Source organism: Serinus canaria, chromosome 4A, assembly GCF_022539315.1.
Source record: "Serinus canaria isolate serCan28SL12 chromosome 4A, serCan2020, whole genome shotgun sequence".
Lineage (NCBI taxonomy): Eukaryota > Metazoa > Chordata > Aves > Passeriformes > Fringillidae > Serinus > Serinus canaria.
The window spans coordinates 7,639,240-7,782,806 of NC_066318.1; the positions used below are offsets into that span (position 1 = coordinate 7,639,240).

General features: G+C 44.6%; 2 protein-coding genes and 1 long non-coding RNA gene across 5 annotated transcripts; all 3 read left to right on the forward strand.

The window, feature by feature from the left end:
* Positions 1-1,366: 1,366 nt before the first annotated feature.
* On the forward strand, positions 1,367-17,071 carry SLC6A14 (solute carrier family 6 member 14). Of its 2 annotated transcripts, none has more exons than XM_050974494.1 (14): positions 1,367-1,387; positions 2,281-2,449; positions 4,223-4,354; positions 5,842-6,003; positions 7,313-7,448; positions 8,189-8,321; positions 10,121-10,261; positions 11,210-11,438; positions 11,523-11,648; positions 11,740-11,858; positions 13,038-13,137; positions 13,527-13,636; positions 14,634-14,801; positions 15,405-17,071. In XM_050974494.1, exons 3-14 carry the CDS (start codon positions 4,249-4,251, stop codon positions 15,549-15,551), a joined length of 1,677 nt encoding a protein of 558 aa, XP_050830451.1. In that variant the 5' UTR covers positions 1,367-1,387; positions 2,281-2,449; positions 4,223-4,248; the 3' UTR covers positions 15,552-17,071. The 2 variants fall into 2 exon arrangements, with proteins under 2 accessions (XP_050830451.1, XP_009088788.3); XM_009090540.4 differs by lacking the exon at positions 1,367-1,387 and adding an exon at positions 1,562-1,676.
* Positions 17,072-26,769: 9,698 nt separating this feature from the next.
* Positions 26,770-31,529, forward strand: LOC103816546 (protein FAM162B-like). Its single transcript, XM_018914515.3, has 4 exons — positions 26,770-27,043; positions 28,905-29,010; positions 30,190-30,298; positions 30,932-31,529. Exons 1-4 carry the CDS (start codon positions 26,911-26,913, stop codon positions 31,037-31,039), a joined length of 456 nt encoding a protein of 151 aa, XP_018770060.1. The 5' UTR covers positions 26,770-26,910; the 3' UTR covers positions 31,040-31,529.
* A 1,772-nt stretch (positions 31,530-33,301) lies between these two features.
* Positions 33,302-100,452, forward strand: LOC115484200 (uncharacterized). 2 transcript variants are annotated; one of them, XR_003944946.2, is made up of 4 exons: positions 33,302-33,435; positions 79,833-80,004; positions 81,792-82,750; positions 98,990-100,452. It is a non-coding gene; the product is annotated as an uncharacterized LOC115484200 (long non-coding RNA). The 2 variants fall into 2 exon arrangements; XR_007777603.1 differs by lacking the exon at positions 98,990-100,452 and adding an exon at positions 98,477-98,592.
* Positions 100,453-143,567: the final 43,115 nt, after the last annotated feature.

The following is a 143,567-nucleotide window of genomic DNA, read 5'->3' on the forward strand; positions in this document are numbered from 1 at the left end:
GTCAGGCTGCTGGTCAGGAGATGGGATGTCTCATCTATGGTAGACCCAAACTGGCACTGGTTTGCTGGCTGATCATTCTGTATTCATAGCTGAGACATTCCAGGGGTGACAGGCTGGCATGGTGCTTGGTTGGTGGGTGGCTATCCCAGCTGTGAGGAGCCAGCCTCAGGGATCAACCTGATGGACTCAGCCCCCAGTGAGTACGAGTGGAGCTGCTGTGCTGTTCAGCTGCAGAGGAACAGGAGAAATACAGCCCTGCTTCAGGCTCCTACCAGAGGATATCTCTAGTATCCTCTCTGGAGATACTAATTTCTCCACTGCTCACTGCAGAGAGCCTGTAAAGGAGTGTTTTCTTTAATTTTTATTTATTATTTTCTCCCAAAGCCTGTGTCCTGTCAGGACACTGCACCTGTACTTGCTTTTTGTTCCAAAGATAAGAGCATTCTGGCATCTTTCCAACATCTAAAATATAACTCCTTGAGAATCTGCTGCACCGGGTGATAAAAGACAATCTTATTTTGCCTTCCCACCTTTCAAATGCTGTCCCACACAATCCTGGTGTACCTCTTAATTGTGGCTAGATTGAGACACACTGGGTAGCACTTTGCTGAACAAGTCCCACTAATTTGGACAGAAAAGGTATTTGTCAAGGTGTGGATCTGAAAGAGCCATGGAAAAGACCATTTATAAATAGGGGAGAGCAATTAAGCAACCAGACAATCTGTGTCTCCTTATGTCTGTACACCGAGTGTGCTTTGAGCAGTGTCCTCGTGTGTTATGGAATGCCTGGGGAAGGTCACTATGACATCCCTTCCCATAAAGGGTGAAATGTCACAGCCACGTTTGTGGTTGAAGTGGGGAGTGCTTTCAACTCAAATTCCTTCCCTGGAGATGACTTAACAGATTCTATGACTGGCCCTTTCTGTGCCTGTACCTGAAAGTTGTGTTCAGATGCTGAGATTTCCGTGGTGTTTAACCCCCTTGTTGCAAAAGCAGGAGTGGGGCGAGGTCTCCGGGGCAGTGAGAGTAGGTGAGGCAGACAGGCAGTGCCTCCGTGGGGAGGCACAGGGAGCAGCGGGGTGAGCTGCTCAGGTGAGGGTCAGTGTTTGATGGGCAGCTGGCAGCCCGGAGGTAGAAGACAAGGAGAAGTGTGTGTGGGTAGGAATTGGAAGAGGGGAAGGAGGGGGCAGGCTAGAAGTGAAGGTGGGTGACAGAGAGGCGGCCAGGTAGGGGTGCAACGAGAGCTGGAGAGCCCTGACCGGGGGAGCGAGCCCAGACAGGTTCGTGGCAGGGAAGTGGGTCGGGGAAGGCGAGGAGCGAGGGCGTGCGGAGGGCAGGCAGTGTTTAGCAGGGGAAGTGGGCAGTGACCGCGCAAGGTGTCAGGCAGGTGGGTGTTCCCGAGGAAGTGGGCGCGGGGCCGGAGGAGGGTCAGCGGGCGGGGTGCGGCGGGGAAGCCGGCACGGGCTGCGAGGGGCTGCCCCGGGGGCGGGAGGCGGCCCCGCCCGGGCCCTGGGGCAGCCCAGGGGCCGCGGTTCCCGGCAGGGCAGCGAGGGGCGGGCGGCAGCCGGTCCGATAAAGCGGCGGGCGGCGGGCGGCGCGGGCAGAGCGCAGCGGCTGCGGCGGCAGAGATGGGGATGCTCAGCCTGCCCGGCTTTCTGTCCTGCGGGAAGAAGAAGGTGAGGCGGTGGGAGAGGCTGGCTGGAGGCTCCCGGGCAGGTGGCGTGCGGAGGCACTAGGGCAGGTGTGCGAGAATGCAGGCGAGTGGGGGTGCAGCTGGGCAGGTGGGTTGTGGAGGTGCCCAGGTGGGCGTAGTGGCACTCGGGCAAGCCAGGTGCAGGTACGTTGGCAGCTGTGGGCAGGTATGAAGTTGTCTGGGAAGGTGAGATCCAGACAGGTAGTGGAAGGTGGATGAGCTCCTTGGCATATGTGCAAGGCACTAGGACAGGTGTTTTTTAAAGTGAGCTTACAGGTATGTGCTGATGTGAACATCTGAACAAGTATGGGGGCAGAATAGAGGAGTCTCCTGGAGCTGATAGCACAAAGGAGTAAGGCAGGAGTAAGGCAAAATTGTGGAGGTGTTTGGGCTCTCTGGAGGGACCCTCTCTCACAGATCTGTGCTGTCCTGCCAGGGAGAGGGTGGACTGGCAGCACAAAAACTGACTCTGCCCATCCTGTCTGGTTGGTCAGCTATCCTAAGGTGTGTCTCTGGACAGAGAAATGATGATATGATTGCCCTTCTTGCCTGGTGGGTATCACAAGCCTTCCCTCTTCTCTTCAAAGGACTTCAGTTTGACACATGAAAGAGGTGGCCAGTCCTGCAACAGCGATGAGAACTTGGAGCGTGGCAACTGGTCAAACAAAGCTGACTACCTGCTGTCCTTGGTGGGCTATGCCGTGGGCCTGGGCAACGTCTGGCGCTTTCCCTACCTCGCCTACCAGAATGGAGGAGGTACCTGTGCTGAATGGCAGGGTCACAGGGTGGGCACGCCTTGCTATCCCCGGGAGAGAGGAGAGCAAGCTCCAAGGGCCAGCTCTGAGGCTGGGCATGTTCTGTCAAAGCTGGATGTGAACATCACTTTGGGAACTGGGATAGAGCCTGCTTGTGGGAAAGGGCAGTGAGAGGCACCTATGTGCTTTTTGGGTACCAGCTGAGAAGGGAAAGAGTATTTAGTTTGAGTTGCAAATGTCCACCTGAGAATTCCATCCTCTGAATTACTCATAAACAACATGTACCTTTTTGTCCATGTGCCAATATCCTCTACTTGTCTAAATAGCTGCTCTCCCTCCCCAGTGCTTACCTCCTGGTAAGTTTAGGTTATACCATACCTGGTATGTTTATAGAGAACAGTTGAATCCCCTCTGCACCTTTGTTTTTCCATGCAAACACTCTAAGCTGGAATAATTATCTCAGCTCAATAATTACCCAGATCAAACACTTGGGAAGTGTGAGACAGAGAGAGCTTCTGCCTGCTTACACAATGAACTGCAAAGCCAAGCAGAGGCACTGGTTTCCTTGGCTTGTATTCCAGAGCTTTATCTACTTGCCAGGCTACCGCTGGTAATTAAAGAGTTCATAAATAGTAACTGCAGAGAACTTACTTATATCTACCTATTTACTCTTCTAACCGTCGTTGAAGTAAAATTCTGGGCTGTAAATGCAGTACAGCCCACAGAGCTGCACGTGGAACATAAGGAGGCATTCCCAGTACAGAATTTTTATTGGAGTGAGCTGGGCTGGTTTGCATTACGTGGAGCTTTGTTGAAGAAAATTGTGAATTTTCTGAAAACAAAATAAGTTGTGACGTCAGCCCTAGATCTTTTTTCTTACCTGCTGCAGCAGAGACTTTGCATTTAAAGCATATTTGTGCTATTGCTTGCATCCTTTTCTGTGCCCCTTGCCCATGATTGATAAAGACAACTGTTACATCCTTGTTTTGAAACACAGGAGTAAATCCAGTTAATTCTCTGGGACAATTTACTTCCTGAAGTTACATCAGGTATTTGCAGTTCCTTGCAGAACTGGGTCCTTGATTGCTTTAAATTCACTGAGAGTGATGAGGGCAGATTCCTGCAGGGATATCGTGTTGTGTTTATGAAACTCGTGCTCTCGCTTTCCCTGTCTTCTGTGCACACACAAAGAAGTATCAGTCCCTTTCACAGAACAAGGTGCTCACTGATATCAGGTTAACATGCACTTTTAAATGGACTTGAACAAGAGCCATCCTGAGATGTTGTTTGACACGGGACTCAGCCAACCAAAGAAAATAATCTTCATGCTTTGATGTCCAGTAGCTGCTTAACAGGGCAGTTGCAAAACACAGCTGAGCACACACAGGAATGGTTCTGTTCCTCTTTAAATTAAAAGTTGGAAGATTAAATAGAAAGTGGACAAGGCTGGTGGTGCCTGCAGCTGAGCTGTGTTCTTACTTGTATTAGAGCACATCTTCAATAGTTTTTTATAAAATTATTTTACTTTCTATAAGAGAAGCCATTCTTTTAAAATTAGCACTTCTGACATTCATTGCAGGTACTATTTAGTCTTATAGAAAATAGGATTTAGAAACAAATCTCTCTGTTTCGAGAAAAAGCCCCCACAGTGGGGAGCAGGGGAGAAAGGAGGAGTATAAAATGTGATAAAACTGTGGTGAATGCTGAAAGATGCATTGTTTTCTCTCTGTGTGTGACTGTGTTTTCCCCCCCATTTTTTATCTCCTTCTCTCAGGTGCTTTTCTAATCCCCTACACCATCATGTTGGCGTTAGCTGGCTTGCCCTTATTTTTCATGGAATGTTCCCTTGGGCAGTTTGCCAGTCTAGGGCCAGTTTCTGTCTGGAGAATGCTGCCATTGTTTGAAGGTTGGTTTTCTTATCTTTCATTTTATTCCAATAATAAACTGGTTTGAATTAATGATTTCTTCATGAAGTTACTAATTCTGAGACTCTGATATCTGTGCTGCAACTATGTTACAGGGTCAGTGTTATGTACCCAGTACTCATTATTCGGTTAATCAACAGATGTTGAGTAAAGATTCTCCCAAAAATGTTCTTGGTTATGGAAGGTTTTATCAGAGATTCTTGTGCTCAGCAGTACATCACCCTCACTCCAGCTGTCCAGGCAGAAGGAAATATCCCTGCTTTGCTGTGTGAGGGAAAACCTCAGTAAAACAACTGGTGTAATGTGTGCAACAGATTGAAAATAAATTTTAGAAGTTGACTTTATCGCTGTTTCTTTATGCTTCACGTCCAGTGTAGCTTGCAAGGCAATTGTGTGTTAGATGGGTTAATTTTGTATTTGGCTGCCAGTGCAGGCACAGGCACACAGGTCTGGGTGCTCTGTGCAATATTGTGCACAATCACCTAGCAGCTGCCTTGGGAGTCATCTGCTGGTGTGATAAAATAGCCTAGACTCTGGCTTTGTAAAGTGAGGTGCCTCTTGAGATAAGAGAAATCATTGCATGCTGTAGTGGTAGTTTGAGTTGGTAGTGAGGGTTTGTATTTCAAACTCTTTCATGGGGAGATTTGTTTGGAAACAATTAACCATGTGCTCTACTCACACCTGTCCATCCTGGTCCTGCACCATGGGTGTAAAGGACTATGCAATGGTTTTTTTTGTTTTAATCTACCAGAAGAGTTAAGGTAGGAACAAGGAAGTTTCCCTCTGATGCAACAAGAATTTGTTTGTCACCCACAGAAACTGGTTGCCCCAACACTTACTCTTTCTGCCAGTCTCTGTTCTGCAGCACAAGAGACTTTCATGAAAGCAGTGTGTCTGTCTTAGAGCAAAAGGTTTTAAACACAGCATATATTTTATGTACCTGTAAAGACAGAAACTCATATATGGTTTCTAAGATGACTGGTACAGTTTGTCAGGCTTTCTCAAACTCACAGAACAAAACTGATTTTAACAAGGGGGAGAACAGTAATATTTACAGGATTTACTATAGTTTAAAGCATTCATTACAGTGGAATCTTTAAAATGGCTTGGGCACTCCTAGTACAGTTTGTTTTATTTTACTAAGTTTCCCTCTGAATGGGGAGAGAGCAAAATACTGAATTTCTCCTTTAGACTTTGTAAATAGTCCAATCTTTCTATGGGCCTGATTCAAACTGTTTCAAAACTATGTTTGAGATGGTCAGTTTGGATCATATCCTTCATTTAATGGGTTTAAAATTTCACTGTTTGTTTGCTGCTAAAAAATATTTTAAAACCAAACATAAACGAACTTCAACTTCTTCCCAAGCAGCCTTTTTAAAGTCAAGTGAAGGCTATTTGTTTTGGTGGGGGAAGGGGTTTGCAACCTGAGTTTGAGGTGATCAAAATATGTTGTGTTTTTCTTTCCTAGGAGTGGGCATCACAATGGTCATCATCTCAGCATTTGTGTCTATCTACTACAATGTTATCATTGCTTATGCACTCTACTACTTCTTTGCCTCATTTCAAAAAGTGCTGCCATGGTCAGAATGCTTTTCCTGGGCAGATGAATTCTGCAGCAAGACACAAATAGGTACCATACTTACCAGATAAAGTTTAATATCATCGTTTTTGGTAATTGGACTGTTTTCTGGGTGAGAGTATAGGAACAAGACAGCTACCCGTGGCTTCAAAAGTCCTTCCTGGAGTTTTGCATCTGAGCACAGAGGAGTGATGCTTATCCACTTCTTTGCCACCAGTTCTGGATGCTTGGGAAATCTACAGAGAACTGGGCTGAAATCACCTTGTTGGATCCTTTTTTATTCCTTTTAAACCTCAGCTTTTCTCTAGTACACACATTTCCAATCAGTGGAAATACTGCATTCCCATTTCATCAGCCTTTGTGGCAAAAAAAAGTTTGTCTCCTTCCATGAGACAAACTACTGCAGTAGTTATTATCGAGGTCTGTTCCTTACCCCTTGCCTCCCCTGTGGCTATGGTAATCCTGAGCACCGCTGAGGCGCTGGTTTCACTCTTCATTAACTCTTTAGAATGTATCTCCACACCATTGTTTTGTGTTTCACAGCACACTAGGGCACAAACACTTATCTCACCAGTTTCCATATCAGACCAGTTTAAGGCAAAAGGTGAAGTTGGTGAGGTAATTACCAGTTAGCAGCTGGAAATGTCTTGCCTGGTAACCTGTGATTATTAAAATAACAAGGACAAGATGAGGATCCATTGCATAGTTTACAGTATTAATGTAAATATATCTCAACCATATCAAAAAATATCTTCTAAGAGGTATTATGTAACAAAAAGTCAATGATTATATATTGGCAAAACAAAAAAATATTTCAGCACCTAATTTGTAAGTTTTGGGAGAACACAAAACTGAACTGAAGAAGCTGTCCTGAAATAGGCTTCAACAAGAATTTCTAATAAGTGCTGATACATATGTTGATAAAGTGTTTTTTACTTTATGTTCTGGCAAAAAATTCCCAACCCCAGTTTCTGTTCCTCAAAGGAAAATATTTAAAGTGTTCTAACAAGCCCTCTGCCACAATAAGATGAATGTGTCACAGAATATCCATGTGTCACCTTGGTTTGGAATGAAGGTTTTCATAGAGTAAACAAGGCTACAATTTTAACTATGCTCAGATTTGATTTTTATAAGTATTCTTGAGGATAAGTGAAACGTTGTGAGCACACCAGATTCTTGGTGTTTTGATTTCAGTCAAGTAGCGAAGTCACAGCTGCAAGTGACATTTCAGGTTTGTTTCCAAATATTGTTAGCAGGCAAACCAAAGCTGTAATTGCTTAGGAAACACATTTGCTGTATCAGTCTGATTTTTTTAATAACAGTCATCCCAGTGTTAATGATTCCTTTTTCTTGATTTCAGTAAATGACTGCAACATAACCTTGAATGGGGAAATCATTCGTGCAAACTACTCGTTCGTTGCGGGCAACAATCTCACATGTATAAATGGCACCATAAACTACAAACCAGTGCAATTTCCCAGTGAGCAATACTGGAAGTAAGTAAATACTTTAAAGAAATTCCTAAAAATACCTTTTTATGCATTGTGGTTTTGGATGTACCTTTTACTTTTGTCTTATCTTGCAGTCTAGAAAAAATCTAGTCAAGGGACATGGGCATGCAAATCATGAGAGAGGGGACTTAAAATTTAATTGATAAGTTTGGCCTTTTTAAGAGAAATTATGTATAGAAAGAGAAGCAAGTGAGTCAACCTTTAACCAATTGAAAAATACTGCCATTTAAAGAAGTCCTCCTCTCTGGAGTCCTGGTTGGCACTACTTGGCATCTTTACATACAGCATATACTTTTTATTTTTCTCAGGAGTTACTGTGTAAAATATATTCACCTTATTCTGAATCTGGGCCTGTTGTAAAATTGCCATTTCTTTATTGCCCCATGGTCTCAATTTGCCTCATGTTCCCTGGGTTCCTGGAAACTGATTCTTTTGGGCTCTTCTCTTCCTGTCAGGATTTCATGATTAACACAGAATATCTTAGGTGTGTCTTACAGGAGATGTGTGGAGAGATGAGAGCTGGTAGGCTTCAAAAAGAGGGGGAAAATGCAGTTAAATATACAGCTTCTCATTGCCAATCATGCAATTCTGATTGCACACTCTTGGAAGAGGCTGCAGAGTGTCGTAGCTCAGTTTTTCCTGAGAAGCAGCTGAAGAGGAGGTGTGTGAGGTGTGTGTGTGTGCTGCTGCCATCCCCTCCTCACAGGAGCATCGTGTGCTTTCAGCAAAGTGACTCTGCAGCGCTCGAGTGGGCTGGACGAGACCGGCAGGATCGTCTGGTACCTGGCTCTCTGCCTCCTCCTCTCCTGGATTATTGTTGGAGCTGCCCTGTTTAAAGGAATCAAATCTTCTGGAAAGGTATGTTAGGAAGACCAAGGAGATGACTTTTAGCCTGATTCTGCCCTCCCAATGTCAGTTGGACCCAGGGAAGTTTGTCACAAGGCAGGATGCAGTCCTAAGACACCCCCATCTGCTGGGCTCAGCATTTGGCCTCCCCCCTGCTCCTTGGCTTCATAACTGTTACATAAAATATGAGTAAGGTGCTGATTACACAGCCATTACTCAACTCCTGGGCCTCCACTCCACCAGGCTGCCCTGTATTTTGGGATCTTGCTGTTGTGCCGGTGATTCCAGCTGAGTTTTAGCCGTTGCCTGGGCTGTGTGATGGAAGTGTGCATGTGATGGCACACATGGGCACACGCCCTGGGAACACCCGGTGATTATTTTGTACTTCCAGTCCGGTTGAGATGGTTGGACCATACAGGTCAGGTGCTGTGAACAGGTGTGTGTGTGCAGGTTCCTGACAGATTGTGAAATGTTGTTTGTTCCCAAGAGTGTAAATTATTTGTAGGGACAAGGTACTTAGATGCTTGTTTTCAGAATCTGTCCCTGTTGAGCTCCCATTTCCACAAGCTGCAGCATGGTTTTCTGGAGTTTTTCTTGGGCTGGCTGAATCTTATCCTACCTCACCTAAAACCCTTTTCTTGGTTTTGCTCCTTCCTCCTCATACTCTTTTCTCACCTTCATGTTGCATGTCCATTATTTACATCTTCAGCCTCAGTTGCATTTGTTCTTTTGTTCATCTTCTCTGCACAGATTCTTCCCCCCCACCCTTTTCCTTCTGTCATTGTGCCTTTCTTTGGTTCCTTGCTGCCTCCTTTCCTCTGTTCAGTGTGATGTCTCCTTCTGTTTTCCTTCTGTTTTGGATCTTTCTGTCCTTGTTTCAGTGCTTTGGGGTGGAGCATCTGTGCTTTCCCAGCCTCAATTATTTGGCTGCATGGCTCTTCTTAATCTCAGGTTCTTTGGGTTCCTGGCAGTTGCTCTTCCTGCTGTCACTTTTTTTCTGGCAAAAACGCAATTGTTTATGGAGAGCAAGGTGAGACTTGGAAGAATGTAGCTGGGCATGAGCACACAGATGAAAGGCAGAGAGAATTGTCCATTCTATGCAAGCTTGAAGGAGTTCTTTGGAAATGTCAGACTCACCATACAATGGTACAATGCTCTGGCTTGGTGGAGGCAGCAGTCCTGGGTCAATTACCTGTCTGAATGACACTGAAAAGACTTAAGAAACCAGAGTATTGTTGAATGTAGCTTGTGTAACAATAACTGTACTGCTGGCCCATTGTGCTAGTACACCGGACTAGAACTGTGTCTGAGAGAACCTAAAAGTCCTTGCTCCTGTAAAGAAAGCTTCCAGAACAGTGACTTTTAAGAAAATTTTTTGTTTTGGCTTTTTTTTGGGCGGGTGGTGGGGGGAGTAGCAGGGAGCTCACCAGGAGATAATTCCACCCTGGTCACCTAGTTTTTCCTGGCTTTCAGTTTGCACTTGCTAGAAGCACTACCTGGCAAGAGACGTCTGGGGTAGCTGAGTTCAGACCTTGCTACAGCAGTAAATCATGCCAGAAAAATGCATTTCTGAAACTGGTCAAGTGCTATCTCAAAAGTGGGTATGTGGCTTGGGCCTTCTGCTTCTGCTGGAATGCAGCTCCAGAACCGGCTAGGCCAGATGGTTTGGTGGTTGGCATGTGTTCACTTCTCTGGTTGCCTGTTTTTCTTTTGCACCAGCAGACCTTAGCCTAAAGCCTGTCCAGTCTTCCTGCAGGAAGGTTTGTGGATCCTCTCGCACCTAATGTGTGTCCCTGCCCATCTCTCTGCAGGTTGTCTACTTTACTGCACTCTTCCCATATGTCATCCTGCTGGTCCTCTTGGTGCGAGGTGCCACCCTGGAAGGTGCTATAGATGGCATCGAGTACTACATTGGGACACAGTCCAACATCACCAAGCTGATGGAGGCAGAGGTGAGACGAAGTTCAGCTCCAGAAGTGTGACACACTTTCCTGGTTATGTGGCTTCTTTTTCATCCAGCCAGGTGCTTCAGGTCCTGCCCTGTATTTTGTATCAGCAGCTGGTTGTGTAAAAAGTCCAAGCCCCTATTCCAACTACTCTCAAATTGAAAGACAGTCACCTCCTTCCCCCTCCCTGCCACACCAGTGATGAGAGCTGTGCTATTGCTTCTAAACAGTTCTTGGGGATCAGCTGGAGTTTAATCTTAGCAAGATCTGCTGAGAAAGTTCTTGCTGATAATTTTAAGGGACTTTTTCGTAAGGCTGAAGGGATCCCTGAGTTTGAAATTCAGGCCGTGCCTTGCCTGGGAAATTACCTTGGGTAAATAGGTGGACCAGGAAGGTCACCTCATGCGAAGAAAGCCAGAACTTTCTTTCTTCTGGCTTATGCCAATATTATTGCAGTTTTATCAAAAGCAACATTAGGTGTGATATTTATTTGTGGTATTTATATAGGTGCTTGGCACTAGCTGAGGGGCTACATCAGAGGCAAGAGTGGTTTGTTTGGGTCACACAAGTGGGAGGGTACATGGAAGTTCTCACTCCTGCAGCCAGTCCTGTTTGTCCTTATTTGTTGTCTCTGCGCCAAGATTCATATCTCAGCAATCCACCTATGTGAACAAATCTAATCTTTTCTTCAGGCTTAGCCCAATAAGATTTAAGTATTTGGCAACATGCTTGGGATGTGACCTTTAGACATCATAGAGATACTGTTAGTGATTGAGACTGAAAGGTCACCAGCATGCTATATTCTATCCTCCCTAAAATTCATATAAAATAGTATTAGATATACAGGCTGAATGAGAAAAAAATACCCTTGAGCTTCGATGGAGGACAGACTTAAATGTTTATGATAAATGCTATAAGTAATACAGCAATTCTCATGTTCTTTTATTTTGGCAGGTTTGGAAAGATGCAGCCACCCAGATATTTTACTCCCTGTCCGTGGCGTGGGGCGGGCTTGTTGCTTTGTCTTCATACAACAAGTTCCACAACAACTGTTACTCAGATGCCATTGTAGTTTGTGTGACCAACTGTGCCACCAGTGTATTTGCTGGGTTTGCAATCTTCTCTATCCTGGGGCATATGGCATTTGTGTCTCAGAGGCCTGTCGCAGAGGTGGTGGACTCAGGTAGGCTGATGCTCACACTGTTGGTACTGGGACTTGCATTGGCCAAGGCAGGACAATAACATCCTTCTCTCCACTACTTTCCAGGGTTTGAACTGGCCTTTGTAGCCTACCCAGAGGCTCTCTCCCAGTTACCAGTTTCTCCTCTGTGGTCCTTCTTGTTTTTCTTCATGCTTGTGCTTTTGGGCCTTGACTCCCAGTTTGCCTCAATAGGTAAGTGGGGTTTTAAGTGACTCATGGCTTTTCTAATGACCGTTGCCTTTTTTAATTTTGCTGCTCAAACTCACTTCTTCTTCCTTTGCAGAAACACTTATAACCACCATTCAAGATATAAATCCCAACGTGATGAGACAATTAAGAGTACCTATAACCCTGGGTCTGTGTGCAGTATTGTTTTTACTTGGGCTTGTCTGTGTTACTCAGGTAAAAAATAAAGTTTTTTTGGTAGTGAGTTTAGTTATGCTGCAAGTGATGAACTCAAATCAAAATACCCTTTCCAACTGTTCCTGTCTTTGTGGATAAATCTTAGAGACCCTTGAATTTTGACAGAGTGCCTGAACACACAAGCAAGCAATTCCCAGGGAAAGCTTGAAGAGCCTAAGGTTTTCTGTGATTATTGAACTGAGACATGCTTTTAAATAGAAGGCCTTTAGAGAGCCTGTGAATGATCAGCCTGATTTATGGTTCCTCAGTTCAGGAATTTATTTGTGTAATCACAAGTACACGCATAGAACATGTCCACAGCACAGTGGGTACTGCTAATAAATGCTGATGGGATCTTTTTGTTCAGAACTCACTAGAAAACAGGACAGGAATTGAGGAATGGCCTATCCATGTAATAAAACCCCATTAGCTCATGAGCATTTGTAGATTGCATGGTTACTTCTCCTGCATGTGTATATTTATATAAATAGATATACAGAAAAGGAATTTTAAGTATGCTGTGAAAAATTTCTTGAGGCAATTGCTTTTAAGGGTATAAAGGTTCACTGCTATTACTCCATCTAGAAATGCAGATTTATGTGTGTAATTAGACTGAAAATGTGAAGGAGGTAATTGTGGTGAGTAGACGTTTGTATGGTCAAGCAAAGTACATAAGTCATGAAACGGAGTGGTGGGGATGCTTGCAATGGACTCAGTACACAAGAGTGTGGAATGGCTCAGAGATTGTTTCCTGCTCTGGGATCCTGCTATTGCATGCTGGTGTTTAAAGCTGTGGTTAACCCCTTGGGGAAGTCATTCATCTAGGAAGATTGAAGCCTCCCAGAACTGATAACTGGTATAGCTGTTGCTGTAGTTCAGTATAAAAACTTCAGCCCCAACTTTATTCCTGTAAGTTCCAAATTTAATCCTTCCTCTCAGCTGCTTAGATATGCTCTGCATATACATAGATCTTGGTTTTAACATCTATAGTATTTTATTAGATGTGCTTTTCAACTTTACATAGAGGATTTAAAGAAAATAATATTCACAAATCTGTACTTGACCTGGAGAACTGTGAACCTAAAAACTCAGAGTCATGATTGGTTAAATTGTCTTGAACAAATGCATCTTATTTGTATGTTATCACTCAAATTTTAACCTCTAATGTTTGTTCTGCAGGCAGGAATTTACTGGGTTAACCTAATAGATCACTTCTGTGCTGGATGGGGAATCCTCATTTCAGGTGTCCTGGAGGTAGCAGGCATCGTCTACATTTATGGTAAATTATTTGCATTGAAAATACATAATTAAACTAAGCAGTCCCAGGAACAGTGTATATCATAGAGTCACAGTATGGTTTTGGGGTGGAAGGGACTTGAAAGATCATCCTGTTCCAAGCCCCTGTCATGGGCAGGGACACCTTCCAATAGATCAGGTTTCTCAAAGCCCCATCCAGCCTGGCCTTGAGCAGTGCCAGGGATATAAAATACTAATTATTGCAATAAAGAATTTATAAGTCATCTAATTAATAATATAATTTTAAAAAAATTTAATGCAGAACTGGAGAAACTGTCCTTAATTATTGCTTTTCTTTGATCACTTTTGAGTAACCCCACCTGCAAGGGAGGTACCTGCTTTACAGTGAGTCTCATGATTGTCTTCCAACAGGAGGAAAAAGGTTCATTGAAGACATTGAAATGATGATTGGAAAGAAGAGCAGTTCATTCTGGCTGTGGTGGAAATTGTGCTGGTTTTTCCTCACTCCTGTGCTGTTAATGGTGCGTGCACATGACTGGATTGTGTTAATCTGACAGATTTTAGTAATTTAATGTTGAAGAGGTTTCTTTGTGAAGATTCAGGGTTGACTGCCCAGGCTCTGTGTATAAAGATGGGGCATAGCTGTGCCAGAGAAGTGAACTGTGGGCTGTCTCTGCTTTCTGATACACTCCCTCCTCTTTTGATCCCCTCCAGGAGAGGCTGGAGCTTGAGATCAGTTACTAGAGACCTGAGTCTACACTCCCAAGGACTAACACAGGGCAATTAGAGCCTCTGCCTTAACAGCTGGATTATCTTAATTTTAGACTGAGTTTGGTTTGAAAACCTTTTCAGGGTAATCCCATTTTTTGGGTCAGATGTTCTGCTGTTCTCCTGTCTAACTGAGACCTTTAAATGTCCTGTTGCATGTCTGGTTTTTGTTAATCCTGTACTTCCAGTTGTGAATGTAAATGGTTGGATTATGTTACTATGACAGAATTTATTAACATCCCCAATCCAGGAACAGTGACAAGTCACTCTGGCCAGCACATTACCTGTAATCTGCCCAGACAAGAGTTTAGAAAATGCTGCTTAAAACTATACAATTTCTGAAGCAATATTTGCCAATTTCTAATCTTAGATTCTTTCCTGTACTCCTGTAAATAATGGAATACAGGAACGCATAAAACATATAGAGGAGGGTACTGGGCTCAGCCAGCAACACACATATTACCAAAATAAGATTTAAAGAGAACCCAGAGATCAAGTTCTGTTTAAACATAAATGTACTTAGTGCATCTCAGCACTGGTGTCAGTTTTCAGTTATGGCCTTCAGTCTTGCTGTTTGGTGATGACTGAATACCAAATCCTGCACAACTGTTCTCACACTCAGAAAACAAGAGGGAACCGTGCAGAACTTGTAGACAGCCCTTCTTTTTATTAAACCAACTTGGAAGCAGTGCAAATTCAATGTTGCTGGAAACCTGCTTTTCTCTTATTGTTTTTGCCATTTTTTTCTAGGCTATTTTGGTCTGGTCTTTGATCACATTTTCAAATCCCACTTATGGCTCAGTGTTATACCCAGCCTGGGGAAGCATTGTTGGCTGGTGCATGATCATCTTCTGCGTCATCTGGATTCCCATTGTTGCTATTATAAAAATACTTAAAGCTGAAGGAAGCCTTTTTGAGGTAAGGACAAAAAACCCCACTGATATAGCCTCAAATCTGAATTTCTTTGATATTATCAGGACCACCTGTGCTTATTTCTCCAACACATCTACTACTTTGACATGTTTTTGAAATGGATTTTTAGACCAAAATATTATCTCTGGTAGTTGCATCAAAGGTGCATCTATCCTACCATGTTCTGATAAAAAGATAAAGTCTAATTCTTTGGGAGTACATGCACACCATTTGAGAGAGATTCTTCATCAGTTCTGTTGCTATTCCAGCTTCTTTAAATTCTCTGAAGAATTTCTATCGCTTACCATCCCCATATAATTTTCTGGAGTTTTGCCTCCTGTTCCTCACAGAAGGAAGTGACAGATCTGAAATATTTTCTGCTCTTGGCAAGCTTTCCCAAACAGTTGTGTTGGTCACAGCTTTCCCTGTTCTTTGACTTCAGGGTCCAGAGCCCACCAACCCCAAAGATATTTGGAACGATTTTAAACAGCTTTAGTGATTCGCCATTTGTTGAATTGCAGTGCATGCCTAGAGCTATAATTTTACTGAATTTTAAAAGTAGCTTGGACTAAAGGAAGACATTAAATGCCTCTTGGTTTTGCTTTGCAGCGCATTGTCAGCTGCTGCCGGCCTGCAGCAAACTGGGGCCCTTACCTGGAGTGTCACCGAGGAGAGCGGTACAGCCACATGGTGGATTCCAAGAAAAAGGAGCACGAGATTCCCACTGTGACTGCCATTGTATACAAGAAACATTGAGATGGCTGTCTGGACGACTGTTTTTTAGTGTCTATATGTGGGTTTTTCCTTTTAATATTGGAAACGTACTAGGCAAAAAAAAAAAAAAAAAAAAAAAAAAGCAAATCAACAGCCCTGCCTCTTTAAAATCCAGCCCCCAAATGAAAGTGAGTCATATTATTTATTTTTAGTGCTTTAGTCTTTGGGGAGGAACATGTCAATTAGGCACTGAGTTCTCACCAGATGTGTAGGTTGAGAGGCCAGGATAATCCATTGCAGGCTCCCCAGGCTGCTGGACTGGGCATGCTTAACCCCATCCAGCTGGTATCCAGCTGGACTGCAGATACAGGTGTGGGGGAAGTAAAGACATTCTGGTGCTCCCAGCTGGAGCCCAAAGGTGCTCTCTGTGTGTGTGTGTGTGTGTGTTTGTGCCCTGGGGTGCTGCTGCTGTCTTCTGCTGTGCTCTGCCACCCCAGACCTGTGTGGTCAGCAGAGGGGAATGGGTGTGCTGCTGCCTGGCACTGGAGCTCAGGGAACATGAATAATTCTTCTCTGTCTAAGCCTTGCTCAGTGTGCTGGGAGGCTGCTCAGGATTTGATGTTGAGTATGCTCTGTGTGTGTGTGTTGTCTAAACAAATACAAATACTGAGTGGCAAAAAATTGCCATCACAGGAAATAAGGTTTAAACATGGTGAAAAGCAGGCTGCTTTCTATTTCCCATTATTCCCCTTGGGATCCCTAAAGAGCTATCTTCTGTCATGCCCTGTGCTCAGCCCTCATCTGTCTTTAATTCAAAACCCTCATGTTTCCATATTCTGCCTTTAGGCTCTGCAGAATGAAAGAGCAACCATTGAATTCTGGTTTGTCTGCTCTCCTATTTTCATCAATGCTTTACCCATCAGGTTGTTCTCTGCTTCTTTCACTCAGATTTGGGTTTTCCCTTCCAAAGGAGACCCAAAGTGCTTTTTTATAAGATTCAAACAGTGTTATGGGCCAAAAGATGCAGAACTTAAAGTGAAGGTTACAACTACCTTGTAGTGCTGTTATTCCAAATTTTGCTGAAATAATGAGATAAATGAAAAGTTATGAAGTTTGTAATGTATTTGAGAACAAAGACTTGAGCATCTACATAGGCAGGAAGGATTTGGGTGAAAAGAAACTGACTTCACTTGTAATACAAGTGAATCCAGGTAAAGGGGGGAAAAAAAGACTGAGGAGAGAACAAATACATTTGGTGTGCCGAGGAACATCTCTCTCACTGTGATAATGGTTCCTTGGGAACAGAGCAGCAGGTGTTCAGCTGTCACTTCCTCTCAGGGCTTTGTCATTTTTCTGGACATGAAGGAATGTGGATAGTGGCTTTCTTGCCCAAGCTGCATACTTTGGTGTATGTTTTATACTGGGGGGGGGTTTGTGGGGTTTTTTTTGTTTGTTTGTTTGTTTTTGTGACAAATCAACACTTTATGGTGAACAAAATATGATTTCCCCCTGTTTTTAATGATTTTGGAACTCGCAAATAAAATATGATTTTCTGTTTTTAATGGGTTTGGACCTAGAAACTTTTAGTTTTGTGTGTGGAGTTGGTGGCCACAAAACCTTCTATGATCCTAAGTCTTTGAGAGCTTGAACTGGAAAGATTCAACCTCCAGGAAGTCTTTTCTTAGAAAGTATCATAGTCTTGTTTTGGAGTGGGCTCAGAAAGTACAGAAAGTAATTAAATGGGAATGTATAAAAAGGACTGTGGGACTGGAGCCTGTACTAGAAGCTGGTGAAGAGGAGCCTTTTCCTGCCCTCCAGCTGCTCTAGGATGATGGTTCAGCCAGAAAAGAGGGCTGTCAGTAGCCTGGAGAAGCTGGGAGCAGGAGGGGGCTCCATCTGCTGGAGCTGACAGCAGTTCTCACCTGGGAAGGGACAGACTGGGGGAAGGACAGGGAAGTTAGTGAAGTAATGAGTGAGAGCAATGAGATGGTGGGGAAGGACACTGGACAACACAGCTTCAGAAAGAATTCAGGAAATTTTTTGCAAAGGAGATGCTGAAGGCTCATACCAGCCATCTCTGCCCTGCAAGAAGTCCCTGCTGCTGCACACAGGGCTCACTTGAGAAGACTTCAAGCTATAAGATTCATATCTGCAAACTTTAACTCATTTACAAGAAAAAGAACATTGTTGTCAAGAGAAATGCATTGAATTTTCTCTCTTGTGAATCCTCTGCCAGACACAAACAGATTCACATTCAACAGAGTTTGGATACAGTTTCATCTGGACATGTCCCTGTATTGCACAATCTCCTGAGTTCCAGACTTTCATTATTTTCCTTCAAACAATCAGAAAAGTAGAACTTCTTGTCAGAGTTTCTTACTATAATTAAAAAAAAGTATGGAAACCATGACTGGCTGTGCTATGGGCAGCCTGAGTTCCACAGGGTGAAACCAGCAGCATGCACCAACGATGGCAGATCCCCCTCCACCAGTGTAAATCAAAGTAAGGTAAAGTAATTCCCTTTAAAAGATGAATTGTGTCATTTTCAAGAAAGCAGAAAGCTTGTGTTCACCTCTACCACCTAACCTGGATGCCTGCATGGCAGCTTGTAGCTACACATACATGTTAGTGAAATACTAGCAGCATGAAGACAGAATTTCCCCAGGTGTTCTGTGGCCAGAATGACTAAATCCAAGCAAATGATAACCAGGAATTTTGGTCCTTAGTTTTACTTTGCTGAGTATTGTTGAAGTACTTCAAAAGCAGAAGAGGAATCTCCAGGTAAGACCCCAAAGAAGCAAACCCATGCTGTACACCCAGGACAGGCTGGGAAGGCAGATGGCAATGTGGGAAGGAATCACAGAGTGTTAAAATGCAGCTGTTGATGAGAGAAAGGAGAATGCTAATGGGAAAATCCAGAAATGTGTAGATTAAGGTGAATTAATAACAGTGTTTGACAAAGACTAAAATGATGAGAGGAATCTGTCATATTCCACCTGTTCAGATAGAGCTACAGGGCTGTGAAATGACAGATCAAATTAAGGTGTCAAGCAAAAAGGCTGTAGTGGGAGGCTGATTGCTGAGACATTACCCAGACTCTGGAGATGGTGACCTGGGAAAAACTACTGTGAGGGTGAGTCACTGGAGGGAGCCCTGGTTCAGCTGGAGCGTCTGAGGCTGCGCAGCCCTGAGTGCACAGCTTCTTCTGTGATCTTGGAAAAGATTAAATCTGGGATTTACAAAAGAAAATCAAAAGTAATAGGAGTTAAGGGGGATAAGGCACAAACAAGGAGAGATGTCAGTAAACTGGGAACTAGCAGAGTGGGACTGTCCAGCTCCTTTCTTGGAGTTTCAGTAGGGCTAACTTCAGTAAAAGAATTAAGAGGTACAGGCACTGGTGAAGCACCTCCATCTGCTTTAAAGGCTGTGTTCCTCTAGAGCTCTGAAATGCCACCACATATGTGCTAGGATCTGCACTTTCACCAGCCACAGCACTTTCTGAGGATGTGGGGGGCCAGTGGCCACTGTCTCACTAAGGAACATTTAATAGAGGCTCCTTCTGCACCCCAAACCCTTACAGAACTGGCTAGTGCAACACTTTGTCTACTAGATGTATTTTTCCAACTTCAAAGCTTATACTTTTATGAAATATGAATGAATGTGTGCTCATTTGCTCCTTCATTTCACCTTCCTGAGGGCCACTGATGGTGCTTAAAATGTGCCTCCTCTGTGTGTGTGTGTGTATGATGGATTTTTCCAGTGTGGATGAAAGAGGCAAACCAGCCTAGTTCTCTGTGCTTTCTAGAACTGTCTGGACTGCAGACATCCAGAGCCCAAATCCCTGCCTGGTGCAGGAGTGTGCAAATGGCTTCAGGAGCAGGGGTTGCTCTGCTCTTGCTGAATCCCATTGCTGCCTCTCAGTATTCTTGTTCTCCTGGCATTAGGAATATTTTTTCGTTGTTTAGTTTTAGTTTTATAAAGAATCTACAAACTATTTTCTTCTTTTGAGCTTAGACACTGTCTTCAGTGTAGAGAATTGAGAAATTTCTACATTTAAACTCTGTTGCAGCAACATGGTCATATTGATTCCAGTTACCAACAGCAGCATTGCTTAATAGCTTGAGTCTGAGCACGGACTTTGGAGCTGGTTGCAACAACAGAGTCACCTTTTCATCCTGGAAGTGATGAATGGTTTCGGCATACTAGGCAGGAAAATAAAACCTGTCACTGGAAGACAGATGAGGGCAGTATTTCCCTTTAATGTCAGGACATGTGTGTTCCTCTCTGAACAGGTTTTCATCTTATGTGGGCTGTTAAGTGTCTGAGCTCCTTCCAGAGGAGCCTTGCAAATGTTCTGCTTCTTCATATAAAATTGGGGATCCACGTTGCTGCTGACACATGCAGAAAGTATAGGAAAAGCAGAGATTGTATTCACAACTCTGAGAACTCATTTATGTTAAGGATGTTTGCTCTCCTAATCTGATATTTTCTTTAGCATTGTTTTCTGTTTGTGTTTTGGGATGTTTTTTTGGGGGGAGTGGGTTTTTAAATAATTATCCACAGTGGTGCATTTCCTGTTTCTCTGCTTTTTAGAAGGAGGAATAGCTACAGTAGGAAACAGGGAACTGTGTTAAAGAAATTACAGTACCACAGATGTGGGCAAATGTCCTGCTTTTTGTGTGTTGATGCTGTTGCCTCTGTCTTTGTAGTCATCTTGTATCATGACCAGGCTGAGGATGATATTTAACAGTTGAGATGGGGAAGGAACTGTCAGGACTGATACTATTGGTCCTGAAATGCTTTTCCCAAAGATCTGGCTCTGGTTTTTGCACATATCTCCAGTGTACACAGCATCTATTGTTCTTGGGCTGTTTAGAGTTTGTTCCTCTGAGCCAGATGTAGCCACAGCATTTCCACCGCCAAGGTGGCTCTGTAAGACCAAGCCAGGCATGGTTAAATCCCTCTTCTCACTGCAGTGCTGCAATGGATGAGTTTGTATTTTACCTCTTGGGCTTTCAGCTGACAGTTGGATGTCCTGGTCCTGTTCTGCACGTGGCAGCACTGAGCCAGCAGCTCCAACTGCTCGTCCGAGTGAGAAGATTCATTAGCCTGCATTTATCAGCTCTTGCCAGGGAAATGGTGAATAATGAAGCCTGGTTCAGGTAATGAAATGATCTCCTTCTCACATCTGATTACACTGCTGCTTATTATTTCCTTGGTGTGTAATTTTACTTCTCTGGAAACTTGTTTTGTAAACACTAATGACTGTGCAGCTGTGGTCTGAAGTTGAACCAGTGCTGCAGGAGCCTGGAGAGCTTTGTGGCCTGGCTGTTGGCTTTACTGCCTGTGCTTCATCAGCTGCTGGGAGGGTGGGGACAGCCCCTGCCCCAGTGCTGGAAGGTACAAGGAGCCCCATCAGAAAAAGTGCAGCCCTTGGCATTCACCAGGAGCAGCTTATTCCCTTTGTTCAGGTATCAGTGTTGGGATTCAGCCTGACTGCCCATCTTTGGCACTGAGTTTCTCAGAGAGACATCTACCATGATGCCTCTCCATTTATAATCAGTTAGCCAAGAAAAAGACATATTCCTCTTATTTCTTCCTTTATTCCTTTTCTTCTTGCGTAACTCTCTTACACAAGCAGAGTACTACAGGCTATTCCAGATGTTTTATATGAGAATACTAAAACTGTTTTCTCTCTACTGGAATGACTTCTCTGGTACATCTTAGAATTGCATCTGCTTTTTCCATGGCAGCATCCATTTGGCAGCTTGGTGTCATCCTGAGTTCACCAAATGAAGACAAATCCTCATCCTTAGACCTGAAGGATTGACTTTGCACCAAGTGCTCTTTGTCCCACTGATACAATATCAGAGGGTCTTCTAGTCTTCCTAGGCCCCCACTTTAGCTACTTCCTTCTCCAAATTGTCTTTGTTTCCAGAACCCCCAGTTCTCCAAGGATAGTATTTGTACCTGTGAGAGACTTTTTTTGAAGGTTAAGCAAAAGAAAGGTGCCAATCTAATGTGGGTAGCACACTCACATCTCATATATCCATGATAAACTTAGATCTTGGGTAAATCCCCTCTTAGTAAGACAGCTCTTTGCCATGGGTTGTGTATGTGTTGCCATGATGTGCATAGTCCAAAAAATGCAGGACAGTTTTGAGTTACTGCTGAAGAAGTGAAGTCCTGTATATGTAGGATGTAATTTATTTTTAAGCAGCTCCTAGCCTCTCTGCAATCATTATTCATCTTCTCAAGATGAGTGTCTCATTTTCCTCCTCATTATTGCTTTGCCAGACTACATGAGAGCAGCAGGAATTGCCTAGGACTCCCTTGTGCCAGGCACTGCACAAGCAAGGAGCAGAGGAGTCACCAGCAGGAGTGAAGTCACCCCTGAGTTTGCAGGCAGACGCAGCCCCCAGGCCACTATGCAGAGACTTGTGTGACAGATTTTCACTCTCCTGCCCTCCCCATGCTCACTTGGGTGGCCATGCATCTCTCAGATGTGCCACCCTGTGGTCCCTTTGGACACATAAAAGTTGCTGGAAGCAAATCTCATCCTATGTGTAGGTTGTGTTTCACCCAGCATGGTCGCCTTAGGAGGATTGTCAAGAAACAGTTCATGTATTTGAGGAGGCATTTGGCTGTGTTATGGTTGCTGTGTTGCTCATTACTGGTAAATTGTGCCCAGGGCAGTGCCTCCCACTGTGTTCCCTGAGATACACGTGCTCCTGCATTGATTACATACCTTTTCAGCCACTCACTGAGGGAAATTTAACCACACAATGGAGGGGGTCCTAGTGATATCAGCCAGTTTATTGGCCTGACTGATGGTATATGACTTCTCTGCAGGAGCTGAAAAATTTTGAGTCACCCTTGTATTAAAACAAGTGCAGGGAAAAGAAATATCCACACAGAATGGTTCAATCCTTTTAAATTAGAGGTTTTTTTTTCCCTAAGCTATTGACTAATGGACTGAAATTTTTGTAAATGCATCTGTTTTTGAAGACAATGCCATTTTTCTTAGGAAAGAAAATCATTAAGTGACGAGGGAACAGCAAGTCTGTCCTTGTCAATGTGTTCTTCTGGCTCAGCTGGGGAAACAGGTGTGGAAAACATTTAAATTAAATGGTTCTCCAAACTCTGAGTCAAAATGTAAACTGTTAAGATTCTGATGGTTTTGTGTTCTCCAGGGTTTCACACGTTTTTGCTCAGTAGCCCAATTGTGCACCATTCCAGAAACCAGTGACCTGGTGCAAAGCTCATCAGTGCACTATTTTCCCTAATAATAAAAGCTGTGATTCCATCAAAACACCCCAAATATTTTGGATTATTTTCCATGGGTCCTGTGATCTTTGTTGCTCACATTTGGCCGCTCCCCCATGAGGAAGCTGCACTTGGGGCTACTCCACCTTTCAGCCCACGTGTGGGCAAATGCTGCACATGCCAAGTTGCCTTGTGCTGGACCAGCACCTTTGTATGATCATCTCAGAGCCTGGGAAAAGTCAAACTGGGCTTTGCCAGAGCAATGACTAACTTTTGTTTTGCTGCCATGAGCTTTGTCCTTCTGACATGAGCTGTTATAAACCCTGCACCTTGTACCCAGGACTCTTCAGACCCATTCCAGGTTCCTTTCCAGTGTTTGCTTGCAGAGATCAGAGAGTCCAGCTGCAGCTCATAAGCTCCACTGGATTTGGCTCCTATTAAGACAATTCTTAACTGCATTCCTGTGTCCAACAAAGATTCTATTGCATCTTCTCTAAAAACACAGAACTGATGGAAGGAAACACAGCAAATGTGGCTTATGGGTCCTCTTGTCTTTCCTTTCCCTCTAAAGAAACTCATGTCAAAAGGCTCATATGGTGTGAATTAGGTAAGATTTATCAAGACAGTGGAGTTTGGGCTTGGTTTTATTTGTTTGTTTGTTTAAATACTATGGTTTACTATCTTATTTATAGTTTCTAGGCAAGATTTTTCAAATGATAGTGGTACTATAAAATTTGGAGGAATAGGGACAGTATTGGCAGAAAATGTAGGATCTCTCAGTAACTGGATAGAGGAATTTTTTTTAAAGCAAAGTTGAAGTTTAATACACAGAAAGGGTAAGGACTCCTTCATTGTTTTGTTTCATTGACAACACTTAAGATTATAAAAAATATGAAGTGTTCTGAGTTGATTAGAGCCTCATGCTAGTGCTTGTGTAAAGAACTCTTTACAAATCCTCAAGTTTTGGTTTTGTTGTAAGATGCTGTAACTATTCCTTTGATTCACCTGGCCATGGTGAGGAACAGTTAAGGAGTTTTTAGTTCTTGGGATTTACATTTAAGTTTCCTGAGGGTAGACTAATCCCTGATATGGGGAGGAGGTGACTCATCTGGAGAGAACTGAAGCCCTGAGAGTGCTGCACCCTGGGGACCTTGGAGAGGAGGGACAGCTTTGGGCTGGGAGTCTGCAGGTGAATGAGACTTTTCAAAGCAATTCCTTGCTCTTGCTGTGTTAAATTGTGCTGCTGGAGAAGATCCAGTTGTGTGGAAAAATATTTCCTGACTCACTTATAATTTCATAAACCACAAGCCCATCCAGGATTGCTGTTTATCTTGTCTAAGAACCAAGATAGAGCCCTGCTGCATATTTAATTAGATGGGGGAAGGCAAAGAATTTTAAGATAAGATTATCTTCTGTTCCCCATCACAGCTCTCATGTAAGAAGTTTTCATGGCATGCAAACCAGAGTGTGATGGTAAGCCACTTGTTTTTGAGGACACTGGAAACAGTTTTGCAGAGTAATAATTTTCAATTTTTTTAATACTCATGTGAATTCTTTTCTGTATATGAGGAAAAAGATTAGTTATGTTATTATGAAAATGAACAAGGAGGTATAAAGAGATATATGGGAACCTGGGGCTCTTGGAAGAATAAACACTATGGCTGTTGAAAGCAGCAGAAGAAGGACAAGTGAAGAGAACCTGAGCCAAATTTTCTCATTGCTGCAATAATTCTAACAAACGATGACAGACAGGCACAACACACCTCTAAGGAGATCAAAGTTCATCAGGTTGCTCACAGGTCTACCTTGGTCAGAGAGCATTCTGCATCTCTCTGCTGTTCAGAAAGGGATCCAAGTTGCTCTGGGCCAGAGGGAGATCCACAGTGTTGAAGGGAAAGCTGGAATTCCTAACACAGAGGTGCCTGTAGCTTTCATGCACTGCAGTAAAACTCAGCCTGTCATTAAGCATTGATGGTGCCAGACAAACAAATAAAATTCAGGAGCAAGTAACTGCCTTTGTCATTTTGTGAAGACCTCTGTGTCTTTGTGCTTCTAAATGCTGGCATAATAAATCCTGAAGTGCCTTTTTGCTCACAGCAGACATGATTAATACAGCTGTTAGCTGGTGTGTCTGCTAGAGGAAACAATTGGCAACTCCTAGGTGAACAAGCAACATCCACAATTTTCTCCCCTTTTGAGAAATTAAGACATAATATTAAAATGTTCTTTTTTTCCTCTTCAAATCCATAATCAGACATGACATAAAGAACAATCCCTTCTGCAATGAGTATTTTGGAGAGTGCCTCTTAGAGTGAAGATGCTCTAATGTTCTGCACAGCTGGAGCCCCTGTGGGGCCAGGCAGGTCCAGGTGTGACACAAGCACCAAGGCAGCACATCCCATCCACTCCCCACAGCCCTTCCTGCTCTCCTGGCTTGGTGACCAAGGGATGTCCAGATGTACAATGCCTTTTTTTCACTCAGCAGCTCTTCCACAAGGTGAGAAGGGAGCTCATGGGAATGCTCAGGCATGCTGGCCATAAACTTTAGGTTATAAATGCATCCTCCCTCATACCCATTTTACCACAGGGAAATCCTGAGCAGGACACAAATATTCTCTCTGACTTTACCAGCTTTTCCTTCTGCTTTTTCCAAACATAATCACATCCACTGATTTCTTCTTGTTTGCAGGTCTTGTTTGCAGCTGGAAGCTCAAAACACTATTTATTTTCTGTATGGGTTCCTAATCTGGAAATGGATCTAATTTGCTTTACCAAATTACAAGTGAATTAAGATGAACACATTGTGCTATGTCCGGATACATTGTGGTGATTTCATGAAAGAGGAAAAACCACATTTGTCACTGCTGTGATCTTCTTCTTTCCTCAGTATCGTGAACTCCATGTTCCCCAAAAATATAAAACATCTCCATAAATGATGATGTTTTTTCTTGGGGCAGAAGTTGAGGGGCCAGAGCTGCGTCTGTTTCACATCTTTCATCCTTTCAGCCTTTTAAGAATATCCCTGCCCACACCTGCAGTACTCTTCCCTTGCAGTCCCTCCCCTTGCTCTTAGATACATTTTGATTATCTGCAATATTGCATTTGATAGTATTGCTAAGTAGGTCTGAAAATTTTCCTTTTGGCAACTGCTTCTTCACTTTTGAATGGAATTTTTTCCTTTACCTGTAAATCAGCTTTAGGGCCTTGTATGTCTAAGGAGAGTAAATACCCTACAGCTCCAAATGAAACAAGTATTTTGCATTTCCATTTCCTAACCCATCAGGAAGAATTTTGTGCAAAGTGCAGGAGAAATGTCAAAGTGATAAAATAGCATGGGTTGTGGTTCTTTCTCTGGTTAGAACATTTGGTGTTATGGAAAACATTCAGTACTATCCAGACTTTGTGGAGGGCAAATAATTGGTAGGTACGGCTACATTTCAATGACAATTTTACTGACTGACAAATACTACATCAGCTGAGATATTTTTTATAATTTCTTAGTTTACTGTTTTTAACTTGAAGCATATCTGAAGTATTTTCTTTGCTAGAAAAGTTTGCAGTCTGGACTCCCTGTACTGCATTTATAGGTACAGACATCAACTTTATTTTCCTGCCACCAAACCACATTTACCCTGATATGTGGTAAACACTGCTCCTTTTCATAAAATCTGTTTAAAGCAACTGATTTGCAAGATTATTTTGTAGCTGAGAACAATTAAGAACTCTAACAGCTTAACCAGCTGTGATAATTAGCACTCACTAAGCCTGTCTTTGGGGAAATACAGCACACTGTCTTATTTTAGTTCTTCCATAGTAAGGACTGAGAAAATAATGTAAATAACCACTGTTCTCCTGAGCAGCTCCTTGGGATGGGGAACCTGAGGCAGAGTCAGGGCTGGGTGTGAGCTGCCCCAGTGGTGATTTCTGCCCACCCAGCTCCCAGGGTGTGTCACTTTGGTAAACACAGGTGATAAGTTTAATCGTCATCATGATGTAAGCAAAACCTGTTGTCAGTTAGGGTAGAAGTGCACGCTGCTCCCTTCTTACAGGAAGGCTAGTTTTACTTTAGTAAGTCCTAGAAGCAGCCTCCTGAGCTCCTTCCCAGGCTGGTGGGGCAGTGGTGGTGCAGGGCAGGATGCTGGGAAGGCTGCTGGAGCACAGCCCTGGGCTGTGGCAGCGGGTGGCTCGGCCTCTCCTGCACCCTGCCAGAGCTGCTGGCAGCAAAGCAAAGAACGCCCAGGACACGGCTTTGCAGACGGCTGATCCAGGTGGGTAGAAAGCCTTTGGTCACTGTTTGATGCTGCAGCACGGAGAGAAAGGGTATTTGCAGGAAAGGGTGAGAAAATGAGGCTCATTCCCAGCCATGGCTGAGTTACTGCAGTGCTTTGTCTCCTGGGGCTACAAATGCTCCTGGGGCAGGGAGCACACCCAGAGCTCTGACCAGCACAGTGCACAGGGGTAAAGCTTTTTCTATTATATAGATGTTCTCCTATGGCAGCAAATACCAACTGATACTTCATGTCAGGAAATCTGTCAATTAAAACAAATAAATGTTCCTCCTCTTACCCAGCTGCCAGGTCTCCAGAGGAGGATCAGTGCATGTTCCTGAGTGTGCAGGACTAGTGCAAGTGGAGGACTTACTCCCCTCTGCTTCCTGCTCTGCTCCTTGCCAGGTTACAGCCACAGCTGTGTGTGCTTGTGCCAGGCAGTGCCCTGGATTATGAGGCAGGGAGCAGGCATGTGCTACTCCCAGATGAGCAAGCTTCCTGGCATGGACAGGGTTTCTCTTTGCACCACCCCTTTCTTGGCTGTGCCTTTGCAGACCCCTCACCCTAGGAAAAGTTGGGCTGCATGGGCCTGCCTGTGCTCCTGTGGGATGGCTGGGGGGCTCCAGCATGGGGCTTTGCCCTTGTCTTCCTTGGGATGGAGCATCTGCTTTTAGCAAGTGTACTGTTTGCTGCAGATTTGATGCTGGCACTTGCTGATGTAGCTCTTCTGGTCTCACTGCACTTTGTGAGAGAAACAGGAGAAGCAGAAGACTAAATTTACCTGGGCCAAGATTTATAACTGGGATTTTTCAGCCACTTACAAATCCTGGCATCCATGAGCAGCTCTGGGGCCAAGGCACTTACTATAATTTCACCAGCTCAACAAAGGCAGGAAGAAATTCTCTCCATGCCCTGTTCTGCAACAGCAGTGATTTGCTTTCAGCTGAGTACCAGCAATCCAGCAACAGGCAGGGAGGGAGGATGCTGAGACTGGAGACATCTTCATGTCCGTTTCTTCCTGCCCATTCTGGTCACAATTGCACATTTCCCAAGCCAAGCCCCACATCTGCAAGCACAGGGCATAGTAGTGTGTCTTCTTGGGTGCAGCTACCTGGATGTAAGTACTGGGTGAGCAGTCTCAGCTGCCTTGCAAAGACCACTTGTACAGGTGTGCACTGCAAAAGCCAGGGTTTGAGCTAGCCATTGCTTACCGTGTTTTCAGGGTCTCTCTGCCACTGTCCTTGTTGTTGCCTGTTATTGGGCTTGTTTCCATCAAGAGGAGCCAGAGTCCTTTTCTCACTGTGCTCTGGATGACAGCATGCAAATGGCATCACCGTGGTAGCCTGATGAGGTGTAATGTATCATCATTAGAGTGCAGTAATGTGGTACCCAGCTTGCATGAGAACAACTGCCAGTCTCCCACCAGGCTGCATTTTAGCAGACATCATCTCTCCATCAGTGATTTCAGGAGAAGCTGTTGAGGAGTTAGCTACTTGTGCTGCTGGCAGTTTGCTTAACTCACTAGTTGGGCCATTTAAAAGCAAGATGCTCACAGGGTGAGATGTTGCTGTGGGCTCAGGGACTTTAGCCCCACATCATTTGCCCTCTTAAACAGGAAGTTTAGAAGAGAATTTTAGTTTTAAACCTACCAAAATTAAAGGGAAGAAAGTCAGATTAAATAAACTGCAAATGTAACAAAGCACCTCACACCAGCTGCTGTCTTTTTGACATTGGAAAGCACATTTAGCCTCCACAGAATAGAAAAGTGTAATTTTAAGCTTTCAATCCTTTTCCCTCTGTACCAATAGCTCTTTTTCCTTCTTGGAGCTTAGCTCATTGCTTTGTACAAAATCTCTTACAGGTAAAGAAGTTTTCAGGAATGAAAGAAGGCCTACAAATTTTGATAAAAAGGTGCTAGTATGGTCAGGACGCTTCAAAAAGGAGGAGGACATTCCCAGGCACATATCGTAAGTGGACCTGTCAGAATGATTCTTTTGGCTGTGAACACCCAGTCTGCATTACCCAGAGCCTCCCCCATGCTGGTGTCCAAAAATAGTTGTAAATAAATATAACTCTTGTAACTTTTTGTCATTCCCTGTGAGGTAAACTGGATTTGCTTATTTTAGTTATCACAAATTTCAGACTAAGCTGAAGTATCTTTTGCAAGACAAGTGGCTTTGAAATTCTGAAGCCATCATGATATCATTCAGTCTGGGTTTTTACATGCTTTTCTAGGTTTTATTGATTAGTGATTAATAATGCTGCATAAATTTTAATTAGAAGTTGGGGCTACATACAGCTTTAGTGACAGAATTGTGCAGTAAGTTCCTCCTGTATGGGCTGTGGTTTCACCTCCTTGTTGAGATTTTTTTTTTAAGGATTGTCACTCAGTTTTGGAGTCCTAATGCTTCTGACTTGTGACATCCTGAGCTCTCCTCCAGCTGTCTTTCCCCTTGCAGGTGTGAGTAAATCCATGGCTGGATATAATTTCAGGGATGGCTCATTGCCATGCTGCAGTTTCTTGCAAACATGAATTGTTGGTTATATTCCAGGAGTTACTCATGGAAGGTGGTGGAGATTTCCAGTGATGGATGGGGCTTTCAGCTGCTTGGGAAGAAAACTCCTGGATGGTGCAGTTGTGTGCTCTGGCCTAGTCAGCCTCATCTGCTGCAGGCAGATGCTTGTGGGGATGGTGCCAACTGCCTGGCAGAGGCTGTGCTGTGTGGGCTTTTAATTCCCTGAGGGTGGCATTGCCTGGCTCTGGTGGCATGGCCCCAGTGTCTCCTGGTGCTGCACAGCACCCCATGGCCTGCTCTGCAGCACCCAAAGGTCGGCCCTTTGTTATTATAGTGGAAAGATTTTCCTGTCCCTGTCATTTTACAGGTTTTCACTCTCACACACAATAAAAGAACACAGGAGAGCAAGAGTTTTTAATCCTGTTATTACTGATGGCTTTTGACCTAAATCTTTTCCCCACAGGCTAATTTTTACAGTCCTCTTTTAAGCATCTGCAGAAAGAGAAGGCTGAACCTCATTGTACATTGACAGGAAGTAGCTGCAAGACTTGAGCATTCATTTCCCATCTCCCCATGATCCCATTTCAAACAGGCTGCTGCAGAATGGAAAGTCTGCTCTGTCCTCCACAGGTCTGAGGTCCTCGACACTGCAAGGAACATTGCCAGGATAAAGGTTTGCTACATCATGATTGCACTGACTGTGCTGGGCTGTGTGACCATGATCATCACAGGCAAAGAAGTGAGTATTGTTTGGGGGGGATTCACTTAATGTATGGTCTATTTCTGTTCTTTGGAAATGATCACCTGGGTGACAGATAGGTTTGAGAAAACGTACACATGAGCAAAGTATGCACGAGTGAGACACTGGCATTGGAGACACTGGCAGTGGAAAGCACAACCTGCTGATTCATGTGTTGCTCCTGACCCATGCTTCCATGAACCTGTGCAGTGCAATGCTCCATATGACAGTGTCTCAACAGGGGGCTGGCCAAAGGTAATGGAATAGGTCAGACTGTGTCAATGGAACCTGGTTCTGCCTGACATCTGTCAGCCATGAGGCTCCTGTGGTCCTGCCTGGCCTGGATGACACCACGGTCACCAAGAGCTGTGACTCTTCTCCCTATCCCACCCCACTGCTGTGTCTCCAATTTGACTTGCAAGTCCCAGTGCACCTGTAAACAATTTACAGTGTAATTCTCCTGCTACTCAGAGTTGCAGATGCTGGAAATGTGGTATAACGAGAAAAGAGATTAACTTCCATCACTGCAAAATATCAAAAAGGACAGTGAGGTGTCAAAGGAAGTGGTGCAGATGTGGGGAAATTTAGTGGTGGCAAATGTGCATGCAATGATTTCTACCAAATTGTTTCCAGGCTGCCAAGAAGGATCAGACACTGCTGAGGGTGAATGCAGAAAAGAAGGCCAAATGGAGGGCTGAAGTGGAGAAAGGTCAGGAGGCAGCTGTCGGGAAGTCACAATGATTTGGAACAGATTTATTTTAACATAAGGAGATAAGTGACTTGCACATGTGGCCTATGGACCTGACTTCGTTTAATGCTTAAGAGCTTTTTCACTGAAACTCTCAGAGCAAAGACTCCACTGCTTAAAAACTGCTCCATGCAAACTGGGAACCTCCTATGGAAACTAACTGCTTTTTGTGGCTTCTGGTCTTTGGCACCAGGCCCAGCTCATATACAAAGATCTCTTTTAAACTGCAAAATGTGGAAAGAACAAATGCAGGACTCCCCAGCTCAAGATCAGCTTTTCATGGTGCTGCTGGTGCTCAGGTCTCCTCCAATCCAATCACTGCTCCCAATGATTGCCATGAAAGTTGTCTAGCACTTGCTTAGCAGTGATTTTAGTCCAGAGTAATTGTTAATACATGGTTTGCTAAAACTGAATTCTTTTTAATCATCATAGTTCATTAACTCATAATAAAACAGCTGTCCAATTACATCTAAAACAAACATATCTCTTCACAGCTTCATTTAGAGTGTCACCAAAGTCTCTGGGATGATGCTTAACAGATGGGAGAAGTCCTAATGAGAGATGGAAAATTACATTTTCACAAAGTAACTTAACTTCAAAACAGGCCCCAGATCATGCCTGTGGGTGCTGATGCTTTGATCCCTCAAGTGTCACATGTAACCCCTTAAGACCTGTAATGCTGGCTGGTGGAGCTGGATGTGCTGCATGGAGTCCCAAGGGACACAACATGGCAAAACCCAGCCAGTCTGACCCCAGCTGCAACAGGAGATGCTGTAGCCATGCTCAGCCTTGGGGCAATGTCTTCAGCATCACACTGGGGGTGGCCTTTCCAAGGTTTATCACTTGGAGCAGTCACACTTGCACTCCAGGGGAGTTTGGATGCTCCTGCTCAGGTCTCTGTGAGGTTTGTTGTGCCAAATATCCATTTATTGCTGAAGTGTCACTGCACAAACAAGCTGCTGGCAAAGCTGGGCTGAGGCATTGACAAGTGGGCAGCAGTTGTTGGGCTCCAGGACTCCATCTTCTCTGCCTGTGGTTTTTGGGCAGTTTTTTCCCCTCTGGTGCTTCTGAGGAGCACTTATCTCCATGCTGCACACCTGTTTAGGGTGAGGGGGATGTTACCTCTGTCATATCTCCAGGCTTGCACTACTTGTTTCTGACTCACAGCCCCATGCAGTACAGTTCACCAAAAGTGATGTCTGGTCCCTGTAGTATTCCTCACAAAGCACATCTCAGGGAAGTGAAATAATGGTCTAGGACAAGTAGAGAGTGAACAAGACTCTGCTGAGAAGGCACTTTTGCTTCACAGTTAATATGGGCTCCTTCATTTAATATGACCTGGTTTTCTTGGTTAGTGCAATAAACTGCAAGAATTCCTTCAAAGTTAGCACTCATTTGGGGATAAACTAAAAGAGCTTGCTCAGTCTCTTAGATAGTTTTTTCTTTAATTCTTAAATGACTTTCATGTGCCCTTTTTCAGAAGGTGCATGTAACAATTAAAGGAACCATTTTGATACTTGTAAACAAATCCACATTCATGTTCTGAGCTTCCCTGACTTAAGCAGGAAAGGAGATGACCATAGCAATATCTAAAGAAGAAGAAAATTAATTGTGACTTGTTCCAGTCTCTGCTCTGCACTCCGCTCTGCCCAGGAAAGAAACCTGCTTCAGATGTGAGCTATTATGAGATCCTCTGAAACAGCCATGGTCTCTGCTTACAGTGCATAAAGCTGCCACATTACACATGGTCATTAAAAAAAAATCAATTCTTCCTCCCTGAGCCACTGGTAAAGCATGAGTGACCAGATGACCCAGGTGCTTTTGGCTCTTATAAAGAGCTATGACTATTATGTAGGGAAAGATCCTTTACCAGTGCCTACATGATTATTCATTTTAATATCATAATACTCTCCCAAAAAATCAATTGGTCTGACCTCTGGCTGGCACTTGGTTGGTGGTGGGTGGCTGCTGGTGTAGCATAGCCTCAGCTGGAGTCTCCCCTGTGTGAACTGGACATGCCTCTCAGACGCTGGGACTTATCACTGCTTGTTAAAATCTGTTTCCATCTGTGTCTGCAAAGTCCTTTGACTCTCCTCTTGAAAAACCTCTAATTAACAGAGTCCTGAATGTATAAGTGGCTGATCCTCAGCACCTCAGAATTGTTTCTTTATTTCCCCTCCCATCTGAATTGCTTCAGTGTCACACCTGATCCTCCAGGCATTTAAAGAGGGGATGGGAGGTGTTATTGGCTAGGAGCTATCCTTCCTTTTTCAATAAGGTGCCTTGTGTTTTGCCAGCCTGGCCCTGAGGAGAGGGGCTGGCTCCTTTCTGAGGCAGGGGATAGAGCTGAGAATGAGCTGGTTTGCTGTGGTGCTCAGAGAGACCAACGGTGAGTACTTTCAACTCTCACCTCGTTTACTACTCTGTGCTGGGGGGGAAAGGATTCTTCTTCCCTTGCAGGACTTTTTTCTGTTTTAATGAATTCTTGTATGGCAGTGGTTAACAATGTACTGTGGTTGGTGCCACAGAGATTTGCATTACAGTAACAATTATTGGGGAAGCTCTTCTGTAGCAGCTGGGGTTGCTCTAATTCTGCGTCCATTAAAACCAGTGCTGCAGTTCCTCCTGGCTGTGGATTAAGGTTATCATCCATGACTTTTTGAAGTTTCAGTGATTTCCAGAGACTTAGCTTCCCCAGGGAATCAGGCTGCTGCAGGGCAGAGCTGGGTGCACTGAGCTTTCTTCCTCCAATGTGGTGAGATCAAGATTTTATGGGAGGGTCTGCATCATGACCCTCCCAGTATACCAGAGGGAAAAAAGTCTCAGCCAGGAGATTTCAGTCCCTTCATTTTACCTCTTGTTTTGACTGTCTCAGGGTCAAAAATAAATCAAGTGTCTAGTGATACTGGTATGTTCCTGGACTTGAGAAGGATTTTTTCAATTTTTTCCTGTGATTCAGAAAGACTTAATTTTAAAGGCTACCCTGTTCTTCCAGCGTTTAGTATCCCACCAAGCTGAGAAACTGCTGCTTGTTTTAAGTCTAAATGCACACAGCTCCAGCTTCCAGGCATTTAATATTTTCTTCAACATGGAGATTTTCAACCCAACTCTTCCCTGTGTGTAACCAGTCACCCCTCAGCTGTTGTTTGCAGTTGTATGGCTGCTGTGTTTAAAACACCTGGAGTTTCTAACCATTGGCTGGTGGGTATCATTGGCTTACTGACCAGTTAAATGATTGACACTATAGTGAATTTATTTCTGAATCAAGTGATTTACTACATTAGTAGCCCCCTCATAAACAATCCAAATGGATTGCTTTTGTTGGTTTTAGCATAGCACAAATAATCAAGTACTCTTTGCAGAAAGAAGGGATGTAAAATCTTCCCAGATTTTACTGACTGCCCTGGAAAATTAAAAAAGCAAAATGGCTATGCATCAGAAACTGGTTCTCCTCTGTCTGTGGCCGAGGCATGAGCAGGTGCATGAGCAGCATGGCCAGACATGCCTGCAAATCTGCTTTTATTTCTGGGAACTTTGAACTGCCAGTGATCAGTTCAAAACAGCTTCAAGGCTAAAGGTCTCCTCTGGGAGAGATGCAGTGATAGTTTGGATCTGTAAAGGGGTCTGCTCCTTCTTACCACAAAGATCTTTCCAGCTTGGAGCAGCTTCCTGATTTCTCCCTTGCTCAGAATCATTGCAGCAAGTTAAGTGGTGGCTGCTGCCACCACTGGCACTGGGATCCTCATGTCACCATGATTTCAGAGCTGTCTTGAACACCACTGTCCTGCTTGGATTTGGCATGGAGTCATTCTAGCCTAGCAGGAAAGCAAGGCCAGTGTTCAATAATTGGAATTAATTAATGAATCATTTATTAACGCATTGAGATAACCTTAAAGCAATTTTCCATGGTTAAGTAGCTTGATGATTGCTAGTGCCGTGTGATGTATTGCAAAACCTCTGTGACAGTCATATAATGAGTAAGTAGCTCCTGAAGGGCACTGAAAGGACCTGAGCATTTAATTTCTCTGCTCTGTAAAGGATCCAGACACAGCTTTCAGCACTGCATTAGTCAGGCTGGCTCCATATCTTCTCTGTGCAGGCAAGAGCTTTTCTACATGGAAGCCTAAACCTCACACCTGACTCTTCCTCTGCACCAGTGTTCCTCAGTGAAGGACCCAAACCTTGAGCTACTTGGGCAGGGACTGCTGTTTGCTGGGTGTGTGACCTCCTCCTCACCATAGGGAGAAAATCAGTCTGGAGCAGGGTTTCCTAGGGAAGAGTTGGGCTCATTCACAGCTTAGGTATGTTCTGCATGAGCAGAGTTATTGGAAACTGCTGGTGAAATGGCACCAGAACATGGAGGGATTTTCATGCTGATCTGTAATATACATCCCACAGATGATGTATGGTCCTGTGACGTTTTCCAACTGAAATGGGAACCAAAATAGCTGAGTGAATTGCAATTACTCCTAATGGTTCATTTTTCTCTGTATGCAGAATGTGTGAATGCAAACACAGCTCACATGGAGCTCTATGAATTGCACCCCCTTGCACTGAACTTCACATCCCCCACAAGCAATTTTATCAATCTAAACATTGTCCTGCAACAAATTTCTACCAGCAGGGCTATAATCTGTATCAAGGACATCCACTAAGGTTGTAAAGACATCATTAAAGCAATGGTGCTGCAGGGGGAATGGAACAATCTCCAGAATGGTCCCGAGTTGTTTTAAGAAGTGGAAGAAAACTGTGAAAGGCAGGCAGTTAAATATCCCAATATTTCAGGACTCTAAGCCTCAGGGGAAGGCAGTTTTACTTGACAAACAAGCATTAATGCAAAGCAAAAATACTGCTATTGTACGTTGGTCTTTCCCACTCATTTCTTTTTTCTTCTCCTCAGAGCCATTGTGCAGGTGGCACAGGGGGTGCTGTGGGCTGGGGACTGCTGGGCACCCACTGCTGTGGTGTGAGCACATACAGATCCAGTGGGATGCTGCGGGGCTGCCGGGGACTGCAAAGTGATACCCTGCAAAAATGGGCAAAGTATCCTATGTATTAACTCCCACAGTGTTGGGGGTCAGGATTTTTCCTTTTGTTTCTTGCTCTCAAGGAATTTTCTCCTATTTGTAGCTGAGACAATAATGACCGGTACTTAAGAGAGTCAAAAGATATAGCTAAGAAGAAGGGGGAGAAGTGCAGCTGGCTGAGGGGCCTTCTCTTGGGAAGGGCAGAGATACCATGAGATTTGGGCTGGAAGAAGGGGAAAGGACAGCTCCTCACTCTTTCTTGCTCTCAACACTGGAGGGGAGACAGGCTGTGGTTGCTGTGTGGAGAATTCTCCTGCACTATGGGGTTCCATCTCATGCTGTCTTCTTCTGCTGTGAGTGAGGCTCTGCTTGTGGGAGCAGCCATTGAATTGGGAACTTATTAGCACCCAATCTCACTGGAAAGGGACCCTCACCATCTGCTCAGGTGCCTCAGGGAAAACCCAGGACCCCAAGCCCCTTCCCGCTCCAAGGGAGTCTCTCCCAGACATGTTCGGGTGCCGGGCTGCTGCGGCCCAGCCCCGCCATTCCTGTGCCACTGCTCTGGGTGTTTCACTGCACTAACCCCACACTCCTGCTACGGCAGAAGGAGTTTCTGCTACAGTTTGTTTGCTGCCCCACCCCAGGGTGTGCCTGTCTCTGCCGCCCCAGCTCTTCTCCGAGGTCCCTGCTGCAGCCGTGCCACCATCCGGCCTGCCCGCCATTAGCGCCTGAGGGAGCCGCGGCTGGGCCACAGCGCCCCCTGCAGGCGCGGGGGAACCAGCACAGCCTGCCCGGCCGGGAGCCAGCAGCGCCCCTGCTGGCCGTGCCTGGAACTGCACCGAGGGCGGGCTGGGCTGGGTTTGTGCTCCGCTCGCCGGGGCTGCCGGCGCTGCTGTTTGCAGGGTTGTACAAACACATACTGTCCTGTATCTTCGCCTGAAAGCCCCATAATGACAAAGTTATAGTAATTTGGAGGGAAGGGGATCATATTTTTTTCCATTCCAATGGAGGTTCCTGCTTGCCTTGGCAGATGCCTGTCTTTCAAACCAAGACACACGGCCTCTCTGGCATCTCGTGGTTAGGGTTTGAGGACTTTTTAATCTACTCACCTCTCGTTGTCTTTGGTGAGTGCATCTGGGAGAGATTTTGAGCTTATTTCATGTGAAGTCCAGGTGCCTGTGGACTTCCATGGGTGACAGCTGGACGTTTCTTCCTGCTGGGAGGCCACAGGTGTTCTGCCAACAAACATCTCCCCAAAGGCAGCTGATTCCCTTCCTGTGCCCTTTGCTGTGGGCCAGACTCTGACCTGGCACCCAGGTGTTCTGCAGCAGATGGTGCCATCCTCCCAGAAGCCAGGCTGTGACAGCCCAACTGCTCTGGTGCTCCCAGGGCAGCATCAGCACAGCCACCACAGGTGAGAGTTACAGTCCCATGACCTGGGGTTTCTACCTGCCCATGGGGTAGGAGCAGAGCTGGCTGTGGGGGCAGTGGAATGTCACATCCTTCCTCTGCCCAACCCACCAGCACAGGCAGTCACTGTGGTTCGTCACCCTCTGGACTTCCTGCAACACATGGACTCTGCAATGATAATCAGGTGGGACAGTGGCCTTTTTTTTTGAGAAGTTGTTAATGTACAGTGACTGCCCTAGGGATGCTATTCCTCTGGAAGAACTAGGACAGAGTGTTCAGCAGAGCAGCTTGAGCTCAAATATTTTGTTTTGCTTTAATTAGTCAGAGAGAAAAAATAATAACAATGCTTTCCTCAGCAGCTCCCAACATGCACCACAAAGGCAGTCAGTGACAAGCTGTACCTTTTCAAGGTGGGGAAACTGCACTCCTGAGAGCAGCGCTGCTCTGAGAGGGCATCAGAGCAAGTGTGGACTGGCATAGGCATCACCCCTTTATGTGTTCTGAAACGAGCTGAGGACTTAGGATAATGGCCTGTGGTTTGGGATGCTGGGAAGGGGTTCCCCATCACCCAGACACCTGGAGATGCTGCTGAACTCTGCCTAAGACCCTGCTGCAATGGCCAGCCCCTGTAGGGCTCCCCTGGGAGTGTACTAGAAAGGGGAGTGTATTAGTAATGAGTGGTGATACTTTCTGTAGAAAGTGGCTGTGTGCAGAAATATTCACAAATCTGGAAGTGAGATAGAGGAAACATCCCAAATGTAGCATAGAAAAGGATGGCTTTGCCCCCTCTCCATTTGACTCCCTCTTCCCTGTTAAGAATGTTTTCATCAAGAAGGAAATGTGTTTTGAGTTGCTTTTACACACCAGCCAGGGATCTGAGATTTGAGGCAGCCTCCCTTACGCACTTACCAATCTTCTCACTGAGCCTGGGCTGGGGTCTGGATACTCTCCCACAGCAGCTGGTACAAGCTCAGTGCTTCCCTGCTAATGTGCTCCCTTGCTGCTCAGAATGCAGGCATACTTCTATAAACAGCAATAAAGCCATGTACTTAACCAATAAAACTGGCATAGGAGCTCTGACACCCAGACATCAGAGCTGAGATAATGACTCTCCTGGAGTCTAACCTCTGCGTAGGCTGAGCTATTATGATTTCTCACTCCACAGCTATTATCCTCCATTATCCTGCCTCCATCCCACTGCTCTCTGTAGTGTGTGCTGTGTCATACAGCAGCTCCCAGGCTGTGATCAGTGTCCCTGAGTCCCCAGCACTGATCCCCTGCACATTACGGGGTTGAGGTAGTATTGATGCTTGCCAGCTTGTGGTGTTTGCTGAGTGCTGCTGCTCTTCACTCAGATGTCAGTGAGCACAGGATGGTTGTGTTTGCAGCCAGGCAAACCCAGATCTGTGGTATTTTCAGGGTCCCCCATGGCAGGAAGGAAATGATGAATCTGACTCCATGTTCTTAGAAGGATAATTTATTATTATTTGATATGATATTATATTATGCTATACTAAAACTATACTAAAGAATAGAGAAAGGACACTTACAGAAGGCTTAACAAGATACCAATTAAAAACTTGTGACTCTCTCCAGAGCCCTGACATAGCTGGACCACGACTGGTCATTATGTCAAAACAATTCACATAAAACCAATCTAACAACCACCTGTTGGATAAACAATTTCCAAACCACATTCCAAATTAGCAAAACACAGAAGTAAATGAGATAATATTGTTTTCCTTTTTCTCTGAGGTTTCTCAGCTTCCCAGGAGAAGAATCCTGGGCACAGGGATTTTTTCAGAAATTATGACAGTGACACAGATCCCTCAGGGAAGGGCTCAGCACTTTGTGTGCTGTTTGTCACACACATTGTGTGTTGTGACAACATCCTTACACATTTTACCTGTGTACTGCATGCTGGTTGGGAAGGTGTGTTGACAGGGAAACCTGCCTGCTTGATGTAAAATGGTGTGTTTAGATGAGCTGTGGTTGTCTGGTTCCATAAACCCAGGAGCAGTTTTATAGCACTGGTCTTACAGAAACATTGGCTTTGTTCTGGAGAGGTGAAGGAGCAGGTAATGGCTTGTGGTCTGAGACAAGGGAGATGTTTTGTGAAAGGGGAATGGGGCTCCCAGCTACATTTTAAAATGCAAAACCTCATCTTGACATCAATGGAAAATTAAGTTTCATGCAATAACCACTTTAGAGACTGATTTTAAGTGACTGGAGAATAGTTTTTAACCTAGGTGGAATCTAGAGGTAGATTTACATAACAATTGATCTAAAAGCTCCCTACCACCCCAAAGAGAGCAAAGAAACCTGTTTCTGCTCCATTTTGTGCTTTAAGTGCTTCTAACAATGCAGCAATTCAGTGTTTCAGTACAATTTGCACGTTCCACAATAGTCTGCTCCAGAGAAAACTCCTTCATAGAGTTTCTGCTTGTCTGAAGTCCAGCTCAGAGGCTTGAGTGAATTTTAGTAAAAACCTTTTCCTTTGGCTTTCTATATTCAGTTGTTTGTTTAAGATTTAAGTAGTTTCAGAATATACTGTTTCTTTTTTTTCCTTCTTGTTGCAGGAAGAAAAAGCCATTAGGCCCAGATTCAACTTCATGTGCATGAGCAAAATAGCTTTTATTAATGCCTCTAGCTGTGATGAGTGAGAGCTCCAAGCTGTCAGCTCTAACTCTAGGGAGAGTCCCAATGCTGTGCTCAGATTTTATATTAAAGGATGAGAAACTGCACATCAACATATCAGTGAAAAGCCCATGGAAATGAGAATACACAATACATCGTTTATTAATATTACGGTTCAGTAAAAAGGTGAAAGCTGTCAAAGAGGGAGGAGAAAGTGGGGCCTGAATTTCTATCCAGTCAGGCTTTACAGTCCCTGTTTGACCATATTTTTTCCATCTTTCACCTTTCTAAGTAGGAAGCTCAGGATTCAGCCAAATGGATGTTTATTTACCCTTGAGCACCAGCAGATATTGCTTTTTCTTTGTCAATACTGGATTTTCACTCTGCAGCAGGGCAGAGGCTGAATCTGTCCCAGGTTTGATCAGGGACTCAGGATGACAGCACACTCACACCTTGCAGAAGCTGCTGTATCCTCTGCCAGAAACCCAGCACTTTATTTTAAAAGTACCTCTCTGGTTGCCATGGTTTCCAGGAAGCACAGGTCTCACTTTGCTGAGAGGCTCCCCAGCTCTGTCACAGGGCTGATTTGTTTTCCAGGCCAGCATTGTCACCTGGGCCACCTCCAGCTGCAGGGAGCTGGGTGCTCTGGCTCAGACACCACAGGACTCCCTTGGCTGTAGGGATTTTTCCAAGATCACACCCACCCTGTGTGCTTGCAACACGTGGGTACAGACCAGGCCATTTAAGCCTTCAGAGAAATAGGGTAATTTGATTTAAGGAAGCCTTGCTGTGCCAACATTCTGCCCACAAGTTTCAGCAGGATGTGTAAAACCTACCCTCAGAGCTCAAAGATTTTTCCCACTGCTGTGGGTTTAGTGTTATAATCTCTTTTTTTTCAGCCTGTTTAGCAACACGGCTGTCAATCAATACCTCTTGCCTCAAATAGAGGAGTTTGACATTGGTTTATTTTACACCTGCAGGTGAAATTTTGTAGCTGTTAGAGACAGATCCTCTGTTACATACCCAAGGAGCAGGCAGGTATTATTAGAAATGCTCTCACCTATCCAGGAGCATGGTGAGAAGCAGCAGTGCACCTAGGTGGGTTTCGGGGGAGGCTGCCAGTCAGGAAATGCCCTCAGAGCCACTCCTGCCTTTGCTAATGGCCAGCACTGTGCTGATTAATCACTTTTAAAGTTCAGTGAATCCATAATCTTGTTGGGAAATGTTGAGAAAGCAAATTTGCTCTTAACAGAAGGCAGGCTCTGAGGGTAGCACTTGTTCCTACTGTAAATAGGTGTTTGCTGGTGCGAAACTGAGTTTGTGTAGGATCCACTAAGTACCTCTATTTTTCCTTCCCTCAGTCTTTTCCCTTTTGATGGAAAAAAAAATCTTTTTCAGTTTCTCACTGCTCTTCCTGTTAAGTGAGACTTTTAGAAATGAGGGATGGTTTCTCCTCCTCTTTCCAGTAGGAACATGCATGAGGTAAAGACAGAAGAAGACCTCAGGAGGACAGGAGGGTTCTGCACCTCCTCACCTGCCTGCTCTGCCTAATCCCCACTGGCCACAGGCACCAGTTTTACAAGGGACCACCTGCCCTTCAACTGGGACAATGTTTTGAGTGCAGGAGTGACACAAACCAGACCTGTAGCTGTGATGAAGAATAAAAGATAAAACAGGGAAGAATTTGCCCCTTTCTACTATGAGTAAATGGCAACATTCTGGACCCAGTATCATTAAACTGTTCAGAAAAAACAGGAGCTTGCAGAAAAAGAGGTAATTTCCTCCTTTGAGGACTGGAGACACCACAATTACTCTATAACATTAGCAACTCCATCACCATCAGAGTGAGTCTAAGAGGAAAAAATAGTCAGGGAGGCAGGAAAAAACTAATCCACCTCTATTTTTCTTTTCTTACCAAATTAAATGACCTGCACCGGGGAGTTTCTAACACTTCTAAATGGTTGAGTGAAGCTCCAATTTATTTCCTGTCAGATTCTCACATGCTCCAGTGTGATGAGGACTGCCCTACAGGTGCTGAGCAGCCTCTCCTTGCTCAGAGCCTGTGTCCCTGGTGCATCACACATGCAGCTCCCAGCTGCTCAGGCAGTGGGTGCAGTCTTTGGTTTGTTTTGTTGTTGTGGTTTTTAAGTGACCTCTGTGTTGGCAGAGGAAAATTCAGGTGGGAATAGAGGTGGCTTTCATGGTGTCAGGGTGAGGCTCCTTGCAGCTTGCATTGTAGCTCTGGCCAGAGGAAAGGCAGCTAGAATGCAGCTTTATTACTGACAAAAGCAATTTCTGAAGCACTTGGTGATTTTAATAGCTTTCAGTTAATGTGAGCAGGTGAGGCTGAGCCAGGGAGAGCAGCCCAAAATGTGAGGTTTGGGAAAGCAGCCTAATGCCAAGCTCAGGAGGGCAGCTGAGGTGCTGCAAACCAGCCCTGCTCTGCCAAATGTGATGCTGATGAACCACACTGGCTGGTGGGAGAGGGGGTGCAGGCAACAAGAGACAATGGGTGTGAAGAGGGATCCACCTCCACGATATCCCAGCCACACAGACCTCTTGCTGCTCCTTGGCTAACTCAGATTGACCATGGGGTGGCTGTCCCAGAGTCTGACAGGTAGCCTTTGCCCATCTACCCTCCCATGGTTTGTGTGTGTTTGAAATGCTCCATGGTGTGACTGAATAATCCCAGTTGTCCTGGATCTCCCACCCCAAAGCTGGTTAAAGCTTGTAGAAAGGGCAGATCTGTACAGACCCTGCTCCTGCAGCTCCCAGCCTCCACACAAGATTTCTGTAGCTCATGGCAGGAGCAAGAGAATGAGCCACAAAGTCTACATAAGATTTTCAAATGTGTCTGAGCCCTATATTGTGAAATTTGGCCAATACAAACGGCTCTGTAGAGGTGAAGAGTACATATTGTAAAACCAGCATCTGTTGTGATAAGGCACGAAATGATGACACAGACACTGCTGCTTTCAAGGGGAACAAAAAGAGGACTTTTATTTCTTGACTCTAACATTTATAGTTTTCTAAAGGTGACAGTGGATTGGAGGGTGACAGTGCCACCTCTCCAAAGTCACTGGACAGACCAAGGGTCCATCAATTCTCTCCACTTCCATGAAAGAATGCAAAACATAGGTTATTTACAGAATGGTGTGTGAGAAAGTTTGTTGAAAGAATGTAAACTTCAGAAGGCTTAACAAAGTTTTACAAAATCAAAGCGACAAGCATCCCTCTCCTGCACTGCACTGCTCAGAGGGGAGCAGCACTCTATGGCATGCATAAAATTAGTGACACTGTGTTTTTGTTTCCTCCTTTGATTAGCGAAGCTTGTTGCAAGTGGTGTGTTTAAACAGATATTATGCAGGATAGTGATAACCAGTTTATGTCATTATATAAGCAGTTTAATTTGATGTTGCTCCATAAATAATCTAAGTCTATTTGCATGCATATTTTGTTGACAGGAAGATAAAAACCATAATTCCTACAAACAACATAATAATATTTTATCAGTGGCAAAAATAGAGGAAAAAAATCCTCCTTTTAAAATACAGTGGTTCAATCACTAAAAAGCAGATCTTCATCACATCCAGTCATATCAAAAAAAAAAAAAAAAAAAGGTACAGCTCCATCCCTAACCTCCATGGAAGTAGAGGAAAGACTAATCATGTAAGTTGGGGACAGTATGTTTGTTTCCTGTCTGGGAATATTGGCTGATGTTCTCTGGATCTGATCACTGCGTTGTTAATAGGGGTGCTATGACCCAGTGCATCATTAGATAAACAAAGTCAATTTTATGGAGTTTGACTATTCTCTGTAAGACTATCACAGGCTTCCAAAAGAAGAAAAGGAAGTTTCATAGTTCAGTCAAGCAACTTTTCAAAAATACTTCTCTGTGTTGTGAGTCCAAATGCAAATCTCCCAGCCTGCTGCTGTGGCTGGCAAAGCTCAGGGGTGGTGCTGCCCAGCACAGCTCCCAGCTCTGGCCAAGATCTACTGCCAGAGAGTGCCCTGCTAGCACAGAAGCCATGATTTGTGTGGAGGTGTTTCCAAGCCTGGAACAAAACCTGGGGTGAGGTTTAGCTGTGCTCACCTCATGCCACCTAACCTGGCCAACACTACAGTGATGAATTCTGTAGAAAAGAGCAAATTCATGCTGCAGATCTTTCTGCCAGAATTCAAGAGCTTCTTAAAGAAATGACAGCAAACCAGACTACCTTTTCTCATCAATGGTGAGGAAGAGATGCTGTCAGCAATCTGGTAACCGCTTCTACCTTTTATTTACTAGGAGTTAACTTGTTTGGAAAGAGGGAAGAGTGTAGCCTTTTTCATATTTTTGCTAACTCAGTTTCTTCTGAATGAAATGAAGTTTTCAGCTGGTGTTGACACTTTGGAAGGAGGACTCTGCTTTTAGTGTTGGTCCATTAGGTCTGTTTGTTCACTATCTGATACTCTGTAAAACTTTGCTTTAATTTAACAAACAATTTCATCTGTCTGCAATAAATAAATAGACTATAATATTTCTTTTCCAGAGCCATATTTGCCAAGTCAGGGATGTATTATTATGTTGAGGCACAACACTGGTAGAGAAAGTAATTGTGAATTTGGAGAAGACACTTCATTCATTTTGCAGTGGGTGGTTCTTGATTATCAAAGTTGAGTTCCTTAATAAAAGATGTTTGTTGTTGGAAATAAGCTGTAATTTAGCAAATAGTCCTAATGCAGAAGTTAATAATGCAACCATTTTAGAGACAGCACTTTCCAGATTTTAAATCTCAGTTTTGAGGTGATGAGAAAGTGTGGGGTCTCTCATCAGCTCCTAAAAGATAAACCTAAGAGTTATTGTTTTGACCTAGACAGAGGTTCCTTTTTGTGCTGTCTTGAACAGATGAAAGTTTTCCCAGTCTTACACAACTTCAGGGTTTTTTTTTTTGTTTTTAAAATAAGAAATTTCAAAGAAGAATAGGTTCCTAATAAAGAATGAAAGGAACCAAGAGTGAACAGCACAGAAGTTCAACCCACCTCCAGAGCTGCCTAAGCAAGGAAGTCAGCAGGGACACCAGGAGGTGAATTTGTAGCCTGCTTCTAGCTTTTGCAAGGAAAGGAACAGTCTTAGAAACGTGAAATAGCTAAGAGTTAATCCAGCTGAAATTTCATGTTCTGGTCAATTTATTGCCAGTTTTCCATAAGAAAAGACCAGGTACCCATCCTACTGCTACCTGATGTTTCTGTGTGGGTAAAGCTCAGAGCAAGGTTGCAGGTGGGACTGGCTGGTGGCTCTCTGGCTCCTGTGGGAGACTGCCTTACATTCATTAAATCAGATTTTTCCAAAGAGCAGCACATGCAGCAGCTGGCAGCAGACCTGGATCAAGGGCATTCTCCCAGACAATGGCACAGTCTCTGTGCTTTGCTGAACACATTTGGGTGTAGAACTATTAAGAAAATGCCCTTGGATTCAGCATGGAGAACAGCAAGTAGCTCACTCTGGGTTTACCAGACATCATGGGATGAGAGACAACTAATAATTTAGCAGCAGAAAAAATGCATTTAGTGCACATAAGGACTTAGGCTAAATTTGTCCTCAATCTGAAATTAAATATGAAAAGCAAACAGAAGAGAATAAAACCAATTCTAGAATGAGGCTCCTACTCCCACAGGCACAAAGATGGAAAATGTGAAGAACTATCCATTGCTGCACCCATCCACTTGGAAATGTCCCACTGACCCAGACAGCCCAGGAGGTGTCTAACTGACTCTGCCATTTTAGCAAATGGATAATTGATGTGTTATTTATACATGACATTCTCATGGTCGGTTGGAGAGCCAAGGAAGTCTGTTTGAAGTGATGGCTGGAGGCACCAGAGGGCTCTGGTCCCCTTGCAGAGTTGCTGTGGTAGATGGAGCAGAAGTGCATGTGCCTCCTGGAGGTGCCTGGGCAGACACACCATGAGGGCTGGATCCTTGGGCCAGTTTTACTGTTCTGGCACGAAGAAGTTTTTTTTACAGCCAGGGCAGAAACCTGCAGAGCACAGAGCAGCCAGCTTCTGTGTGCTGACCTCCCTGCCCTGTGGCATCCCCCAGCTGGCAAGGGTTTGCTCTGCTGCACTCTCACTCCCATCACCAGCATTTTTCACTTTCTTTCCTGCTTTTTCAGCTGCTTATAATTTGTACTTTATTCAGGGCGTTGCTTTGTTATTGCTGTTTCTTTGGTGCACAAAATTCCCTCTTATTGTTTATGTTTGCCTTTCTATCTGGAGCATTATTGTGCTTGAAAGGGCTGTTGTGAAATCCTGCAGTTTTCATGAATTAAATGAAGCAATGGGAAAACAAACAGATCCAGGAGTCTCAGAGCATTTGCCTGGCTTACAGCATTACTTGGGCTTTTCAGTTCACTGTGTGCTGGACATGGAGAGAGTCAAGCTCCCTAGGAGAGCAAAGGCAGCAAAGTCCACCCCCACCTTTCTTTTTGGGGAACTCACGTGGGATAAAGTGGGGAAGGCTGCAGGGTATGGATATCAAGGACTTGAGAAGACTCCAAAACACACAAAGGCAGAAATAAAAGGGAAGGGAATGGTAGTGAGGTGATGTGGAGTTACACATGCACAGTGTGGGAAGGATTTATCCCACCTTTGAAAATGGCAAAGAATGAAATGCAGGGGCAATGCCTCTGTAGAGCACTCTTCACCTGAAAACACAGTCCAGAGAGGCTTTTATGTCCTTTGCCCCATCCCAGGATTTTCTGATGATTCTAATAGATGGTCCACATGGCAGCTTCCTGAAAACCACAGATTATTAGTGCAATCAAGTTGGCTCAAATTCTTCATGTCAGATGTAAATTTTTTTATCGGAAAGTAGAATTTCACATCAGAGAGAACCATAGCTTCAAATTTGGCATGCAGACAGGCAAGTAACTGCTTTGCTGAAGGACTAGATCCTGTGAAATAATATTCATCTGCTTTAATTTTCATGCAGCTGGGTTAAGCCTTGCCTCATTATGTTGCCATTAGGTGCATTAATATTTTTTGACAAAACTACATTAAAATTGTAGATTGATCTTGGTGTGCTGCAGAGACCATGCTGGCTTTCTAAAGTGCTTGGAAATACTTTGTGTTTTGATGTGAAAGAAGATGAAAGGAGTGAAAGTCTATTAGGCAGATGTCCTGTGTGGTACTCTGACATTTGGTGTATCCTGTTTTCAAAGCAGGATTTGACATGGAGCATGGCATGGTGGAAAGAATCCTTAGTCAGGAAAACTCAGGAGACAGTAACAATAAGAAAAATTATACATAAAATGAAAAGATGCAAGTTCAAGTGACTAAAAAATTTTTAATTTTTGAAAAGCCCAAAACCTAGAAGCAAAGAGTGTGGATATCATTAATTTCAGCAGCTGTTTGCTCTCCTGCAACCATACAGCTAACATTGAAACTGAAGAACTGTTTCTCTGCAATAACCTAATACCAGAAATGTTCTGTTGTAATGTTTTATGTTGGGATGCCCTTACTGCCTGGATTTTAGCAAACAGAACAGCAAGCTTCCCCTAGGAGAGAGCAGCCTGGGTGCTGGGTAGCCCTGGAAATCAGGGGAAGTTCAGCCTTGCAGAAAGCTCAGCTCTGTCTTGTAGTTATGGAGGTAAAAAGCTGAAGTCACATGCATGAAAATTTTTATTTCTAAATGTGTTATTTTGAAGAGAGAGGATAGATTAGTTGTAAACTTTTTGATTTAACTTGCAGTTAGAAAAAGATGAGCATGAGATCAGCCTGATTGCCACCGTGGGGGATTTGAGGCTCCTTGAATTCTTGACTCTGAGATGTTTTATTCCTGGCTCTGAGAATGTTTTATTCCTGGCTCTGCTGTACAAACAGCAGTGACTGAACTGTAAGAGTACTTGTGAATGGGTTTTAGCCCTCTTGACTTAGCCAAGGGAAGCCAACAAGGACTGAGCCTGCATTTGAATTTCCATTTCATGGAAAGTGTGGAGCAGCACACAGGGGTTCAGAGGAGATGAGGCTGGCATTCTGTGGGAGTCCATGGCTGCTCCCTCACTGTCCTGGGCAGAGCAGCTCTCCCCTCTCATGCTGAGGCCATGATTGTACCCTCTCTTCATCTCTGGCTTCACCAATCATCTGGAAGCACTTTGTGAGCTGTTTTCAGGGATGTAACTAAATATAGATCCAGCCTCTCATCTTCATGCAGTGACTATAATGATGTCCTTTAAAATGCAATTTCTTATTGAAAAAAGTCCTTGTCTGGTGGAGTCCTTGTCCTCTGTACCAGTTCAGAGCATCATTTGGGTTATGATTGTGAGCTGCAGTTCAGGTGCCTTCAACAAATTATTTACAATATTACTGAACACTCTGTTCCGTCTGGGGGGGAAAACCACTAAAGTCTACTTTCTAACACAATCTTTGCTCTAGTTCATCTTTTGAAAATTTACCCGACCAGCTGGGACCAAGGCTAGAATATTTCTAACCTCTCTTTCTCCTGCCAAGCAAAATCAAAGCTGTTGATCTTCACAGGGCTGGCTGCTGATTGAAGTACAATCACCCCTCATCACTGCAACCTGCAGACCATTCAATTCTGGCCTTCTGCAAGCCAAGACCCAAAGCTGACCACAGGGCAGGATGGAACAGAGCCTCGTGGAGATGAGCACCCTTTGTCCCTCTGGCTCCAGCAGATTACTGGGAAAACACAAGCAGGAGCTGGTGGGCTGAGGGAAGAGCTGTGAGGAATTAATATAAACCTCAGGTGTGGAGAGAAATGATGGCTTTGTTATTGCCAGGGCTGGGGGTGAAATGGCAAGTGAGAAACAAGGGTGAAAAGAGAGGGATGTAACAGGAGCCTCTTCCAATTACATAACATTGTACTGTTATTTGTTATTAATCAACAGAGGTCCTGCTGGGTTTACCTTTACTTTCAGGGTGAGCTTGAAGCACCCTTGCTTTAGGTAGGAAGACCTTTTCTTGAGACAGCAGCTGAACTCTCCAGCCCCAAAATCATGGTCTTTGCTACCTTCTGGCATCCCCTGGGATGATGAGGACCAGCCTCTGCTGCTGGGCCCCCTTCTCTCCAGCTCTGTGCCATGCAGGGACTTCTGACTTGAACTGCAGAGCCCTCAGATTCCAGAGGTGAGCAGGGGCTGAAGCTTGGGAAGGCAGTGCCCAGTCTGTGACAAGGCAGGGGGTGTGGGGAGATGGTGGATTTGTGTACCAGTGGGGGCTGGCAGGGTCCAGGGGGACACTGCCCAGCTGGCACTGGAGGGCAGCCTCCCCCAGAGGAGAATTAGCTCCTATTAGAACTAAGCTTCAACTTAATTATTTTAGCTACACTGGGATAATTTCAATTAGCTCTTCACATCTGATGGTATCTCTCCTGTTCTGCTTAGGCAGCATTAGCCCTGAATATTTTTGCTCTTCTGCTGGAGTTTGCCATGACTAAAAGTCTCACCTGGTCTTGAATTTATGCTCTAAGTCCCATTGTTTATCAGATTGTTCAGGATATTGAACCAATTTATGGGAAGCAGTTTCCTTTTGATTAAATTGCATCTGTGGTGCAGAGGTGCATTTCTCTGCCTCTCTTCTCTCACCAGCATCAGCTCTCAGCTGGATATATCCTCTCAGATGATCAAACTTTCTGAGTCCTCCTGCTCCCTTTCCCCTTGGTGCTCCTTTGTCACTCCATATCTGCAGTGTCACATGTGTGATGGAACAAATGTGCAGGCAATATCAGTTCATTTTGGGGAAAGAGTGCTTTGGAAATGAGGGAGACTAAGTAAAGAAAATTTCTGTGAGCTTTGGTGAAAGTGACCTGTTCTTCTGGGATAAGACATATTTTAAAACTGTACCCAAAAATATCAACTTTCACTCAGGGTTGTGTCATGGTGCAAGTGATGGGAGAAATAGCCTTTCCCTGAGAAGCTGATAGTGGCAGAAGGGCTTTGTGGATGAATTCTCTGTTCAGGAATGGTGCTGCTGACTGCCCAAACCCTGGCTTGTACAAAGGTTAAAAGAAAAAACAAAATCCCTATTATATTTTGTTTCATTTCTCCACACCATTTATGAATCTAGGATGAGTGTATACCCCCCTTTGTCTTCCTCCATTTTTTTTATTGATTTCAAATTTTAGGGTAATGCTTGAAGATGTCATTTAAAAAAATATTTTTAATAATTTAATACAGCTCAATATGTTAGCTGTATTATTACAGGAATTAAGCCATTCTACCATTCCTGTCTTGCTCCAAGGGCCAGTTTTCACACAGATAGCTCTGACTTATTTAGCCCACAGAAAGGGTGCCTTGCAGGAGCATCTGTTTGAATTTCATCTAGAACAGGAACTCTGCTCACATTGGGCTGGAGACCTCTGCTCCCTTGCAGTTGTCTTTTGTTGGTTTTAGCCTAAGCAATTTCCCAAGTGACTGGAAATGTCAGAGAGATGTCATAGTGTGATCTGAAGGATTGTCTCTGTTCAATATCAAAGCAAACTTGTGGTTGTCTTGTAATAATTAAAACTGTTAGCTCAGCTAATCAATATGTCTCAGTTTAGCTAAGTCTTTCTCAACTTCAGACTTTCTCTTTAATTAAACTTGTTTCAGTGACCTTTCATCCCCTTGCTTGCATCAATAATACCATCCATTTGAATATTTAAATGTGATAGGAAGGATGCACTCAAGCCTGCTGTATGGAAATCTTGACTGAACAATTTTATGAGGAAATGACAGGAAGGTTCATGATGCATTTGCAAGAGAAAGGCACACACAGCTAGGAGAAACTAGTTCAGTTCCTTCTCAGGAACGAGAATGTTGTGAGTGTCCTGATTCCTGATACTGTGATTCCTGAGTCCATGGGATTTCAACAGGTTTGCTCCTTTGTTAAGGATCAGCAGGGATTCCAACCCTGCAAGTCATGTTCTGGCTGTGCAGGCACCAAGACCATGTGTGATGCTAGTGAACCAGGTCTGCATCCAAAACCACAGAGCAGTTTCAGTACCACGTGGAAGGTGATCTACCAGACCACCAGTCTAGGAATTTACCACTTTTTAATTCTTCACTCTCTTTAGTTCTGTGAGAAGCTGGATTGATCAGGAAACCCTTTGCTCTGATTGTAGCAAATTTACATGCTAAATGCTCCCATAGTCAGAGGCTGAGTAATACAGATGACATTTTGTCTGGCTGTGGATTTGCAGCCTCTGTTGGTACAGGCCACCTGAGATCTCTTGGCATCAGGCAGAGACATCCATTTGTCTGTCTCATTTCCTCCACCTAGTAAACACAGGTTAATCTTTCTCTAATGCACAGCTAGAGGATTTCAAAAGGAAATAAGTCTGCTTTGTGGGAGTCAGCACAAAAACCCAGCCCTGCATGTTGACTCAGTTCAGAGGGTCTTAACAAAGCTGGTGGGGTTTAGAGCAGAGTTAGGGGCCAGCCAGCCCAGGCTGGATTGTGCCCTTGGCTAGTAGGCCAATTCATCACCCTGTGATTCATCCTGAAATGGGGAAAACAGCTGAACTTTCATATGACAGGAGAGTGGGCAGCTTTGAATTGTTAAAAATCACTGTTGCATAGACAGCACGTGAAGCCAAGTGAAAATGCTCACTTCATACACCCCCTGCCAGTCTGTTCCCCAGCCTTGTGCTGCTAAAGGTCACTGGGTGTTTTGCAAAACTTAGAAAAATCTTGCTACACTATGCTTTTCTTTCAAGCTACTCTACTGTCATTGCAAAGCCCAGCTGGGGGAGACTGCCTAGGAGTTGGTGATAATTTCTCTGTGCCATCTCTCATGAGTGGAGCTGTGCATGGAACTGCCTGGCTCTGCTTTATGGGCACAGCGGGGCTTTAGAAGCCACTTCTGTCCTATGCTGGAACAAAATGAGAGATACACAGACATTTCTGAGAGCTAGGGAGAGGAGCTGGCTGACTCCAGAATGGCTAAGAGGCTGGTGAATGGGATGTGAACCCAAAATAAGCAGCATTATTGACTCTAAAGAAGAATGTTTCTGCTTGGAGTAAAGCGGGATGTGGTGCCTCTCTCTTCCTCCCCCTCTTCTGCTGCTGCCCATCCTGCCTGACAGCAACTACCAAGGTCAAGGGAGAAGACCCTATTCTAGAGGCTTTATTGCAAAGATGATTTTGTAAAATGTTAATTTTATTGTGTTTTTGGTGAGGTGAGAGTGGGAGACAGAGAGCATATTGTCTGCAGAAGGCTGGCTTATTTTGTCTGTACCTGACTTGCCATCCAGGGTGTCCTAGTCCCTCTATTTTCAGATGCTCCTGAATGCTCTATTTTATGTTTTTCTGCTGTTTAGAACTCACCTTCTCCATTGAAAGGCATGGCCACCCATGGACGGTGCTCCCCTTTCTGAAGGCTCTTGCCATGAGCTGTGCTAAAGATTTAAGAGTGTTTAAAGCTAAGGATAAAACTCAGACTTTCAAAAAAGATTCTGAAGAGTTGATTATTATTTATGTCTTGTTAGAAGTCCATACGGCGTATAAGTTAGCATGTAATTAGTAAGTATTAGTACTCACTAATACTAATTACTATTACCAATTAGTTAGGAAGCAATTAGTTAATTGCCCCTTATAAGCAGCAGGGGGTTTGACATTGAGCAGTGACCTGCTAGCATTCCTGCCTTCCCCAGAGCATCCTCACCTCTCAAAAAGATTTTCCTTTTTGTAGAGTTTGGCAAAATGCTCATCTGTAAGAGTTTAGCAATGTTGCTGATAGTTTTGACAGAAAATGAAACTTCAGTGTTCTCACCTATGGAAAATCATTTTCAGCTAATGGTGGCAGGTGTAAATAGGATGCAGAATTTTCCCAGGGTATTTCATGCCACAATTCTTTATTGTTTTTGAGCCATGAGGAATCTGCATTCAGCTGGAAAGAGCACTGCATGCTCCCCTAGGACAGCACAGATTGTGAACATCCCAATTCCTTCTTGGAATGAGCCTCCTTCACCCCACTGTGCCAAGGGCTCACCTCCCACCCAGGCTCTGTGTCAGCAAAGGAACTCAGGGGTCCAGGGCTGCTCCCTCGCTGCCAGGCTGGGCAGGCACAGGGGATCCCCACAGGCACTGGGGGTGTGAGCAGAGCCCAGATCAGCTGTGGCTGTGTCCCTCTGGGGCTGGGGTCTGACAGCAGCAAGGTCACCCTGTGTTTGCAGCTCTGCACAGAGCAATCTCCTGGGCTGATGAGGCCAGATGAAATTCAGGGCTGCTCCCTTCTGCCTTCAGCTTGTTGAAGTAAGCCTGAAAGGTGAAAACCAAATGAAGCAAATGCAAACAAAGCATTTTGTATTAATATTTTTGTAAGCTCTTAGGGGGCTGAGGGCAGCATGTCCCATATCCCTAGATAACGGGGCCCTGAGCAATTACAGCGTGGGCACAATCTGAAAACTGTGCTGGGTTAGCTCAGCTGAACTACACAATAAAGAGAGAGGGGTAGGGTACTCTGAAACCAAAAGGGAGGCTCATTTTTGCACTGGTTTGGGCTGAGCTGGGCTCCCTGCTGCTGTTATCTTGCCCTCATCAACATCTACAGACAGAAGAAGTTTTGGGGAAACACTGTGAGCCTTTTCCTGAGACTCCTCTGTGATGAAGATGGGGAAGGCAAAACTGAGATCACTGCTAGAGTGATTCTGCTTGATCTGCCACATCTCCTGAGCTTGTGCTCAGGTAGGTCTGCAACTGCAGACACACATCTGCACAGAGGAGCCTGCACAGCTCAGAGCTAAAGCCCTTTTGCCACCACAGGGAGCAGACTGGGGGCTGTAGCCATTGTGTGGGAGGAGGTGAAATGCAAAACTCCCACACTGGCATGTGGAAAGGCAGGTAATGGCCCTGCTGAACGAGCTGGTATTGACTGCTGGAAGGAAATGGGCTTCCCATTTGCATGAAATATCTTCTTCTCTATGTGTGCCCGTTGGGGGCTGGTAAAACCATGGATTATATTTAGCAAAATTGTATGCTCCTTACCTGGGTGTCTTTTCATTCTCTATCTCCCCCTTTTGACATTAAAATTAAAGCAGAGTAGGATCTTTTATATTACTGAATAGGAAAGCTGCAATTAACTAGTCCATCATTATCACTTTTATACCTGAGATCATTAAAGGTAAGGCAAAGTCACAGCTGCTCCTGTGATATGCTGCCATGCTATTAAAGGTATAAATTTTGAACATTTTCCTGTGAGAGTGTCAGTTTCACTGAAAATTCCTGCAGCCATAGGCTGCCTTCTAAACCAGGAGCTTCTATGCTCTCTCTGTCCTTAATTGTTCAACACTACATCAGTAGTTTGGTATTTAATTATAAGGGCTTTTTTGTTTTGTTTTGGATCACGACCTTTTTGTTCTGGATCACCACAAATATTTGGTGCAATATCACTTCTGCTAATTACAGACTTAAAAAAAACCTCTTTGTTTGTGTTACTACAGAGTTAAATGCCCTCTGGTTAGAAGACAGTTTTGGCATTTCTGTTCAGTAAAGGCTGTTTAGATTTATTAAGTCATGCAAAACTAACAAACAAGATTAAATAGAATAAATGAAAGAAATCCCCTCTGAAAAGTCCCGCTACTCCTACAAGAAGTGGGAGAACTCATAGGGTGTGTATTAATTTCAGAAGATGGCAGTTTCATGATCTTTTTTTTGATGCCTGGAGCTCTTCTGTCTGTGTCTTTCAGCTGCTCTCTTTATTAAAAAGAAGCCCACCTCTGAAGAGCACCAGTTTCTCTCTTTGGCACAGGGCTCTGTTTTTAGGTTAGCAGGGACAGGATCAGCAAGGGCTCAGCAGTGCACAGAGATGGGCACCACTGAGGTTCTCTGACACAGGTGGCTGCATTTGCTAATATTGGCCATCAAATGTTAACTAGGTCATAAAAATGTCTCTGAGTTGGCCATAATGAGTCTCCTAATGATCTGCTGTTTCAGTCCCTTCTCCAGTGGCTTCACAAAGCTTGTGTTTATGAACACGTGTCAGGGTTAGCAATCGTTATGTCCTGAGTGATGGTAATGGCTGTGAAACTGTTCTCCAGTTTTTTTAGGGGTTGTTTTGGTCAAACATTTCCTTGTTATTTGGTACGAAATGATGGTGTCCAGAATGGCTCAGGCTGCACACAGAAAACTGCCCTGTTCCTCTTGGAGCTAAACAGCCACAGGATAGTAGTCAGATATATTTTTACAGCTCTTTCTTACCTCTGTTTCCCCGGATTTATAAATCATAACATTTGCTTTTGAACACTTGCAGCTAAATAAAACCCAACAGAACAGCTTTCCTGTGCTGTGCAAAGCTGTTCTGAGATTTTTTGCAACCTGGCTTAAAATTCTCAGCAACTGAAAACCCAAGTGAGTATGGTAGAGACAGCATTTCCTAGGCATAAGGTGCCATGGGAATGTCAACAGAGTCAAAGGCAAGGAGCTCCTTATTTAGAGAGGTATTTCACATAAATAAATATTTGCTAAAGAAGCCTTTTCCTGGGCATTTCCCCTCCTGCCTCCTGGCAGGGAGTGCTGTGTGGTGATGCAGGGGACCACAGGTGACATTGTGTCCCTGTTGGCACAGCTCCCTGGGTCCTTGGAGCTCCCCCATCCCCCTGGTGAAGCCTTGGCCCTGTAGCTGATTCTCCATGGGGGATTTGCTGCAGCAATGCAGAACAGCTGCCTGTCCCAGCTCCCTGCTCCCAAACAGATTTAGTGTTGCCAGAAGGGAAGGAGAGCTCAGATGGTGACACCCCTTGTGAGGTTTCTGTGGAGCTGACTGTCCCTGGACAGAGTGGCTGAACCCCACTGTGGGGCAGCCTGAATTTGAGCACCTGGGCTCAGCTTTGCAATTTGGGCAGGAGCCCAGGAGGTGGAATTGAAGCTTCCTAACTACTGTTATGAAAGGAGCTGTGCAATTTCACAAAGGGCAACTGAGGACAAAGATATTGCCCTGTTGTAGATCACAGCTGTGCACAACATTTTGTTGTTTTTTGCGAAGTTTTCATTTATATCAAGTGCTTTTCCAGACACAAGGTAGGATGTGACAACTCATCCCACTGCTGTTCCTGCTCCCTGGCTTTGCAGCATTGCTCTGGAGCAATTCGAGCCATTCCAGAGGCTACCCCCAAATCCAGCCTTCTGCCTGCAGCATGCTGCTGGGTACCTGTGCATGTGCTGTGCTGTTCTCCTGTGGGGAACTGTGACCAGGCTCCCCTCCTTCCCTCCCTCCCACCTTTGCTCACAGAGGGAGACTTCTCCAAATTGGAATAGCTGGAGATCAAACTGGAGTCCAGTGAAAGCATTGGGGGTCTTTCTGCTGATTGCCTGACTCCTGCCTGCCTTGGGCTGCTCCAGGGAACTCTTGGTTTCCACCCTCATTGCATCTTTCTTGGCTTGGCCTGTGCAGGGCTGCTGTAACCAGACTTTAATGAAGCATGAGCTTGATTTAGATAGGGACCATGTCCCTCTGCACTGGAGCAAGGAGAGGAAGCCTTGCTGTGACTGCCTATGCAGCCCAGCTGAAATGAGCTCCAGGTGGAGGACAAAGTACCACCTATCCTGAAGAAGAGGGAGAATGTAAAAAAAACAAACCCAAACTCCTTGGCTCATTGAATTCAGTAGCTTTTGTTCTCATGATTGTCTAGATTTGGAGCGTGAGTAGATTCCTGAGGGAAAGTAAATTAAACTCTGGGGGGGAAGAAAAAAATCCATTCTTTAGAATGGCTCATAAAAATATCTTCTAACAGGAGTGCAATTTCTGCCTTTGTGTCCTCTGGAGCTAAATGATCAGCCATATTATGTGCTGTGCTTCGTTACCCAAGAACACTGCAGCAAGGAGCTGGAATAATGAGTGCAAAGCTTCATTCAGAGAGTAGCTGAGCCCCTCAGAGCTTCAAAAGACCAGGTTTATTAATGAGAAAAAAATACAGAAACATCCTTATTTAAGAAATGTATATCTTCTAGGAAAGTTCTGAAAATTACAGCTAAATCAGCTGAGATGTCAGACAGAAAAAGAGCCTGTGTGATTCCCACTAATACTCTCTGAACTGTGTCTGTCTTGGCTGCCCTTCCTGGCAGTCAGCATTTCACAGTTCTCATTTCCAAGCAGCCAGCTTTGGCTTTATGTGGGAGATGTCTCCCCTAGCAGTGGGAACAGAAATAACTGTCATCCTAGGAGCAAAAAATGTAAAGAATGTAATCAACTTTGCAAGCTTTAAAATCCTTTCTGGACGGGTGAAATGGTAGAACCCATAACAGTATCTCATCTCTTTAGTTATTCGCATTGGTTCTGAGCAGCATGTAGCAATCCACAAGAACAAGAAACAATCGATATCCTGTCCACTGACACGAGGATGCAGGGTGCTTTGTTCAGTCAGCTATTGGGTACAGAAAGAAAAAAAGGATAAGCGTGCCCTTATCTCCCATATCTCCTCTGAGCCAAAATATTGGCACATTTTTCAAAAAAATTTCTTTTCTTTGCCCGCATGAATTTAGGATGTCTTTAAATGGAATTTTATGTAAGTCTCTTTCATGAAAGACTTTGAATGGCATATCTGACTAAACTGGCTTTGTTCCCTTCTTCAGACAAACTGACATTTAGAAACTTCAGGCTTCACACTGACAGATCTTGTGACATTTGTGCTTTCTAACTGAGCATTGTGGACGTAATTTTGTCCCTTCTGGGATTAGTTCTACTGTACCAAATCACTCAAAGATTATCACTTGTACCTTGTGTCCAGTATGACTTCTAATTCCCTGGTCTATAATTCCCACAAAGTACTTGATTAACTTCTGAGGTATTCTGTATAACGTTGTTTTAAGTCCTCAAAGCAATTTAGCAAGCCTTGCTGCCTTCACAGTATTAATGTTCTCTCAATGTTGCATTCTGATGAGAATCCCTATTTTAAATAAATAAGCTCACAACACTGAGTGTGCATTTTGATGGTACTAATGCTGATCTCCTATGCATTAATATGAATGAGCAGGATTAGCATGGCAAAATTTGCAATTTCTCTTAAGTGCTGGAAATCTGAATCAGACTAAAGTGTTAAAATTTTGCCTTGGCTTGTTCATCCCTAAAGGGTTTTTTTCCTAAGTTATAGCCAAGCATATAAATGCAGTCAAAGACCAAGAGCATGAAATATAATTTAGAAGTTGAAATTTTCATTATGTAAGTCAGAGATGTGATAATTTGCTGGTATTTTTTATTCTTATTTTCCTAAAAGGCTGGATTTGGGATTGTTGGTAGGGGAAGTTGTTTAGGTTTTGTGGATTTTGTTGCTGATGGTGGTTTTGCTTTTTATTTTTTTTTAATTGAAACACATATCAGGAGTTGGCAGGGTTGGAGTGTGGGATGCATGTGGATGGTTCAGCCTGGAGATAAAGAGATGGAGCAGAAACTAATTTCCACCTTTAGCTACCTGAAGTGTGGGGCAGAAGGAAAAAGGAGCAAGGTTCATCTGGAAGATACAAACTGAAGGGCCATGAGGCACCTTCTCACCTCGTTCATTTTGTGGATCTATGAATTAGGCAGGCATTTGTGTGCTGTGCAGTGGCTCTAGATGTCCTCTGGCGTGACCTACAGAGCATCAGGAATGACAAATTGTCCATGTGCCAAAGGCAGTGGGAAGGAGGATGTGCTGGGTGTGCTGGTCACAGCCAGACTGGGTGGGGACAGGGCACTTGTGGTCTGTGACCTTCCCCACCCCAGCCTGCAGAAGAGCTCCTGAAAGACCTGGACTTTCATGGGTGTCTTGCTTTCATGGCTTGTGCATCCATTCAGATTATAAACCCCTTCCCAATAGGAAACATCCTCCAAACTTCTGGAATCTGAAGTGACAAACAGTATTTTTTGCTTCTTCTCTTTAAAACATCCTTCTTTAAAACTCTGAGCAGCTGCAGTCTCCTTGCCCAAGCAACTTAATTGTCAACTCTCCAGTGAGCCCAGCTGTCCTCTTTAGGTCACTGCAATGAGGGAACAGCTTTGTCAGAGCAGCATCTCCCCTGGGTGAGCACCATGGCATTGAGAGCTCAGAAATGGAATTGGCTTTGCCAGCGCAGCTGGGGGTGCATCACTGCACTTCCCACTGCCCTGACACTGATTTTCCAGGGGTTTCTCTGGCACTTGGGAGTTAATGCATATGGAACTGGAAATTGGAAGATACCACAAACTGTATTTGCTCCCAGAACTCTCCTTTGGCTGATTTGCTCCCTTCTCCCTTTGAGCATACATTAACTTTTGTTATCAAATATACATCAAAGCATTGTATGTTGTTACCACCCACAAATATTCTCTATCATTATTAAACAAATGAGATGCAATTGCTGGATGAAGTTAGTGAGTGTTGCCTAGCTGGAGAGAAAGCAGGGAGGACTAGAAGTGTCTCCTCCTTTTGGGTTTTGGTTACTGTGCTAGGGACAGTGGATAATTAGGACATGGATTCCTTGACATCCCATCTCAGACTGTGCTGCCAGAAAGCACAGACCTCCCTTGGGCTCTGGAGCAGAGGTAGAAACAGGGGGGCAGGTGCTGGCTCTGCAGCAGGCTGGCTCTGTGCTCCCTGCCCAGGTGACTTTGACCTTTTACTTGATGTTTTTAAGTTGTGATCCTGCTTGTCTGCAGGGCTGGGGCTGCTCCTGGAACTGAGGGTATGCTGGGGAGCCAGAGCTGTGCCATTTTTGCAGGAGGGAGCAGAGTGCTGGGCATTTAAAATTACAGTCAGGGATGCTGGCTGTGTATCTTGTGTGGATGCCTGCTGCCTCAGCAGGGGGCTGCAGATGCCTTAAATCAATATATTATGAGTTCACCTCAACTGTGTCATTTTGAATTTCCACGTGTTTCTGCAGAACCAATTATATGCATATATATATATGAATAAACTCAACTCCCTAGGCTGTTGCTGGGAGCTTAAGCTACTTGGAAATCCTATTTTCAGAAAGAAACAACACCAGAACAAGAAAATTCAGATGCTGAGATCTGTTCTGGTGCTTCCAAGGACCAGGAGTGTTGGTTCCTACAGAAACAGTTTTGGGAGGCTCCAGGGTGACACTGCTTATGCAGATCTACTAAACAAGTTTCTCCCTCACTGATTTTCTCCAGTGCAGGAAGTGCTGCAGGCTCCTTTCCTACTCTCAGAAGATTCAGCTGCTGAGAATTGCTGCTGTTTCCAAGCCCTGTTGCTTGCTCAGGAGAAGGCTGAAGGAGGCCTGTGTGGAGGAGGAGGAGGGTGCACGTGGGACATCTTGTCTTTCTGCCTTTCTGACAGTCTGGGTTGGTGCATTTGGATTTTGCAGTGGGTTCCAGGGTTCCAGGACTGCAGGGGAGAGGACAAGTGCTGCAATCTCTTGGCAAAGCCACGGTGGGTGCTGTGTAACTCTCCTTGGAGAAGTGAGACACTTACAGGTGCCACTGAAATGCTGAAGGCACCGAGTATTTGTGATGTTGACCTCCCCTGATGTAGTTTGACACTGGCCAAGTACCAGGCACCCATGAAAACTCTTTGCTCACCTTCTCCTGCTACAGTTGGGCAGAAGAGAGGGGGGAAAAATTGACAAAGGGTCAATTAAGGACTGGAAGAAAATACTCTAAGGGCAAAACAGGCTCAAATTTAAAGGTGTAGGGTAAATGTATTATTAACAGAGTCAGAGGAAGATAGTGAGAAGCAAAATAAGCCTTTAAAACCCTTCCCCCCACCCTCAGCCCCTCCCTCTTCCCAGGGGTGCCTCGTCACCCTTGGAAAAATCTGCTAGTGTGCTGGTTTGATTTTCTTCTTAAATCTGTCATCACAGAGGGGTTACCAACCTCTCTAACTGGGCCAGCAGCATGTCCATCTCCAGAGCCACCAGAGATCAACCCTGTCAGACATGGTGGAAGCTTCCAGCAGCTCCTCACAGAAGCCACCTCTGTGGCCTTCCCCCACTACCAAGAAAACCACACCAAACATGCAAATCAACACTCATGATTTTGTGAGAAGCACTTTGTGCTATTCCAGCATGCAGTGAAGCTCCAGGCTCCTGCCCACAGAGCAGCCCTGCTGCCCCCAGGATGGCAGCCAGGCTGCTGCCAGCTGAAAGGAACCCCTGTGTGTGAAGGTTCCCTGGCAACCAAGGGGGCATTTCTGGTCCCCTTTTCTTTCTAATATTAATTGAGCTTTGCAGTTAAAGGGAAAATGCTGGGAAATGCACATTAATGGGCATTAATGGGTTAGTCAGTGGGATTTATTTGCTGTAGAGGCAGGGGCTCAGTCTGCAGGCACAGTGAGATTTCTCCAGTTTCTCTCATCGTGGTCAGAGTTAAGTCCTGCATTTCTCTGCCATTTGGGGACTGGGGACCTCCAGCACTGGCTGAGTTAGCCGGTGGTTTTGTGCTCACAGCCCATGCAGTGAGAAGTCAGGCATCTGAGAAGATTTTGGAAGGATGGAGGTAGAGCAGAGATCCTGCATTGCCTCTGGGCTCACCTTTGCTACCCATGGCTTTGGCAGGAATCCTGTGGGACAAAATTCTCATTTTTTCATATCCCAGTGCAGAGGAGGTGATGCTGACCCTGTGCCTCCATCCCTCCTTCACTGACTGCTCACTCAGTCACTCCAGGCAAAGGGCACAAAGGGCAAATTTACAGCTGCTGTGGGGACAAGCCAAGCCTGCAGCAGTGCAGATTTACCAGTCAGGGTGGCAGGGCTGTTCCCAAACCCTGGGGTCTGTTAGAAGAGTCTCTCCATGTCCCCAGGAGGATCCATAATCATGAAGAAGACTTTGCTGGTGGAAGCTCAACTTCTCAGTGGACTGCTGGGTCTGAGTTATGCAGCTCGTCCCCCCTCTCCCCCTGTCAGGAGAGCCACGACCTCGACTGCTTGTTATGGGGAGTGTGTGTGTGACCACATAGCCAGAAAAAGGCAATTTGGGATGCTGTTATTCACACAGCACTGTGTGAACTCAGGAAATTGGACCATGGGGTGAGAAAGTAAAGCCCTTGCTCGGTGGGAAGCAATGGGGAATATGGCATAAGGAAAGAGGGAAGACAGGTAAAGAGTCTGTTATTTCCTGAATTCCTGCTGAAGAAGCAGAGCTGAGGGCATACAAAGTGGTCATAACCAGGTGCAAAAACTTTCCACTTCTTTGATTTTCTGGAAACTGCCTAATTCACTAATGCCATGAGGGCAGGGGAAAACACTCTGCCTTTCCCAAAGCTGAGATGGGTTTTGTGATACATGATTGTAATTTTCAACTGCTCTAAATTTTAGTGATATTTGGATGTAAGATGGTACCATTTTTTCAATAAAGGGTTTTTAGACAGCAAACTGTAAAAAATAGCACATTCTTAACTTGGGACTAATATGAATTGACAGAATAAATTTGCCAAACCCTGGAATTTATGAGCACTGCTAAAACATATACAAGCTGGAAGCACCCTTGAGAATTGCAATTATGCTGTCACCCTCCCCTTCTTGGAAGGGCTGTGTGTGCCTGGGTATTGACAGCAGTTCAGTAGAGGAAGAAATTGCCATTTTGATGCTACACTGACATCTGAGGAAGAAGTGAAACAGGTGCTGAAGGTGCTCAGAGCAGGGAAAGCAGGAGAAATGCAAACTGTGCTGGGCTGCATGTGCTGGTGTCTGTAGGTGCTTTGCTGCACTTTTTCCTCCTAATCGAGGCTGTTGTTGGTTTGCTTCAGTCTGGGATTGAGGGCTTGTGTTCTATGAAGAGGAGAGTGAATTTCTCTGGACTATAGCATGGAATGTAGAGGAGAATATGCAAGGTCACACAGGGACACTGCAGCAGAACCCAGGATAAAGCTGTGGTCTCCTCAATCCCAGCACTACTCCCAACAGCAAGGAATGTGGGGGGAAAAGGGCACAGAGATTTTCAAGTCAATTGAAATTATCCAGCTGCTTATGCACTGGGTTTCATAGCATGAAGGGTTTCTACACCCCCAGAATAAGCAGAGTGAAGCTCAAAGGAGCAGCAGCCTGGGCCATCTCCCTTTTCTGCTGTGCTTAACAGCAGTAAAAACCTCCCAGCAAGAAAAGGGAATTGCATGATGAAACCTTAAACAGCTCCAGTTCTTCACCTGGAGGGAGGCACTGGGTTGTAATGAGATCTGAGTTTAAAAAACTCCAGGTTTTACTTAAGCTTAATTTTAATTAAAATGTGCTTTTCAGATTTGTACTGATAACTCTCAGGTGCATTATGAAACACTGGAAAGGACACTTATTTTGAGCACTTTTATGTTTTCAATCATACTGACAAATTCTCCCAAGTTGTTATTGAATGGGTTCTCATAGAAGTAGCCACCTACACAAACGTGGGGTCTAAATCTCATCTGCTGGAGAGACTGGAAAAAATATTCCTGATCTGGATGGGAACAGCATTGGGCAGGTAGAGGGACTGCTGCTCTGGGAAGACATTGCTCAATGCCTGCTCCCAGTGATTTTCTCCCAGGGTTTTTGGATTATGAAGTCAATCAATGTGTGGCCAGAAATTTAGTCTGAATATGGTCACCCAAAGGTGATTTTGCTATGTCTCCTCCTGTGGGTTTTCAGAGGTGCTTTTTAGAGGTATGAATTTGTTGGTCACTGTCTGTACAAACTGCATCAGCTCTGGTGGGAAGGTTTGCCAGCAGAGCAATCCCAGCAAGCTGCCTCTGGTGGTGGCTGGTAGAGGTAGGGAGCAGATGAGGGAAAGCAAGGAAGGAATTAAGGATGGACTCATTTCCCTTCACTAGTTATAAATTAATGCCAACATCCATGAGGATCTCACACGATTTCAGTCCATGAGCTCACATGGCATTAACCACAGAGCCTTTCACCACATCACCCAGACATGCCACAGGAAGAACCACAGCCTTTGAATCAGGAACACACAGCCTGCCTGTTCAAGACAGTGGATATGTTGTTTTTCTGTCTTCAGCTCTGCAATTAGACTATTGAAAGGCCTATGGGAGACAGTTCTCTGTGGAGAATCAGATATTTATTCTCAGAGAAGCTGTCCCCAATTGTCTTAAGTAACTGGCAAAAAGAACCTACTCTGTTACTGTCTCATCATTGCATTTCAGGGGGATTTCATTAATCTGTGATGTCAGGCTCTAAACATAACTCCATTATTAAGACAGAAATAATGTCCTATTTCAAACAGTTTCCATTACACTTCTCAATGTAAAATCTAAAGCTGCTGAGAGATAAGGAACATGTGGCAACTATGTAGTGAATCTCTTTGCTACTGGAAAGATTTTCTTGTTGGGTTTGGGAGAGGAAATGTTTGTTTAGCTCCTTAGATCTGCAGATGCTGAGTTGTCTCCAAGCAGGAGCAGCCATTTCTAGTTGCTTTAGAATTTCAAGAAGTATTTGATCCAGAAAGGTACTAGAGATAATTCTCTGTGTTTCAAAGGGTAGGTAATGCATCACATGCAGTAGGAGACACCACTGTTGTTCCCTGAAGGATTAGACAAGGCTATCAGAACATCATCGAGGAATTTGAGAACAGGCAGTGAAATGTATTTGTTCTGTCACTTTTGAGGAATATTTGATGAAGCTTGTTTGATTTGATTGTTTCACTCCTGTGTGAGCTCATTTATCTGATTATGGTATTGGCCACTTTCTCATTGTATTGAATTTTAATAGTCCCAAGATTAATTAGATGTGCATAAAGAGCAGCTGTGAGAGATGTGAACCTTTTGTTCTGGATTTTTTTTCTACTGCTTTGAGAAGGAAGAGATGAGAGATAACTGAGTGCAATCAAAGTGCAGTCATGCACTTGATTAACAACATAATTAGTTCAAAATCTGAAAGTTTTGCAGGGAATATCTGCACTTGATATTAGGGCTCTGAACTGACTAGAGAGAAAGACCACATTTAGATTTTGCTTCATTATTTGTTAACATGATTGAATGTTTTAATAACAAAATTTGTCCTTTTTTTCAATAGGAAAATAAGTTAACAATAAATAAACAGACAAATGAGGAAGGTATGTTGGTTTTACTGCTGTCACAGTAACAAAAGGGAAAGTTTGGTCCCCACTCACAGTTATTTTGCAGCTGGATTTGCTCCAGCTCCCTTAATGTGCAGCCAGGTCAATGTATGTGCATGCAGTTTAATGTTTTATGGTGATGCAGACTGAAAAGAGCTTTTTTTTTTTTTTTTAATCTGGGGATCAGGACCCTCTCTTTAAAAAATTCAGCTTGGGTGGATGATTCAACAGGAGCACATAGAGGAGGTATGGTGCAGGCAGGAGAGTACAGACCTGGGGTGGAAGTGGCTGGGCATGTAAGGGAGGCTGTTGTCATTTTAACTAAGAACTACAGTGTATACCTTGACATTTTTACAAAAAACCTATTTTTTTCTTATTTAGCTGTTAAAATCACAAAAAAATCTCCAAGGCTAAAGCTGGTAAGAAAATAATGAGATTTTAATGAAGATTTTTCTGATAGGTTCTCCTGCTTTAATGAGAACTTTATTACCAATTAACATTTGAAAATGCCTGTTTTCACACTGAGTGAAAATTATGGCTAACATTGTGTATAAAAAAATGAAACAGCAAAAGAAAAAGAGCATTTTAATTGCTAGTATTTGTGAATACTCTGTTTATTTCCCAAAGATAACACACAGGATAGAGAACTACATGTGATCTCTTATTTACATTTTATGTAATTCTATGCTTTTACTTTCATACTTAAACAGAATAACCTTAAAAAAATCCTTTAAGCCTGTGGGAGAGCACAAACATGATAGCAATGAATCTTTATAAGCTCACAAAATCTGAAAGCATGAACTACTACAACAGCAAACACTCAGTAGTTGCTGTTCTAGAAGTTTATGCTTCCAGATTTAAGTATCTCCATTCCAAAATACATCCTGTATAAAACTCTGAATTTCATTGGTGCATCTGCAGGTTTGCAATGCTTTCCTTACAACCACCTGTCAGTTTTAACTTCTCAAATTCCACTTGGCAGCACTGCTGAGAATCATAAAAAATAGTAGACTAGAAAATTAGCAAACTTATTTTGTCGTGCAAGGGAAACTATTATTTTCAACATCTGGTGAAAATCTGTCTTGGCTATAATTACTGCCTCAAAAATTTTGATAGTTTTTTAAATAATAAATTAGGTTGATTTGTTGTTGTTGTTGTTCTATACATTTTCAGTGCCCATAAATCCCCAGGGGTTTCTTGGGGCAGATCCATCCTTTTCCAGCAGACACCTGGGGAGGACAGGAAGAGGATTGGGCTCAGGAGGAGCCATACCAGTTTGATTCTGCCTCTGGTGTTGCTGACACTTTTCTCTCTACCCCAGTGTGCTGAAGCACAACACAGAGGGCTTGTCCTATTCATGCTGGAAGTCTGATAATTAGAAATTAGCTGTGCTTGCAGCGACTTCTTGGTGGTCTCATAAAAATTCCTTTTAGCTCTGAACAGCCCCTCAGTATGCAGAAATTCTTCCCTGCACCATCTGCTCAGGGCTTGTGGACATCTGCAGGTTACCTTTCTGTGACAGGGGTGTCTGTGAGCTGAGAGTCTGCAGCAGCCCTAACTGGCTGAAACATTTCAAAGCCGACTACTGGTGAGAATGCAAAGGGGATTCTTGCACAAAATGAGTGTGTGCTATGAAATAAATTACTGGGACTTACTTGCAACTGTTTACCTTCTGTTAAGCTTGTTGCTACTGAATTAATTTTGGAAACATGGTAATTTCATTCTGCTAAAACTAATGTATGCATGGGATGTGTTTTTAGGGCTTTAAATCATCTGAGAACACTTACTTTTCTTAATTTATCACCTGCTTTCTAAAAATTTTAATTTGTAGTTTTTCTACTGTGCAATCAAAACCTTATTATTGAAGAGGCTGTCACTCAAAACTTCCTCCTTCCCTCCTGTGATGTGAAAAATGAATTCTCTGTCAAATGTGCTTGTGTAATTCTCTGGGACCAGTTCTGTTCCAGATCTGATCCTGCTCTCACAGCTGTAAAGCCTGAGATACTCCTCTGAATATTCACTGCAAATTATCTGATCAGCTGCTAGCCAGCCTCCTGTTAGCAAAAGCAGAATGTAACAACTGTTGGGTGGATTTGCAGTTGGCTGCTAAATAGCCTCCTTTTTAAATTGTTGTCCTTAAAAAGTATAGTCATGTAATGCAGGAGCAGAGCTGAGATGAGGATGCCCTGTCTGCAAGGCACTGAAAGGCCCCTGTTACACCTCCCTTTCATCAGGCAGAGAGAACAGATCATTTGAGCTCTGTAATCTGTTGCTGCTGATAGCTGACCTAATTTCTGAGTGCAGAAATGGCTTAGTAGCAATCCCATCTCTTTGATAAAGGAGGTGAATAGAAGTGGTGTGTTGTTGAATGGCCTCTGCCAAGAAGGTCAGCAAGTTCTTAAGGGAAAATGTTTGATGGATGCTACTAAGTGCATAAGGCTTCTGCCTATTGCTTATTGACAGATTCTAAAATGAAATTATTTTCTCTCAAGCTTGAAGGTCATTTCCAATACGTGTCTTGGCACTAAACTCAGGATCACTTCAAATAAAATCCCCAAGAGTGGAATCTAAAATCTTGCACATCTTCATATGCTGAAATTACAAAAAACAAACCAATGATGGGAGCACACTGAATGAGACTCACAAATGTCAGAATACAACTTCAGGACATGTCCACATCCATGACTAAGACTTTACTCTGTGCATGCTCATATTGCACAGCTGATATACAGAGAGGCAAATTGAACCTCACTGATATCCTTTATCTATTTAAAATAATTGCTTCCAATACGTTGCAGGGGAAAGCAAAGCAGATGTGTAATTAGACATATCCCTTGGTGGAAAGTCAGTCTATAGGCTTGGATGTCTCTTTATTTTTACCATCCCCAATGCCATCTGGAGGTTGTTCTAGCCCCCAAAAGTAAGAGAGCTCTGAGACAGCTTCAACGGGGCTGGGCCCTGAGGTTCAATGATCATGCCTGGTGTCATGTCATAACTCATTAATTTTCAGAAATATAAATTGTTAATGTAATACAGCAGGCAGAAATATTTTTGCCATTTGATGGGGGGAGGGATTAGAACACAATGGGAGCAGAGCTGTACTTGGAGTGGCCTTTTTGGACACATGGATACGATGTGTGCTCATTAAGGGAGCAGCCAACTGCTGGCCCTGGTTGATTACATTGCCTTGTGTCTCTGGGAGGTATTTTTCTCTGATTCTACAAGCTGTAAAAATAGCCCTTGTGAGTCTGGGTTCAGACTTCCTGCCACATTTGCACATTCCATTAGCGAAATAAGAAATTTGCTGTTACAGTACAGAAGGTAAGATAGGGTAATGCATTTTGCTTTAGTGTATGTGTGTCCACTTCTAGAGCATGCCCTGCAAAATTATCAGTGCCTTTCTCTCTGTGTCTGTTCTACTGGCCCCTAACCACGCTCTTACCCTGCTACCCATTCCAAGGAGACTGTAATATGCTAAATTTAATCTTACTGTGCTGGCTTTAGGAAGCCCCAAGAGACATTTGGAGATCTCCTGTTTCCTGACTCTGTCCCTGATCCCTCCACAAAGATGTAATCTCCTTTCCCCTGCTTCTGCAGCTCCCTGTAGGTGCTCCATGCACTCAGCAGTAATGGACATGGGAGAGGTGGCCTGAGGGACAGACAGTGCAGTGCAGGTCACCCAGGGGTCTGCACTCAGCCTTCCTGCCCCTTGTGCCTCCTGGATGGTGTTTCTAGCAAAGAGCCTTTGGAGCTGCAGCATTCCTGGGTCAGCTCACCTTCCTCTCCAATGAGACTGGTGACTTGGAAAGCCCTTAGTGAGAGTGATAATGCATTCTGGAAGATGGATGGAGAAATTCTTGCTATGCATAATGCATGTTTCCCCCCAAGGACAAAGCCTGAAGTAATTCTAGTAGGATGCCAATGATAGAGATGCAATGGAAATTCCCACCTTCAGTTGAGATCCACAGTGCCATTTGGCAGCTGGACACTCCTGGAAGAAGGAAGGCTGGAATTTTCTGGTGGCTGTTTATCTAAGTGCTGCCAGGATGGGGTTTTGGGGCAAGATGGCAATAGTGCAGTGCCTCAGCTGGATGTGTGACTGGATTCAACCCCCCTGGGACCTGCAGCCTTCTGTGGTGCTGTTCAGTGGCTGCATCCAACTCCTCTCTGATTTACCAAAACCCACCTGCCTCTTATGGGCAGACTTTGAAAGAGGGTCCCTCCAAGCAAAGCCTGTCAGTGTAGGTGTTTATGTGCACAAATACACTCAGGACTACTTCCAACCATACAGAACAACTTTTAATTTGTCTCCAGTGTGTGATATGCGGCACTCAGGGACATGGTGGAAGTACTTGGCAGTTCTTAGTTGGACTTGATCGTCTTAAAAACCTTTTTCAATCTAAATAATTTCATGTTTCTATATAGAAAACAAAGGACTCCAAGTGCATTTACCTTCTTGGTGTGATAATTGTCTAGAATAGCTCTCTACCACCTGAAAAACCTAGATCATCTTCTCTGAGTAACATTTATTGAGCTGTCACTAGAAACAGAAGATGTTTCTTGCTGTTAGGTGTAACATCTTTAATCTCCCTCTGCGTGGGTGTTTTTGGACTGGAGCAGATACATTTGTACTACTGGACTGCAGAAAACCCTTTGGCTGCAGCACTTCAGAGTATGTGAGATTTGCACAGAACACATTGGTGCATGTAACAGGGTGGCAGAGGGTCAGCACAGTCTCTGGCATTATTCTGGGATGGAAACCCTGCAGCATGGGTGCTTGTGCTGGTGATGCAATGGAGGAATGGTGCAGCAGCCGTGGCAGTGCAGCCTCTGACAGCAGCACTGGGAGAACAGCATTTCTGGATTATATTAGCACAAATTTCTCCACAAATGGGCCTTCCTTGGGCCTGTGTTAGATAGCTACAAAACCACAAAGTGTTTAGCAGCTGCTTCTCATTTCCCTGACCTGGGATCAGAACTGATGCTGGCTGTCACCCTTTGTTTGCCTTGCTCTGGGTCATTGCTTCTCCAGTGGCAGAGCCCCTCATCTTCCTCCCCTGTCCCTGGCTGAGCAGCCTCTCTGCTGCTGTGGGGTTCTGGCAAAGGGGGCTCTGCTCCTGTTCCCTGGGTGTGTCTGTCCAAACCCTGGGACCCCTCCCAGGAGCAAATATGTTAAATGTGGCACAGCAGATTTTCAGCATCAGCAAAGAAGGAAAGGCAGGAGGTGAGCTGTGAAGGGACAGTCATAACCAGACAGCTGTAAAAACTTCCTAGTGAGCAATATAACACTGGAGTAGTCTGAGCAGGTGGTTAAGGACAGATGAACATCTCTTAGGCAGAGGTTCAGCTGTTCCTGCCCTAGGCAGAAAATGTGTGAGCTGGACCTGCAAGGTGCCTCCCAGCCCTGTTTCCCCTGATCTGTAGGTCTGTCCTGGAGCTCACATGGCAGTGCTGGTGTTCCCAGGTGCTCTGATGGCTCTCAGCCCTCAGGGGCCCCTCACCCTGCTGAGCACAGAGCCCTTGAGAGCTGCATGGCACGCTCAGCCCCAGGGCTCTGCCCGGGTCAGAGATGCCTTACAGGAGTTAACCAGGAGGAGTTTTCCATGTAAATAACATGCCCAGGACTGAGCAGCCTGGTGGCCCTGTCCCTCAGCACAGGATGAAAAGCTGCCCTTGCAGTGCTTGTGCAGCAGGGTGAGGTGAGGGGCTCAGAGCAGCTCCCAGGTCCCTGAAAGGCAGCGTTGGAGGAGGGCAGCTGGGAGGGCATTTTTCTCATCCCACACCCAGAGAGAAGCTTGTGGGACAAGAACAGCACAAAGAGATGCAGCACCTTTTCCAGAAGAAACCTCAGGAGCCCCAAACGAGCTGCTTTTCTTTGTGTCCTGTCACCAGGATGAACAACTCACTCAGGTGTCAGCTTTTGTCCCCAGAGTGGCTTGCCAGCCTGTGGATGGAATTGCTGATTTACTCCCACTCAAGAGTACAGAGTTTCTGTGCCACAAAGTGTCAACAAGCACTAATTAGCCCAGCTCATGTGCAGTGACTTTGGTCTGACACCTTTGTGCTTTTTACATCCTCCTCACATCAGCAGGACTCCTGGTCAGGGCTCTTGTCCCCCTGGCACAGCCCCACAGAAATGGAGAGTCCCTCCAAGCTCTGCTGCTGTTGCCTGCCATGGTGAGTTAGTAATTCCCCTTGTATCCCCCCAGGTTAGAAAGGCTTTTTGCTTTTTTTGCTTGTCTTCATAGGTTCTGTTGCAATAGAAATACATTCACTGTCCTCACCAGGGTGGAAGGAGAGGTTGAGTTGGGTTGTTGGGAAATGCTGGGGTTGGAAAGAGAAAAAGCTGCTCTTTCCAGGCTGCCTGGATTGCAGGCTTTGGTTCATCATTGCTGTGCTGGAGAAAAGGCTTGTGTGCAATCTGACATCTGGCTACAGGTGGTTTTCCAACAGGTCTGTGGCTTGGGTCAGGAAAGGTCTTTGGTTCTTTGCTCTTTTTTCTGGTGTCTGTTTTTGTGGGCTTTTCGAGTGCAGATGAAATTTTTTCCTTTTTTTTTTTTTTCCTTGGTCATCAGCATTGCCAGAGTAAAATAGTTTTTGATGAAAACACTGATTTGAGGCAGGCATGCTAAGACCAATGTCAGGCTGCTGCTGGCACCTAGATTCAATTTTACCTTCTATGAAATACAGATTTCATAAAATGCTCCATGACTTCTCTGAGCTGTTTCAATTATCTTAAATCAGTTTTGAAAAAATATTTCATCATCTTCAGTCAGTCAGTTTTCTTGACTTTTTGACCCTTAAATCCAATCTGTTGTGTCCAAATTAGCTGGCACAGAACAAAAACACAATACTGGCAAATTAGCTGCCTTATAGAAGCAGTGGGCAAAATTCCTGCTTGCATTACAAATCTGGAGCAAATTTAGTGGCTTGATGCCAGATCTGAACTGAAAGCAAAAGGGGGCTGTTTATTTTGAAGCCAAATTATATATAAATGTTGTACAAATTGTGTCCTTGCAAGAACATCATTCTTTCTGCAGACACAAATATTTACATGATGACTGTATGGCAGAGAAACTGTGGCACTAAACTTTCAGGCATTTGCACTGGAACAGCCACAGGACACACTTTGATTCTAAATGATGCTGCCCCTGTAAGTCTTTGCACCTCATTGTTTTTATGGCCAACTTGTCATTTTTGTAGATAGTTATAAATATGACCATAATGTACCTACAAGGACACAGTAATTAAATATATAATTAATTTTAAGACTGTGCAGTTTAAAGTTCTGTTCAAACTGTAGGAGATGTGATATTACATTTCAATGCTGCTTTCATTAAAGACATTACAAGGAAAAAAATCACTGAAAAGCCTCTGGCTACCTATTGGGAGAGGGGGTGTGAATTTTATTGTCCATCTAATTACTTGGCTGCAGACTCTGAGATTCAAAATCCCATTTCCCACCCCAGTAGGGATGTTAGATACTGTTTTCTGGCCCAAATCCAAGCCAAAGAATGAGCTTGTGCATGCCAGCAGGCCCCTGCTGCTCCAGCTGAATGTACTTCTTGGTTTGTCCTGGGGATGTGGTGTGGTGCTGCTTTTGCTGTCTGCTCCAAAGGCAAGTGATGTGACAGAGAATCTAGTGAGTGATGTCTTGCCATCCTTAGAGCCTCTGCCAGGGAACCCTGGCAGGTGCAGACTGGTGGCCTGAGGGTCTGTAACTCCCCCGAGCCATTACTGAGCTTTTGTGGTCACTGGGAGCCAAAGTGAATCTGGAGTGCAAGCTCAGAGCTGGCTGTGAGCCTCTGTATTGTCCAACAGACACCAAAACCCCCTTAAAAAGCTCTCTGTGATGGAAAATGCACATTGCAGGGAAAGGCCCCTAAGTATTACTGAGAGAGAAAAATGTCGTGTTTCAAATTAAATTTATTAATTGTCTGTGCAGTTTTGAGCTCCAGGTGGTAATGTGGGAAAGGGCAGTGCCAGCTGTGGGTGTTCCATGGGCTGCACCCACCCTGGAGCTCCTTGAGCTCAGGGCAAGGCTCACATCTCATCTCTCATTGTGCAGACTAATCTGTGGGATTTGCTGTGCAGAGCAGCACAAAATTCCCAGACATACAAAACTTATTTTGCCTTTTGCCTGTGTGGGGTGTGGGCATTGTGGTGGAGATCTGGTCAGGTAAATTGTTGGGACCTGGAAGTCCCACCATGAGGGCTGCAGCCACCCTGCTGATTCATAAAGAAGCAAAAAAAAAAAAAAAAAAAAAAAAAAGAAAATAGCCAATAAGTATTTCACATTGTCCCTCCAAAGAACAGTAATTTATTGGACATTCAGAGCTCTTAATTAACTATATGAAACAAGCACTCCTTCTCCCCCTCCTCTCTTTCAATAAGGTTTCTAGAGCAAAGCAAAGGTGTGGAGTTGGTCTGGTTCTCCTCAGAGGATTAAGACAAATTGTGTAAGATATATTTGAATCAATTAATCTTTTCAGATAGGTCCTAAATCATGCCATTAATCTATTTGATTCTACAGGCACAATCCTGAACATGCATCTGTCTTGTGCAATAAGCCAGGGAGATGCTCCGTTGCATTCAAGGGAAATAAATTTAATTATAAACAGATCATGGAGTCAAACATTTCCTGAATGTGGAATTCAATGTCTTGTCAGCCTTCCAGCAGAGAACACCATCAAAATTTTATAGGGAAGTAGACTCTGTCCTGAATTTATATGTACTGGCAAGCACCTCAACCAGAAAACAATTTCCTCTTTTTTAAAACGTTTTTTAATTTAAGGTTATTTTTGTCTTCAGTAGAATTATCCACAGTGTTAGATAAAACCAAGAGTGCAGTTACAAGGTGTCAGAAAAGAAAGAAATACAAAAACCTGCCTGGTCCACATGGGCACAGCATCACACCCCAGATTCTGAAGGGAGCAGAGGGACTGCAGGGGCAGCCAAGGGTTCACAGCCCACGTGTGTGGCCAGAAATTCAATATCTTGCTGTAGTTAAAACCTGGTGGTTCCTTTTGGTGCTGATTGTTATTGAGAAGTTCTGAGCACCAAGGCCCTCAGATGTGGGGCTGGTGCCACTGGGATTTCTGGGACAGTGGGACCAGAATGCCCCAGTAAAGCACAGCTGGGTGTGCAGAGAGGGATGAGCACCCAGCAGAGGGGACACCAGGAGCTCCGGGGGTGCAGGGACAGCAGCCCTGGGTGTCCCTGTCTCTGATCCAGCCCTGCTGACCAGCAGGGCCCTGTTAATGCTAACTGGGCACATCACAGGGCATCTGGAGTTACTGCAACATGGACAATCCTGTATTCTCTTTTATTTACCTGTTCCTGTAACTCAGTGTTGTCTCCTCACCTCCAGTTCTTTCTGGATTCCTTTAGGAGGAATGATTGACAGGGTTTTGTACTGTATTGTGTTTTATTTATCTTTGCTCCAGCTTATACTAAATATTCCATAACTTATAATGGAATATTCTATAACAGATGTTTTAAAGGAATTTTATGCTTGGAAAATTCTGTGAAAAAGGGCAGAAAGAAAAAATCTTGGACTTAGTGATGATCCCTTCCAACACTTTTTCACAATGTTTCAATTAGGGAAATGTGAGCTATTTATTTTTTAAAGAATTGAAACAAGTGAGTGTTTTCACTGTTCCTCCAGTGTTAGAGTCCAGCAGTGAGCAGCAAAGGTGAGATGCAGCAGAACTCCTGGGTGCTCACAGAGGCTGACCAGTGTGGTTTGGTGTTCTCAAAAGAAGGCAGCTGTATTAGTGTATTAAGTATCATAAATTTGTAATGGCAGAAAACTGTTCTTTTAATGGCTTCATTTAGTTCAGAATAAATTTTTAATCTTCACTTTTTGCAGGCTTATTGTTATTAAAGCTAGTTTCATGCTTGTTGGGGAGTTTCAGGGCAGATTTGGTCCCACTTGAGGAAATAACATATATTTATTTACACAGCAGTTTTTCACTGGGACCACCTCCCACCAAATATTTAATTTTTCCTATCTTCCATGGTTTGCTCTGAGGTTATGATGTAGTTGCAATGTCCCTTGAGCTCTAGGTCCTGGAGCTTTTTGAATCTGAACCATAACCCCAGCCTGAACAGTCACAGCAGCCTTCTGCTGAGGGAGCAATGTTGGGGCCATGCTGCCCTTGGCATGCCTTCTGTAGCTGCAATGCTAAATCAATTTAATTTATAACCAAACCAAAGTTTTGCTGGTGTCAAGGGCCTTTGGTTGCTCCTACATTGCCCCTTTCTTGTTGCCTGTGTGGGTTTTATCTGTGTGGGTTTGTGTTTTCCTCAGCTGTTCTGCACCTCTGTCTTGTGCTGCCATCAACACTGAGACAGAGAAGTTCTCAGCTGAGGAACAGCAGATCTGACATTTCCCTCCTGCCAGGGAGATGCTCTGAAGTGGGTGCTGGGGCACAGGCAGAGCTGGCTGGGGAGCTCAGTCCCCAAGGGCAGGGGACACTCTGGGCTCTCTGCTGATGAGCTGCCTTGTCCTGCTCACAGGTGGGGGTGGCAGCTCCCCTGCACCCCCCAAGTGTGGCTGCAGCTCCTCTTCTGCCACAGCAGCTGAGAAAGCTGAGAAGAACAAGCAAGGCCAGCAGCCCAGGGGCAAAGCTCAGGGAGGAGAAAGCCACAATTTGTGCAGTGTGTAATACCTGCTGCATCACCTCCCCAGACAGCCTACCAACATTATCTTTTCATATCACATTTTAATTTAGGTGGTGGCTGCCTTTTCTAAGTGCTCTTTAAATATGCTTAGAATGCAGAGGAAGGGTAGGAAACAGAGAGAGGTAATTGCCTGTTCAGCCCTCCAGTGCAATCCCATGCATCATCTGGAAAAATCTGAGTTTGAGCCAGAGGACAGGAGAGCCAAAGCACTGCTTATTGGCTTTCCTGAGGATGTAGCATCTGTCAGGTATAATTATTTCACCTGATACCCTGGTAATTATTTCCCCACACTTACCTGGGGTGGTGGCAGAGCAGGTGAAGGAGACCAGAATCTGTGTGTGCTGCCCTCACCATGGAAGAGAGACAACCCTGGTCCCTGAGCAGCATCAGGAGCCACTGGTTTTAGATGGCATCTTTATCTGTGTGGGCTTTGCCCCTGTCTCTGGTAACCTGAGACACCTTGCCCGCAAATTCAACTAGTTCCAATTTCTACCCTTTTTTAAACTCACTTGATAGCTTCCCAAGAAGACTTAAGCTTTCACTGATGAAGCCCTCAGCAATATTCATGATATTTTTTATTTTGGAAAAACTTTTTTTTAATTCAAATTGTACTTTGAAATTTATAAGAAACCAGGAATTATTAATAAAAAATAGGTGCTAAACTGGATACTATTTGTGAAAAACAATTCCTAAGTGTTTTAATGATGGTTTAAAAGTATTTTCAGAGCATTTCAACACAACAATCATTAAATCCATAGAAATATTATCTAGAGATAATTTTTCTATCTGCAATTCATACAGAGAGGTAATTAATAATAGAGAGAGGTCTGTTATAATACAGAATATTTATATAAATAAATACATATAATTCTGTATTTATATATATATAATGTACAGAATGTTTTTACAAAACCCAGGTGATACCTTCATTGTCCTAAGTGCATAAAACTAAAGAGAGAGAACATCAAGGTAAAGATGTCAGTGTTGCCTTTGATTGTAATCTGTTTATCTTGAAAACAGCCAGGATGAGCAGGTCCTGCCATGGCAAGATGTTGTCTGACCCTATAGAAGCAAATCCCCCATGGCTACCTGGGGACCCACGTGCTTGGAGATGGCCCAGAACTTTCTGCAGCCATTTGTGCCACAGAATCCAGGTGGTGCCATCCTCATGCACCCTCTGGTCACCTCTGGGGAGGAAAGCTGAGTTACCACAAGTGATTTCAGCCTGACTGACCTACAGAGGTCTCAGGCTGTCAGTGCTGAAATGTCTTGGAAATATTTGATATTTAGAGAGGGCAATCTCCTCACTCAAAAAGAGATGGATTTGGCACAGGAGAAATCTGTATTTGACCTTCTCCTGATAGGGACAGCTACGTTTCTAAGAACTGAAAATGAGTTATTTTCCTGGGTATAATTAATTCTGGCTGGACTACAAGACCATCTACACTTGCCTTTGTGATGGAGGGCAGCTTGGTAGCAGCAGGTGCTGCAGGGTAGTAGATGAAATATAATAAAATTTGGTGGAAACTGAAGCTCCTTCGCACTGAAAAAGCAGTGCCTTTTCTGGGGGAAAGGAAATTAACTCTGGGACCAATTTGCAGAGCAGTTGTGCTCAAGTCATTATAACTGGAAATTTTCCCAAAGATAGCCAGATTTGTCTCTCTGAAGTCTGTGCTCTGGATCCCACAGCTACAGGACTTGTGGCAGAACCTTCTTTAGACAAAAATGATGTTAAAGGAGAAGCAAGAGCTGTAACAAAGGGGGAAGTGTTTTTCTGATGCTCTTTTGCACTGCTGCAGTCCCTGAGAGGAGGATCCTTTCTTGGTCCTGGGCTTATTTGGAGTGACAGGTTTTCATTACAGCTTTGCCTTTATGGGTGTTGGGTGGCTCAGAGCCCTGTCTTGTGATGGTTGGGTGCAACCTGGCAGTGCCCAGAGGCCAAACTGACCCCTGACCCCTCTTTTTGGGCACCTCAGAGCCAAGGGAAATCCCTCTAAGCCCCAGGTTTGGTAGCAGTGTGTGCCTGCAGCAGGCACAGCACCTGGGACAGACAGGTCTGGCTTCAGGGCTTCGTTTTTAAAGTAACTTCTCAGAGTTATTTACAGAGCTCAGGGGGAATGCAGCTTTCCAGAGCCCAGCCCTTTGCTTAGGGACAGTCTTTGGAGTGAGATTTCAACTTTATGTGTTTGAGGACACTGGGGGTCAGAGCAGCTAATCAATGTTTAATTAGATCCAAGTGACAAATGTTCCAGTCTCAGTGGCATCTCATTTAGTTGCAGCAGCAGAATTTTGACCCCTAATTTGGAGGAAAATGGGAGATTTTTTGTGTTCAAGATTACTTGGCTAATGCACCAGAGTCAGACTGTGAGGCATATTGTGATGTATTTGCTTGTGCTTTAATTATTGCCAATCATTCACCTGCACACCATTTAACAGTGCCACTCTCCAGTTCATCCCTGCTGTCTGGGAGAAGCAGCACCAGTTAGTGCTTTACTGCTAACTGCTGCCCCAAAAAGGAAATATTTGGGGTACCCAGACAGACTTGATCTGTTCAGTGTGTTCAGCAGGAAACTGCCACAGAGAAAATGCAAAGAGACAAAGCCGTGAAGCCAGAGATTGGGCTCTGGTGGAAGTAGAAATGGGAAAATGGATTTTCAAAAGGTCATCAGGCTGCTCCATGCCCTTAGAGGAGTTAGCAGGGGGTGATGGCCCACACTGTGCTACTTCTGGTAGGGAGGGATGAAGAGAACATGACTTTGCTCTGCAAACCCATTGTCAGGGTAATCAGTGAGCTGGTGCTCCCAGAATGGCAGGATGGAGAGAGAGCTCCTCCACCAAGGAGAAACAGCAGGACCCTGACTTGCCCCAGCTGAGTTAGGTAAGTCATCCAGTGAAAGGTGTCAGGCTGTGCCCAGGAAAAGCACCAACAGCTCTTCTGAAGCCAGAGGCAGCAAAACCACAGAATCATCACATGCCTGGTCACAGGCACACTCCTGGCTGCACACTGAGCCATCTCAAGAACACTGCCTGCCAGTCTGGATGGAGAGCAGGAGGGGTATAAATGTGCCTGAAAGACTTCTCTCCATGCAAACAGTCACCAGCACACACTTGGGCTTTTTTCAAGAATGGATTGCAATCTATTCACATCCTGCTGCATTAAATCAACATGACAGATTAGCTCACAGCTATGGCTCATTGTGGGGGAAGATGTCTGGAACAGCTCACTGGGAGCAAAGTTCTCTGAAAGTCCTGCCAAAGGCCATCTTGGGCTGGTTTTTAGTGGGGTCCTCTTTGTCCATGACATTTTAGCCTAAGGACATCATGCATTGTTAAATCCTCCTCCTCCATGCTCCATCCTGAAGTCTCATGGTGACAGAAGAGATGCAAATCAACTCCTACCTTCCCTGCAATGCATCACATGCTTATCCCCCTTCCTGCTAAGCCCTGAGCAGTCTGGAAATTGCTGTGTGTGAAGGAAAGGACCCTTCTGAGATGTAGCCAGGCTGTGCTGGTTTCAGGGCAGGGCTTTGCCCAGGGATGATTCCCAGGGGTGCAGCAGCAATGGAGAATTATCTGCAAGGCAGTAGATTTGCCACCTGATGGAAGCTGTGATTAAGCACAGCACCTGCCTGTAGAGGCTGCTGGGAGAGACTCCTGAAAATGCCTTCCAGCAAAGGTTTTTCCAGCAATGAGGCAGGAACTGTCTCCTGTAGTTCCCTGTAGATTGAGGCTGGCTCTGAGCAGAGGTGAGCACAGAGGGACTGAGGGAGCAGAGGTGACTCACGGGTGACTTCACACCTTCCTTGCATGGGGCAGTGCTGGGATTCATCCTCCTGGTGTCTTTTTCTGCTCTGTCTTAACAGTTGCAGCAAGTGAGGAGCTCTGCTTTCATCCCAGTGGAAAAGAGGAGGGTGGAGAGCACTGCAGTGATTGCAGCCCCTTCTGCCTCTCCAGACCTCTGGAGATGGATCTTTACTAACACCACTGTCAGTTATAATGGATTCCTTTTCATCCCCATCACTAAAACAATTCTGCTGCCTGATCAGTCACATTACTGCCACTTATATTTAGAGCTAATTGATTCCCTGTGTTTATTTTCTCAGGCACAGAAAGAGCATCACTCATTGCTGAGCAGAGGCTGCCTCCACCCTCAGCCCTGCTCTTTCTCCACCAGGATGTGGTCTCTCCTCTCTTTTCCTCATCACTTAGGGGCAGATGAAGACATCCATCTCAAGAGTAATGAAACCCCATCCTCTGCACACCCCTGAGGGGCTGGTAAGAAGAGACATGGGGAGGTGACATTTTTTCTGTACTGATACCAAGGTCCTCCAAGGGCTGTCAGTACCAGCTCAAAGAACACAGGAGGAGCAGAAATCCACCCTGGTTCGTGGGCAAGCATTAATTAGCCCATAGCAGCTGCACTGACACTTTCTGTTCCTTGCTTCAAAAGTCATCCTTTCCAAATGCAGGAGGAAACTGAAGACAGGTCAGAGGAGTTGCCCCTAGGCAGCCAACCTTGCAAATAGTGATTTATTTTAGCAGGGAAAAGAGGGAAGAATGGATTTTACTCTTGGATGTCTGTGTTTAAGAAGAGGATTTGATTTCCTTATATATCTCCCTTATGTGTCTGGATTTTAAAAACACTTCATAAAGAAGAGATATCTAGAATAATAACAAAAAAGTGTCTTTTAACGTGTTTTCTATAAAAACAGAATTATGATTCAGTGTCTTCTTTCAGCTGAAAGAGTCAAAATCCCAGTGCCATGCCACAGCCTCAGAGGGAAAAAGGCTGGAATCATATCCAAGTGTTTAATATTTATCAGATGATGGCTTCTTTTCTCATTTGTTTCAAAGAATAGGACACAAACAAAAGGAAGGGCACATTTCTTTTAAAATTTAAAGGACAAGATGTTGAATTTTACATTTCTGTAGTAACATATGCATAGGTAATGTACACACAAGGAACTTCAAAACAATTATAGCATTCCAATATTAGAGATCAAAAATAAAGCAAAGGAGGGGATTCAAGCATGTAATTTGTTCATTGTTCATTTATCAGCTTCAAAATGAATATTTTTGTATCTGAGACTTAGACTTGGGGCTGAGTTACACCATGCAGTCATGGAGCCTTCCTTTGAAAAGGGCTGTTTGCATTAAAAAACCAAACAATAACAACAGCAGCATTCTTCTAACTGATCCCAGCTGAAGCAAAGCAGTTTTATTTCCAGCCAAAGAAATTTGTTAAGAGAATTAGTGGCTGGCTGAGGCATCAAGCTGTGTGTGATAATGAGATGGGTTATAAATAGTGTCATTAATTCACATGTCCTTCTAACACATGCCACTCCAGTTAGTGTTCAAATCCCAAATCCCTCAGTGCAAGATGCACTGACCTCCTCATTAAAGCATCTGATGGAGAAGCCTGGTTTGCATGTAGCTGCTGCCTGGTGCTCTCCATCAGGAATAATTACAGGGCAGTGTTTTGCTTCTCAGCTAAAGGCAGAAGTATTTCTGTCACCAGAAAAGGAGGCTTTCCTCACGCCTCCTGCTGCCTTTTCCAAGTGTTGGGATGTTTTATGGGGCAGCACATCTCCCTGGGCCCTGCAAGAAGAGGCTGCCCTTACACCAGGGATGTGCTGGGATGCTCCTGCATCCTCTGAAACGCCTGCATGTCTTGCAGCACCCTTTGAAATCTTGCTGTGAGGGCCCTAGGGTTAAATAAACCTTCTTCAATGCTCTGCTTGCCCCACTAGCAGCACCTTTTTTGTCCAGGGAAGAGTCTGTGCTGATGGCAGCTGGCACTTGTCTCTGTGCCCCTGCAGAACAGGGGCACTGCAGACAGTTCCTGCACACTGGCCCCTTCCCTTGCAGGCAGCCTCTGAGGTTCGTCTCCTGTTGGAAGAGAAACTCTTTATGGGGAGCAGAGACGGGTTGCTTGCTTTTCCTGGGGCTCTACAGAAAGAGCCCCACATTATAAATGGTGCTAAGTGTGCACCATTACCTGTGAACAGCAAAAGCAAAACAGACCAAATTGTTTTTTCCCTTTTCCACCATTTTTCTTACAGGCCTCTGCAGAATGAACATACTTCTGGAAAGTGCCTGGAGAGAACAATTGTCTTCAACACACGTGGAGCTTCCAGTGAATCCATTCTGCTTCACCTCTGGGACGCTCTGGGATGTCAATGCCACAGCCATGTGCAGCAGCCAAGGGAAACTGCTGTGGCAACAAACTGCACTTTTGTTCTCTGGCAGCATCACATGCAGCCTGAGTAATATTTGTGCTGTTTCCATTTTAAGAGGCTGAGCCTGTTGGGTGTTTTCAGCAGGCAGGCAAACCACGTCTCTGCAGTATCATGGCTTTTGTTGGTGACAGTTTCCATGGTGTTGGTGTTCCCTCAGTCTCAGAGTTAGCACAGTTTCATTATCTCCAAAGATGGTGTTTAAATTCCCCATCTCATTAATAAATTAGGCCCTGGTAATTATGGGCTTTTCTAAATAATCTAATAAGGACGTTTCTGCTTTGATGAGGGGAGTTTAACTGTAAAAGCAAGATTTATAATGTGCTCCTGGGATCAACAGGAATGCCTTGCCTGGAGACTGAAGGTTCTCTCTGCCCCGTGCAACTTCTAGATGGGCAAAGGAGCTATTGGTTAAATGCATTAAAGTCACCAGGTCTCTGAAACACATCAGCATTTGCTTGTGCAGAGACAGAAGGGACAGGCCTGTGCTGGAAGAGCTCCCTGCCCAGGGTTTGTGGGAGATAATTCTGCTCTGAGTCTGCCTGCCAAGCCAAAATGCAACGGTGGTATCATCATATTGACTTATAAATCATGAGCTATGTAGAGAGTAATACAACTAGTGGTTTGTTTGTGGTTTTTTTTTTTTTTTCTTTTAGGATTTAAGTCTTCAAAATGCACACACTTGGGCTTTATTCCGAGCCTTTTGGAGAAGCAAAGGAGGTGCTGAGATTCTCCCTGTAATCACCTGCCTCTGGGATCTGCAGCTCCATAAATGAGGAATCCAGGTATCAGCAGGGCTTTTGAAACCACCGAGGTTCAGAGCTGGCTTATCCCTCTGCAGCAGGCAAAGCCTTCCCTGTGGTGACAGGGAAATGCTGCTGGTGGTGTGCAAGAATATTCTGTGTAATTCCCAGGGCCGGTATTCAAACAAGAAGCCATAAATCCATGACAGAAATGTGGAGAGCAGGGATCCAAATGACCTCCAGGACTAGGAAGGACTCAAGGCAAATGGAGTGAAGAAGGAACTGGGCTGTGATTTTTTGGGTAGAGGAGCCAAAAGTCAACCCAAGGCTCCAAAACCAGATTTAAATTGCAAATAACTGATGTGTGAAACATCTACAGATGCCTCATTGTGTGAAATTATGCTCTTAATCTGTGCAAAACCAGTCTGGTTCTGCAATAAGATTCTGCTGGCTGGCCAGGGCTGGTTCCAATACCTGTGATGGGGTTCTTGCTGGGTTTCTGCAGGGCTGGGACTAAGATGAGTCTGTGTGTTGGCTGATTTTATTCCTGGTTTGACCTCAGGAGCTCTTCCATAGATTAGGTCAGATAGTTATCTTTCCAGTGTTTATATCCTTGATGCCTTAAGTTTTAGCTTCCATATTTTCCAGAATTTGAACTGCATTAGTTTATAACTCTGAACTTAATATAAAGTGTTATCAAGTTTTCTTCACAGTTTAGTTAGACAAAACCATCCTTTTCCAGCCTGAGAACCAAGGACAGCATTGCAGCTTCAGGCCCAGAAAGTGTGAACAGTGAATTGAGGAGAGCAATCTGGGAGGGTGGGACTTGATAGCCTGAAGCTGTAGGTGGACATAAAGCCCAATATGGAAATGGACCAACATTTATACAAGTGTGAAAACTCATGACCCAGGGTCTATCTTGGGCCCATCTTGGGTGAAGCCATGGCCAGGCTCTTGTACTGCCCAAGGCGTGTCCTTTAAAGGCCTTTTAATAAATCCCCACTTCATTCCTCTAACTCTGTCTGGCCTCTGCTCCAGGCAGCCTCCCAAGGCATCACCCTGGTCCTCAGGATAGTGCACTGTGCCTTGATGGCAGCCTCAGGCCTGCCTTTGCCCTGCACATTGCTGTGAGGGCTGCCAGTCCTGGAAACGGCATAAAAACATAACATTTTCTGGAAGAAATTAAAAATGGCTGGTTTATATTGGTAGATGTCACACACCGACTGGCTTAGAAATATTAATGCATAAAAAGGTGATTATCACCTTCATACTTGCTTAATAGCACAGTTTTAAAGGGAGTTACCAACATCATATATTACATTCTTCCCTTACTGTAAATGGTCTGCCCCTGGTGTATTTTATTATTTACTGTGAATTCATTCAGGCAGTATATTTTGCTTTCAGTAAGGTACCCTCAGTTACTTTTTCTGTCCAGGATAAATTGAGATAAATTTTGCCTGAGCCTGGATTTTGCTCATGGCATCCATCTTTGCCCATGAAAAGTTGCAGTTGGAGTTGAACAGGAGTTGAGAAATGATAATATTGTGCTGCAGAAAGTCACAGCTCACCAGTCTGCAGCCAAGCTGCATACAGAGGCCACATTGAAGCAGCCAGGGGTTTAATAGGAATTGAGAAACACAAAGGAATGGGATGTATTCTCTAATGTTTATTCTGATAAAGCAATAAGAACATTACAAGAAAATGACACTGGTTATTTACCATGACAGGGTGAGATTACACAGTAGCATATCATCACCCCAGGCACCATGGCTTGTCACTAGCTTCCATTTTTGCCCTTGGAGGGTTAAGAATTTATTGCCAGAGTTATTAAAATTGTTGCTAGAGTTGTAGAAATGTTGCTAGAGTTATAGAATACTTTTTGGAGGGGGTGGAAGAGAAGACTTCAAATAAAAGATATCTCCATCCCTTTGTTGACAATTCCATGTTCCCAAGGCTTAGCAAATCTCATAGCTATGACCACTGTGTGGTTAAACTGGATAAAAGCCTCCAGGCTGGCACGAACTGCCTTGCTGCAGAAGTTGGGGAGTCCCTATGAAAGCTGCTTGATTGAAAGCTCTGGTTCCACAGCTCTGACAGGGGGAATAAGATGGACCTTGAGGTTGGTTGTGCTTTGCAGTGGCTCTGGGGAGACCTGCCTGTGGTGATAAAAACTCCATATTTCCCTGCCTTTTAAGAAATCCTACTAGCTGCCCCCCAGCTGCAACATTTTTATGAATCCATCTGGACTCAGGTTTGCACTTCCAGCTCTGGAAACCCCAGGATCAGCCCATGGCACAGCCCAGGCTCTGTGCTGGGGTGGATTTTGGCAGATGCCCCATCGTGCAATGTCTTTTGTGGCGAGTCAGAGCAGTAGCTCAAACACAGAATACCTGCAGGTGGAAAAATAATAACAATTTTTTGTGTCCCCCAGGTTATGGGGCACCATGTGGCCATGGAATGGGTCATCAGCACTCAACATCACAAACACTTTTCCTGCAGCAGTGGAAGCAGAACAGCAGAACTGTTCTCTCCTGCTCCCCTCTGAAGAGTCATCATTTGCTCCTCACTACCATCAAGTGTTTTATTTAAAAGTGTTTAAATATGCAAAACTCATTTCAGATTTGTATTATTAGAATTTTTAAGTGGACAAGGATACAATACTCTCCTTACAAGGGAGAAATGTCACATTTTAGCTCGAAGAGTGTTGTCAAAGCCAGGTTACAAAACACAGGTAATGAAATATGCAGACTTTAAAAAAGGGCAGTGAAAGAAGCCTGGCAGTGCTGCATGTTCTCAGAGGAGCAAACCTCTTTGTCAGCTCAAATGCACGTGGCAAGGGAAAGGAAACTTCTGGGAGCTTTGGCTCATCCTGTGGCAGAGAGGTTTAAAACATCTTTGGAATCCCTCTGGGCATTGCTGGAAATCCCATTCAAACCTGACCCTTTGAAGCCAAGCAATGTGCTAAAGCCTACTGAGTTTCCAGTTCCCCCTGTGAGAGCTTACACTATGTTTTGCTGTGTGCATTTCCCTGATTTTCTTATGGTGCTGATGAAAGGGCAGGTGTATGCTAGAGGGGACTGGAGCACTTGTGGAAGGTGCCTGGGCTCTGCTGAGCTGTCTCCCTTGACTCACCCTTGTAAAGCCTCTGAAGTGGATTCTGCCTTCAGAGGCTTTACAAGAGAAGAGCAATTCCTCTGGAGATTTTAGCATTCTGTAAGTAAAATAGAATGATTTTCCATCATGGGGCTGAGACTTGAAAGGCAGTTGGGATGGATTTTGTTTAACTTCCCTCTTTAAATAGCTCATGCTGTTTGAATACTTATACTTGTCTTTTTTATTATCCCACCCATGTTAGTGGTATGTCTATATTTTGTATCTTTGACATAAACTAAGAAGGGGGCATGTAGGGATGCAAATAAGTATTAGTCCATGTCTGATGTAGAGAGAGTTGATGTTACAGCCCGAGAGCCCAAGCAGGGCATAAAAATCTCAGGTGCCACTGGAGCACGTTTCCATTCTTGGTGCCCTTGCCACTGCTGATGTTTCCTGTGGTTGGTGTCTTTTGGGCTGCCAAGAGCACTGAGCTCACCACTGCACTGTTGTTACCTTGCAATAACCCTGCACTCATTGTAAGAGCTGTGAAGGGCAAGGTCCCCTCTGATACACACAAAACCAATTAGGCCTTACAGAGCACTAAACTCAAATTTCTTCAAGCCATTTAATTTTATTGATCAGACACATTTTTATTTCCAGATTGCTTGCTCTTGGGAACCATCCAGATTTCCTGGTGTGAAGGACTGTGTAAAATGTAACGATTCAGCACTCCCCGTGTGCCTGCCTGTGGATTTTGTTAACCTTTAAGCTACATTTAGGATGCAAGACAGGACTTGAAGAGCACCATCATATATCTGATGCTCTTCTGAAAGTGTTCTCCAATTTGCATTTCCCTCATATCCTCCTTAAAATCAAAAGACATCTGTCACCTCTCTTGGTTGAATCCTAGGTTTTCCTGGGAAGGAGATTCCCAGCATGTGAGAGAGCCCAGCAATTCAGCCTGTGCATGGAGTGATACTTAACTAACTCTTCTGCCAAGAATTTCTGTCCAGGATGGTTTGTCCCCGTGGCTAATGAGTCTCAGGACTGACAGGTGGCACTTCAGGTGAGAAGCTGGAGCTCACCCTCACTTCAGAAAAGGCTACACAGCTAAATACTGTCACTGCTTCTTTACCAGGGCTGGGAGAGCTGGCTCCAGGCACATACAGACCATTCTTGGAGTCTCTAGCACACAACTTTACTGCCCATTTACTGCCTTTTTGCACAGGAAAAATGTATTATTTTTGCCTCAACTGAATGAGAGACTTAAAGTCCCAAGAAAGAAAATACAGTCATTCTAGATCAAGAGAGAGACACATACAGCAAACATTTTAGTATGTTGTGCAATAAAAAGAGCCCCATATCTCATAAATACAGACACTTAACTGATCATGTGCTTGAATTATAAGAACATGCACACAGTTCTTCAGTATCCACAAACTGCTTGAAGGGCACAGAACTGAGCTGGTCTGTTGCACTGAAACTGTCTTTTAATGTGTTTCCTCTTTTTGGTGATATAAATTAGACTGAGCTGTGGGAAGAGCCATTGCCACTGGCCTGGACCAGGGCATACTGGGGGATGCAGGGCAGAGAAACCTGTGCTGGGTCTGTGCAGGTCTGGCTTATGTTTAAAACCAGGAGCAGCCATTCTCATCACCCTGAGCAACGCAGAAATCTCTCTTTGCTGATGACACACAGGTTGCCAGGATATAAGGAATAGCAACAAGGATCTGTGACTGCAGAGTGACAGTTGGAGCATCTTCATGTGAGGGATCTCCAGAAATATCTGCAGAGCTGAGCTGGGTAGTTATCCTAAGCAAGCCAGCTGTGCCTTCAGGGCCAGCCAAGCAGTCCCAGAGCTCCATGGAATTCAGCTGATGGAAATTGTGCTGCCACACTGCATTAGAGGATGCATTAGAGGGGGAAGAAGATAGGCTTGGTGTGAATGCCTCATTTCCTTGAGAAATCAGACAAAAATGTCCCCAGCACACACAGGCTGGGTGTGAGCAGCTCTGGGTGTGTGGGAAGAGAACAGAGCCTGCTGAGCCCAGCAGGAGCAGAACTGGGACCTGCTGGGATCCAGAGCCTCTCCTTCCTCAGCAGCAGCCCAGCCCGAGTCTTGTGGATTTCCAGGGATTTTCTTTTAGTTCTTCAGTCACCATCTCCTCCTTTGAGGTAGTTTTGGCTGCTCAGCTCCTTTTTCCCAGCCCATGTGGGAGCACCAAGGCAGGAAGCTGCACAAAGCCACCCAGGAGCTCCTGGGGCTGCTGGCTCTGGGCTGCCAGAGGCCATCTGCAGGGCCATGGGCCACCTCTCCTCTGGAAAATGTGCCACCTGTGCCTCGAATCTGATGGGAGATGTTGTGTTTCTCTATTTCATGGGAACTGGATATTTAATTGTGTGGCAAGCTTCAAGGGACCACCCTTGCCAAGTATTCTTCTCCTTGGCTTGTAGTCCAAACTGAATCCAAACAGATTTCTGCCTTCACTCACCTGAGGCTCTCATTCCTCTTTCAAATCACCTTTTCAAATTCCTTTCAAGACACAATACTTCTAAATAAGGAAGTAGAGGATATATAATGACATATGGGAATATTTCTGTGGAGTGCCTCAGAATCTCATGTTCCCAATTCACCTCTTTGCCTCAGATTCCCTTTGTTCCCCCTCCATCCTCCCACCAGCCTCCCTGTTTGTTCTTTTTCCTTTTGACTGCCCACTTTCACATTAATTTTAGCTTTCCTTCAGTCTTTTAATGCAGTATCTATTCCTTGAATTTACTATAGTTTGACATGCTGTTTCATGAGTCACTGCTGCAGATAGAGTTTGAAGCAGATTAAATCACACAAACTAGTTCTAGCAGCTCCCTAAATATAATTTGATTTTATGCTCTTTTTTGATAAACCTTTGTGGATTCTTTCATCCCCACAGTCCCCCTGAACAATAATGAAGTAAATACATGTATTTTTTGCACACACATGGTGATGACTGTGTGCTGGGGATGGAGGGGACCCACAACTTCCTCCCTTTCCTCTGTGAGCAGGTGCTGAGATAACCCACCACAGAAAACCTGATTCATGTCTTCCTCCTCAGAACTCTTCTCTAACCCTTTTCTCCTCCAATTAATTTAACTTTATGACCCAGGGTGAGGAAATTCAATAATAGCAAACTGAGTCTGCATCCCCATTTGCATCTTTTTACTAGAGAAATGCTGCTTGGCAGCAACATTGATTCCCCAGCATTTTTGTGGCCAAAAATTACTTTCCCCCAGCTTTTTCTCCATTATGCTTTATTGAACTTGTTTGCTTTCATACAGTGGGAATCATGCTGGTGCTTAGAAGAATCCATTCTCTGCAAGCAAGAGCTAAATTTTCCATACAGCTCCACTGTGCTTTGGTGTTTAATCATCTTCAGAAATTGTTCCTAAACTTGTATGTGCTACTAAGGACATTAGTCTTTAAATAACGTTGTGCTGTGGTGGTGTGAGATGATTAGATTGGCAAGGATTTCTGTTGTGGTGTCATCATAATTTTCATTAGTACAGTGAATTATAACAGCTTGTTCTCTGCTCAAATTGATGTGATTACTACTCTGAAACCCTGGCACATTTCACTAACACCTGACATCTGGAAGAGAAAGGTGGGAGGCAAAGCAAGCTCTCAGAGTTGCTGTGTGAAGCACACTGAAGGTCTCTTCATTTGCTCCAGCAGCTGCTGCAGCCAAGGGCAATGGCCTTTGTTGGTCAGCAGAGTTAATGCAATTCTTGTGGTGATAAACCAAATAGCTCTTGTGATTAGTGATGGAAAATACCATCCAGCAATGTGTTGTGCTGAATAGGCAACAACAGCAAAGAGCAGCACATCCTTATTTGAGCTAAGGTAACGTGTCAGAAGCAGGTGGATGAGTTGGAAAATTATTTTTAAAAGAAGAGAAAGCATGCATGGAGTGTACAAGTGTACATCAAATTGAAGGCCCGTATCAGAACAGAAATTATTGTTATGGCTTGTAAAATAGAAGATTGTTCTACCAGCAAAATTGTAAAAAAAAGCATTTCTAGCTCACCTAACAAGGGATGCTCTTGCTTAATGGTGACCCCTGGCAGTCTGGTACTGCACAGGTGACATTGATTCTGCAGGAGCTGCACAGATCACACATCTGCCTTGTGCCCTACTGAAAAGGGGGGCACAGATGTACCTGCTCTTCTCTGGTGGGCACAGCTCTGGGTGTGATCTGAATGGGAGCAGCCAGCACTTCACCCTGTTCTCCTTTCAGTGGAGGCCAGTGGCATTGTCAGATCAGCGTTCTTTGCATCACCAGAGAAATCCCTGTCCTGCAGCATGAGGCCTCTCACCAGCAGCTCAAAATGCAGACCCTTGGCAATGAGTCTTGGTGCAGACCTATACATTCCAGCACTCAGGACTGGTGAGGATTCTTTGCTCAGTGATCTTGCTCCCTGCAAAGTCAGAGAGTCCCACGCGCTGCCAGCTCGGTGAGTGAGTGTCCAACAGGAAAATCTGATTTGTACTTCCACCATTAGGATTCTATTTCCAGCCCAGAAAATGATGCTGGGTGACAAGAGGCAGCCCAGCTCTGTAAAACAGTGTAGACAAGACTGTCACATTGCTGCCTTGGCAGAATAATCTGCTCTGACACTGAGGAAATCTCTGCATGGGCACAGCCCAGCCCTGACCCAGCCGGGGACACGCAGGGGAGTGAAGCACCAGAGCTGCCACCACAAGATCCCAGGGTGTGCCACAAGTGTCACCATGGCTGGGGACTTGCCCAGCACCAGGAATCTCCAGGCACAGCCAAAGTGCCCTCACTGACATTTGTCAGGCTCTGGGACAGACCCAGCAGGGCTGCAAAGGGCCCTGGCACTGTTTTGCTCTCAGCAAAAACCACAGGAACAGCAGCAGCAGCAGCTCTACATCCAACTTTTCTTACAACAGAGTGAGCACTTGTGGCTGCCATTATCACAGATATTTTCTGTACAGGTGCATATTAAACTTTCAAGAAAATAACCAAAAGCCATTAATCACTAGCCTATTTCTCACTACTGTGGTGGCCAAGGATTACTTCAATACTTTTTTTAATGGATTTCTCAGCTATGAACAATTTTAAGGTTAAAGGTCTTGCAAGACGCTTTTTATAAGCTTTCTTAAATCTAATCCATCTCTAATTTCCATATGTCTTGCACAGCACTAGGATAATGTAATGCATCACCACTTAAATCCCTCTCTGATAAAATTATCCCAGGTATTACAAAAATTCAAAGCATTGTTCTTAGCTATGTGAGCCTTTTTCACATGTCTCTCTAGTTAAGACATATGCTTAATGTGTTCAAATTTTGTTCCTTTGGAACAGCTGGAATAGAAGGTTTAAGATGACACCTTGGCAGATTAGATTTTCCACATCAGTAAATGTCACTGGCACAACTTGCTTTTTTAATGACAACTCTTAATAGAAAACAGCTAACTTCCTAATCTTGTGTCTTCTTTTTGGCCCCAGTTCCAGTGTTTTTAATGCCACAAATGAACATTTTCCCTCTAATTTCATGTAAAACACTGATGTGATTCTTTTTCTCTTTCATCATTGATTTCCTCAAATAATTTTGGTATTCCCTGCCATACAAGAAGTACAACCATCAGTCTAAGCACCAAGAGCACTCTGCTTCTGACAGTGGCCTTGTTGGTTATCCAGCCATGATTTTCACAGGGGAGACAGAGGTGGCATTACCAACTAATCAGCTGCACACTCAGCTAAGACCAGACAGCCCTTTGCCTTCTCTACCCCATTAAGAAATCACTTATAAATGGTGGGAGAAGGTTAACACCAGAAGCCAAGGCAGGTCTACCACAGTATATGTTACAGGGAAAGTTTGTGTTCACAGTCTAGGAGAAGCAGGCAAAACCCAGAGTTTTCCAAGAAGTCTAAGAACAACTTGAAAATACAAGTCTGTTAGCACATCACAAAGTCAATATAACACCTGAAAAAGCAGAGGACAGGAGATAAACTGGAAAGGAAGCATTGCTAGTACATTGGGAAAACATGGTAGTGGAAGTCTTGTATGTGAAGTCAAATGGAATGGTTGTGGCAAGAGAAACCATCCCATCAAATCCTGCAGAGAAAAAAGGACAGGAAAAAATAGCACAGGATGTGAGCAGTGATGCAGACAAGGTGACTGTACAAGTTCTTGACAATATCTCAGCAACAGCGGAAATAAATTGTGTACATTCAGCTGTCCTCTGATGCAAGAATCTGCCAGTGCAGCCCCTGGGGAGGAGCTGCAGGAGGTCACCCCAGGGAGGTGAGTACCTGAGGGTGAGTTTATTGGATGCTCTGCAATGCAGCTGTGTCACATCTGGGCTGTGCCAAGGCTGATTGTCAAGCCAAGCTGAGCCAGCAGTTCAGAATTAGTGGCAGCTGCTGAAAGCAAAGGCAGACATGAAATTACAGAGAAACCAAAGTTTCTGAAGCTATCTCTGAGGAGATTTGTTGTTTTAACCTACTATACCTGACACCTTCAAGCCCTTGAATACCATCACCAGTACAGCTGCAGTGTACATGAAAGGAATAAAAAATTCACCCTTGGCTGGGTACATATCACCTATTCAAGGCTGCTCTGTGCTTCTAGGTGCTAAGGAATTACAGGTATTTCTGCAGCTATGAGATGTTCAGGTGGTTTACCTGCAGCAGAGCTGGCTACTTGCTGAAAACAAGCTTTGTTGGGGCTTGCAATAGGGAGGACTCCCTCCACTGGGTTATTCAGTGCAAGTCCCTTGAGAGCCTTCAAGCTGCAAGCTTCCAGCCAGCTTTCTGAAACCAATATGTTTCCAATAAGTGCTTGCTTTATTTTCAGGTTGCCATTAAAGTGAAGATTAGCATCACGTTATTAAAATAATGTTGCTGAGAATGATGTGACCTCTAGTCACGCCTCATGGCCATAAATGATTTATGCTGAGCCCACCTCCATCCTTCCCCCTGTACTGCCTCATCTGTGCTGACTTTTCCTTGTGAATATTTAAGGTGATGTCTGCTCTCATCTCTTGTTCAAAATCAAACACAAGGGGAAGTGGATATGCAGCACACAGGTGGTGAAGGGACACAGACCTGGGAATTCTGTAAAAAGGGAATACTGAAAATGCTGCTTTGGGCTGTGGGTTGAATTGAGCTCTCATCAATAAGCCTTTGGAGCTTGCCTAAATGTGATGCAAATATTGCAGTCCTGTTACAGCCTCTCCTTATTCCAGTGCAGGAATGCAAAAGCAACCCCTGCCTAATTCTACACAGCTTGGGTGAGGTGCTGAAAATAATTCAGCCTGCAAAGTAAGGACAGGCTGGAGGGAATGGGGCTGTCACACTTACAGGGCATCACATCCTGCCACATCTTCCCTCCCTCCACCCACTCCACCTGTGGGACTGCCATGTCCCCTGGGCTGGGCCATGGCTCTGCTCCCTCCTTGGACTGGGGACTCTGCCATGGGAATGTGACTGCCCCACAGTGCTGCTAAGAGCAGCAGGAAGGATGCTGAACACCCTTCAACTCCCCTCTGCAGGTCACATCTGCTTTGTGCCCATTCTCCATCCTCCAGAACCCTCCTGGCTCTGGGCTGAGTTTTCAGCTGCCCTTCCCTGTGAGGGATGTGAAAGCCAAAGGCTTCTGCCAGCTTCCCAAGGCCCTTGCACCTTTCAGTTACTACAGGGAAATACCAGGACTTAGGCAAAACACTTAGCAGGTGAATTTTCCCATCTCCGCTTTCTCACAGTACTCTCAAAGTCAGGTGGGAGTTCCTCTCCTTTCTCCTGGCTTGCTTTTTGCTCCCTGTGAGTGGAAACTGGGGTGTCCCAGGGCCATTTGTGACAGGTGGTCCTCTCCATCTCCCTGTGCTTCCTTGGCTCTTTTGTTGCAGTGGCTCTTGCTTGGAGAGTGTTCTCTGTGTTTGAAAAGCTCTCCATGCTTACACCCCTGGAAATCACACTGGGAGTAGCTTTGCCTGTTACACAAATTTCACCAATACGTTGCAACATATGGAGGTTTTTGTCACCTCTGGCAGCATCATGACAGCCTCATGTGTGGGAAAAATAACCCAATGCCACCTTTGGCCATGTTGGGATGGATTTGGGTCATGCAGATGACAGCCATGCAGAGACTGGGGTCGTCTTTTTGTTCAGTGTTACCACAGGCTTCATTTACAGCATTACTGTCTGTTCCAAACTCCCCCTAAGGAAAATCCTGGGTATTGTTCAGAATTTTTACATCTGGGTACTCTTCTGGGAAACCTCACACTATGCTTTTGGAATTAAAGTATTACTGTAAGTGCTTTTAAGATTACTCATAATATAAACATTTCAGTTGTGCAAACCCATGAATATTCATTCACATGAAGTTGAGCTTTTGTTAGATTCGGCTCCTGATGAAGGTGTTGGACTAAAGATATTCTTTAGGATACTTTGTCCGTGTACTCAGGGGCTAAATAATTACTTGCATTGTTGCTGTAGTTGCAAATATTAATTTCAATGCATAGGAGAAATTGTTTTCTTCAAAACAAAACCAGAAGTGATTAGGATTTGGTGGTGATATGTTTGTGGTATGCTGGTAGAAAGAGCTGGAGAATGTTTTGGTGGTTGTTCACTGCCTCCCTCCCTTTAAGGGGCAGCAGTGAAGGACATGCAGTCCAGTCTGAGCCTGCAGAGCATCTAATGGGATTATGGTGCTGCACAGCAGAGTGTGTTCTGTTTAACTTAATCAAAATGCTCCTTGCAAGCAGAGATATTGTGAACCTACCAAACAAAAGGACACTCCTTTACCCAAGGCAACATCTTCAGCTTCAACAAGATTGACTCACAGCACAGCCTGCACATCCTCTGTGCTGCCTAGAGAGCTCCCAGCAGTGAAGGGCTCTGGGAGAGCCTGAGGGGGCTGTGAGCCCTTTGGGGCCTCTCCCACTGCTCCCCAGTGCCTGGGCAGCAGCAAACTGGGCACTGCAGCCAGGCTCTGCTCCAGCTCTGCCCTGGCTGGCACCCAGTGCCAATCAGGAGGGAGGGCTGGCTCCAAAGTGAATGATTTGCACAATTTGCTGGCAGGGGTCACAGCAGAGGTGTGGAAAAACACTCCTCTCCTTGTGCACCAGGGTGCTGACAACAGAGCAGGGAGTTTAGGGGAGCATCCCAAGGGGAATAAAGGCAGGCTAAGTGTTATTTTTATTACAGACACATTAGTGTGATTAGAAAAGGTGGTTACAGTGCAAGAGGCATTTTCTGTCTTCTCTCAGTTCTCTATTACTGAAGGCATTGATCCAAAACCAAAACAACTCCTCTTTACCAAAATCTTACTTGTGTTGTTCATTCTCCTTCCCTGCTGCAGTCTGTGATCCTTCAGCTTGCTGGCATGCTTCAGCTGATATTTAAAACATCATCAGATGGTAGCTGTGGATAGCTAATACCCACAGATGTATTTTTAAAGCATCATCATCAGATGGTGTTCACAGGGAGCTAACACCCATGGATATATTTTCTGTGCATAGGTTTCCCAGCCCAGGGACTGCCTTCCTTATTACACACCACCTAAATACAGAAATCTTCACCTGGAAGAGGATCCCATGGTATTGTGAAGTCAGAGCTCTTGAGCACTCTCCTGTGCAGCCATGTACCATGTTTGACATCCCTGACATTTCTGGGAAATAGGCAGAGGGTCCCCCCCATTCAGAAAAAGGAGAAAAATCCTTTTAACTCTGAAGAACAGAAAGACAAGCAGTGGGCAAGGGCAAATGGTGCCCAGGGAAATAATCACCCAAACTCAGGAAGCAAGAACCTTGAAGGAAACAGAAAATTGAGCTTGGACAATTTTCCAACTCATTAACTGTTGAAATGGAGCAAATTCTACATCTGGACCTGCCTTCATTAAATTGCAGGGTTGAGTCACATTGACACCTTACTGCCTGAGCCCATGCCTCTCCAACCAGAACAGGGAGCCAGTCCCCCAGCAGGCAGTGCCCAGCAGTGCTGTCCCATCCACACAGACCCCTCAAGCAGCTCCAGGTTTCCCATCCAAGCTTTATCACCATCTCAGCTGCTCAAAGGCACAGCAGCCCACGTTACCTCATTCCCTGAAACCCTGGAGGTAACACAAGCCTGTACAGAACTAACAGACCCTGGAACTGCTGCTGCTCCTGCTCTTTGATCCCACCAAGGTGCCCTGGAAATGCTGCACTGTGGCAGTGCTGGGATGAGGAGCAGCCCCAGAGCTTCCACAGGACAGCTGGCTGCATGGAGCAGCACATCTCTGTGATTCTGACAGCTCCAAAAGTTTGTGGCCCAGAGGGCCTAACAAAAAATATTGAAAAATAGATAACACACATTTAGTCCCCCTCAGTACATTTTTAGGCACCTACTTTCCAGCTGGGACAGACAGGATTTGAGTTGCAAGGAACTGAGATCAAGCTTAGCAGGATGCCCACACATTTCAGCATCCCACACACTTAATACCCATGATTGTTACAACAGAGCAACTAGTCTGTAATTAGAACAGACATTGCCAGAGCTGCCTTTGTATTACTTATGAGTCATGCTGCTAAAATATTCTTTATTCATTATCCAAGACCTTTTCATTTCAGTGCCAGCCATTACCATGTTTCAGGGTACACAAGACTCTGCCAGACTTGTCAAAGCCAAGAGCATTCTGATAGGGATCTTCATATTTAATCTGACAAAGAGGTGCTTTACAAAAGAGAGAGATCAGAAAGGTTCAAGCCTGCCCAAAAAACAAACAAACAAAACAAAATAAAACCAAACCCAAACCCAAACCAAACCCGGAGAAAAATAAACAAAAAACGCAACCAAACAACAATAACAACAAAAAACAGAAAAAAAAACCCCAAAATCCATGTCTCAGAGTAAGGGATTTTTCTCCTTTTTGCTTCTCCAGGCACACATCACAGCTAGAAGAACCACTTTAAAACTTGTCTTAAATTGTTCTGTCAGTTAATTACATATCTGTATTTTAATGTCTTTCTAGTCAACCTGAGAGGAAAAAGGCCCATGAAGAACTGGAACTGAATAGAAAACCTTTTTTTCTTCTTTAATATAGTGTATGGAAGAGAAGAGGCAAATAGAGCTGAAATGTATTATGACAAGGAAATAAAAATAATATCAGAAAATTCCTTTGGGCAGCTTCTGTTCCAGTATTTACCAAGATTCATTTTTTTATTCACCATGTTATTAAATCACTGGGTTGGAAAGTCCTTGGGTCATTTCAAACCACTGTCTCATTGATTTCTTATTCCTAAAGCATCCTTAATACAGGAGCATCATTAGAGCTGATGACAACCATCCCTCCATTTCCCTCAGCAGTGGGTTAATTGTCTGAATGTTCTTTCTGCTGAAGAAGAACACTGACAGATTAATTCAGGCCCCAAGATCAAGTTTGTAAATAAATGGTTAGGTTAAAAAAAAATATTAATTCGACAACTGAAAGGTTTCTATAGAAAAACCACCGCAGGAAATGAGTGCCTTGGCTTCCCTCCTTTCATGCAGCCACAGGGATGCAGGTTGCAAGCAGGGATGCAGCATGGCAGGAGAACATCCCACTGCACAGCTGGGCCTTGGGTGCTCAACTGCTGCTTTAGAGACTCTGTTTTTGGTGTTTTAGATTGCACCTGGTATCCTTCCTGCTGGAACACAGGCTGCAGACTGAGGTGCCTCCCCTGAGTCTCATCTTAGGGGAATGGTGTTTCTCTATTCAGGTAATCTCACAGTGTCATGTTCTGCTTTTCTAAAATATTTAAATTTTTCTTGAATTCTTTTCAGATTTATCTCTTTAGTTTAAAGACTTAGTATTATCAAGAAGTGGCATTCATTGCTTTATATTTTGGAAAGCACACTCTCAAATGTTCCTCCTCCTTAAGCTGAAAGAGTGGCTTCAATCTGAAGTTCCTTGAATTGTTTCAATGAGCATTCAACCTTTGCCCTGCACACAGAAATCTCTGCTTGGTATTTCTTGGTTAAAGTATTTTAGCATTTTTCTTCTGCTTCTGTTTTCTGCTCCTAATTTACTTAGTATTTCTCTTTAGCCTTTGGAAAACTGCTGTATCTACATTTCAAAGAGCAGCTTCTTTCCCTCCCAGATCTGCACATGAGCTGGAGCATTTTGCCTGAGCCATGCAAGCATGAGGGAAAGGGAAAGGGAAAGGGAAAGGGAAAGGGAAAGGGAAAGGGAAAGGGAAAGGGAAAGGGAAAGGGAAAGGGAAAGGGAAAGGGAAAGGGAAAGGGAAAGGGAAAGGGAAAGGGAAAGGGAAAGGGAAAGGCCAGCCCTGGTATCTGGTGCTGCAATGCTGAAATGTGTAACAGATGACTGATGCTAGTGGTGCCTGAGACAGACCTGTCAAGTGTTCTGTGTCACAGGAAATCAAACTGGAGTAAAGCATTTTTACTGAACTATTCAGTTTAGACATCTAATTATTTCCCAGTTAGGAAGAACATGACAGAAGTAAAGTAGATAATGTTATCAAGAAGGTATCAAGACAGAAAACTTCTAAATCATTAAACTAGAAATAAAACAAAAATTATATTTTTAGGCTGAAACAATTTTTTTTCCCCTGTGACATCCATATCCTTCCTTTCAATAAAATCCCTGGGGGCATCCATTTCTGAAAGCACAAAGAATGTATTTACTGCCTTCCAGGAGGAACCATGGAGGAACCATGGAGGAACCACGCTCCAGGAGGAACCATGGAGGAACCATGGAGGAACCATGGAGGAACCATGCTCCAGGAGGAACCATGGAGGAACCATGGAGGAACCATGCTCCAGGGAACCATGGAGGAACCATGCTCCAGGAGGAACCATGGAGGAACCATGGAGGAACCATGCTCAGGAGGAACCATGGAGGAACCACGCTCCAGGAGGAACCATGGAGGAACCATGGAGGAACCATGCTCCAGAGACCATGGAGGAACCATGGAGGACCATGCTCCAGAGGACCATGGAGACCACGCTCCAGGAGGAACCATGGAGGAACCATGGAGGAACCATGCTCCAGGAGGAACCATGGAGGAACCATGGAGGAACCATGCTCCAGGAGGAACCATGGAGGAACCATGGAGGAACCATGCTCCAGGAGGAACCATGGAGGAACCACGCTCCAGGAGGAACCATGGAGGAACCATGGAGGAACCATGGAGGAACCATGCTCCAGGAGGAACCATGGAGGAACCATGGAGGAACCACGCTCCAGGAGGAACCATGGAGGAACCATGGAGGAACCATGGAGGAGCCATACTCTGTGGCAGCATTTCCTGCAAGAACTCCAGACCTGTTAAAACACACCCACATCCCTGTGGGGAATGGCACCAGCTCCTCCTCCCAGACAAAACCCAGCAGCATTTCTCACCTGGGGCCGTGCTGGGAGCAGCCTGCACAGAGGGGGACTCTTCACCTCTGGGGATGTGGTGCATTGGCACAGCAGGGAGGGACAGGACCAAAACACCTGGGATGAACCCCCAGACAGGCAGAGCAAGACATGCTGGCTTTACTCAGCCTTTTTTCCTCTTCTTTCCTAGTATTTTGACTAGCACTAAAAGCACGTGGATAAAGACCCAGTGGTCAGTTTAGGGCTTGAGCAAATAAAGGTAGGTGACTAAAAAGTAAATCTGTAGGAATGACCCCTGCTGCTGCTTCCAAGTCATGGCTGAAGGAGTTTAAAATAATGGAAACTAACACAAAACCACTTCTGAGAGCCAGAATAAGCACTAACAGGCACTAAATTGTAAATTTCTTCATTAACTCATCTTTCTAGTGAAGAAATGAGGTTTCAGAGGGAATTCAGGAATCATTTCTTCCACATGAAAGATTTGTGCACTTAATTTGTTGCAGTAAACTGCTGCTCTGAACGCTGAGGAGGTCTGTGTTAGGCAGATGATGAAACAGCATCTGCCTTAACTACTCTTTCCCCCCTATTTAACTAGTAAAATATTTCCATTTCAGCGATGAGATGAAAAGCACAGTGGAGAAAATCACAGGAGAAGAGGAATTCCCAGTTTTCTAAGCAGGGCTTTAGAGGGAAATAGCTGATATCACCAGACTCAGCACAAAATAAAATAATGGAGAATTCTTTTACAAAAGGTTTACCATGACAAAGAGAGTAAAAGCATTTTGGAGGAACATGCAGCACACAAGTGGGATTTCAAAACAGCACAAGGGACTTGTAGATAGAGAGATACATCTCTTTCATTATCAGAACTCTTAGTCTTGTCTTTGATCTAAAAACAAACAATGACAATGGAAGGATTTACAGACTGGGGAGTCTGAAATCTGAGTCTGATTTCCATAGATTTCCAGTTATTCAGAAGAAGGTAATTGGAACTTACAGCCTCCTAGCTGTGCCCGACATTGGCTCTGTGTCATCTGTGGATGATCTGTATGTCTGTAACACTCTTAGATGGCAACATCTACCCCACTGAAACTCCCTCCAGTGAGACACCTGCAGGAAGCAGCACAGATGTGACAGTGTCACTGCAGGACAGTGGGAGCTCACTCATTTCACTGCTGGTTCAGCTCTGGAAGTCCCTGACCTTTTCTTCTTTAAACAGTGGCCTGGATACTGGGTTTTAACACAGTTTACTTCATGTAAAATATGCCCTTTTTAAAAACAAATTCTGACTAAAATATTATTAAACACTTTTTCCAAATGCTTGGTTTTTTTCACTCCCTCCAAGTATTCAGTTCTCATATATTACAGCCAACACCTTACTGTATTTAAAATTCCATCATTGAATTTGAAGTGAAATCAGAAGAGCTTAAATTGCTCAGAGCCTTGGGAGGCCCCAGCCCCATCTAGAGCAGGAATGCATTCAAGGATTTAGCCTCTGGATTAATCCTATGGCTCAGCAGATGGATCCAAGCTCCATATTGAAGAGGTTTGGAATACCCAGGTCACTGAGCCCAGAAACCCTTGTGGTCAGCAGTGGGATCTCCTCACAGATGTTTTGCTGCAGGGTTTTTGCTGCAGTCCCCTTCCCTGCAGGAGGTGCAGTGTCCAGTGTGTAGCTGTCCCACTGCAGACCAAAATTACCAGGAATGAGTGAATTACTGGGGCAACACTTTTAGAGCTGAGAAAATGGATGACTGCAAAGCAGATTTCTTATTCTTGGAGCTTTTTGGCAGAGTTCTTAGCAGAGAAAAGACATCATTCCCAAAAGTGATCAGAAGGAGCAACTGCTATCCATCATTTATCCTTCTTGGACAGCACAATGTTTTTGGGCTTCATCACAGAGTGGCAACCTCTCTTGGCATTGCAGATGTTGTTTAGATCTTCTCCCTGATGCCTGTAGCACGTGGAACTGGAGAACCAGCACTTCCAAATGTTCACATATTAGAGATGTGACATAGAGAAACAGCAAATGTTAATGTGAGGGACCCCTGAGTGGATCCCCTGCTCCTTTGGGGAGTTTCCAAAGCCTGTCTCTACCCTTCAGTGTTTTGCCTTGCTGGGTGATGGTGTCTCAGTGAGGTGCCTTGTGCTGTTCTCTAGAGGAAGGAAGCAGCCATTGATATCAGACAAAATAGGGGATGGGTTTTTAGCTTCATCTGCTTTAGCAGCTACAAATATCACCAGGAGAAAACACAGAGGGAGAAGTGTGAAAGCCCATAAATGGTCAAACCAAGCAGGAAGGTGCATTTGTAAGAATTTTTTGCTGTAAGTAGAAAAATGCTGTTAATAACTGAACACACCCATCTGATCACTATTTATAATCTCAAGACTCCATCCTGGTTATACCCTGCACAATCTGCTCAGCAGCCATCTCAAAGCAGCCAGGAGAAATTGGAACCTGCCAATTCATTTGCCAGTGTGCTACAACCTTTGCTGGGTCCAAATTGCATCTACCCATCAGAGCTGGTGGAGGCACAGGAAGCACCAGATAGTGTCAGGGAAGAAATTTTGTCCCTAGGAAAAAGTTACAGAAGTGATCTTGCTGGAAACAGCTGAGCAACATGGATAATAAGAGTTCTAGCCCATGAAATGTCAGCAGGTTTAGCAGGGACTCTTGGACCAATGCTGGGACAGCTCAGCCCCTTCTTTCCATTTAAATGTTATCACAACAATTCCTGTAAGTTTCTAAATTGATAAAAAAAAAAATTAGCAGTGCATATAAATTAATCATAGGCTTTTACTGGGAAAGCAGCTAGCCAAAATAAAAAGGACCTTTAAGGTGTCACATTTTTGAGACAGTACTGTAGGAAGTATTTATGTTTGTCTGCTCTGCCCCCAGCCTAATCAGACTAGCACCACTTATAAAGCATATTTATCCTAGCTGGCTTCAAGCTGGCAAATGTGTGTGCAGCTCAAGTCAGAGCACAAAGAAGAAAACAATTTCCCTCACTCTGATCTTCACAGGTTTCAGGAGAGGGATGGTACCAAGGTTTAGGAGATCTCAGGTCCAGTCCTGTGCTGAGGATTCCAATAGCAGTGCTGAGCAAGGCAGCAGATGTGCCACTGCCCCAGCTGAGGTTTGGATTCTGTGTTTCCTGAGACCTTTAATCCTCATATTCCCTGCCACTGTGAGCTCTGAGTCCAGCCTAGCACCAGGCTGAGTTATCCAGAACAGCCAGCAGCCTCAGCTTCCCCCCCAAGGACTGAGGAGGGTGAAGAGCAGACAGGCTCCTGCCATGCTCCAACAGTGAAAATATTCCTGGTTTCCTGTTGGCAGCCCTGAGACCTTTTGCCTCTGTGTTGGGCTGGAAGCCAGTTTGTATGACTACAAGGACCAGCTTACTGCAGAAAAACAGGTATTGTGATGATTTTATTTGAGTGTTCCTAAGTGGCATTTCATACAAAATATAAATTACCTTGCCCACTGCTTCCCTGACAAATACCTTTTCTAGCTCTTTCATTGAACAGCATAAATATATCCCTTGGTATTGTATGTGCTAAGTGTGCCTAGAGATCTTTCCTTCAGCAGTATTTCATCCTGCAGAAAGCAGAGTATTGACAAAACATGTAGTCTTTGAGGTAAAATGTGACGGCCAGCTGGGTTGAACCCATCACTTACAGGAGCAGCAGTCCCATGGAAATGCAGGTGTTTCAGAATGATCATGCTGCCTTGGCTCAGTTCTCAAGAATGCCTGAGTGCCCGTGGTTTTTATTGTGCCTGAAGTTTGCAGTGTGATGGACACCAGGGTCATTTGATAGACTGTTTTATGCAGTGTGTCATGGTGCCACCCCCCATGGCCTCTGGCTCACTGCCTTCCCTGCAATGGGGAGAGAATGGGAAGGGTAAAACTCAGAAAGCTTGTGGGTTATAAAAAAAAATAAAGACAATTAATAGGTAAAGGAAAAGTTGCACATGCAGCAAAAGGAAAGCAGGGAATTCCTCCTTGCCCAGGGCAGGCTGATGGGTGTGCAGCCATCCCCAGAACAGCAGGGCTCTGGCACAGGTATCAGTGACTTGGGCAGGCAAACACCATCCCTCTGAACATCCCCTGGTACTGCCTCTTCCTCCCCAGCTCCATAGGAACATGATTCCACCTAGTCTGGGAATCCCTCAGGTCACCTCAGCTCTGTCCTCTCCCAGCTCCTTGTGTCCCCCCAGCCTTGGCACCCTGAGTTCACCCAGCAGTACCAAAACCATCCCTGAATTATAGTCACTGTTTCCAGCACAGATCCAAACCACAGCTCTGTACCAGCTACTGTGGAGAAAATTAACTCTACACCAGCCAAAACCAGCACACAGTGACAAAAATTAAACACAATAAATACTGTGCTGGTGAGTTATGGCATGTTCATTTGAGTGAAATCTGTAAAAGGATCTCAGCAGGTCACATCATGCCTTGGGAGTCTGGCCTAGTGAGGATTTCTAGCCCCAGGAGCTGCCCCCTCCCTGACAGGGCCACCTTCCCTCACTTCTCAGCAGTCACACACCTGGAAAGGATTTTCTCACAAACTTAAACACAGAACCTCCAATTTAGCTGTGCTCAGAGGAGTCCCAGGATGCAGGACACTTGCTGGGATCCAAGCACCAGCAGGATACAAACTCCATCTCCCTTCAGATTTGGCTACTGCCCTGTCACTTGGGATCTCCCAAACACAGCTCTGTGACCTGGCTCCTTTGCATGCCCACCCCTCCATCCACCTGCTGGCCTGGAAAAGCCCTTTGGTACAGATTCACTGACCTAAACCACAGACACCAGCTTCAGCAGACTCCTGAATACAGGAATCACAAATGCCATCAGGGATTTCATGTCCTTCATCATCACTTCTGAAGATGAAGGTGAGTTGCCTATTTAGATGAATAACATTATGGGGTGGCACATAGTGTATAAGCCCATGGTAGCCAACCCCTGAAAATGTCACATCCATGAAGTCAAAGATTATTTTGCCTTTTGTTATCTTACACTAGTGCTAAGCACAGGAAGAAGAAGAATGCCTGTTTTGCACATCACTCCCTGTTAGCTGTGTCTGGTTACATCACATCAGCTGACATAATGTTAGCCAATGCCAACAGATCAAATGTGACACAAATGTCATGCTGAATCAGATTTTAATGGAGTTGGCAGCTTTTATATCACGGATGAAAAAAAACCAAGTTCAACCATGATACCTGGATGTACTCAGGATAAAGCAATGCTAGTCACTAACTCCAAGCCAATTTTCATATTCTAACTTATAAAAAGGCCATTTTTACTCTCTGTTATGTTTTTATTCCTTCCCAAAAGTCACAAAAAACCATGATGAGGACTAACCAGGACAAAGCATGCATCAGCAGGGAATTAATCTACTGAAAAACAGATAAAACTTGGAGCCTGTCTCAAAAAAACACACCAAAATCAATAACAACCTTTCTATTGATTCAAACAGGAAATGGATCAAGGTGTCCATGCCTCAATAAATATTTTTACTGTACAACTAATTTCCCATGAGAAAGAAATTACAGGGTTTTTTTGTAGGCCAGGGGGAAAAAAGCAGAGTGGTTTTTACGTACCAGAGCAGAAGGATTACAAAGGGGAGGCAGCACCTCAGTGATATATCAAGTGATAATAACATGTTGGGTTTTTCAATGTTTTCTTCATTTTCCACTCAAACAGAAATTGCACACTGAGGGAAGAGCAAGGCTGAGGTTTGCACCATGACTCGTGTCCATGCCCCTCCAAGCTACAGCTGGCAGAGAAAACATGGCTTTGGGATATCAGAGAGCCCACTGGGCCCTTGCTCCTTCCTTACCCAGCTTCTGGAGCAGAAAACAGCCCCAGGACCTTTGGAGCTCCTGTACCTATGGCTTCTGAGCCAGTCTTTCCAGGGCCACATTGTGCAAGAGAGGCAGAGAATCCTGACAGTCCTCTGCAGGGATCCTCCTCAGCCACAGCTGCAGCTCATATCAATTACTTTCAGCATCCTGAGGGTGTTTATCATGCAGTGCCTCAGTGGGATTCTGCCTTTACAGCAGATTATTGTCAGGAGACTGGAAACTTGTGCCACACTAATAAGGTAGTGCTCTGATAACACAGTTGGTTAATAACTTCTATTGCAAACAGAAGACAAGTCAAAACTACAGAATTGCAGCCTGGAGGGAAGAAAAGAGAAAATGCCCAGCATCATCACTGCCTGCAGTCCTCACACATCACCTGCAGCAGCACACTGCCTGCACACTGCAGCAATGATCTGCAGCAGCATGGGGAGGGCATCAGCTGGCAGAGGGATCCTGCTCCCCAAAATACATCACCTAGATAGTTTTCTCACATGCTGATTTTCCTTCTCTCCCCATACCATTTCTACATCAGAAAAATTTCCCTTCCCTAGTACACATGTGTTCCAGTGAAAGGAAAAGGACAGATATCCCTGCAGGGACTGGGATGCTGAGCAGTGAGCTGAAAGTGTCTGTCAGGGTAGCAGGAATGAAAAGAACACTGTCCAGACCATGGTATAAACTTCCATAATCTCCTCCTTGGTTTTGTATCCATCACAAAACCATGCATCAGGAGAGGAATTGGGTTTAGCACCCTTTGCATACCAGATCCTGCTGAGCTCTGCTGCTCCTTTTGCTGTGAATCTTCCCTTTCTACTTCATGAGAGCAGAGGCTCCTCTCCTGCTTCTATTTTCCCTAAAAGCTCCAATAGCTGCACTCCTCAGCCCAGTTCTGGGGGAAGAGAGCACATGCAGGGAGATGCTGGGGGCAGATGTGCCAGCTGTTAATTGTTGAAGTAATGCTCCACCAAGATTTTCAGTATATCAGACAAGGTACCTGTGCTCTTCTCCAGGCTGCCCACAGTAGCTGCTGTCAAGGCCAGGTGCCTCTGAACAGAGACCCCGTTGTGTAGGCCAGAACTGCCCACTGAGGGTTTGCCTTTGGTGAATGGGACCTCTGATAAAGGGCACTTGAACAAATCAGACATTTTCTCTGAAGTGAAAACATTTCCAGCTTGCCCTCTTGATCCTTCAGATTGCTATTCATTGCATGCACTAGAGGAGTGCCTGCAGATGGACCCAAGCAAACTATTAATTCAATGATGAATCCTGCAGTTTACCAGTAGACTGAGACTCCAATTGCAAAACAATTCATCTTCAGCCTCGTTCATGAGTGAGGAACAGGTATCTGGAGGCTGGTAACCTTTTAGAAACACCACAGTGACAGATCCTGCCTGACAGCTCTGATATGAATTTTGCCTGCTGCATAAATATTGATGGCCTTAATGCTCAGCATAGCAGACTTAATCTTCTTAGCAGGTATGTTTCCAGATTTGGAGCTGTGCTGGCTGCAGGGTCCCCTCCTTCCCCAGCCCGGCAGCGATGAGCTCAAGGTGCTATTTAGAGTCATTAGCCCTTGAAAGGGAGAGTTAATTGACAAGCTTTCACTAAGGGAGGCTGTGTACTTGACCCTCTCAGAGGAATGGCTCTCAGCCAAGTGGATTCAAGATCCTGAAGAGCCTCTGACACATCCAAGAGGGGATGGGGAAGGCACTCCAGGGAGCAAGGAGAAAAAGGAGCCTGTGATAGAGCTGCTCTTGTCGTGGTGGGGGAAACAAGCACTTCCACATTTCCTGCAGGAAAATTTCCCCCAGGAAATCTCTGTGATTGAGATGAGAAGGAAGCAAAGATAAAAAGGATTTCAATGTGAGTGTTTGTTTTCAGACCTTGATCTCCCAACCAGCTCTCAGAGAAGGTCTGTGTCCATGGGGGCTCAGAACCCATCCACCAGCCAGATGTGTAATTTACAACTCCCTTTCTTCAATGTCAAAGCCAACAACATAAAGGACATACGATATTGAGAAAGACCTAACTTTACTGACTCTATGAAATATTAAGGAAGCAAGATAGGAAAAAATATTTTAAAAAATATGCATCAGTTGGCTGAGTTTTGTCTTCTGCACACCTCCCATTTGGTTATTCCTCCTGTATATCTCAGTCCAACTTTAGGTAACTTGGCTGCTTTTATTCTCACTTTATTCTCACTGTTAAAATAAAGAAAGTTTTAACCTAATTGTTTAAATTAATGAGCTGCTCTGCAAATTTTCTATTTTCAACTGGAGCCACTCTCAGTCAGCCCTGCCAAACCAAATTCTTTGACCCAATTTCTAAGAATAAATTTCCTCCTGAAAGCTGAAAGCAGCTACACCAATCTGTATTGTCCAGCCTGCTGAAACTGGAACTTTATAATGGAAATATGCAGAGCCCTCAGCAACAGTGATGCAAATTACTGTGGTTTTTATTTTTTTTTGCAAGGGCTATTCTGAGATTCTGAGGTCAGTACTTACATGGCTTGATGACAAGGGAATTAACTGCACAAAGATCAGGTGATATTAAAATTTAAAAAAAACCTCAATGGGAAGAAATAGAAACATTCAATATTGTATGAAGCCTGGATGTGCCATTGGTTAAAGAGCAGGAATTATATTTTTTTTTTTACTTTTACACTGACAAATGGATACAAAGGAAAGGAAAGGATTTTGTGCTATTAACCAATATTCTTTAAAAAAATCATAATGAAATCTCTATGATCACACCTTTAAATATGTATTCTATAGAATGAAATATCTGGGTATCATAAATTAGCTGCCAGTTACCTGCAACCATGCAGATCATTTCCCCTTGCCTCTCCTTGCTCTTTAGGCTGCACACCCATGCCAGGGATTGTATCTCACTGTCACCTCTTGCCAGCACTATAAATCAGAGGCAGTTTTGCTGCTGGGCTGCTGTGCTTAAATCAAGCCCTGTGTGTATTAATAAATATAAATTGCATAGCAGCTGAGTGCTGTAATCCTGGTGGGGGTCTGAGGAGGCTGCCAGCAGTAACCTGGCAGCAATTGTACCCCGGCACCCAGGATTTGTATTTCTGCTCTTGCACTGGCTAGAGCAAGACTTCTGTTTGCTTCAGCTAATGCAGATTGTGCCCCTTTGATCTCTCCTGGTGGTGTTATCAGACACTGTTTTCCAGGGGGGTCATGATGGAGGGAGAATACATGGCCAGGAGTTCTACAAGGGCTGAATCTGCAAACTCCTCACTCAGTGAGACCCTGGGGCACAGCAAGCCCTGGCTGCACCAAGCCAGCAACAGCAGGAGCATCTCAGGGCAGAGCTGTTTGGGGGCAGCTCCAAGATCTCTGGGAGCAGAGTGGGAGCTGGCAGCAGCACCAGGCTGTCAAAGAGCAGCAATCTCTGCTCTCCCAGCCCAGCACTTGCTTTAGACACAGCAATAAATGCAGTGCCCAAGTCTGGGGGGATGCTGGAGTAATGAGGAATTTTAACACCAGGGGATTTGACCCACAGAGAGAGGAATGGGTGCAGCACCTCAAACACTTGTTGCAGACTCCAGGTTTTCCTGAGAGCCATTTGCCTCTTTCTGAAGTTGTAAAAGCACAGAGCAAATTTTGTTAATGTGAACATCTCATGAGCACAGACAAAGCACCCTCTGCAGCACATCTTCCCACCCACACATGCTGGAATGTGGCAGGATGAGGTGCAGGCAGTGCTCCAGCTACCCTGAGAACTGCCAAGGAGCCCAGCACAGTCACCCAAAAATACCACCCAGGATAATTTACAGTGTACTTGTGCTCTGCCTTGTTTCTTAGAGGTGTTTTATTTCTGCTGGCAGCACACAAATATATTTCGTAAAACTGATGTATCTTAAGACTAGAAATTCTGCCACTCCATCATTTCTGTTTGCTCCAGAGAGAGGACCTGTCTCTGAATCAGGGCAAAGCAGGGATTTTATTCCCTTTGATTCAGAAACAGAGATCTGTACATTTCAAAGAGAAATATTTAACCATAGTCAGATGGGCTAAAACAGCGCTGGAAGGTCTTGTTTAGATTTAGCATTATTAGAAAAAACAGTTAAAAACTCTTCCTTAATAAAGCCAACAAAATAAGACAAATCTGAAGGAAAAATAGAACTATGGTTCTATACAGACAGCAGCAAGGATGTGCTCATAATTTGAAAGAAAGAGAATACCTAATTTATTTGCAGTCTTTCTTTTAAGGAAGAAAAATGGTTTTGCCTCCAGCTGTAGAGAACAGAACAATTTCCAGTCCATCAAAGAGAGCAACACAGTCCAGACCTCATCAGCCATGCCTTCAATAGCAGCACCAGTGCCTGATGGAAGGCCCCAGCAGCAGTCCTGAGGACTTGCTCTTCCCTCAGCCACCATTCCCCAGTCAGGATAAAGCTCTCCTGGGGCACGTGGGACTGGCATGATGCTACAGCTGAAGCACTGCAGGTGCAGCAGAAGGTCCTGCCAAATCAAAATTTTGCTTTCATACAAAGTCTGAGGACATAGTTTGACCACTGCCATCTCCATGGCTTCTCCTTACTCTTTTGGGAAGAGCTGCACTGGTTCACAGCCCTGTGTCATCTCAGCCTTGGGAAACATAAATGTGTTTGTGCAGAATGGGCCTATGAGCTAAACCTCTGCTGCAGGGCACAGCTCAGGTGATCCACTGAATTCTATCTGCATCCCCTCAAAAGCCTCTGGGAAGCCTCAGGAAGCTTAAACAATGAAAGGGCACCAAGCAGTGAACCCAGTCCCTTGATGCTTTGGGTTCAACCACTTTGCTTTAGCCTCATCACCCAGTGAAGAGGAGGGAAGTGGTGCTGGCAAAGTTTGCCTTGCAGTGGGGTGAGAGCACAAACAGGCAGGGGAGGGGTGCAGGGGAACTCTCCAGTGCCTGAACACTCCTCAGCAGCATCCCTGTTGTTCTTCTGGCTCCTCAGGAGCCTGGAGCCCTGCCAGGTCTGGGAGTGGGGCAAGATTTGTACAGAACCCTGCAGAGACCAAGAGCTCTGTCAGGGCAAACCCCACGAGAGAGCCAGGAGAGAAGAGGATTTGGGGCACCCAGGGCATCTGGGATGTGGCTTTGCTTCCCTACCTTTGCTGGAGTAAAGACACAGTAAAGATGGAGTAACTGCGAGTATCAGTGGAGAAGAAAACCATGGCAACAGAAATTTAGTTCCTATGTAAATTTATTGCCATTGAGATATTTGCCAAGTGCCAACTCCCTGGGAAAAAGGCATTTTTCTTCAGTACTGCACAGAAATTAGCATCAGAAGAATTAATGCACTTAATAACTGACAAAGAGGGCTGAGAAATGTGCATGAGATATGAAGACAACTGTATTTATGTGTCCCTTCAACCTATAGCAAACACCAGCTAACTGGATAAATGTCACTGCAAGTTTGAATCATGACTTGGTGTCATTTTAAATTCAAGTGTAGCAAGGATTTTCTTTATTTAGCTAACACTGGAAGTGACATAATGAATAAAGGGCACAAGCTCCTTGCCTGTGTTGCAAATCTTTCAGCCTTTAACCCAGAAAAAGGTGGAGGCATTTCCAAAACAGGTCAGGTCATAGGCTAATCTGCTGGTCTGTGCCCAGAGGAGATGTGCAGCAGACATGGGACCTCTCAGACCCTTGAGGCCCTGGGGGCTCAGGCCATCTCCTCCTCCTCACTTTTGCTGCCCATCTAAGCCAGGACACTCTGGCCTTGCTGTGCAAGAGCCCCCCTGGAGCACATCCAGCCAGACCTCTGCTGTTCCACCAAGCAGCAGCACAGAAAATCTGTGCCTGGCTGTAGGAAATCCAGGGGTTTGTGTGCTGGGCTGAGTGCCTCCAAGCCCACTCCAACACTCTGACCCTTGGCTTATCTCCAAGGTTATCTCCTGCTACCCCACACTCCCAACCCCACAACTCCTCCACAAGGCTTTGGTGTCTCCCCTCCTTCCCTGTCACAGCCTGCTGATCTGAATGCTAGGCAACAAGCAACCAGCTTGCCAGAGCATCTCTGGGTTTTCATCAAGAGACTCCACTTCTTGGTTTTGGCCCACAGAAAAGGAGAAAAACCTTTTGTCCCCAGCTCTAATTCATTAAATACACAGCACACAGACTACAAGTAGCATCATTACATTTCTATGAATACTTTTGATGGGATATCAATCTCTGCCTTTTTTTTTAAATGTAATTCACTGCTTCACCAACAGATAGGACTGTCTACTGTCAGATATGCACTGCAGAACTAAGCCCTGGGTTTGCTTTCAGGACCTGCAGAGACTTCAGGAAACTTGGGTGGCCATGGGCTTGCTTGTCTATCTGAAGTAACTGCTCGTTCATATTTTTTTTGGAGATGTTTTTTCCAGACCTGCCCCCAGACTTTCCCTTCCAAATGATTAAACACTCTTTGCTTACACTGAAGGCAGCAGAGCTGATGTGTGTTCTGTCTCTCAGCCTGTAACCTTGTAACAAACTGACCACTTTATTCAGCCTCTCAATTTTAACAGGGAACAGCATTTAGTACCACATGCAAATTGGCATCTTAACTGTGAGAAAAATAGAGACTGATTCATTGTTCAGCTGATGGGAGGAATTACCTCCATCACTGTGTGATTCATCTTGATTCATCCCACACCAGGAATCACGAAGGAATGATTTAAAGCCAACTCAATATATTGTAAGCTCCAAGTGGGAAAGCCTGTGCTTGGCACACGTGGCTGATGGACAGAAGCAGAGTGTGGGGCTATCCTGTTGCAGAGCAGAAATTCTGCAAAGATGGAAGCACAGTTACAGAAATGGGTTCTTTTCCCCCACCCGTGGTTCACTGTGCAAAGCTGACTCTCACAGGGCAAGGTGGAAAACGACACAGGGTAGAGAAAAGGCATCAATAATTTATTGTAGGCAAAGCAAGATCTGTGCAGGGAAAGAGTGACAAAAATGGAACTGCTACAGGTTCTGATGAGACAAATAGGACAGGACATGGTAGAGCATCCTAAACCAGTGCAAAGCCTGGTGCTTGCCTGCTTGCACATCAGACAAACAGAGGACAGGTGAAAAAAAGGGAAAGCACACAAGCTGGAAGAAAATGTGGGGGAAGAGGAGTTAGGAAAGCAGCAGCACAAAGCAGATACTCCAGGACTCAGAATCCTGAAAGAGGGATAATGAGAAACACAGCCAGGAAAATAACCCAAAGACCAGAAGGATTCAGGTTCCCTGATGGGTTGGGGTAGTAGGGGTGACCTTGTAGACAAATTGCAGAGTATTTATCTGCCACAAAACACTTTTCTTTCAGGATCCTGCTCTGGGCTAGACAAAGGGCTGCATGAGACAAAAAGACAGTGGATTTTGTTCCCAAGGCACAGCTTTAGCATGTCCAGAAGCAGGATGGTTTGTAACCCTGACCTAGCACAGAGCAGAAAGCCCTGCTGTGGTGTCAGGGGAGCACAGGCAGGGCAGCCCTGCAGAGCAGGACCAGCTTATGGATTCACTAAGTAATTCACTCTGTAATTGCCATCTGGGCTGCACTATTGCAATATGGGGGTTTTAATGGAGAGTTAAGAGCAGCGCTGACCTTTAAATACCCAAAGTATTTTAAAGCTGTACTAGAAGATTTACACCAATTATTTATTAGCATTATAAGTAAATGAGTTATTATCATTCATGAATTCTATAACAGTCAATTTGTTTCTCTGCCCAGAGCCTTGAAGTGCCTATTTCACAATTTCTTAGAGATGTAACCATAGGAACTAAGTGGTTGCCAACATAAACCCTCACAATTAATGACAATAAGCTTTCACCCTATTGAGTGATAGTGAAATGTATACAGAGCTGATGAAATGCACCTCAAGGGCCATGGGACCCTGAAGGCAGAGGCACATCCACTGGCTATGCAGCACTCACAGGCTGCCTCAGTGAGTGCATTGGCTCAGCTGTGCATTTTTGAAACTCTCACAGAGAATCCTGCTGTGAAATGGAAGACCAGGAAGGCAGATTTTCTGCCCTGGAAAGCAGAGATCCCTCTGAGCTGTGATAGAGAGCAAGGACAGTGCCCTTGACCCACTTCCTGAGCATCACAGAGGAATGGGAAATGGCAGTGGAGAGGAGCCACAACTCCCCAGGGACACCAGGAAAGCTGCAGCACTGGAGGGCTCTGCTCCAGCAGCCCCCAGAGCTCCCTGAGTGCAGCACCCACCTGGGATCAGCTGTGATGCCTCCTGCACTTAAACCTCTTCTGTGGAGGTCCCTCCTGTCCCTCTCACACTGGGATGAATATTTTGCCTCTGCTCCCCTCTGAAGAGGTGGGTTTGTTTTGTTCCCTAAGCATCTCTTGCTGGAGGACAGACAGCTCCACTGCAGATGATCATCCTTCCGTGGGTGTGAGATTTCCAAGCAATAACATGGCTTTTCCCAAGAAAGGTTCACAAATAATCCATCTCTGGAGGTGATCATTTCATATGCTTAAATACCAGGCCAAGGACAAATTCTTTTGCTCTTGCTTGCCTGTGACCAGGAAGGCTCAAGACCTTCTTGCAGGGGAAAATGTTCAGTGACACCTGAAAGCAAACTGCTTTCTTGCCAGGGAGGGCATATTCATCAGGACAGGAGTTTTTGACATTCATGGTAACAGGCTCAGAGGACATCTTGAAAGACATCTCCACTTACTGCTTCAAGAGAAATAGAAAGATGATTTTCCCTCAGCGTGTAATGGTAGAAATTAGAATATGGAAATTAGAGGCATCCTTGCAAATGGTTTTGAGCTGAGGTGCCTCTGTCAGAAAGAAATACAGGACTTTCCTGTTTCTGAGATTCTTCCCAGAGTGATGCTGTGGAGGAAGACTGAGTGTGGTCCTGAGAAGGAAGCAGTTCTTTGCCCTTCACAAGGAGGTGGAGAGCACAAGAACAGTCACCAGGGGCCTGAGCAGAAGGGAACAGAGCCCTTTGGCTGCCAGGGGGATGTGTAAGGAGAAGGGAAATGTGAGCAGCATGTGAGGGGCTGCAGGCACATCCCCAGTCTGGCAGCAAAGAGGGACTGAGGGGCTGCCAGAGCCAGTGGGATCAACCCTGCAAAGGAGCAGAACTGAGAGTTTGCCATTGAAATCCTTGTGAATGCAAACACTGAAAGGGGGCACAGCAATAGCTTCCTTTTTTCCTTGGGCAGTGCTGCTAGAGAAAAGGGAAGTAGTACAGGCAGGGCAGAGTTCTGCACACACACACCCATTTCTGTCTGAGCTCTCTGCACACAAATCCTTGCTTTCAGTGATGCTGTGCTGATTTTTGCCTTTTTTTCCTTTTATATATTCCCTGTATTCTTTACACAAATATCTGTAGCTCTGTAGCCTATTATTGCAGTCAGAGCTAGTTTTCCCAATACTTTTCCCTGCCCTGATAGGCAGAAAGACAAAACATATTCCAAAGCCCCATCCTATCTTGTGTCCCCTTAGGACCCAAGACTAAAAAACAGCTCTTAGAGACACATTTTCATCAACAGGTTTAGTTTCCATCTGAAGGGGGAGGATTTAGCAGGGGCTTGAACTGGAGGGGAATTGCATGGCCACCTGTATTCCTAATCAGTGATTTTTGTCAGTTATGCTAATTTAATAAACTTATAAAACTGTATGCACCCCCATGGGGGGTTGGGCTTTTATGGACATTTTCTGGTTTTGCTTCTGGATGCCTCCAGTAAAGACCAGGCTTTATATTACCAACTATACCAATATTATCTTGAAAGTGGCTGTTGCTCCATTTCTAGGTTTCTCAAGGCATCATAAGAAGCCCCATTTGGCTTCTGCAGTGCAATAATCCTACCAAAAAGCCCATTTGAATATTTGATGCCATTCAGGAAACTGTACTGAACCCTTAGACAGGTTTTTGGTTATCTCAGCCATCAGAAACACTCAGAATCCTCTGTGTTCAAATGCATCTGTCTTCAGCTGGTACAGACACACAGTTCCTGGCAGATAACAGTGTCACACCAGACAATAGCCCCTGCTGCTAGATAAAGCACTTGGAGGAAGATGCACATTTGAATTTCTATTCCCTTGCTTTAATGAGATGCCATCAGCTCAAGTTTGGCCCCACATTTAAATGTCATTAAGAGAAGTTCTATGCAATCTTAACAACAATAATAAAAACTAAATTTCAGCACAATTTCTACTGGAAATGGGATTTTCTTGCAAACCCCCATTTCTTTGCAGCCTTCATGCAGAACTGTGTTGGCAGATAAGAAATCACAGCCAGTGAGGATGGGGCTGAGCTCTCACAGGGTCACCCAGGACTTGGTCACCCCAGAGGGGCCAGGTGCCCCCCCAGGCAGGGATGTGGCACGTGGCAGCAGTGTCCCCACCCAAAGCACTGCTGCCAGCAGGGCACAACACTGTGCAGGTTTGTCTGACACTGACACACTGGTGTGGCCACTGAGCCACACAGGCAGAAGAGTTTGGAGGCTGAGGTTCCATTTCCAGAGCTCTGAGCTCCTCCATGCCCAGCACACAGCCACCACCCATTGCTCCCCAACAGCAGCTTCCCCCACAGAGGCAAAAGGCTCAGACCAGTCAGATTTGGTGTTTTTCCTCTCTGCTTCATATGCTGCTGACTTCCACTGTATCCAGTGCCACATCCCAAACTTGATGAAAATCTTGGTAACCTCTGAGGGCTTTAAGATCTCAAAAACTCATTTTCTCCTTCATATTCCAGCAGGAATAGCTTGGAAAATAATCATTTGGCCATATATATATATTTATATCCCATCATATTATATTCCAAACAGCTGCCTTGGGGTATGAGAAACCACATTAAAATGCATGCAAACTGAGTTAACAAATGTCAGCCAGAGGTCCCAAATAGAAAGTGTGCTTCTCAGACCCCAGGCTAGAAGTCTGAATAAACAGATGTTCTTTGCACTGTGCCCTGAAGGTTCAACTTAACCTTTGTTAGACAAACAAGGGACACTGATACTCTTTGCTAAATAAGAAAGGTCGATGGCAGGTATAATCAATAATATTAGACCATTTGACATATTTCAGGTTAGGGGTTTTAGCAGAGGAAGAGAAGTTATACTATTTCTAGGAGAGGAGAAGCAGACAGACTGTGCACAATAAAAAGATTATGAGTTCAGAGGCACCCACTGAGAGGCAGCAGCTCTCCTCCTGCTTCCACACCTACTTTGTGTGCAGCTTGGGCTCCACCCCAGATGGAGGGATGGTCTCCAAGCCACCTCCAAGGAAAGGCTCCTCTCTGACACCCTGGTCCTGCCAGGTTTTCAGGTCCACTCACAAGACCCAGGTTTTACTCTTTCTTACCAGTGAGTTAGGACTTGAGATCTGGATATGAGTAATTCCACCAGATAAATTTTGTCAGAAGCTCTCTTATTCATAACTCCATATCCATGCTCACAGAGAGACTTCAACAAAAAGCCCAGAAAAACCTATAAGAAAAACTGTGAAACAGTTCCCCATGATCATAAAAACAGAAGAGAAAGTTAGGGAAAATCCTGGTCACTGTGTTGTTTTTTTTGCAATCTCCATTGATTGATGTTCCTCTAGGCTGTGCTGCTTTTTCCTGCCTGTGTTTCCATTCTGCTCTGACCTACCCTGCATGCTTTAATCTGTGGAATTTTTCATTATCTCCTAACTCATGTAGATATCCATCTTTCTACTCAGCAAAAACGAACCTGAATATGAATGGTGTGTGTTCAGCTGTAGGGTGCTGTGTGTGGCAGGAGCTGCCTCCACACCTGATTGCTCTGATTTACCCCTCTGATTTCTCTTCACAGAACTCAGTGAATCCTTTCTCTACCCAGGCCGTGCTTGCTGGCCACAGAGATTGTTTTAATGTGGTTCCCATCCCACAGGAGCAAGGATTGCCAGGATTATGTTCCTTCCTGCTCTGCTGAGTTACACATCACTAACTGATCTAGAATGACTCTCAAGGACCCCTGTTACTCAACAGAGCACAATCAACAGAACTGCTTAATGCTTTGCCATGTTGTTTCAGGAATAAGGGGTTCAGGTGAGGTGACAATGCCTTGTAAGCTGTCTGCAATGAGATACATTCGATTAGGAAAGTACAGAACTACAATTGTTGATCCTCTAATTGAATTTCAGGCTAAGTTTGCTGCAATTTGATTTACTCATGTGCTCTGAGTGACTCACAAACATTTTGAAATAAGGGGCTGGTGTGACAACTGTGCACAATGACACAGAAAATAAGGGCCTTTTCCATGCCAATTGGAAATAAACCCACATTTATTTAAATAAATCTATGAATTATTTATGGCACTTCTGTAACACAAAGATGCTGATGCAGACACTATCATAACAGAGAATATAAAAGCAGAAACTAAACATGTCTCTTACCTGCCAATAATCCTGCAAGACATCTAAAGAAATGGTGCCTTGTTTACTGTAGTGGCCTGTTCCTCCCAACACACAGTGGATGTGAGTTTTTCTATATTTCATCTCAAAGTCAACTAGAATACCTTATATACTCATGCTAAATACTTTCACTCCAAAGCTTTATTATTGTTATTATAGAGAGAAAATATCTGTTGATTACATCCAGACAGATATGCCCATTTCCATCATAAGGTTTACAGCAGTTTTATTGCCTCTCACTGAAAAGTCAGCACTTTGCAAGATTCAAAGAAAAAAAAAGAGAAAAAAAGAAGTTGAAAACAATTAAACAACACAAGTTTCATAGCCATTTTCCATGGGAACAAAATCTTCCATATTCAGGGCAGTTATTCCTTTTAAAGTATAGCTTCCAATGTTCTGTTGTGAGTTGCATTTAAATAGGGAATGAACTCATCATCTCGCTGTTTAACCATCTGTAAATAACCTAAATACAGGACATTAGATTTGGATAAGAAATCTCTGCAAAAATGTTCATTGGTGTTTAGTGCAAATTAGAGCAAACTCCATTTTGCAGAGGACACCAGAACTCTTTGTTCCCCACGAGTTATCTGGAAGAGTTGATATTTCTGCCAAATGGTGGCATTTTGGCTGCCTTGAGTGAAAGTTGAGGGAGCGTGGCTGAGGTAAAGAGTGCTTGAATTCTGGCTAAAGTCAGTATCTGGGCCATGGCAGATTCACACCAGAATGCATGGGAAAGGCTGTGAACCTCCCAGCCCTGCTTCACAGACCCACTGCTAGGGCTGTATCATTTCCATTATAACCTGCCCAGCAGCAGTGAATAAAATAAATAAAATTATATCTTATTAATCCTAGAGATGTAGCACTTGCTGCATTTATAGCATTAATGATGATTTCAGCCCATCTTATCCCATCTGTAGCAGGGCATAATTTCACTAATACCCTTTTGAAACACAACTGGGCTCTACTTTCAAGGGAGGGAATCAGCCCACTGGTGCCCACACGAAGACAGAGCTGCTGTTCAGCAGCCAAACATCATCTCCAGAGGAGCCCTTAATTGACTGCACTTGTGAAAGATGCATCAAAATGTCCTAAAATGAGCACATTGTCGCTTTTATAATTTGCTGACAGTTTGCCCCCAGGTAAACCTCCAGCACACTAATAGTTTTTCTTGGCCAGCATAACCAATATAGACTTAATATCTTTCTTTGCTAAATAAGAGGAACATTTACAATAGCTGCTGGGTAGAAAATTAACCAAGTGAACTCTTCAATTTGTCTGTCCCTGTCTGTGTCTCTCATTAATTTTTTATGGAAATCAAAGACTAATTCTGTCTCTCTGCTTGTAATCACATTCAAAACATGCTCATGACTCAGTAATCTGCTTATGAACGTTGCTGTTCTCTGCAGTAACTCTGCAGACACCCACATTTGGGGCGGTCTGAATGTTCACACAGCTTGCTGTTGCCAACACAATTTCTATTCCTTGCTGTTTTTGTCATTTTAGAATCTCCCTTCCATTTTGAAAGCTATCAGGGTGAACAGGAAACTCATCAAGCCAAAGTCAGAAGTCACAAGAAGCTATTCACCACACTGCAAAACCCTGGTAAGCAATTTCTGATGGCTTTAGTACAAAAAAAAAAAAAAAAAAAAAAAAAAAAAATACTGATGGTGATTTTTTTTTTAAACAAGCCCAGCCTGAAAGGCCAGATATGAAATCCCACATTTATTATCCCAATACAAGGGAAGTCTGATCCAAATTTGTTATTTTGGCTTGAGCCAACACAATTCACTCAGTTCCTCTGCATACAGAACATAATGGGAGTGAGGTTTTATTTCAAATTTCAACTAGTTGCCAAGATGTTAACTTTCCTAGCTGTGTTCAGCATCATAATTACCTGCTTCAACCAGTAATTGGTTGCCTTCATACAGCAGCAATAATCTAGTTATTATTCCTCATTCTGCCCCAGTCAAAAAGGCTCTGGGGAGGAACAGTGAGCAGGGATCCATGTCACCTTCCCAGCAGCTACTGGAACAAAAAGTGGCCAAGGAGAATTTCCATTTGATGGCAATACCATAATTTATGTGCTCCTCCATGAGGAGAGACAAAAGGCAGTGATGAAGCAAGGAGCAGGAGCAGCTCTGTGGGAGCACGAGGGGCACAGCTGGGCTCATCATTGTTTTCCTCTCAGCTGCACTTCCATGGCTTAGCAACACAGCTAATTTTACCTAAGAGGGAAATGGTGAAGCAAAGTGATAATACTTCTTTATTAAGCAAATGCACTCTTATTTATAGCCAGATTTTGGATCACAAAAATAAAAGAGATGAACACAGAGCTTCCTTACTATTTTTTGTGTGTGCGTGCATAATTAGTACAAATGTTTTTCCACATTCAACTCATGTACCAAAATCAATTATCTTCCAGCATGTAAATGTTTTCTGACTGTGTGGACAGCACAAACACAATTTCAGGAGAGTTTGTAGCAAAATGGTTTGAACACTTCTACTTAAAACCCTGTTCTATACACAAAAAACACAGGTATGTATTGCAGAGGTCTGGTGATGTACTCAAATGTTCTCTCATGCTTCCTGTGATCAGTCCCCAGAGCATAATATTTTGGAAGAAGCTAATTTGTTACATAATCTAAAGCAAACAGTCACAGGCTTCCCAGCTCTGCTCACACAACAAATATAAAGCCAAAAAGGATTTCTTTATTCTTAAAGAATGAGCCATGAGTTGCCTAAAAATAAGCTTTCATAAGAACATAAAAATAAACACCACAAATATGAGTGTGAGAGAATTCTAAATGAGACATTTATTAGACTTGGGATGGCAAAAGAATAATGAAGCAATGTGTGAAAACTAATTCTCTTTGATTTGACATGTTGATTTTTGTGTGTTTACAGCTAGGCAGGGACTTGCTGAAGAGAGGTGTCCGTGAGGATGTGCAAGTGGGACAGAATGACAAGTTCCTTCAAGCTGAATTGCACAATTTTTTAAAAATTACCTTCTGGAGAAAGCCTAAGGACAAAAACACACCTCTGCTAACTAAGCAAAACTCTCCTAAAAGTTCTTGTGCAGAATGTGCTCTACTTCTGATTATTTACCATTTCCTTGTTTTATTTTGCCAGCTACAGTATTTCCATATCAATCTAGAGCATGCTCATTTTAGGCTTGAAAACTGGGTCAACACACCCTGGAAATTCACACCAAAACGCAGTTCCTGAGCACAGATAGGCAGAGTTGTCAAAATATTCTCATCACTGAGTAAATTTGTGCTCAGAGCAAAACCAACAGCCTGGAAAACACAAGTGCCCTGCAAGCTATCAATTAAGCCTTACATCAGGATAAACTTGTGTCAAGAGGAAATTATTTCCATTTTACCTGGAGAGATCCAGCTCTGCTCTGACATACAGAGAAGGACAGCTCAGGAAAGAGTCCACTTGCCTAAAGAAAGGGCAAATCCTTGCTGTGCTGTTTGATAAGGTGCTACAGGGAGCTCCTCTACCCTCAGTGGGGTATGAGTTAACCTGAGCATTTTCTGAGATTTCAAAGCATTCCCATTCCCCAGCAAAATGAAAGAAAAATGCTTTCAGGACGTGCTCTCCCAAAAGTCACAAAGTGTCCCCAGAGGAACCCAACACTCCATGGCTGGGGCAGGGATTTGGTGGCTGGGCTTTGCACACAAAGCCCTGGAGTCAGGGAGGTGCAGTGGGGAGCTCTGCACAACAACCTGGATGTCAGAAAATTCACCTTCCTACAAATCCTCTGGGAGCCTCCTTTTCCCCCAGCTGGTCTCTCCTTGCTTACAGCTTTCTGGGCCCATCAACTCTTTTTAACTCAGAATTACAAGGTGAATCCAAAATACTGAGATAGAAGTAAAACTGCAGGAAGAATGCAACTTATTTTAAATTTTTGAAGTTTCTTTCATTTGCAGTGGCTCAAATTGGACTGTCTTTTTTAAAGCTCCTCTTATTGCTTCTAATTAAAGAATTCATTTTGTTTGACTAACAGATGTAGAAACATATTTCATCAAATACTACCTGAACCACATTTTTTCATTAACTTTATCAAAATTGACATCTGGTAGTTTTTTTTTTTTTTTCCTGATCTTTGGAACAGATTTAAGACAAGAAAACCTTTAGAGCACTCTTATCCCAGGTTATTCTTACCAACCACTCTTCCTAGCTCCATATCAAGCACAGAGCCAGATGGGAAAGTCAGGTGGGTTTTCTCTGCCTGTAGATATTCACACAGGCCTAAATGGTGGGAACTAAGTCTGCTTGGAGGACTTGATTCTGAGAGTGGGTGGTTCAGGGGCCAAGATCAAACCTTGAACTAAAGGGAAGGTAGAAACATTAAAGACTATTTCACCCCCTCTGGTTCTGGGGGGTGTGTTACTGCTCACTGCAAGTTGTGCCCAGATGGAGAACAACATCTTGCTCAAGATTCCAAACATGGCACCACCAGCTAAAAGGTGGAAGTGTTGGCTCCATAAAGTCCAACAAAAAATTCCCATAAACTGAGGTGATGCCAGATCTTCCTGCTGAAATATTGGCCCCATCTCTGCCTTCCTGCACTGACATTTTCCTGCTCTAGTATCACTCTTTCCTCTGCTTTTACATTCCAGCCTCCTAACCTAATCCTTCCTCCATTTAAGATGTATTTTATGAGGTTGATTTTCAAGGCACTACATTGCCCCACCTGCTGTCTGTCTTTATCTGCTGCCCTTTCCTTTTACTTCTCCTTTTGCATCTTTCTCAAAGCAACTGAAGAAAATTCAACCTTTTCTGTGCAGCATCTTGCCAGCCAAATGAGGCAGGAGAAATCAAGATCCACCTCCTTTTTCCCATCCAAGAACCTCGTGCATGTTTTGGTCCTAAGAGGAGTCTGAACCAACAGAAATTTGCTGCAGTGTATTTTTGCCAGACTGGTCCCAATTCAGTGTTATTGTACATGGCTTCCACTCCCCAGACAGCACTGCCACACCTTCTGCTTGAAACTCACACTGCTCTGTCTTAGACTCCAGTGGGATTTAATGGACAGGGAAATAGCCCTTTTGAATACCCCATAGCTCTCAGGCTACTGAGTGGGGTAAATTTAAATTGAATCTGAAGATTACATGATTTTTTAAAAAACACAATAGATGTCTTAATTTCCAGCCAGTTTTTCTAATAAGACACATATTTCCCTTCCAGTTCTGGTACTGCCAACACTGTGGTGCATCTCACAGTATGGCAGCACACAGGGTGGATGGGTCAGAAGAGTTCAGTCTTGAATTTGTAGGAAAAATGATGCTGTACATATTTTCCAGCTCCTGTCCATGCTAAACTCTCCATCTTGAGTTATGCAACATTTACCAGCTTACACATTTTACAATTCCCACTTTGAATGCCCATTCACCTTCTGCTTTGAACTGTTTCAGGGTCTGTTAACAAGGGAAGACAGAGCTGCTCAGAAAAATAAATTACTTTTTAAAAAATATCATCACAGGAGTGCATGAATGTTTCTGAGCAACTGGGCTGAGAAAGGGAACAACAACTGCAAACCATGAACTTAAAAGTACCTGGACAAATTGACTTTGCTTTACAAATTTGGCCTGTGCTATTCAAAGGCATCAATTTGTATTGAGTTAGTAGTCAATTCAAGAAGAAGTTAGTAATATTCCATTACAGTTAGTAATTAAGTCAATAACTAAATTAAATGAATATTAAATATTATACATCAATATTATGTTAAATTATTGTTATTTAATACAAATATTAAACAATCAAATTCAATAATAGTTAATGGTTAATTCAAATCACCTATTTAATGTCTAAAGGACCTATGTAAAGAGAACTTACTTCCAAGAATACAGTATCAATGAGCTATTGTAGCATCATTTTTTAGCTGCCCAAAGAGTGATTTCAAAAGTTAAAACTAAATTTCTGACCTTACACTGTTACCCAGAGGCAACCTCCTGTTGCCCAGTAATTTGATTTCCAGGAAACCTTCAGCTTTAATTCCTCTTGTCATCAGTAAAGGAAATGAGCTGGCCCAGGCACTGCCTTTACAGCTGTTGGTGATGAGGCTGGCAGGATAATTCAGGCTGAGTTCTCTCTCCCCAGAGCAGCCTGGTGTGCCTGTGCTCCAGAAATCCCTGCCCTAACCTGCCCTGGAGTGAGGCAGGGGTGTCTCAGTGATGGGGGACCCTTCCCCACCTCCTCTCCAAATTCCTGCCAGGTGAAACCCACCTCCACAGACTCTCTCCCTGCCCCAAGTGCTCATCAGGCTCCTGTCTCTTGTACGTGGCTCAAACAAAGAGACAGACAGACAGAAGCTGCCTCCTGCCAAAGGAAAAAATTGCAAGAAGGAGGAGATTAATGTGGAACAGCTGTGCTGTAGACTTTTTGAATAATTTGCTGAAAATAAACTTTAATGGCAAATTAAGAACAGAGATTAGCTCTGCAGTTCTGTGTTCTCAGAGGGCAACTTGCTTGCACAAAAGCGAAGCCAGAGCTTGGCACCAGGGGCAGCTCAGCTGGCAGTGCCTGGAGGTGCTCCCCACACCCTGCTCAGCCCTAGGCAGGCTCCTGCTTTTGGGAGCTCCACTTGCTGTGGGCTCACTCGGGAGGAAAGAGGAGGTGATGGCCCAGTGGATCAGCTTGGCTGCTCCTGTCCCCTTGCCTGGCTCTGAGAGGTGACCCAGGAGGTTCTGGGCAGGGCTGAACACCATTGCCCATGGCAGGGAAGTCACTGCCTCTGCCAGCTCAGGCTGCTCTCTCCTGTTTAGATCTGTTTTTCACCAGTTCAGAGGCCCAGATGAACCAAAACCAGACTTTTCAGGTCTCTCCACAAATGTTGGTGCCCACCACAGGAGCTGACAAGGAGCAGGCAGCCTGCACCCCCCTGGCCTATTTGAATGTGTTTTCTGAGCTCACCAAGAACTCAAGTCCTTCAGTTTGCACCTCCCAAATTCTCAGCCACTGTGCCCTCTGCTTTCCCCTCCTGGAGCAGCTCTCAGCCCCTCTCCCAGCAGCAGGACACCAGGCAGGTGAGCTCAGAGGTGTGACAACCCCTTCCAACAAGTGATGGGATACAGGGCAAGGCACACTCTGCCTGGCTCCTGGAATGCCTGCTGCCTCCAGCAGTGTCTATTTCTAGGACCATTCCTGGTTCAGCTTGCCCAGAAAACACCTTCCCTATGGAGCCCCCAGTCCTGAGCACAGATCTGTCAATGCAGAGTGTGCCAGCTCCCCTCCTGCTGCCCCCTGAGTGCTGGAGCGGTGCCTCTGCAGGGGCTGCTTGGGCTCCTGGCTGGGGGCAGAGGGAGGGAGGGAGGGAGGGAGGGAGGGAAGGAGGGAGGGAGGTTTCCCTGCTGCACCCCTGTGATCTGTGAATTAAACACCCTGGCTCCATCATCAGTTTCTCCTGTAATGACTGGGTACTGACAGAGAGGGATGAAAACACCAAGTCATTCCTCCTCCTCTGGAAGGATAAAGGCCAATGAAAGATGGATGTTGGCAGGCTGGCATGAATTACCACGCAGGCTGATGTTCTGAAAAGCCCCAGCTCTGCCAGCATGCCTGACTGCTCCATGGACATTGAGTAACATGACCCCAAACATGACAGAAACTCCTTGTGTCTGCAGAAATGGTGTCAATTCATTCTGAAGTTAATTCATCCAGCTCTGATCACTGCTTTTGCTTCAGCTGAGAAAAGACATTAATCTGTTTAATTTCTCCCTCTGTGTTTTAGATCAGACAATCCATTTAGAGAATGTGATTGATAAATGAATTAACTGTGCAACATTCATTCCTTTCACTAGTTCAGAACACAAAAACTGAAAATAAGTCACTACAAACCTCTCTATATGAAAGATAAACTACAGATCTTTAAGGGTATTGTAGAGTTCAGTACCAGAGGAGGATTGAAAGATTGTTTAACCTTGTCCAGTCCAATTCCTCCTCACCTTGCACCCTCAGCAGCCATAAGAGATCACCAGCAATGTATGGTCAAACACACAGGTCTGTTTGGATGGATATATTGAATCTGGCAGGATAATTTTCTCTCCATGCTTTTCTGATTTCTTCTCTTACTCCAACAAGCACAATTCCTTTTTTAAAAATATTTTTGGCACAACCATATCCTACCAGCATGTAAAATAAAAGCATTTTTTGTACTAAATCTGCCAGTTTTAATGTTTGCTTGCTTGCTGAAAGAGAAAATTTGAAGGATTGCATGGTATGTGAGAGGAGAGACCATGGCTGGAAGGGGGCAGGGGTGGAAGGTTTCCAGAAGCAGACCCAGACTCACAAAAAGTGGCACTTGCTCCTTTTCCTACCCTCACAGACATGTGGGGCAGGTTGCAGCTGAGATACACCCTGATTAATGGAAAATTGCTTCTTATCACTGATGAACCACTCATCAGGAAACACCAAGCACATCCAGCTCCTTCCAAACGTGAAGACATTTACTATCTGCTCTATGAGCTTTATTACTGTATTTCCTACAAGTTTTATGCACGCAATCAAAGCATCTACATCAAGTTCTGCACATTTTAAACACCTCCATAAAGCAGAGTAATGACCTTCCCCCCCAAAAAAAAGTTAATGAACCAATAATATTCAAGTTTTACATCAGTGAGACACAACTATTAAGTGTGTGCAAATTGCACTGATAAATCTGGAATGAGCATATCCCATCCAGCACTTTGCACAGTCACTGGAGATTCTGGGACAGCAGACAGCATCAGGAGACTGATGGCCAGTCCTGCCAGACAAGACCTCCTGAGTGAGGAAACAACGCAAACATGTTCATAGTCCTTGGACATGAAAGGGGTGAAGCAGTAATTCAAATGCCACCTAATCTTTACTAGTTCAACAGCAAAACAGAAGTCCTTTCCCAGGGTGGGTTACACCCCCTCTAATAGCACATCTCTGGGAGAGGCACTTAATCAGTGCCAGCCCTGCCTGCCTTGGGCTGGCTGGCACCTCTGGGCAGGTCCCTGCCAGCTGAGAGCCACGAGACCAGGGGATACAGAAGGGACAGCAGGGAGAGGAGAGCAGGGCACATTCAGCAGAGCTGCCTCTGGCTCTCTGCACACTCCCACTGCCAGCCCAAGCCATCTGCCAAGGCTGGCAAAGCCACCAAAGTGCTCCATTTTTAACTGAGTGATCATGTGAAGATGTACAGGTAATCCCACAGCTCCCCCCCAGCAGAAAGGTTTGATACATGACTGTGTTTGCTGTCTGCCTGCAAAGGACCTGCAAGCTCCTGGCTCCATGGGTTTGATGCACTGTGCACCTCACAGCAAATGTTGGCTGCTTTTCTTTGCATTGCACTGCAAGCTCATCAGCAGAGCAACCAGGTCAGCTTCTTTGTAAGAACAGAGAAAGCAAAATGGAAAAACACTCATTGCATTATTATCCCCTTTTTCATCCCTGCTCCTGCTCCCTTCTCCAAGGACACACAACCTTAGGGGTACCCATGCTGCCAGACTGGCCCAGTAATTACATTTCAAAATAAAGTTACCTGTCAAGATGAAGTCTGCTTTCCTGATGATGCTGATCTGCTCTTCTTTTTACTGCAAAATAATACAAACAGAATGAGAGAATGTTTGGTGGGGGTTTTTTTTCCTTATTTTTTTCCCTTTTAGGCTGTATAATTTTAACCTCCAAACTAGGCCAGCTCAGAGAAGGAGCATTTAATCTGTTACAGTGATTAACAAAGCTGTTATATTGTTCAAGATGACATGTGAAGTGTTTACCAAAATACCATCCACTTTGTGCAAATGCTTCCTAGATGGTGCTAAGGAAGAGCATGCAGAATGCAGAGAAAGACCAAGGAAAAGAGCCTGACTGAAACCCACCAGTCTGAAGCTCTGACATTTTGGGCAGCCCCACCTCCCACTTCCTGGGATATGAAATGTTGTTACCCATCCCTTAAGAAAGTCAGCACATTCCACAGCTCACAGAAATCTGTGATGAGTCAAGGGTGAGGAAAGCCTTGTAGGCTCCAAGATTAAATACAGCATGTCTCATATCTTCTGTTGCTAACTTACATCTTTTCAAAATTCATCAGGAAATGGAGCATACAGCCCTTCAACATAAATAAAATGAGGAGCAAACCTCTCTTCTCCCTCCATCTCTTCCTGGCATTTGTGCTGCCTGAAGACACAACCCTCATGGTGAGGTTTGGGGGTGTTTGTGAACAAGTCCTGGCATCTTTATTTTGGCTATAGCCTCAAGCCTTCTCCTCTGGTTGGAGGCATTTCAGCAGGCTTGGGGTCCTGGCCAGGGCAGGAGGTTTCCCACCAGAAGAGCCCCACCACCACCACCACCACTGTAATTTTTCTTTGGTATCCCTTCATTTTGATTTGACAGCCCTTGCTCTGTGGCTTTCACACTTTTTATTTATTTATTTTTTTTAGGATATTCTCTGTCCCACCTTGGTCCTGAAGGGCCAGGCACAGACCCAGATGTTGGATGTGACCCCTTCCTACAGCCAGACCCTGCAGCCCAGGGAGCTGTCCTGGACAGAGCACACTCCTGTGGGCTGCCTCCTTCACTGGGCTGTGGAGATGGAGAAACATTTAATTACTGGTTGATTACCTTTGTTAGGAGTCTCAGCAAGGGAAGTGCACATTCCTATGTTCCTCTGCTATTGTGCCCAAGTCAGGCAAACATTTGTTTCAGTAGAAACCCACCTGCCCATGCTGCAGCATTTGCTGCCTTGTCTCATTTGCCCTTCTGGCTCTGCTCTTTGCTTCAGCATGGATGATATGCTGGAATAAAAAATAAAAGCATGCTGAGGAGAGCCTGGAGCTCAGCCTGGCTTCCTGTGAAACACACAACACCATGGGAAAAGGAGCTGACCTTTAAATCTTGAGTTGCATCGGGCTCAGAATAACTCAGAGCTCTTTCTGTATGAAGATTTTCAAGAATATCAGTAATACACAACAATTCATGGAGGGTCTGTGTGAGTTCACTGCTTTCCTATTTCCCAACCCCCCAAATGACCTCTCCCACACCTGGTGGTGTCTGCAGTACAGATGCTCTTCAGGTGCTGTGCTCATGTCTTGCCAGGGTGTGGGGGATATTTTGCATCTTGCAGTGAGGGATTTTGATACCTTTGTAGAGATGTTCTGCAAAAGCTTCAGCTCCTTTTAGGACTAAAATTAAGCCTCTCTCACTGTGTGTTTAATTAACTTTTATTTGCTTGACATTTCATTTTTTATTATTTTTAAGCAGTCTGAGGTTCCTGGCATTAAAATCACATGTAAACTAATTCAACTGATAGATTATCTTCACAAAAGACATTCTTTTTCTATCATCACACCACTAGGAATATTTTTCTGAGGAAAGAAAGTGGCTGCAGAAATTCCCCTTGATTACCTCAGCACAATGGATGCTTTGCAAGGCAATAACAAGGGGAGAAAGTATCTGCTGAGAACAGGTTAACACTAAATCAGGCCCTTTATGCTTCTGGTTGAGCTCCTCCAAGTACCAGTAAGGGAGAAGAGGGGCTGCAGAATATTTCTTTTATTGGGAAAAAACCCATTTATTTCCTCAGTGGTTTAAAGCCTGATTTTAACCAGACTGGAGAAGAAAATAATCCCTGCACTCCTCCACCTGGTTACTGCCAGGCTTCTCCTCCCTTACCTTCTATTTTGGGCATATTTTGGAAGGGCTCTGGTGTCTCTGAGATGTGCAGCCTCTTCTGCCTGAGTGGCCATCAGAGGCCACCCAGGAGCAGGAGCAGGAGCAATGTAATCAACATGAAGAATAAAACTAAGGGAGCACAAAATCCCCTGCTTTGGACAAGAATTTTATGTATGCACACACCCACACAAACATACCTAAGAAGCAGATGAAGATTTTAGGAGAAATGTTGCCTATCCGCCCCCCCCCAAAAAAATTGCATCAGTTAATATACTGAGCATTACCAAGACACCAGCTTGATGAAGTGCCCTCAGGAGAGGCAAGGAAAAAATTCTATTTTTGCATTTACAGAACATCTCAACCCACAATGCTCCACCTATCCTTTTCAAAGGACTCATAATTCACCAAAGAGAGAAAACCTGGCACTCACTGCATATGAGATATGTTTACAGTGGCACAGTTGGCATATTGATTACATTACTTCCTTTTAAATATTTTAACACAGTCTTTGGCTAATGGAGTATTTAATTAAAGAGAAATAAACATTAGATTTCAATTTATGGGAAAGGAATGCCCTTACAGTATGGGCTGCAGGATATGATCCTCCCTGTCTTTGCAGATTTATCACTTTCACCAGACACAGAGGATATAAATAACATCAGCCTTAGACTGGTGGCTCTCAGTAACTCTTCAACACTTCATAATATTCTGCTGAAAAATCAGTGTTCTCTGAAATTCTAGTCCTGAATTGCCAGCAATGACTTCTCAGCAGCAATCAGAAACTGTTGGGAGATATGCAGTGGGGGCACAGTAATCATTATTGCTTACAGACACCATAATCTCTTTGGTTGATAATGAAGTCAACATGCTGGTTTTGAGAATAGAAAATAATGTTAAATAAGCATTAAGCAAAAACCCATTCTTTTCCTTTTTTACAATTACTTTTTTGCTTCCATTTCCTACAATCTGATGGATTCATAGGCAAAAATTTAATTTTGCTAGTTCTACCCCCCTACTGAAAAAGCAGCATTTCAATCTGTGTGGATGTGGAAAAGAACAATTCAGTTTCCTGCAGAAAAAGGAGCTCTCTGGAGAATTTTTAGCCAACATCTCCCTAATTCATTCCTAATATCTGATCTAAACCTACCATCCTTGAGCTTGAAGCCATTGCCCCTTGTCCTGTCACTGCATGCCCTGGTGACACCCCCTGTGGTCACTCACCAAAGGGCAGCAGCAGATTTATCTCCCCAAGGCACCCTTAAACTTTGGGCCTCCTATTTAGCAGTGCCACTGGAACATTTCAAGGGCTGTCACCTGTCCTGTGATTTGCAGTGTGCCATTTCTACCTCTGCATTTTGTGACATGGCTTTTCACCCAGGCTGCAAATGACCTGAGCTCTGTGCCCGCTGCTCTCCTCCTCCAGCAGCACCTTGCAATGCTCACCACTGATTTTCAAAGCTTGCAGGCCAGCTGCAACCAGGAGTTGCTCTTTCTAAGGGTTTTCTGCTGGCTGTTTTTCTTCTCCTTCCCTTTATTTTTCTCCCCTCAGACAAGTCTTTGGGAGAGAGTGCCTCAGCACAGAATTACTCTGTTTGGGTGCCAAATCCTCCTGGCAGTGGGGTGTAGTCAGGAGGCTTGCATGCCTCTGCCAGAAAAACTCTGCTTCTCAGTAGCTCTCAACCTCCAGCATCCCTCTGGCAGCCAAGGCAGAAAAGAACAACCTTATTCCCAACTCAAAGCATTTATTTTTTTCTGCCTCCCCTGCAGGTTTCATCTCCACCATCACATCCCAGCTCACAGCCGTGCTCTGGTCCTGCTCTCTCCCCACACTCTCTTCACACAACTGGCCTCCAGTTTGCTGCTCTGGCTCCAAATAGAGCTTTTAAAATCGAAAGGAAAGCCAAGCATGGAGGGAGAAGGAGCAAGCCAGCTCTCAATACGAGCTAGCCCAGCCAGCCTGCCCAGTCCTGGGCTCCAAATCCACAGACAGGGCTCCCCCACCCTGCTGGCTCACAGCCTGCTTCAGAGCAGAGCAGGAATCCAGAACAGGAGAGACTTTTTATTTGCTGCCTCTCTGGAGACCTCTTGAGCTGCTCTCTGAGCAGCTCTCATTTAAGAGCTGGCATGGCAGCCATCTGATTTCTTTTTAAGCACTTGGTGGAAGCAATTTCAGAAAAGGAACATAATTCTTGTAAGAGCAACTTCTGCCTGGACAATGCTGCTGCCAGCAGGGGCACAAATTAAAATGGGAAAAGAAGATTCTGCCTCTTGAGTGGGATGGGAAGAGCAAAGGCTGCACCCCTGCTCCAGGGCTTTGATGTCCCAGGGACCACAGCACTGCTCTCAGGGCAAGTGAGCTACCTGAGCCATGGAGGTGGCATCTCACCCAACAAACCCACTCAACGTCCCACAAGTCTTTCCTGTCTCATAAAGCAAATTCTTTGCCTTTCTTTTCAGCCTTCCTTTCTTGACATTTCTTCCCTGATTCTGCTCCTTCCTCAGATTCATCCCTATCCCATCACCACCTGAGAGCTTCTAGTTATCACTCATTTCAGCAGGTAAAAGAGGGCAAACCTCTCCCTCCTCAGTCCAAGAGCCTGACTTTTAAAAATACATGCCATGAGATAAATAAACCTCAACATATCACATTCCTGATCTGGTGGAAGAGACCTCTGCCAATGGCAGTTTCTCCCAATAAACTTTTGTAATGGTGAATTTTCAGGAAAAGTATTTCAAGCCCCAGGAAAGAACTAGAACTGCTTAAGTGGCTGAGTCTCAAACACCCACAAGGTTAAGAGCTGTGAGGAGCAGAGCATGCTGCAGCACAGAGCAGAAAAAATGCCCCACACATCAAGCCAAGAACAAAAACCAGTATGCAATTTCCCTTTCCAAAGGGATTTGGGGATCACACTCTGCAGAAAGCCAGGAAAAAATAATTTAAGAGCCTTTCTTTCCCTTGGAATGCATGGCTCTGGGGAATCTGAGGGCAGCTGGGCCCATCCAGCAACAGCAGCCAGTGAACCAACAGAGACACAAGCAGGCAGTGATGGGCTCTGGACACTCTTTTGGCAGGTTTTGCTTGTGGAGATCATCCCCCCATCCCCAGGCCCCTGAATTTAGCAGCTACCTTCCTAAAACCACCGTGGAGAACTGGAGTTTGTATAATATTTCTTCTCCCAGATGCCTCTGGGAAGCTTTGGCAGGAGTCTGGGAGAGGTTTTGCCTCTGCTTAGTGCCCACATTCAGCTTATCAGTGAGTCCAGGAAAGATCTGGTGTGTGCCTCAATCCCTCCCTCCATGCCTGGAGCCATGGGGTTGGCACCTCACACCAGCTTTGCCCCAGGCACTGCCAAGCTCTGCTAGTGGTGGAATTTAAAAAAAAAAAATACACTTGCTTCTATCTGCCACATTTCTCTGCTGGCAAAACACACTAGCAGAGATACACGGTGCCAGCATGAATTCCACTTGCTAACTGAGCCTGCTCTGCTCACTAAAACACTTTGGAACTGTGTTTGTGTTTTGCTGGGGTGGCCAAATTGCTCAGCACAGACAAAGCTGAATTCCCAGCACTGCCAGGGATGGGCTCTGCCTCTGCAGCCCCTGGAGCAGCCTGGGAGCCTCTCCCTCTCCTGTCTCTGGCATGATTCCTCTGTTCCCTGGCTTTCCAGAGGGGAGAACTGACCTCAGATGGGTCAATTCAAGAGAGGACTTTTCACATCTCACACTTTGTATCAGCTAAGTGTTGCCTTTCTTGCAAGTTTCCAAATCAAAATATTACCCAGCCAAACCCAAACATGACTCTGTGTTTAATACAACCTAGATGCAGTACCTTTTTAAGGAAGGCCCCAAAGTGAAGGTGTATTTTAGTTAGAGCAGCAAGGACAGGTTTAACCAGTGCTGAACAGCTGAGTTTCTCCCCTAGCCCTTGATTAATGAGCATGAAATACAATCTACCTTATAACTACTCCCAAACACTCAAGTATGTTAAAGAGGCTTTTGATGCTCTCCAGCTTCTTGAGTGTGTGTGAAGCTGCAGCTGAATCCAATTTGTACCATCAGCAACAGGAGTTATTCTTTATTCTGCATTTGTCACTGGCCCTGCTCTTGGCATTACACTGCTCTCAGCCACAGAGAGGTGGCCCTGAATGACAGAACTCTTTTGTCTTGTGTTAGCACTGTGATCATCCAGGTGTTTGGAATCTGTTAAAGAGCTTGAGCTGCATGTCTGCCAGGACAAAAAGGTAGGAGTGTTTCCAAGGAATTTTGACTGGGCAAATTGAATCCCAATTGAAGCCAGGAATGGCTCCCCTGCACCTCCCCTGCAGTGTGTCCTTTGAGGGACTACTAAAACATCTCAATTAAATCTCATTTATCAGTGGGACCAAGACAGGCCTCTGGAAAACAGCTTTTGTCCAGAGGCACCCAGGTCTAGGAGAGCCATGCCCTCTGAGGGTGGCTGAAGACACCTCCCTGTCCAGCTGGGGACCCAGTGGCTTCCTGAAGCTGTGGGGTGATCCTTGCCAAAGCCCACAGATGGCTGCCCTGACCCAAACAGCAGCTGCAGGACAGAATGGAGCAGAGGACAGCCATGAACATCTGCATGAACCTCTGGCCACCAGCACAGCACATGCTGCCTGTCAAAGGTGGAAAGGGCCATTTTTAAAACTTCTGCCACAAAGGGAATCTGTGCTGACTTCCTACTGAGAGGAGAATATTCATGATAAAGCCTGAACTGAAAGAACTACTAAATATTTCAACCAACTCAGTCCTCCTGTGGAAAAGAAGTAATTTTCCCCTCTCAGGGCTGCATGGATGGGTGCACTCTTGCTGCCTGATGGAGCAGTGATCATTTATTTAGGCTGCTTTAGCTTAACAGCTAAAATTCAGCTCTTTGACTTCCTGTGCTCAGGAAAGAAATTGATATACATTTTTTAAACCTTGAAATAGACAGAAGCTGGTAAAAGCCAAAAAGAGGGGAGGAAAAAAGGGAGCATTCAGAACAAATCAGCCTAGAGTAATCCAGAACAGGTTTAAGCATGTTTCCCCTCATATTGCCTATTTCCTTCTGGACAGTTTTTACTGTCTTCTTGTGCACCTTTCACCCTGGGGACTTTCTATACCTGCAGCATTCCCCTGCCTACAGGGTCAAACACCAACCTCTTCCACAGTCCTTAACTCACAGCAACTCAGGGAATGCTGCTCCTTGTCACCCCAGGTATTTTCCTCTAGAAATAAAAACACTGAAGCTGCTTCCCGAGTTTTTTACAACTCTTATCCAGCTTTCTTTAAGCTGTGCATGTATTTTCTAATAATTACCATGTGCACACAGTGTCAGCTCCCCTTTAAAAGCTTTAATCTTTCTGTTAATCTAACTTAAAGGTTTTGGTTCTCATCTGCCTTCCTATTCCCCATCCACTGCCAAATAAAGGAAAATGGCAAGCAGGAACCTGCCCCCCATGGAGTGATCTGGACAGCAGAGCATCTGAAAACAGCCAGTCCAAATGCAAACTACAGGACACAGAATTTCCATCATCTTTCAGGAAAAACACATTTGATTCTTAATGGCAAATCTTTAATATTAAATCTATAAAACTAGTTCAGCAATAAATGAGTGAGGGAAAGCAGAGGTAAGAGGGGAAAAGATATAATTTCAGATTGTAAACACAAAAAGACAGAAAATATTCCCAGCTTTGGGCTGATTTCAGAGGTTGTGTGTGTTGTGAAACCATTTCAGCCCAGTGCCCTGCTGCCCCCCTAACCCCAGGGACACCCCACCACATTGCAGAAATAGCTGGCACCACTATTCCCCAGTTCAGGGCTCTGATTTACTGGCTGTTCACCACTGGGAGCACCAACATGGAAAATTAGCTGCTTATCTCAGGAGAGGGTCTCCCTTTCCTCCTAAAGACCCACATCAGACTTTCCATTGGACTTGGATGATAAAATGTTTCACAGCAGAGTCACAGCTGCAGACAGCTTGAAGCAAGCTTAGAGAGCCATGGGCAATGAGCAATCATTCATTGAAATGTTCATTACCAGATCCATGACTTGTCATATGACATTTTTTAAAAAAATTATCTCTTTATTAGTGAATTCAAGTACAAATGAAAAATTGCAATTAAAAAACCCCAAAACACCACAAAAACCCTACAACAAACTGAACAAAAAACTCAAACACTGCAGGCTGCATTTAGAATAACCAGAAACTGGATTTTTAGTTCCATTTAGGCAAATATTTGTCTGTAGAAAGTGCACACAAACTTTCATCATCTCACTTTGCTGAGAGGAGAAATGAGGATGCTGTGAGATATATTCCAATTACATTCACCCAAAGCTCACATATGTGATTCTATTATTACTAATTCAAATTTGTAGTATTGTAATATGGATTCCAATAATAACTTAGACTGGAAGGTATTTCTGGAATTCTCTAGTCCATCTCCTGCTCAGAGGAAGGCCAAAGTCAGAGATGGACAAAGCTCCTGGCATTGCATGCTCAGGGAGAACACTTCCATTTGAAGCCCTGGTCAGAGCTGCCTTCAGAAAACCCTTTACAAGTTCCATGTCTGGCAGGTGCATTACCTGTCCCAGCAGATTTCCCACCTCACCCCCATGTTCCAAGCACAGGTTGAATAATGAAGCAGGAACAACAAGGTGACTGTCACCAACCAAGGCTCTTTCTGCAGAGGTGAGACTAAAATGCCCCAGAAATGGGTCCTGCCTCAGAGACTGTGGAATCCAGCCCAAAGGGGACTGAGAAGGCAGCAGGGACCAGCTTTAACACCCATCTCCATAAAGATAAGTGACCCTGAAGATGGAGGTAATTAACTTCCATGCAAATGAGACACAGCAGCAGCCAAATTTGGCTCAGCCTGCAAAGAGCCAGTGCTTTGCCACTGTCCTCCCTGGCAGCAGGACCCAGCTGCCAGCTCAGCCTGGGCTGGCTGTGACTGCCCAGACCCCCTGTGCCACGTGTGCCCTGTGGAGCCCCTCACATCTGGACTCTGCCCCCTCCTCCTGCTCTCATGAGGGCTGTGTGGGGAATTTCTGAGCCTTGGATGGAGGCTACCAAAGCCCTGCAATCCCCTGCTCAGGAACACACTGGTTTTGGCACCTGCACAGCAAATCCCCAAATGCAAAATACTCAAATCAAAACAAAGCCCTCCATTCTTATGGGGAAAAAAAAACCAAAACAACAACAAAATGCATCCTTTTTGCTTGTTTCTCATTTCCTTTGTATGAATCTTCTCCAAAGTCAGCTTTCCCCATCACATTTTGTAGCATTCCCAGTTTCCACCACCAGCAGCCAGCCTGGCAGTCCATGAGGGGCTGCTCAGTCTGTGGGACTGAGCAAAGTGAGCAAAAAGCTCAGGGGCTGTGTCTATAACTGGAGGTTTCCCTGGCAACATGGAGAGCTTGGTACATCTCATGATTTGCAGTGTGCACACACTTCCTCACCGTAGCTGCAGGGCTGGCAGCAGGAAAGGCTCCAGCTGCCACAAGCATCCCACCTCCTCCATCCCAGCACAGGCCAAGGCTCATTGCTGTGCCCTGAACAGCTTTTGGGGGGCACAGCCTCCTCTGGTGGCTTGTGTCACAGAGAATGACCACACAAAAGCCATTTGACTTGTAATGCCCTTTGTCCCAGCACACAGCAATGCCATACAATGAAGAAAACATAGCTTGAAGCACAGGTTCAATTAATTTCTTCTTAAAAAATTGTATGTAGCTTTATTTCAAGGATTTTGAAACCACCTAGCAACTTGGCATTTAGTAGAGCAAAGCCTGTGAGAAACACAGATCCCAAATCCTAAAACTATATAAATAGAAAACTCAGGCTTATCATCACTAGGAAATCAGTCCCAATTCCCATGGCACAGCTGGAAGAGTAACAACAACTCCTGATCCAAGGCAAATTACACAGAGCCCCTGACCTCTGATAATGAGTCCTGGCTCCCCAAGCTGTTGTGTCAGGCAGGGGTGGTAAATGTGTGTTTGGAGTCAGTGTTGCAGAGGAAAATGCAACTCAAGTAATCAGAAAACACAGGAACTGATACCATGACAGGCAAGAAATGAACAAGAAGGAATCCAAACTCATCTCCTTTGCTGTTCCCACTGAGGGTGTTTTAGCATATTGTTCTTCAATACAATTCAGACTATCAGCTGATAGAACAATTATCTAACTGAAAGATTTAACCATGATTAAAGTTCTAAACAAGCTGCTGAACAAACACCTACTCAGCCTCACTTCTTTTCAATTCCCTGCACATTGAGTGCTTCAGCTACTGATTTTTCTGATGATCAGGCTGGCAGGGTTCTAGGCAGCATCTCTTCCCTGCTCACCCAACATTTATAGTCCAACCCCCTACCAAGGCAGGGTCACCTGGAGGGGGTGACACAGAAACACTTCCAGCTGGGTTTGGAAGGTCTCCATGGAGGGAGACTGCATGATCTTCCTGTTCCAAGGCTCTTCCACCTTCAATCTAAAGTCCTGTCTTGTGCTGAGGTGAAATTCCTTATGTTTTAGTTTATGGGCATTGCTCCTTGTCCAGTCACTGACATCACTGTAAAGATCTGTCCCCATCCTTTGGTACCCACCTCTGAGACACTGATGTGCATTCATGAGGTCCCAGTCAGCCTTCTCTTCTCCAGGTTAAATCCTGTGCTGAGGGGCTGTCAGAATGGTACTTTCCAGCAGTCTGAGGGAAACCTGGAGCACTTCTCAAAGCTCCCTTTATAAACCACACCATGTCAGCTAGATCCAGGTAGTCACTGGTACCTGGACACCAGCAGGTCCCACAGAGCCCAGAGCAGGTGTCCACATGTGCCATTTCCAGCCCAGTATCTGACATCCCATTCCTATTTTCAGTTTGAAACCCCTGGAATCATGAAGCAGAGCAGGACAGCAGCACAGGTAAGTGCAGGGACACCCAGGCATTGCCAGGGCCAGCTGCAGCTGGGAAGAGTCCCTGCATTCAGGGGAGGTAAGAGAAGACTGGCCATGAGACAAGTCTTTCTTCAAAGGCCTTTCTCCAGCCATGAGACTGAATTGAAATGGAAACCTGTTCAGACAGCAGCAGGACTGGGATGTGACAGTGCCAGAACAGGGGCACTGCCCAGCAAAGCCACCCTGCTGGGAGCCACTCAGTGCCAGTGCCACACAGGGCACCCAGCTCGGTCACCACAGCTGAAGTGATGCACAGATGTCCCCCAGAGCCAGGGTGACAATGTTCTACCCACAGAGAGGCTGCAATGTCCCCCCTGTCCCAGTTAATGACCCCATGGCAGACCCTGTGCTCCAAGACCCTTTTCCAGGAGTCCTGCAGAACTCTGTGGATCCCTTTGGAAAGGACAGGTGCCTTCAGCAGATGATTTCTGCAGCAAGGGCCAGTCTGGCCAGGCCTGAAGCAGGAGATAATTTCAGAACCTTGTGCAATAAACAGCACCCAGTGAGTGCTGGCAGGAGGAGGAGAGCCAGCACTCCCCCCACCACAGCTCAGCAAGGCAGCCACATCTCCCTGACCTTTCCATGGATAATGGGACATAAATGTGTCTGTGACAAATGGCAGAAGGCATCAAATGGAGAGTTTTACAGCAGTGAAATGGCAAAGTACCAATGGGCACTGGTGGGTTTCTGTGTCACCAAACAGCATGTCCCCATCCTGGAAATGTCACTGTCTTGTGGCAAGAGCCACAGGGGTCATGTAGGGACCACAGCCACACTCATCACTACCTGCCACCACACACAGCTCAGCCAGAAATACCAGCAAGGAGCAGGATCATCCACCCCTGAGGGCAGCAAAAAATACAAACACAGCCTGGCCTTACTACACCTCCTGGGCTAACTCTGAAGCATTTGAGAAAATGCTCAAGTGCTCATATCAACACAGTGTTATGCCATGGGTGCATCAGCTGAGAACAGAGGAGATTAAACTGACAGTCTGTATCCTGATTTATGACATAAAAATGGCAGGATCTTTACTCATTGGGCTTGAAAAATAGGTATGCTGCTTGACTTTTTAATTAAATTGTGAAGACTATTTATTATATGGCCATAAATTGTTTGTATGAATACTTATGGTTTTGAGGGATTTTGGTGCAAAGGATAAATAAAATAAAAACTAATAAAAATGTATTTTTTACCATTAAATCAATAGTAATTTAAGCATGCCAAGGGTCACAATTCTATTTGAGAAAGATTAATTATCCCACAGGAAGAATTTTTAACTATTTGGCTGGTTCCTTGCACTTTCCTTGAATCAGCTTCTCTTGGGAAGCCAACAGCAAAATGTTAAAACTCGATTTTAAATGGCTGAGTTTTTGAAAATCACCCACATTTGCACAAATCAGGCAAGAGATGAATAATAGATATCTAAACAAAACTGCCCACAAGCTTGCTAAGAAGAGTGGAACACACCACAGTGGCAATAAAAGTAATCTGTAATACCTATTTCCCCATACATGAATTCCATAACAGGCATTAAAAATGAATGCATCATAGAAGAGGATCTACAGGCACAATTACAGACCTGAATTCATACCACAGGTATTAAAAAAAATCTCTTAACCTCCAATAATGTTAAGATACTTTCAATGCCATTTGGATGACAGAAAACTGTAAGGAAAAACTACAGCTGAAAGAAGCTAATTATGGAAAATCCTGTAGAAAATATTGCTGAACACAGAAGTGTTCCACTCTTTTCTGCATTGCAGATGTACAGATTGGTTTAGGTAAATATCCCTGAACAGTAGAGAGGAATTTGAGCATAAAAATAATAAATTTTGGTAAAGAAAATAAGAAGCAGCAAGCTACCACTGGATGGGAATTCCTTCTTTTCCTTCAGTGCATCTTCACACACACACAGGGGGATCTTCCCCACAAGGACCAGGTCTTGGCAGATACTACACGTTCAATATAATTCCTTATTTATGTGCACAAGTAAATAGAAAGGGCTGGGGAAGACTTCACATCTTACAAAATTCGAGATGTACAAGTCTAGGGAGTGGAGCTTGGAGGGTGCAGCTCATTTAGTCCCAGCAGGAACACAGGAATCATTACCACTCCTCATGCCCTGGAAGCTGTTATTTATGGGCACTGTGTTTGAAAGCAAAGCAGCCCAGAGCACTCACCTTTCCCTGGAACCCATTTCTGGGGTTTGTCTAATACTTCCTATCAGAAATTATGCCTGTCACCTATTTTTGAGAAGGTCTCACACCTCTGCCACTTGCTGCCAGACACTGAAATTTAGTGGGGAGAGAAGCCCCCAGCTAAACAAGCTCTTTTTCTTCAGTTCATTCTGTTTGGGGCTGCTCATGTTCCTTCTGCTCCTGGTGCCAGCAGCAATATTTTTTTGCAGCCTGTCAAAACATTGATTAAATCCAAGCCTGCAATCTAAAGGCAGCCCCAGCAGCCCTGGAGAGCTGCAGCAGAGGCAGGCACATCCTGCCTGTGCCAAAGGTTTCACTGGCACCTTGCACAGGGAGGGATGGGAGGGACGAGAGGATGGAGCCCAGAAGCACATCCCAGCCTTGGGTGGATCATCCTGCAGCAGTAAAATCCACCTGAGGGTCTCACTTCTGCATAAACACTGAACCAGCAACCCTTTGCACCTCAGCCTCACCTCTGCTGCACACCTCTGGGTGGATTCCTGCAGCAGAGGAGCCCCAGCCATGCACAAGCAGATTTCCCAGCCATGCACAAGGAGTTTCCCAGCCATGCACATGGAGATTTCCCAGCCATGCACATGGAGGTTTCCCAGCCATGCACATGGAGGTTTCCCAGCCATGCACAAGGAGATTTCCCAGCCATGCACATGGAGGTTTCCCAGCCATGCACAAGGAGGTTTCCCAGCCATGCACAAGGAGGTTTCCCAGCCATGCACACGGAGATTTCCCAGCCATGCACATGGAGGTTTCCCAGCCATGCACAAGGAGGTTTCCCAGCCATGCACAAGGAGGTTTCCCAGCCATGCACAAGCAGATTTCCCAGCTCACCCTCTGCAGGAGGGTGTCTGAGATGTGAAGAGGGGTGGCAGCAAAGGCAGCATCCCCAAGGGGATGAGGGCAGGAATACATCTGCCAGATAAACCTTTTCCAGAGAGAGAAGATGCTGCTGGTAGTTTGGGGGGGGCCTGCACAACAGGGCAGGGCAGGGGGAGAAGAACCCAGAGAAATGTTTGTTCACCAGGAGGCAGAGGCAAAACCTGCTACTGTGGAGCAATGATTACCTCTGGATGAACAGGGGGGTCTGGAGCTTGCAAATCCTAGAGCACACCTCAGCAGCCTCTCAGGACATGCCATTCATGGCAAATTCATGCCAAGAGTCCCAGTGCCTGTTGCAGTCCACCCCTGGGTGCTGAGCACCCCCTGACCCCTTGGGGCTTGTGCATGAGCTCTGCACTGCTGCTCTTGTGCCAAGATGCTTTTGAAAACAAATCACCTAAAGCAGGCCCCTTTCTAGGCTGCAGCACTCAAAAACCCAGGTGCACTCACCATCTCTCCAAGGTGCCATCCCATTAAAAAATTAGGCATTAGTATAGAAAATATTAATACAAATATAATTGTGTTAATACAAATAGAAATATAATACATAATAAACTATATTAAAAAATCAGAAAACATGGATTTCTGCAAAGTAGAACAGAAAAGGGTGCTGTGACTTCCCGAACTTTGCTAGTGTTTGTGATTATTCTTGCAGTACCTGGTGAGAAAGCAAAGATTTTGCATGATGCAGGTCACATTCTTTCACTAATATTTCTATTCAGAGGCAAATTGATGCACTTCTAAATATCATGAAGCTATCTCTATATCCACACTTGTTTTATGGTGTCTTTCTCCTCCTTTAAAAACTTAATAATGCCAATTAAATTTAAAAAGCTGTGTAGGCTGGATTGGTGAGGCTTAAAAATGTTTTGGCTGATTAAGTTTGGAAAGATGCCTTGCTTTTTGAAAACATCTTATTTGTCCCTGTGCCTAGAGCCAAGGGTGACTCCACTTTGCAGCATATTCCAGCTGAACTCCAGAGAAGTGGGCTGACAGCACAAGAGGAGCTCCTGGAGAAGATACACATCCTTTAGCTCTCCTCCCTTCCAGCCCCCACTTTGCATTCCTTACACTGGCTAAGTCATATTTGTCTATGCACAAAGGCCCACGGGGAATTCTCAGCACCAGGTTTACAGAATTTGCCCTTTCCCACCTCCTACAGAAATCTAAAAGGATACATGCAAGCCAGGGCTCCAAGGAAAGTGGGTGTAGAAACCCAGGGCTCTCAGCATCATGACAACTGGAATAGCAATAAGGAAGTCACATGTCTTGGCCAAAGTTCTGTGAAACCTTTCATTTTCAATGAACTGGCATTTTTCAAAGGGGAAAAAGCATCATTGCAGTATTTCTCTTCAGAACTCATACAAAGATACACCACAATAATTTACTTTGCAACAAATCCCTCCATAAAAAGTGCTGAGCTTGCAGAGCTGTCTGCCTGAGAGGTTATATGGAAGATTTGTAGGAGTACAGTGAGAGATGAAATGACATGTTAACTTCTGGATTAAAACTAATCCCTCTGGAAATAATCATTTATTCAATCAACAAAATAAAATCAGTTACATTAACCTTGAAAGATCTACTAACAACTACTCTCCAAGCTTCACATACACAGATTATGATGTTTAGCACTGACAGTTCCCACTACCTGATTTTTCACTCTATTTTTGTCATAAAACAGTGAAAAATATCCTCAGGCCTTTTTACTTTTTTACCTTCAGAGAATGAAATTATTTGGAAGGTAATTTTCTTCTCACATGCCCCAGCCTCTCTAACTGGGCCAGCAGCATGTCCATCTCCAGAGCCATCAGAGAGGGGCTCTGTTGGACATCATGGAAGATTCCAGCAAATTCTCACAGAAACCACTTCTGTGGCTTCCCAGCCACCACCAAAAACCAGGCTGTGCTAAACCAGCACACCCTGTCATGCATCATTTAATTGCACCATCCATCCAGACTGGTGTGGTTTTGTCTCAGAACCAATTCTGGCTGGAGTCAACTTCCCATGGCAAATGTCACTCTGTGGTGTCCTCTGGTTCCTGGTGTGCTGCTGCTCAGTGCAGGTGATGCTGTGCCTTCCACACTGCACCCAACACCTGCAAAGAGAGAGGCTTCACAGCAATCCCCAGCTCAGCATGGCCATTCCTGGAGTGCAGCCCTGAAAGGATGAGCACTGAGACCTTGGATCCAGCCCATCCTCACAGAGCAGCACACACAGCTCTGGGAGCCAGGCAGAGGAAAAGGCAAGAGCATTCCCCCAGGCATCTCCTGTGTCTGGGTTTTTTCTCAGAGGGGAGATCCAGAACAAACGAAATGGAAAAGGTGATTCAGATGCACTGGCAGGCAAACAAACTACAGGAACATCTCAGCTTTCTGCACAGCCAGGTCTGTGACTGCTAGAGCTTCATGAGTCCTCCAGAGGAATAGACTGACACCAGAAAGTGCTGAGCAAAGGATGGTTCTGG

Coding starts and splice junctions, on each gene's coding strand:
- SLC6A14 (XM_009090540.4), top strand. CDS start 1,629: ATGGGGATGCTCAGCCTGCCCGGCTTTCTGTCCTGCGGGAAGAAGAAG. Junction 1,677..2,280: donor TGTCCTGCGGGAAGAAGAAG/GTGAGGCGGTGG, acceptor TTCTCTTCAAAG/GACTTCAGTTTGACACATGA. Junction 11,649..11,739: donor CTCCCAGTTTGCCTCAATAG/GTAAGTGGGGTT, acceptor CTTCCTTTGCAG/AAACACTTATAACCACCATT.
- LOC103816546 (XM_018914515.3), top strand. CDS start 26,911: ATGCTGGGAAGGCTGCTGGAGCACAGCCCTGGGCTGTGGCAGCGGGTG. Junction 29,011..30,189: donor GACATTCCCAGGCACATATC/GTAAGTGGACCT, acceptor TGTCCTCCACAG/GTCTGAGGTCCTCGACACTG. Junction 30,299..30,931: donor TGATCATCACAGGCAAAGAA/GTGAGTATTGTT, acceptor AATTGTTTCCAG/GCTGCCAAGAAGGATCAGAC.